The 137,874-nt window shown below is 61.1% G+C and overlaps 5 protein-coding genes across 18 annotated transcripts in view; 3 read left to right on the top strand and 2 right to left on the bottom strand.

Moving 5' to 3' along the window:
• The window catches only part of ZBTB46 (zinc finger and BTB domain containing 46), an 89,969-nt gene extending 86,917 nt beyond the window's left edge, over nucleotides 1–3,052 (bottom strand). For 2 of the 6 annotated variants that reach the window (XM_048498163.1, XM_048498158.1), the window contains exon 1: nucleotides 1,628–2,402. The gene's annotated coding sequence lies outside the window, so the exon portion shown is untranslated. The other 4 variants (XM_048498159.1, XM_048498160.1, XM_048498162.1 and 1 more) reach the window with 4 other exon arrangements.
• A 12,450-nt stretch (nucleotides 3,053–15,502) lies between these two features.
• LOC125433425 (basic proline-rich protein-like) lies at nucleotides 15,503–18,139 on the bottom strand (the record flags this gene model as incomplete). The annotated part of the gene is made up of 2 exons (XM_048497932.1): nucleotides 15,503–15,997; nucleotides 17,030–18,139. Coding segments are annotated over 2 exons (1,605 nt in total), but the record flags the coding sequence as incomplete, so codon positions are not given.
• A 49,643-nt stretch (nucleotides 18,140–67,782) lies between these two features.
• On the top strand, nucleotides 67,783–69,605 carry LOC125433424 (protein ABHD16B-like). The gene is made up of 2 exons (XM_048497931.1): nucleotides 67,783–67,924; nucleotides 68,203–69,605. The coding sequence occupies exons 1-2, from the start codon at nucleotides 67,783–67,785 to the stop codon at nucleotides 69,603–69,605; spliced, it is 1,545 nt and encodes a 514-aa protein (XP_048353888.1).
• A 4,947-nt stretch (nucleotides 69,606–74,552) lies between these two features.
• Nucleotides 74,553–75,917, top strand: LOC125433554 (protein ABHD16B-like). Its single transcript, XM_048498168.1, has one exon. It carries the CDS (start codon nucleotides 74,553–74,555, stop codon nucleotides 75,915–75,917), a length of 1,365 nt encoding a protein of 454 aa, XP_048354125.1.
• An 8,816-nt stretch (nucleotides 75,918–84,733) lies between these two features.
• On the top strand, nucleotides 84,734–136,796 carry TPD52L2 (TPD52 like 2). 9 transcript variants are annotated; one of them, XM_048498171.1, is made up of 9 exons: nucleotides 84,734–84,894; nucleotides 92,187–92,317; nucleotides 94,556–94,704; nucleotides 102,761–102,820; nucleotides 116,868–116,969; nucleotides 123,407–123,433; nucleotides 124,941–124,982; nucleotides 128,603–128,651; nucleotides 134,855–136,796. In XM_048498171.1, exons 1-9 carry the CDS (start codon nucleotides 84,876–84,878, stop codon nucleotides 134,948–134,950), a joined length of 675 nt encoding a protein of 224 aa, XP_048354128.1. In that variant the 5' UTR covers nucleotides 84,734–84,875; the 3' UTR covers nucleotides 134,951–136,796. The 9 variants fall into 9 exon arrangements, with proteins under 9 accessions (XP_048354128.1, XP_048354127.1, XP_048354126.1 ...); XM_048498170.1 differs by having other exon boundaries at nucleotides 92,160–92,317; nucleotides 124,944–124,982; XM_048498169.1 differs by having other exon boundaries at nucleotides 92,160–92,317.
• Nucleotides 136,797–137,874: the final 1,078 nt, after the last annotated feature.

Genomic DNA, 137,874 nt, shown 5'->3' with positions numbered 1-137,874 from the left:
ACAAGTTCTCTGTTTTATTTGTGGTTGTGTACATTAAGGCACCATAGCAAGAAATGAAGCCAATTCTGCCACAATGACAAAGTTACCATAAATGCTCTGCCCTCTCCCTTCAAAATTCTCCCCTCTTCGATTTAAGTGGAAGCCAACAGAAGTTTCTCAGAATTTTTTTTATTTTATTTTCAGGAACACAACAGTAAGTCAAGACCTGTCTATTGTTTTGTACTATCCAGCCTGCCCCCAAGAGGCAATTCCTTTGTTAACTCCTGGTACACGTGACTGATAATTTTCATTACATGTGGAAGTAACAGGCTCTAGTTCTTGGGCTGCCGTATTAACAAGCTCCAGTTACTGAGAATCTGACAAGCACGAGACTGTACTCAACCGATAGTAATTCAGTTCACTATAGCTGATCAATAGGCGGGAACTGGCAGCCAAATGTTAAAAGTGCAATTCTGCAGCGTTTAAAATGAAAGTATAAACAGCCAAACAGTAGTTCATAAACAGTCAAAATGCAGTACACATGGAGACACGCTCTTTTCTGAGCTTTTGAAAGTTTCTTGCATAAAACGGAAGTTTTCTCTGAGGCACATAACAAAACACAGCATCTCTTTCCACTTTAACAAAACACATTCTTTATCTTCCAGGAGAAAGTCTCTTAACACAGAAGCACAGGGAGCACTAGGGAATCAGGTTACGAGTTATATACTTGAAATGCTAGCGAAAAATGCACGCTTAGAAGAGGCAACTAAATATTTGAACCACTTCCAAGTATTGCAAATTAAAATGCAGACAAGAATTTCAGTTACAGGTGCCGGAAGCAGCACTGCCAGCAAAATACAGTCCATTATTAGCATATCTTTAAACAATGCTGGTAATCTTATCTCTGTAATCCACGCCAGATAAATCACTTGGACTGTAGAACTGAGCACACAGAGGAAACTAATTTTAAACTCCCCTATTAAAGTCATCCTTTGTCTTATTCTTATGAAAAAGGTATTTGTGGATGGTACGAAACAATTCAACCGCACTGTTTATTTGTGATTTTGTAGCAGGACACCAAAGAGCGTTCTTTAAAACGAAGAAATCCTTCCACTGTTACAGTCCTGGAAATTCGTTTCATTCCTTATTTGTCATTTGGGATTGAGTTATCAATTGCTGGCATTTGTGGGACTGACATTTCTATCTGCAGACGAAGAAAGCCCTACAAAACCGGACCTACAATTTACAAACTTCTCCCCACTTTGTTTTAATTTTAATTTAATTTGAAAGAACGTTTTTTAAGACACTACACTTCCTCCTATAAATAATGCTTGGGGGGAGGGCACCCACTCATCAATCTTCTCTACCTGTACATAATATTTTCAAGTCAATTCCTTTACTTGCTTTCAGCATTATCACTTACAGTTTTAGACAGGAGAATGATTCTGGAGTCTGACCTTAAGGAAAGGGGGGATATCAGCCCATATTTCAGCTGGCCATTAAAATGGAGGAAAGGCCAAGCGATCCACGTCTGTCTTCAGGGGGAGACAATAACCCAAAACAGGCCTGGCCTTAAAGAGGCAGAAAAAGAAAGCGAGGAGGAGAAGAAGAAGAAGAAATACACAACATGTTTCACCAGTATTATTACCTCATCCCTTTTCTTCCAAACAGTTTTGAGCCACGCTCTCTTCCCAAAAAGTCTTGGTCCAACTTTGTGCTGATGCTTATTTTTTAAAGTGAGGTTTTCTTTTTTTTTTTCCTCCTTAAGTTCCCAAAACAGAATAGAAGGGGTTGTTATTTTGCACAGTGGAGCTGCTGTTAAAATGCCCCCCTTGTCTCTTCTCCACTCCCTTGAGCTGGGTGTTGACGCAGCAGAAATTACCAGCTGGAAAATTCCCCTTTTGGAGGTTAGAGGGAGGGGTAGGGGGGGAAGAGGGAGGAGGAGAGAGGGGAGGGGGTGAGAGGCAGGCAGGCAGGCAGGCAGGCGGGGGGGGGGGGTTTAAACCCTGCCAGTCACTGAGCTGTTCCCCTTCTAGCCACCCACCCAGTGCCAAATAAGGCATCGTGTCCTGGGGTGAAAGAAGATCAGAGAATCTCTATGCCCCCACCGGGGAGGTGGGGGGGGGGGTAATCTCACCCCCACCGGCCAATGCCCAGCTGCCCTCAAGTGTCTGCCAGAACAGGACACTGCCGGGGCGTGAGCGAGCGCCAGTCACCCACGCCAGCATTGCGCTGGGCATGGAAACCAGCTGCACAGAAGGGAATCCAAGATCTATTAGCCGGACTGGTGGTGGAGGGATTATCCATTATCTTTAATTGGGGGTGGGGGGGGGGAGATAATTTATTTTAAGCACTTTTGCTTCCAAACATAAGTCATCATTCCCACCTCCAACTTAGTGGGGGGGGGGGTTTGCTATTACTCTCCTTACCTCCTTCCTAATTTGGGGGGTGGGGAGGGGGGTCTCTCTGTCCATCACACCTTACAAGAAGGTCCTTGTTTAGAGAAAGGAGGGTTAGAAGCCCCAATAACTAGGAGTGCATTTCGGGGGGGGGGGGGCGGGAGGTAAATGGGATCACCCTCCCCCTTCTTTATTCCAGACCCTGCCCACTTTGAAAGGGGATATGAAAGCAGCACCCCCTCCCCCCAATAACTGCATGTGCATATGGGATAAATGCATGCAATTATGAAGGGGGGTGCTGCTTTAAAAGCCGCCCCCCCCCCCTCCTCAAAACACAGGGCATGCAACTGAGGCAGAGGAATGAGGAAGCGACTCCAAGGGAACAGTTGGGCAAACGGAGTTGGGGGGGAGGGGGAGGAAAGTGCCCCCCAGGACCTAAAGGGGGGGCAAACAATGTCTTTTTCTCTGCCCGCCTTACCTGCGCTTCATGAGGGGTCTGGGAGCGGCCGGAGCGTTGGCTCCACTCGGTCACTCTCTTCAAGGGTCGGGTGGGGGGTGTGCAAGGGGGGAAATGCCGGGGAGGAGGGGGGGGGCGGGGCACCCTCCCCTCCCTCAGGAAGAAGGGGCGGGGGGGGGTCAGCCAGGCGCGCGCCCGCGTCGCCCAACTTGGCCGAGAGGGGGGCGGGGGAGGAACCACGCGCGGGCACCAGCCGGCAAAACAAGGGGAGGGGGGGGAAAGAGGCGGAGCAGAGGCCTCTGATTGGGAGGGCCTCCCTAAGGCACGCCCCCGCGGCGGCTGTCGCGGCGGCAGGCTCCGCCCCCGCGGCCCTGAGGAGGCGCGCGAGGTGGAAGCGCCGCTGTCAAGCTGGCTGGACTCAAGGGGGCGGGGGGGGGGGGGAAGGCTCGGGCGCGGGGCATCACGGGAGAGACCGTTGCCAAGGGCAAGCTGGGGCGCCTGTCGCCTTGGCAACGGTCAGGGACTCGAGCCGGCCCTTCTCGCGCTGCCCCCCGAACGTGCCCTGGCAGGCTGGATAATACGTGTTTATTTTGCACGCGCGTTCACAAGAGTGCCTCCTTCCCGCTTTCTTCAGTATTAAATGCATGCATATAATGCCCCCAGAGTACTGGCCACTAGGAGTTGGCATCCCCTGGCAATGAGCCACGGTTGCCACAGAACTCAAGCACAGGGCAAGAGAGCAGCAGGGCCCTGTCCTCAGTCAAAACATATTCCCGTTTTATCCTTGCCTTAAGTGGCATCTGCATCTCCCAGGACTTCATCCCATCCCAAATATTTCACATGGCTTTTCCTTTGGTAGCCAAGGGCCAAGCCTGATAGCTGTTAGCTGGAGCCCATTTCTGGGTTGCACATAGCTCTGCTGTCACACTGGAAGGCAGAGCAAACGGAAATGGTTGCAAAATTAGATAAATAAAATTGCAAAGGTCCACCAAATTACAAAGCGCTACAGCAGCAACCGAAATTGTTGCAAAATTAAACAAATAAACAAATAAAATTACAAAGGGGGTAGGTCTGCTAAAGCCACACGGCACGCCAGAAACTTTCAAATTACCTTTTATGACTGAACGTGCCCAAATACTTTAGCACGAGCCACCCTTTTGCTAATTAGTTCTGCTAAATCTCTGTGGTCCCTGTAGGGTTTCTAATTGGATCCACTTATCATGTCCTACCCTGGACTTTCCTAGATTAGATCTGATGTTAATCCCACTTTGCCTAGCTGCCGACAGTTGGAAGTGGGGTGCCAACGACCGGGGGGGGGGGGGGGGGGGATAGGATGTCCCTTGAACGGCAGCTTAATGGGACGTTATTTATATAGGCATATTATTTATAAAGCAAAATTAAATACCAAAAGGTCAAGAACAAATTGACATTTAGGGCCAAAAATCAATTATAAAAAGTATCTAAGTACTATAGAATATATATACCTCTTTGGGAGGGTTTTATTGATAGTTTTAATACTGGACGCCAAGTGGTTTATGTGGAACGCTGTAATTTTATGTTTTAATGATGTTATTTATATGAATTATTTGCTGGTATTACCGTTTATGTAATATTATTTTGCTGTTCACCGCCCAGAGCCCTCAGGGGATGGGGCGGTATATAAATATGATAATAAATAATAAATAAAATAAATAAATATATATGTATATATATGTATACACACACACATATATATACACACACACACACTCACACACACACACATAGGCACTTAAAAACAACAAACACACAAATGGCACCCTTAATAGCCTACATTACAATCATATTTCAACACACATGCATAACACAAATAGACATTAAAAATCAAGTTTTTGACCACGGAAGACCATTGACTAAAAAGTGACCATTGGATGCCAATGGGTCTGATTCAATCCATTTGACCTCTAAAGCTAATATGGTCTGTGCCCATTTAACCTGAAGGGACCTCTTATTGGAGTATTCACATCTTCCCAGTTCAAGTGAAGCAATTTTGTGAGCGGTATAAAAGTGGAACAAATAAATAAATAAATAAATAAATAATTTTGCTACAGAAAGTCTCACCTGAGCCCTCCAAGAGGTATAGGGAGAAACACTACAATACAGGATTATCTGACTATGGCCCTTCCACACATGTAGAATAATGCACTTTCAATCCACTTTCAATGCACTTTGCAGCTGGATTTTACTGTGCGGAATAGCAAAATCCACTTGCAAACAACTGTGAAAGTGAATTAAACATGCATTATTCTGCATGTGCGGAAGGGGCCACAGTGTATATTGTGGATTCTGCTGCCCAGTTAGGCCATTGGTAGGGCTGCCAGTTCCAGATCTGGAAATTCCTGGAGATTAGGGTAGAGCCTGGGGAGTGTGGAGTTTGGGGAGGAGGAGAAGAAGAGTTTGGATTTATATCCCTGTAAGGAGACTCAGAGGGGCTTACAAACTCCTTTTCCCTTCCTCTTCCCATGACAGACACCTTGTGAGGTCTGAGAGAGTTCTAAGAGAACTGGGACTGACCCAAGGTCATCCAGCAAGCTTCATGTGGAGGAAGAAGAGTTTGGATTTATACTAGGCTGACCAGACGTCCCACTTTTGGCGGGACAGTCCCGCCTTAAAACAATTTGTCCCGCGTCCCGTGGGTTTTTTCAAGTGTCCCAATTTTTGGAAGGCTGCCGCACTGCCTTCTGGGGCGCAAGGCAGCGCGGCTGGGGTGGGGGGCGGAGGGGGTGGCGGGGGGGAGGGGTGCTTCGGTGGGGGGGGGGGGGGTGGGGGGGGGGGGGGGTGGGGGGGGGGGGGGGTGGGGGGGGGGGGGGGTGGGGGGGGGGGGGGGTGGGGGGGGGGGGGGGTGGGGGGGGGGGGGGGTGGGGGGGGGGGGGGGTGGGGGGGGGGGGGGGTGGGGGGGGGGGGGGGTGGGGGGGGGGGGGGGTGGGGGGGGGGGGGGGTGGGGGGGGGGGGGGGTGGGGGGGGGGGGGGGTGGGGGGGGGGGGGGGTGGGGGGGGGGGGGGGTGGGGGGGGGGGGGGGTGGGGGGGGGGGGGGGTGGGGGGGGGGGGGGGTGGGGGGGGGGGGGGGTGGGGGGGGGGGGGGGTGGGGGGGGGGGGGGGTGGGGGGGGGGGGGGGTGGGGGGGGGGGGGGGTGGGGGGGGGGGGGGGTGGGGGGGGGGGGGGGTGGGGGGGGGGGGGGGTGGGGGGGGGGGGGGGTGGGGGGGGGGGGGGGTGGGGGGGGGGGGGGGTGGGGGGGGGGGGGGGTGGGGGGGGGGGGGGGTGGGGGGGGGGGGGGGTGGGGGGGGGGGGGGGTGGGGGGGGGGGGGGGTGGGGGGGGGGGGGGGTGGGGGGGGGGGGGGGTGGGGGGGGGGGGGGGTGGGGGGGGGGGGGGGTGGGGGGGGGGGGGGGTGGGGGGGGGGGGGGGTGGGGGGGGGGGGGGGTGGGGGGGGGGGGGGGTGGGGGGGGGGGGGGGTGGGGGGGGGGGGGGGTGGGGGGGGGGGGGGGTGGGGGGGGGGGGGGGTGGGGGGGGGGGGGGGTGGGGGGGGGGGGGGGTGGGGGGGGGGGGGGGTGGGGGGGGGGGGGGGTGGGGGGGGGGGGGGGTGGGGGGGGGGGGGGGTGGGGGGGGGGGGGGGTGGGGGGGGGGGGGGGTGGGGGGGGGGGGGGGTGGGGGGGGGGGGGGGTGGGGGGGGGGGGGGGTGGGGGGGGGGGGGGGTGGGGGGGGGGGGGGGTGGGGGGGGGGGGGGGTGGGGGGGGGGGGGGGTGGGGGGGGGGGGGGGTGGGGGGGGGGGGGGGTGGGGGGGGGGGGGGGTGGGGGGGGGGGGGGGTGGGGGGGGGGGGGGGTGGGGGGGGGGGGGGGTGGGGGGGGGGGGGGGTGGGGGGGGGGGGGGGTGGGGGGGGGGGGGGGTGGGGGGGGGGGGGGGTGGGGGGGGGGGGGGGTGGGGGGGGGGGGGGGTGGGGGGGGGGGGGGGTGGGGGGGGGGGGGGGTGGGGGGGGGGGGGGGTGGGGGGGGGGGGGGGTGGGGGGGGGGGGGGGTGGGGGGGGGGGGGGGTGGGGGGGGGGGGGGGTGGGGGGGGGGGGGGGTGGGGGGGGGGGGGGGTGGGGGGGGGGGGGGGTGGGGGGGGGGGGGGGTGGGGGGGGGGGGGGGTGGGGGGGGGGGGGGGTGGGGGGGGGGGGGGGTGGGGGGGGGGGGGGGTGGGGGGGGGGGGGGGTGGGGGGGGGGGGGGGTGGGGGGGGGGGGGGGTGGGGGGGGGGGGGGGTGGGGGGGGGGGGGGGTGGGGGGGGGGGGGGGTGGGGGGGGGGGGGGGTGGGGGGGGGGGGGGGTGGGGGGGGGGGGGGGTGGGGGGGGGGGGGGGTGGGGGGGGGGGGGGGTGGGGGGGGGGGGGGGTGGGGGGGGGGGGGGGTGGGGGGGGGGGGGGGTGGGGGGGGGGGGGGGTGGGGGGGGGGGGGGGTGGGGGGGGGGGGGGGTGGGGGGGGGGGGGGGTGGGGGGGGGGGGGGGTGGGGGGGGGGGGGGGTGGGGGGGGGGGGGGGTGGGGGGGGGGGGGGGTGGGGGGGGGGGGGGGTGGGGGGGGGGGGGGGTGGGGGGGGGGGGGGGTGGGGGGGGGGGGGGGTGGGGGGGGGGGGGGGTGGGGGGGGGGGGGGGTGGGGGGGGGGGGGGGTGGGGGGGGGGGGGGGTGGGGGGGGGGGGGGGTGGGGGGGGGGGGGGGTGGGGGGGGGGGGGGGTGGGGGGGGGGGGGGGTGGGGGGGGGGGGGGGTGGGGGGGGGGGGGGGTGGGGGGGGGGGGGGGTGGGGGGGGGGGGGGGTGGGGGGGGGGGGGGGTGGGGGGGGGGGGGGGTGGGGGGGGGGGGGGGTGGGGGGGGGGGGGGGTGGGGGGGGGGGGGGGTGGGGGGGGGGGGGGGTGGGGGGGGGGGGGGGTGGGGGGGGGGGGGGGTGGGGGGGGGGGGGGGTGGGGGGGGGGGGGGGTGGGGGGGGGGGGGGGTGGGGGGGGGGGGGGGTGGGGGGGGGGGGGGGTGGGGGGGGGGGGGGGTGGGGGGGGGGGGGGGTGGGGGGGGGGGGGGGTGGGGGGGGGGGGGGGTGGGGGGGGGGGGGGGTGGGGGGGGGGGGGGGTGGGGGGGGGGGGGGGTGGGGGGGGGGGGGGGTGGGGGGGGGGGGGGGTGGGGGGGGGGGGGGGTGGGGGGGGGGGGGGGTGGGGGGGGGGGGGGGTGGGGGGGGGGGGGGGTGGGGGGGGGGGGGGGTGGGGGGGGGGGGGGGTGGGGGGGGGGGGGGGTGGGGGGGGGGGGGGGTGGGGGGGGGGGGGGGTGGGGGGGGGGGGGGGTGGGGGGGGGGGGGGGTGGGGGGGGGGGGGGGTGGGGGGGGGGGGGGGTGGGGGGGGGGGGGGGTGGGGGGGGGGGGGGGTGGGGGGGGGGGGGGGTGGGGGGGGGGGGGGGTGGGGGGGGGGGGGGGTGGGGGGGGGGGGGGGTGGGGGGGGGGGGGGGTGGGGGGGGGGGGGGGTGGGGGGGGGGGGGGGTGGGGGGGGGGGGGGGTGGGGGGGGGGGGGGGTGGGGGGGGGGGGGGGTGGGGGGGGGGGGGGGTGGGGGGGGGGGGGGGTGGGGGGGGGGGGGGGTGGGGGGGGGGGGGGGTGGGGGGGGGGGGGGGTGGGGGGGGGGGGGGGTGGGGGGGGGGGGGGGTGGGGGGGGGGGGGGGTGGGGGGGGGGGGGGGTGGGGGGGGGGGGGGGTGGGGGGGGGGGGGGGTGGGGGGGGGGGGGGGTGGGGGGGGGGGGGGGTGGGGGGGGGGGGGGGTGGGGGGGGGGGGGGGTGGGGGGGGGGGGGGGTGGGGGGGGGGGGGGGTGGGGGGGGGGGGGGGTGGGGGGGGGGGGGGGTGGGGGGGGGGGGGGGTGGGGGGGGGGGGGGGTGGGGGGGGGGGGGGGTGGGGGGGGGGGGGGGTGGGGGGGGGGGGGGGTGGGGGGGGGGGGGGGTGGGGGGGGGGGGGGGTGGGGGGGGGGGGGGGTGGGGGGGGGGGGGGGTGGGGGGGGGGGGGGGTGGGGGGGGGGGGGGGTGGGGGGGGGGGGGGGTGGGGGGGGGGGGGGGTGGGGGGGGGGGGGGGTGGGGGGGGGGGGGGGTGGGGGGGGGGGGGGGTGGGGGGGGGGGGGGGTGGGGGGGGGGGGGGGTGGGGGGGGGGGGGGGTGGGGGGGGGGGGGGGTGGGGGGGGGGGGGGGTGGGGGGGGGGGGGGGTGGGGGGGGGGGGGGGTGGGGGGGGGGGGGGGTGGGGGGGGGGGGGGGTGGGGGGGGGGGGGGGTGGGGGGGGGGGGGGGTGGGGGGGGGGGGGGGTGGGGGGGGGGGGGGGTGGGGGGGGGGGGGGGTGGGGGGGGGGGGGGGTGGGGGGGGGGGGGGGTGGGGGGGGGGGGGGGTGGGGGGGGGGGGGGGTGGGGGGGGGGGGGGGTGGGGGGGGGGGGGGGTGGGGGGGGGGGGGGGTGGGGGGGGGGGGGGGTGGGGGGGGGGGGGGGTGGGGGGGGGGGGGGGTGGGGGGGGGGGGGGGTGGGGGGGGGGGGGGGTGGGGGGGGGGGGGGGTGGGGGGGGGGGGGGGTGGGGGGGGGGGGGGGTGGGGGGGGGGGGGGGTGGGGGGGGGGGGGGGTGGGGGGGGGGGGGGGTGGGGGGGGGGGGGGGTGGGGGGGGGGGGGGGTGGGGGGGGGGGGGGGTGGGGGGGGGGGGGGGTGGGGGGGGGGGGGGGTGGGGGGGGGGGGGGGTGGGGGGGGGGGGGGGTGGGGGGGGGGGGGGGTGGGGGGGGGGGGGGGTGGGGGGGGGGGGGGGTGGGGGGGGGGGGGGGTGGGGGGGGGGGGGGGTGGGGGGGGGGGGGGGTGGGGGGGGGGGGGGGTGGGGGGGGGGGGGGGTGGGGGGGGGGGGGGGTGGGGGGGGGGGGGGGTGGGGGGGGGGGGGGGTGGGGGGGGGGGGGGGTGGGGGGGGGGGGGGGTGGGGGGGGGGGGGGGTGGGGGGGGGGGGGGGTGGGGGGGGGGGGGGGTGGGGGGGGGGGGGGGTGGGGGGGGGGGGGGGTGGGGGGGGGGGGGGGTGGGGGGGGGGGGGGGTGGGGGGGGGGGGGGGTGGGGGGGGGGGGGGGTGGGGGGGGGGGGGGGTGGGGGGGGGGGGGGGTGGGGGGGGGGGGGGGTGGGGGGGGGGGGGGGTGGGGGGGGGGGGGGGTGGGGGGGGGGGGGGGTGGGGGGGGGGGGGGGTGGGGGGGGGGGGGGGTGGGGGGGGGGGGGGGTGGGGGGGGGGGGGGGTGGGGGGGGGGGGGGGTGGGGGGGGGGGGGGGTGGGGGGGGGGGGGGGTGGGGGGGGGGGGGGGTGGGGGGGGGGGGGGGTGGGGGGGGGGGGGGGTGGGGGGGGGGGGGGGTGGGGGGGGGGGGGGGTGGGGGGGGGGGGGGGTGGGGGGGGGGGGGGGTGGGGGGGGGGGGGGGTGGGGGGGGGGGGGGGTGGGGGGGGGGGGGGGTGGGGGGGGGGGGGGGTGGGGGGGGGGGGGGGTGGGGGGGGGGGGGGGTGGGGGGGGGGGGGGGTGGGGGGGGGGGGGGGTGGGGGGGGGGGGGGGTGGGGGGGGGGGGGGGTGGGGGGGGGGGGGGGTGGGGGGGGGGGGGGGTGGGGGGGGGGGGGGGTGGGGGGGGGGGGGGGTGGGGGGGGGGGGGGGTGGGGGGGGGGGGGGGTGGGGGGGGGGGGGGGTGGGGGGGGGGGGGGGTGGGGGGGGGGGGGGGTGGGGGGGGGGGGGGGTGGGGGGGGGGGGGGGTGGGGGGGGGGGGGGGTGGGGGGGGGGGGGGGTGGGGGGGGGGGGGGGTGGGGGGGGGGGGGGGTGGGGGGGGGGGGGGGTGGGGGGGGGGGGGGGTGGGGGGGGGGGGGGGTGGGGGGGGGGGGGGGTGGGGGGGGGGGGGGGTGGGGGGGGGGGGGGGTGGGGGGGGGGGGGGGTGGGGGGGGGGGGGGGTGGGGGGGGGGGGGGGTGGGGGGGGGGGGGGGTGGGGGGGGGGGGGGGTGGGGGGGGGGGGGGGTGGGGGGGGGGGGGGGTGGGGGGGGGGGGGGGTGGGGGGGGGGGGGGGTGGGGGGGGGGGGGGGTGGGGGGGGGGGGGGGTGGGGGGGGGGGGGGGTGGGGGGGGGGGGGGGTGGGGGGGGGGGGGGGTGGGGGGGGGGGGGGGTGGGGGGGGGGGGGGGTGGGGGGGGGGGGGGGTGGGGGGGGGGGGGGGTGGGGGGGGGGGGGGGTGGGGGGGGGGGGGGGTGGGGGGGGGGGGGGGTGGGGGGGGGGGGGGGTGGGGGGGGGGGGGGGTGGGGGGGGGGGGGGGTGGGGGGGGGGGGGGGTGGGGGGGGGGGGGGGTGGGGGGGGGGGGGGGTGGGGGGGGGGGGGGGTGGGGGGGGGGGGGGGTGGGGGGGGGGGGGGGTGGGGGGGGGGGGGGGTGGGGGGGGGGGGGGGTGGGGGGGGGGGGGGGTGGGGGGGGGGGGGGGTGGGGGGGGGGGGGGGTGGGGGGGGGGGGGGGTGGGGGGGGGGGGGGGTGGGGGGGGGGGGGGGTGGGGGGGGGGGGGGGTGGGGGGGGGGGGGGGTGGGGGGGGGGGGGGGTGGGGGGGGGGGGGGGTGGGGGGGGGGGGGGGTGGGGGGGGGGGGGGGTGGGGGGGGGGGGGGGTGGGGGGGGGGGGGGGTGGGGGGGGGGGGGGGTGGGGGGGGGGGGGGGTGGGGGGGGGGGGGGGTGGGGGGGGGGGGGGGTGGGGGGGGGGGGGGGTGGGGGGGGGGGGGGGTGGGGGGGGGGGGGGGTGGGGGGGGGGGGGGGTGGGGGGGGGGGGGGGTGGGGGGGGGGGGGGGTGGGGGGGGGGGGGGGTGGGGGGGGGGGGGGGTGGGGGGGGGGGGGGGTGGGGGGGGGGGGGGGTGGGGGGGGGGGGGGGTGGGGGGGGGGGGGGGTGGGGGGGGGGGGGGGTGGGGGGGGGGGGGGGTGGGGGGGGGGGGGGGTGGGGGGGGGGGGGGGTGGGGGGGGGGGGGGGTGGGGGGGGGGGGGGGTGGGGGGGGGGGGGGGTGGGGGGGGGGGGGGGTGGGGGGGGGGGGGGGTGGGGGGGGGGGGGGGTGGGGGGGGGGGGGGGTGGGGGGGGGGGGGGGTGGGGGGGGGGGGGGGTGGGGGGGGGGGGGGGTGGGGGGGGGGGGGGGTGGGGGGGGGGGGGGGTGGGGGGGGGGGGGGGTGGGGGGGGGGGGGGGTGGGGGGGGGGGGGGGTGGGGGGGGGGGGGGGTGGGGGGGGGGGGGGGTGGGGGGGGGGGGGGGTGGGGGGGGGGGGGGGTGGGGGGGGGGGGGGGTGGGGGGGGGGGGGGGTGGGGGGGGGGGGGGGTGGGGGGGGGGGGGGGTGGGGGGGGGGGGGGGTGGGGGGGGGGGGGGGTGGGGGGGGGGGGGGGTGGGGGGGGGGGGGGGTGGGGGGGGGGGGGGGTGGGGGGGGGGGGGGGTGGGGGGGGGGGGGGGTGGGGGGGGGGGGGGGTGGGGGGGGGGGGGGGTGGGGGGGGGGGGGGGTGGGGGGGGGGGGGGGTGGGGGGGGGGGGGGGTGGGGGGGGGGGGGGGTGGGGGGGGGGGGGGGTGGGGGGGGGGGGGGGTGGGGGGGGGGGGGGGTGGGGGGGGGGGGGGGTGGGGGGGGGGGGGGGTGGGGGGGGGGGGGGGTGGGGGGGGGGGGGGGTGGGGGGGGGGGGGGGTGGGGGGGGGGGGGGGTGGGGGGGGGGGGGGGTGGGGGGGGGGGGGGGTGGGGGGGGGGGGGGGTGGGGGGGGGGGGGGGTGGGGGGGGGGGGGGGTGGGGGGGGGGGGGGGTGGGGGGGGGGGGGGGTGGGGGGGGGGGGGGGTGGGGGGGGGGGGGGGTGGGGGGGGGGGGGGGTGGGGGGGGGGGGGGGTGGGGGGGGGGGGGGGTGGGGGGGGGGGGGGGTGGGGGGGGGGGGGGGTGGGGGGGGGGGGGGGTGGGGGGGGGGGGGGGTGGGGGGGGGGGGGGGTGGGGGGGGGGGGGGGTGGGGGGGGGGGGGGGTGGGGGGGGGGGGGGGTGGGGGGGGGGGGGGGTGGGGGGGGGGGGGGGTGGGGGGGGGGGGGGGTGGGGGGGGGGGGGGGTGGGGGGGGGGGGGGGTGGGGGGGGGGGGGGGTGGGGGGGGGGGGGGGTGGGGGGGGGGGGGGGTGGGGGGGGGGGGGGGTGGGGGGGGGGGGGGGTGGGGGGGGGGGGGGGTGGGGGGGGGGGGGGGTGGGGGGGGGGGGGGGTGGGGGGGGGGGGGGGTGGGGGGGGGGGGGGGTGGGGGGGGGGGGGGGTGGGGGGGGGGGGGGGTGGGGGGGGGGGGGGGTGGGGGGGGGGGGGGGTGGGGGGGGGGGGGGGTGGGGGGGGGGGGGGGTGGGGGGGGGGGGGGGTGGGGGGGGGGGGGGGTGGGGGGGGGGGGGGGTGGGGGGGGGGGGGGGTGGGGGGGGGGGGGGGTGGGGGGGGGGGGGGGTGGGGGGGGGGGGGGGTGGGGGGGGGGGGGGGTGGGGGGGGGGGGGGGTGGGGGGGGGGGGGGGTGGGGGGGGGGGGGGGTGGGGGGGGGGGGGGGTGGGGGGGGGGGGGGGTGGGGGGGGGGGGGGGTGGGGGGGGGGGGGGGTGGGGGGGGGGGGGGGTGGGGGGGGGGGGGGGTGGGGGGGGGGGGGGGTGGGGGGGGGGGGGGGTGGGGGGGGGGGGGGGTGGGGGGGGGGGGGGGTGGGGGGGGGGGGGGGTGGGGGGGGGGGGGGGTGGGGGGGGGGGGGGGTGGGGGGGGGGGGGGGTGGGGGGGGGGGGGGGTGGGGGGGGGGGGGGGTGGGGGGGGGGGGGGGTGGGGGGGGGGGGGGGTGGGGGGGGGGGGGGGTGGGGGGGGGGGGGGGTGGGGGGGGGGGGGGGTGGGGGGGGGGGGGGGTGGGGGGGGGGGGGGGTGGGGGGGGGGGGGGGTGGGGGGGGGGGGGGGTGGGGGGGGGGGGGGGTGGGGGGGGGGGGGGGTGGGGGGGGGGGGGGGTGGGGGGGGGGGGGGGTGGGGGGGGGGGGGGGTGGGGGGGGGGGGGGGTGGGGGGGGGGGGGGGTGGGGGGGGGGGGGGGTGGGGGGGGGGGGGGGTGGGGGGGGGGGGGGGTGGGGGGGGGGGGGGGTGGGGGGGGGGGGGGGTGGGGGGGGGGGGGGGTGGGGGGGGGGGGGGGTGGGGGGGGGGGGGGGTGGGGGGGGGGGGGGGTGGGGGGGGGGGGGGGTGGGGGGGGGGGGGGGTGGGGGGGGGGGGGGGTGGGGGGGGGGGGGGGTGGGGGGGGGGGGGGGTGGGGGGGGGGGGGGGTGGGGGGGGGGGGGGGTGGGGGGGGGGGGGGGTGGGGGGGGGGGGGGGTGGGGGGGGGGGGGGGTGGGGGGGGGGGGGGGTGGGGGGGGGGGGGGGTGGGGGGGGGGGGGGGTGGGGGGGGGGGGGGGTGGGGGGGGGGGGGGGTGGGGGGGGGGGGGGGTGGGGGGGGGGGGGGGTGGGGGGGGGGGGGGGTGGGGGGGGGGGGGGGTGGGGGGGGGGGGGGGTGGGGGGGGGGGGGGGTGGGGGGGGGGGGGGGTGGGGGGGGGGGGGGGTGGGGGGGGGGGGGGGTGGGGGGGGGGGGGGGTGGGGGGGGGGGGGGGTGGGGGGGGGGGGGGGTGGGGGGGGGGGGGGGTGGGGGGGGGGGGGGGTGGGGGGGGGGGGGGGTGGGGGGGGGGGGGGGTGGGGGGGGGGGGGGGTGGGGGGGGGGGGGGGTGGGGGGGGGGGGGGGTGGGGGGGGGGGGGGGTGGGGGGGGGGGGGGGTGGGGGGGGGGGGGGGTGGGGGGGGGGGGGGGTGGGGGGGGGGGGGGGTGGGGGGGGGGGGGGGTGGGGGGGGGGGGGGGTGGGGGGGGGGGGGGGTGGGGGGGGGGGGGGGTGGGGGGGGGGGGGGGTGGGGGGGGGGGGGGGTGGGGGGGGGGGGGGGTGGGGGGGGGGGGGGGTGGGGGGGGGGGGGGGTGGGGGGGGGGGGGGGTGGGGGGGGGGGGGGGTGGGGGGGGGGGGGGGTGGGGGGGGGGGGGGGTGGGGGGGGGGGGGGGTGGGGGGGGGGGGGGGTGGGGGGGGGGGGGGGTGGGGGGGGGGGGGGGTGGGGGGGGGGGGGGGTGGGGGGGGGGGGGGGTGGGGGGGGGGGGGGGTGGGGGGGGGGGGGGGTGGGGGGGGGGGGGGGTGGGGGGGGGGGGGGGTGGGGGGGGGGGGGGGTGGGGGGGGGGGGGGGTGGGGGGGGGGGGGGGTGGGGGGGGGGGGGGGTGGGGGGGGGGGGGGGTGGGGGGGGGGGGGGGTGGGGGGGGGGGGGGGTGGGGGGGGGGGGGGGTGGGGGGGGGGGGGGGTGGGGGGGGGGGGGGGTGGGGGGGGGGGGGGGTGGGGGGGGGGGGGGGTGGGGGGGGGGGGGGGTGGGGGGGGGGGGGGGTGGGGGGGGGGGGGGGTGGGGGGGGGGGGGGGTGGGGGGGGGGGGGGGTGGGGGGGGGGGGGGGTGGGGGGGGGGGGGGGTGGGGGGGGGGGGGGGTGGGGGGGGGGGGGGGTGGGGGGGGGGGGGGGTGGGGGGGGGGGGGGGTGGGGGGGGGGGGGGGTGGGGGGGGGGGGGGGTGGGGGGGGGGGGGGGTGGGGGGGGGGGGGGGTGGGGGGGGGGGGGGGTGGGGGGGGGGGGGGGTGGGGGGGGGGGGGGGTGGGGGGGGGGGGGGGTGGGGGGGGGGGGGGGTGGGGGGGGGGGGGGGTGGGGGGGGGGGGGGGTGGGGGGGGGGGGGGGTGGGGGGGGGGGGGGGTGGGGGGGGGGGGGGGTGGGGGGGGGGGGGGGTGGGGGGGGGGGGGGGTGGGGGGGGGGGGGGGTGGGGGGGGGGGGGGGTGGGGGGGGGGGGGGGTGGGGGGGGGGGGGGGTGGGGGGGGGGGGGGGTGGGGGGGGGGGGGGGTGGGGGGGGGGGGGGGTGGGGGGGGGGGGGGGTGGGGGGGGGGGGGGGTGGGGGGGGGGGGGGGTGGGGGGGGGGGGGGGTGGGGGGGGGGGGGGGTGGGGGGGGGGGGGGGTGGGGGGGGGGGGGGGTGGGGGGGGGGGGGGGTGGGGGGGGGGGGGGGTGGGGGGGGGGGGGGGTGGGGGGGGGGGGGGGTGGGGGGGGGGGGGGGTGGGGGGGGGGGGGGGTGGGGGGGGGGGGGGGTGGGGGGGGGGGGGGGTGGGGGGGGGGGGGGGTGGGGGGGGGGGGGGGTGGGGGGGGGGGGGGGTGGGGGGGGGGGGGGGTGGGGGGGGGGGGGGGTGGGGGGGGGGGGGGGTGGGGGGGGGGGGGGGTGGGGGGGGGGGGGGGTGGGGGGGGGGGGGGGTGGGGGGGGGGGGGGGTGGGGGGGGGGGGGGGTGGGGGGGGGGGGGGGTGGGGGGGGGGGGGGGTGGGGGGGGGGGGGGGTGGGGGGGGGGGGGGGTGGGGGGGGGGGGGGGTGGGGGGGGGGGGGGGTGGGGGGGGGGGGGGGTGGGGGGGGGGGGGGGTGGGGGGGGGGGGGGGTGGGGGGGGGGGGGGGTGGGGGGGGGGGGGGGTGGGGGGGGGGGGGGGTGGGGGGGGGGGGGGGTGGGGGGGGGGGGGGGTGGGGGGGGGGGGGGGTGGGGGGGGGGGGGGGTGGGGGGGGGGGGGGGTGGGGGGGGGGGGGGGTGGGGGGGGGGGGGGGTGGGGGGGGGGGGGGGTGGGGGGGGGGGGGGGTGGGGGGGGGGGGGGGTGGGGGGGGGGGGGGGTGGGGGGGGGGGGGGGTGGGGGGGGGGGGGGGTGGGGGGGGGGGGGGGTGGGGGGGGGGGGGGGTGGGGGGGGGGGGGGGTGGGGGGGGGGGGGGGTGGGGGGGGGGGGGGGTGGGGGGGGGGGGGGGTGGGGGGGGGGGGGGGTGGGGGGGGGGGGGGGTGGGGGGGGGGGGGGGTGGGGGGGGGGGGGGGTGGGGGGGGGGGGGGGTGGGGGGGGGGGGGGGTGGGGGGGGGGGGGGGTGGGGGGGGGGGGGGGTGGGGGGGGGGGGGGGTGGGGGGGGGGGGGGGTGGGGGGGGGGGGGGGTGGGGGGGGGGGGGGGTGGGGGGGGGGGGGGGTGGGGGGGGGGGGGGGTGGGGGGGGGGGGGGGTGGGGGGGGGGGGGGGTGGGGGGGGGGGGGGGTGGGGGGGGGGGGGGGTGGGGGGGGGGGGGGGTGGGGGGGGGGGGGGGTGGGGGGGGGGGGGGGTGGGGGGGGGGGGGGGTGGGGGGGGGGGGGGGTGGGGGGGGGGGGGGGTGGGGGGGGGGGGGGGTGGGGGGGGGGGGGGGTGGGGGGGGGGGGGGGTGGGGGGGGGGGGGGGTGGGGGGGGGGGGGGGTGGGGGGGGGGGGGGGTGGGGGGGGGGGGGGGTGGGGGGGGGGGGGGGTGGGGGGGGGGGGGGGTGGGGGGGGGGGGGGGTGGGGGGGGGGGGGGGTGGGGGGGGGGGGGGGTGGGGGGGGGGGGGGGTGGGGGGGGGGGGGGGTGGGGGGGGGGGGGGGTGGGGGGGGGGGGGGGTGGGGGGGGGGGGGGGTGGGGGGGGGGGGGGGTGGGGGGGGGGGGGGGTGGGGGGGGGGGGGGGTGGGGGGGGGGGGGGGTGGGGGGGGGGGGGGGTGGGGGGGGGGGGGGGTGGGGGGGGGGGGGGGTGGGGGGGGGGGGGGGTGGGGGGGGGGGGGGGTGGGGGGGGGGGGGGGTGGGGGGGGGGGGGGGTGGGGGGGGGGGGGGGTGGGGGGGGGGGGGGGTGGGGGGGGGGGGGGGTGGGGGGGGGGGGGGGTGGGGGGGGGGGGGGGTGGGGGGGGGGGGGGGTGGGGGGGGGGGGGGGTGGGGGGGGGGGGGGGTGGGGGGGGGGGGGGGTGGGGGGGGGGGGGGGTGGGGGGGGGGGGGGGTGGGGGGGGGGGGGGGTGGGGGGGGGGGGGGGTGGGGGGGGGGGGGGGTGGGGGGGGGGGGGGGTGGGGGGGGGGGGGGGTGGGGGGGGGGGGGGGTGGGGGGGGGGGGGGGTGGGGGGGGGGGGGGGTGGGGGGGGGGGGGGGTGGGGGGGGGGGGGGGTGGGGGGGGGGGGGGGTGGGGGGGGGGGGGGGTGGGGGGGGGGGGGGGTGGGGGGGGGGGGGGGTGGGGGGGGGGGGGGGTGGGGGGGGGGGGGGGTGGGGGGGGGGGGGGGTGGGGGGGGGGGGGGGTGGGGGGGGGGGGGGGTGGGGGGGGGGGGGGGTGGGGGGGGGGGGGGGTGGGGGGGGGGGGGGGTGGGGGGGGGGGGGGGTGGGGGGGGGGGGGGGTGGGGGGGGGGGGGGGTGGGGGGGGGGGGGGGTGGGGGGGGGGGGGGGTGGGGGGGGGGGGGGGTGGGGGGGGGGGGGGGTGGGGGGGGGGGGGGGTGGGGGGGGGGGGGGGTGGGGGGGGGGGGGGGTGGGGGGGGGGGGGGGTGGGGGGGGGGGGGGGTGGGGGGGGGGGGGGGTGGGGGGGGGGGGGGGTGGGGGGGGGGGGGGGTGGGGGGGGGGGGGGGTGGGGGGGGGGGGGGGTGGGGGGGGGGGGGGGTGGGGGGGGGGGGGGGTGGGGGGGGGGGGGGGTGGGGGGGGGGGGGGGTGGGGGGGGGGGGGGGTGGGGGGGGGGGGGGGTGGGGGGGGGGGGGGGTGGGGGGGGGGGGGGGTGGGGGGGGGGGGGGGTGGGGGGGGGGGGGGGTGGGGGGGGGGGGGGGTGGGGGGGGGGGGGGGTGGGGGGGGGGGGGGGTGGGGGGGGGGGGGGGTGGGGGGGGGGGGGGGTGGGGGGGGGGGGGGGTGGGGGGGGGGGGGGGTGGGGGGGGGGGGGGGTGGGGGGGGGGGGGGGTGGGGGGGGGGGGGGGTGGGGGGGGGGGGGGGTGGGGGGGGGGGGGGGTGGGGGGGGGGGGGGGTGGGGGGGGGGGGGGGTGGGGGGGGGGGGGGGTGGGGGGGGGGGGGGGTGGGGGGGGGGGGGGGTGGGGGGGGGGGGGGGTGGGGGGGGGGGGGGGTGGGGGGGGGGGGGGGTGGGGGGGGGGGGGGGTGGGGGGGGGGGGGGGTGGGGGGGGGGGGGGGTGGGGGGGGGGGGGGGTGGGGGGGGGGGGGGGTGGGGGGGGGGGGGGGTGGGGGGGGGGGGGGGTGGGGGGGGGGGGGGGTGGGGGGGGGGGGGGGTGGGGGGGGGGGGGGGTGGGGGGGGGGGGGGGTGGGGGGGGGGGGGGGTGGGGGGGGGGGGGGGTGGGGGGGGGGGGGGGTGGGGGGGGGGGGGGGTGGGGGGGGGGGGGGGTGGGGGGGGGGGGGGGTGGGGGGGGGGGGGGGTGGGGGGGGGGGGGGGTGGGGGGGGGGGGGGGTGGGGGGGGGGGGGGGTGGGGGGGGGGGGGGGTGGGGGGGGGGGGGGGTGGGGGGGGGGGGGGGTGGGGGGGGGGGGGGGTGGGGGGGGGGGGGGGTGGGGGGGGGGGGGGGTGGGGGGGGGGGGGGGTGGGGGGGGGGGGGGGTGGGGGGGGGGGGGGGTGGGGGGGGGGGGGGGTGGGGGGGGGGGGGGGTGGGGGGGGGGGGGGGTGGGGGGGGGGGGGGGTGGGGGGGGGGGGGGGTGGGGGGGGGGGGGGGTGGGGGGGGGGGGGGGTGGGGGGGGGGGGGGGTGGGGGGGGGGGGGGGTGGGGGGGGGGGGGGGTGGGGGGGGGGGGGGGTGGGGGGGGGGGGGGGTGGGGGGGGGGGGGGGTGGGGGGGGGGGGGGGTGGGGGGGGGGGGGGGTGGGGGGGGGGGGGGGTGGGGGGGGGGGGGGGTGGGGGGGGGGGGGGGTGGGGGGGGGGGGGGGTGGGGGGGGGGGGGGGTGGGGGGGGGGGGGGGTGGGGGGGGGGGGGGGTGGGGGGGGGGGGGGGTGGGGGGGGGGGGGGGTGGGGGGGGGGGGGGGTGGGGGGGGGGGGGGGTGGGGGGGGGGGGGGGTGGGGGGGGGGGGGGGTGGGGGGGGGGGGGGGTGGGGGGGGGGGGGGGTGGGGGGGGGGGGGGGTGGGGGGGGGGGGGGGTGGGGGGGGGGGGGGGTGGGGGGGGGGGGGGGTGGGGGGGGGGGGGGGTGGGGGGGGGGGGGGGTGGGGGGGGGGGGGGGTGGGGGGGGGGGGGGGTGGGGGGGGGGGGGGGTGGGGGGGGGGGGGGGTGGGGGGGGGGGGGGGTGGGGGGGGGGGGGGGTGGGGGGGGGGGGGGGTGGGGGGGGGGGGGGGTGGGGGGGGGGGGGGGTGGGGGGGGGGGGGGGTGGGGGGGGGGGGGGGTGGGGGGGGGGGGGGGTGGGGGGGGGGGGGGGTGGGGGGGGGGGGGGGTGGGGGGGGGGGGGGGTGGGGGGGGGGGGGGGTGGGGGGGGGGGGGGGTGGGGGGGGGGGGGGGTGGGGGGGGGGGGGGGTGGGGGGGGGGGGGGGTGGGGGGGGGGGGGGGTGGGGGGGGGGGGGGGTGGGGGGGGGGGGGGGTGGGGGGGGGGGGGGGTGGGGGGGGGGGGGGGTGGGGGGGGGGGGGGGTGGGGGGGGGGGGGGGTGGGGGGGGGGGGGGGTGGGGGGGGGGGGGGGTGGGGGGGGGGGGGGGTGGGGGGGGGGGGGGGTGGGGGGGGGGGGGGGTGGGGGGGGGGGGGGGTGGGGGGGGGGGGGGGTGGGGGGGGGGGGGGGTGGGGGGGGGGGGGGGTGGGGGGGGGGGGGGGTGGGGGGGGGGGGGGGTGGGGGGGGGGGGGGGTGGGGGGGGGGGGGGGTGGGGGGGGGGGGGGGTGGGGGGGGGGGGGGGTGGGGGGGGGGGGGGGTGGGGGGGGGGGGGGGTGGGGGGGGGGGGGGGTGGGGGGGGGGGGGGGTGGGGGGGGGGGGGGGTGGGGGGGGGGGGGGGTGGGGGGGGGGGGGGGTGGGGGGGGGGGGGGGTGGGGGGGGGGGGGGGTGGGGGGGGGGGGGGGTGGGGGGGGGGGGGGGTGGGGGGGGGGGGGGGTGGGGGGGGGGGGGGGTGGGGGGGGGGGGGGGTGGGGGGGGGGGGGGGTGGGGGGGGGGGGGGGTGGGGGGGGGGGGGGGTGGGGGGGGGGGGGGGTGGGGGGGGGGGGGGGTGGGGGGGGGGGGGGGTGGGGGGGGGGGGGGGTGGGGGGGGGGGGGGGTGGGGGGGGGGGGGGGTGGGGGGGGGGGGGGGTGGGGGGGGGGGGGGGTGGGGGGGGGGGGGGGTGGGGGGGGGGGGGGGTGGGGGGGGGGGGGGGTGGGGGGGGGGGGGGGTGGGGGGGGGGGGGGGTGGGGGGGGGGGGGGGTGGGGGGGGGGGGGGGTGGGGGGGGGGGGGGGTGGGGGGGGGGGGGGGTGGGGGGGGGGGGGGGTGGGGGGGGGGGGGGGTGGGGGGGGGGGGGGGTGGGGGGGGGGGGGGGTGGGGGGGGGGGGGGGTGGGGGGGGGGGGGGGTGGGGGGGGGGGGGGGTGGGGGGGGGGGGGGGTGGGGGGGGGGGGGGGTGGGGGGGGGGGGGGGTGGGGGGGGGGGGGGGTGGGGGGGGGGGGGGGTGGGGGGGGGGGGGGGTGGGGGGGGGGGGGGGTGGGGGGGGGGGGGGGTGGGGGGGGGGGGGGGTGGGGGGGGGGGGGGGTGGGGGGGGGGGGGGGTGGGGGGGGGGGGGGGTGGGGGGGGGGGGGGGTGGGGGGGGGGGGGGGTGGGGGGGGGGGGGGGTGGGGGGGGGGGGGGGTGGGGGGGGGGGGGGGTGGGGGGGGGGGGGGGTGGGGGGGGGGGGGGGTGGGGGGGGGGGGGGGTGGGGGGGGGGGGGGGTGGGGGGGGGGGGGGGTGGGGGGGGGGGGGGGTGGGGGGGGGGGGGGGTGGGGGGGGGGGGGGGTGGGGGGGGGGGGGGGTGGGGGGGGGGGGGGGTGGGGGGGGGGGGGGGTGGGGGGGGGGGGGGGTGGGGGGGGGGGGGGGTGGGGGGGGGGGGGGGTGGGGGGGGGGGGGGGTGGGGGGGGGGGGGGGTGGGGGGGGGGGGGGGTGGGGGGGGGGGGGGGTGGGGGGGGGGGGGGGTGGGGGGGGGGGGGGGTGGGGGGGGGGGGGGGTGGGGGGGGGGGGGGGTGGGGGGGGGGGGGGGTGGGGGGGGGGGGGGGTGGGGGGGGGGGGGGGTGGGGGGGGGGGGGGGTGGGGGGGGGGGGGGGTGGGGGGGGGGGGGGGTGGGGGGGGGGGGGGGTGGGGGGGGGGGGGGGTGGGGGGGGGGGGGGGTGGGGGGGGGGGGGGGTGGGGGGGGGGGGGGGTGGGGGGGGGGGGGGGTGGGGGGGGGGGGGGGTGGGGGGGGGGGGGGGTGGGGGGGGGGGGGGGTGGGGGGGGGGGGGGGTGGGGGGGGGGGGGGGTGGGGGGGGGGGGGGGTGGGGGGGGGGGGGGGTGGGGGGGGGGGGGGGTGGGGGGGGGGGGGGGTGGGGGGGGGGGGGGGTGGGGGGGGGGGGGGGTGGGGGGGGGGGGGGGTGGGGGGGGGGGGGGGTGGGGGGGGGGGGGGGTGGGGGGGGGGGGGGGTGGGGGGGGGGGGGGGTGGGGGGGGGGGGGGGTGGGGGGGGGGGGGGGTGGGGGGGGGGGGGGGTGGGGGGGGGGGGGGGTGGGGGGGGGGGGGGGTGGGGGGGGGGGGGGGTGGGGGGGGGGGGGGGTGGGGGGGGGGGGGGGTGGGGGGGGGGGGGGGTGGGGGGGGGGGGGGGTGGGGGGGGGGGGGGGTGGGGGGGGGGGGGGGTGGGGGGGGGGGGGGGTGGGGGGGGGGGGGGGTGGGGGGGGGGGGGGGTGGGGGGGGGGGGGGGTGGGGGGGGGGGGGGGTGGGGGGGGGGGGGGGTGGGGGGGGGGGGGGGTGGGGGGGGGGGGGGGTGGGGGGGGGGGGGGGTGGGGGGGGGGGGGGGTGGGGGGGGGGGGGGGTGGGGGGGGGGGGGGGTGGGGGGGGGGGGGGGTGGGGGGGGGGGGGGGTGGGGGGGGGGGGGGGTGGGGGGGGGGGGGGGTGGGGGGGGGGGGGGGTGGGGGGGGGGGGGGGTGGGGGGGGGGGGGGGTGGGGGGGGGGGGGGGTGGGGGGGGGGGGGGGTGGGGGGGGGGGGGGGTGGGGGGGGGGGGGGGTGGGGGGGGGGGGGGGTGGGGGGGGGGGGGGGTGGGGGGGGGGGGGGGTGGGGGGGGGGGGGGGTGGGGGGGGGGGGGGGTGGGGGGGGGGGGGGGTGGGGGGGGGGGGGGGTGGGGGGGGGGGGGGGTGGGGGGGGGGGGGGGTGGGGGGGGGGGGGGGTGGGGGGGGGGGGGGGTGGGGGGGGGGGGGGGTGGGGGGGGGGGGGGGTGGGGGGGGGGGGGGGTGGGGGGGGGGGGGGGTGGGGGGGGGGGGGGGTGGGGGGGGGGGGGGGTGGGGGGGGGGGGGGGTGGGGGGGGGGGGGGGTGGGGGGGGGGGGGGGTGGGGGGGGGGGGGGGTGGGGGGGGGGGGGGGTGGGGGGGGGGGGGGGTGGGGGGGGGGGGGGGTGGGGGGGGGGGGGGGTGGGGGGGGGGGGGGGTGGGGGGGGGGGGGGGTGGGGGGGGGGGGGGGTGGGGGGGGGGGGGGGTGGGGGGGGGGGGGGGTGGGGGGGGGGGGGGGTGGGGGGGGGGGGGGGTGGGGGGGGGGGGGGGTGGGGGGGGGGGGGGGTGGGGGGGGGGGGGGGTGGGGGGGGGGGGGGGTGGGGGGGGGGGGGGGTGGGGGGGGGGGGGGGTGGGGGGGGGGGGGGGTGGGGGGGGGGGGGGGTGGGGGGGGGGGGGGGTGGGGGGGGGGGGGGGTGGGGGGGGGGGGGGGTGGGGGGGGGGGGGGGTGGGGGGGGGGGGGGGTGGGGGGGGGGGGGGGTGGGGGGGGGGGGGGGTGGGGGGGGGGGGGGGTGGGGGGGGGGGGGGGTGGGGGGGGGGGGGGGTGGGGGGGGGGGGGGGTGGGGGGGGGGGGGGGTGGGGGGGGGGGGGGGTGGGGGGGGGGGGGGGTGGGGGGGGGGGGGGGTGGGGGGGGGGGGGGGTGGGGGGGGGGGGGGGTGGGGGGGGGGGGGGGTGGGGGGGGGGGGGGGTGGGGGGGGGGGGGGGTGGGGGGGGGGGGGGGTGGGGGGGGGGGGGGGTGGGGGGGGGGGGGGGTGGGGGGGGGGGGGGGTGGGGGGGGGGGGGGGTGGGGGGGGGGGGGGGTGGGGGGGGGGGGGGGTGGGGGGGGGGGGGGGTGGGGGGGGGGGGGGGTGGGGGGGGGGGGGGGTGGGGGGGGGGGGGGGTGGGGGGGGGGGGGGGTGGGGGGGGGGGGGGGTGGGGGGGGGGGGGGGTGGGGGGGGGGGGGGGTGGGGGGGGGGGGGGGTGGGGGGGGGGGGGGGTGGGGGGGGGGGGGGGTGGGGGGGGGGGGGGGTGGGGGGGGGGGGGGGTGGGGGGGGGGGGGGGTGGGGGGGGGGGGGGGTGGGGGGGGGGGGGGGTGGGGGGGGGGGGGGGTGGGGGGGGGGGGGGGTGGGGGGGGGGGGGGGTGGGGGGGGGGGGGGGTGGGGGGGGGGGGGGGTGGGGGGGGGGGGGGGTGGGGGGGGGGGGGGGTGGGGGGGGGGGGGGGTGGGGGGGGGGGGGGGTGGGGGGGGGGGGGGGTGGGGGGGGGGGGGGGTGGGGGGGGGGGGGGGTGGGGGGGGGGGGGGGTGGGGGGGGGGGGGGGTGGGGGGGGGGGGGGGTGGGGGGGGGGGGGGGTGGGGGGGGGGGGGGGTGGGGGGGGGGGGGGGTGGGGGGGGGGGGGGGTGGGGGGGGGGGGGGGTGGGGGGGGGGGGGGGTGGGGGGGGGGGGGGGTGGGGGGGGGGGGGGGTGGGGGGGGGGGGGGGTGGGGGGGGGGGGGGGTGGGGGGGGGGGGGGGTGGGGGGGGGGGGGGGTGGGGGGGGGGGGGGGTGGGGGGGGGGGGGGGTGGGGGGGGGGGGGGGTGGGGGGGGGGGGGGGTGGGGGGGGGGGGGGGTGGGGGGGGGGGGGGGTGGGGGGGGGGGGGGGTGGGGGGGGGGGGGGGTGGGGGGGGGGGGGGGTGGGGGGGGGGGGGGGTGGGGGGGGGGGGGGGTGGGGGGGGGGGGGGGTGGGGGGGGGGGGGGGTGGGGGGGGGGGGGGGTGGGGGGGGGGGGGGGTGGGGGGGGGGGGGGGTGGGGGGGGGGGGGGGTGGGGGGGGGGGGGGGTGGGGGGGGGGGGGGGTGGGGGGGGGGGGGGGTGGGGGGGGGGGGGGGTGGGGGGGGGGGGGGGTGGGGGGGGGGGGGGGTGGGGGGGGGGGGGGGTGGGGGGGGGGGGGGGTGGGGGGGGGGGGGGGTGGGGGGGGGGGGGGGTGGGGGGGGGGGGGGGTGGGGGGGGGGGGGGGTGGGGGGGGGGGGGGGTGGGGGGGGGGGGGGGTGGGGGGGGGGGGGGGTGGGGGGGGGGGGGGGTGGGGGGGGGGGGGGGTGGGGGGGGGGGGGGGTGGGGGGGGGGGGGGGTGGGGGGGGGGGGGGGTGGGGGGGGGGGGGGGTGGGGGGGGGGGGGGGTGGGGGGGGGGGGGGGTGGGGGGGGGGGGGGGTGGGGGGGGGGGGGGGTGGGGGGGGGGGGGGGTGGGGGGGGGGGGGGGTGGGGGGGGGGGGGGGTGGGGGGGGGGGGGGGTGGGGGGGGGGGGGGGTGGGGGGGGGGGGGGGTGGGGGGGGGGGGGGGTGGGGGGGGGGGGGGGTGGGGGGGGGGGGGGGTGGGGGGGGGGGGGGGTGGGGGGGGGGGGGGGTGGGGGGGGGGGGGGGTGGGGGGGGGGGGGGGTGGGGGGGGGGGGGGGTGGGGGGGGGGGGGGGTGGGGGGGGGGGGGGGTGGGGGGGGGGGGGGGTGGGGGGGGGGGGGGGTGGGGGGGGGGGGGGGTGGGGGGGGGGGGGGGTGGGGGGGGGGGGGGGTGGGGGGGGGGGGGGGTGGGGGGGGGGGGGGGTGGGGGGGGGGGGGGGTGGGGGGGGGGGGGGGTGGGGGGGGGGGGGGGTGGGGGGGGGGGGGGGTGGGGGGGGGGGGGGGTGGGGGGGGGGGGGGGTGGGGGGGGGGGGGGGTGGGGGGGGGGGGGGGTGGGGGGGGGGGGGGGTGGGGGGGGGGGGGGGTGGGGGGGGGGGGGGGTGGGGGGGGGGGGGGGTGGGGGGGGGGGGGGGTGGGGGGGGGGGGGGGTGGGGGGGGGGGGGGGTGGGGGGGGGGGGGGGTGGGGGGGGGGGGGGGTGGGGGGGGGGGGGGGTGGGGGGGGGGGGGGGTGGGGGGGGGGGGGGGTGGGGGGGGGGGGGGGTGGGGGGGGGGGGGGGTGGGGGGGGGGGGGGGTGGGGGGGGGGGGGGGTGGGGGGGGGGGGGGGTGGGGGGGGGGGGGGGTGGGGGGGGGGGGGGGTGGGGGGGGGGGGGGGTGGGGGGGGGGGGGGGTGGGGGGGGGGGGGGGTGGGGGGGGGGGGGGGTGGGGGGGGGGGGGGGTGGGGGGGGGGGGGGGTGGGGGGGGGGGGGGGTGGGGGGGGGGGGGGGTGGGGGGGGGGGGGGGTGGGGGGGGGGGGGGGTGGGGGGGGGGGGGGGTGGGGGGGGGGGGGGGTGGGGGGGGGGGGGGGTGGGGGGGGGGGGGGGTGGGGGGGGGGGGGGGTGGGGGGGGGGGGGGGTGGGGGGGGGGGGGGGTGGGGGGGGGGGGGGGTGGGGGGGGGGGGGGGTGGGGGGGGGGGGGGGTGGGGGGGGGGGGGGGTGGGGGGGGGGGGGGGTGGGGGGGGGGGGGGGTGGGGGGGGGGGGGGGTGGGGGGGGGGGGGGGTGGGGGGGGGGGGGGGTGGGGGGGGGGGGGGGTGGGGGGGGGGGGGGGTGGGGGGGGGGGGGGGTGGGGGGGGGGGGGGGTGGGGGGGGGGGGGGGTGGGGGGGGGGGGGGGTGGGGGGGGGGGGGGGTGGGGGGGGGGGGGGGTGGGGGGGGGGGGGGGTGGGGGGGGGGGGGGGTGGGGGGGGGGGGGGGTGGGGGGGGGGGGGGGTGGGGGGGGGGGGGGGTGGGGGGGGGGGGGGGTGGGGGGGGGGGGGGGTGGGGGGGGGGGGGGGTGGGGGGGGGGGGGGGTGGGGGGGGGGGGGGGTGGGGGGGGGGGGGGGTGGGGGGGGGGGGGGGTGGGGGGGGGGGGGGGTGGGGGGGGGGGGGGGTGGGGGGGGGGGGGGGTGGGGGGGGGGGGGGGTGGGGGGGGGGGGGGGTGGGGGGGGGGGGGGGTGGGGGGGGGGGGGGGTGGGGGGGGGGGGGGGTGGGGGGGGGGGGGGGTGGGGGGGGGGGGGGGTGGGGGGGGGGGGGGGTGGGGGGGGGGGGGGGTGGGGGGGGGGGGGGGTGGGGGGGGGGGGGGGTGGGGGGGGGGGGGGGTGGGGGGGGGGGGGGGTGGGGGGGGGGGGGGGTGGGGGGGGGGGGGGGTGGGGGGGGGGGGGGGTGGGGGGGGGGGGGGGTGGGGGGGGGGGGGGGTGGGGGGGGGGGGGGGTGGGGGGGGGGGGGGGTGGGGGGGGGGGGGGGTGGGGGGGGGGGGGGGTGGGGGGGGGGGGGGGTGGGGGGGGGGGGGGGTGGGGGGGGGGGGGGGTGGGGGGGGGGGGGGGTGGGGGGGGGGGGGGGTGGGGGGGGGGGGGGGTGGGGGGGGGGGGGGGTGGGGGGGGGGGGGGGTGGGGGGGGGGGGGGGTGGGGGGGGGGGGGGGTGGGGGGGGGGGGGGGTGGGGGGGGGGGGGGGTGGGGGGGGGGGGGGGTGGGGGGGGGGGGGGGTGGGGGGGGGGGGGGGTGGGGGGGGGGGGGGGTGGGGGGGGGGGGGGGTGGGGGGGGGGGGGGGTGGGGGGGGGGGGGGGTGGGGGGGGGGGGGGGTGGGGGGGGGGGGGGGTGGGGGGGGGGGGGGGTGGGGGGGGGGGGGGGTGGGGGGGGGGGGGGGTGGGGGGGGGGGGGGGTGGGGGGGGGGGGGGGTGGGGGGGGGGGGGGGTGGGGGGGGGGGGGGGTGGGGGGGGGGGGGGGTGGGGGGGGGGGGGGGTGGGGGGGGGGGGGGGTGGGGGGGGGGGGGGGTGGGGGGGGGGGGGGGTGGGGGGGGGGGGGGGTGGGGGGGGGGGGGGGTGGGGGGGGGGGGGGGTGGGGGGGGGGGGGGGTGGGGGGGGGGGGGGGTGGGGGGGGGGGGGGGTGGGGGGGGGGGGGGGTGGGGGGGGGGGGGGGTGGGGGGGGGGGGGGGTGGGGGGGGGGGGGGGTGGGGGGGGGGGGGGGTGGGGGGGGGGGGGGGTGGGGGGGGGGGGGGGTGGGGGGGGGGGGGGGTGGGGGGGGGGGGGGGTGGGGGGGGGGGGGGGTGGGGGGGGGGGGGGGTGGGGGGGGGGGGGGGTGGGGGGGGGGGGGGGTGGGGGGGGGGGGGGGTGGGGGGGGGGGGGGGTGGGGGGGGGGGGGGGTGGGGGGGGGGGGGGGTGGGGGGGGGGGGGGGTGGGGGGGGGGGGGGGTGGGGGGGGGGGGGGGTGGGGGGGGGGGGGGGTGGGGGGGGGGGGGGGTGGGGGGGGGGGGGGGTGGGGGGGGGGGGGGGTGGGGGGGGGGGGGGGTGGGGGGGGGGGGGGGTGGGGGGGGGGGGGGGTGGGGGGGGGGGGGGGTGGGGGGGGGGGGGGGTGGGGGGGGGGGGGGGTGGGGGGGGGGGGGGGTGGGGGGGGGGGGGGGTGGGGGGGGGGGGGGGTGGGGGGGGGGGGGGGTGGGGGGGGGGGGGGGTGGGGGGGGGGGGGGGTGGGGGGGGGGGGGGGTGGGGGGGGGGGGGGGTGGGGGGGGGGGGGGGTGGGGGGGGGGGGGGGTGGGGGGGGGGGGGGGTGGGGGGGGGGGGGGGTGGGGGGGGGGGGGGGTGGGGGGGGGGGGGGGTGGGGGGGGGGGGGGGTGGGGGGGGGGGGGGGTGGGGGGGGGGGGGGGTGGGGGGGGGGGGGGGTGGGGGGGGGGGGGGGTGGGGGGGGGGGGGGGTGGGGGGGGGGGGGGGTGGGGGGGGGGGGGGGTGGGGGGGGGGGGGGGTGGGGGGGGGGGGGGGTGGGGGGGGGGGGGGGTGGGGGGGGGGGGGGGTGGGGGGGGGGGGGGGTGGGGGGGGGGGGGGGTGGGGGGGGGGGGGGGTGGGGGGGGGGGGGGGTGGGGGGGGGGGGGGGTGGGGGGGGGGGGGGGTGGGGGGGGGGGGGGGTGGGGGGGGGGGGGGGTGGGGGGGGGGGGGGGTGGGGGGGGGGGGGGGTGGGGGGGGGGGGGGGTGGGGGGGGGGGGGGGTGGGGGGGGGGGGGGGTGGGGGGGGGGGGGGGTGGGGGGGGGGGGGGGTGGGGGGGGGGGGGGGTGGGGGGGGGGGGGGGTGGGGGGGGGGGGGGGTGGGGGGGGGGGGGGGTGGGGGGGGGGGGGGGTGGGGGGGGGGGGGGGTGGGGGGGGGGGGGGGTGGGGGGGGGGGGGGGTGGGGGGGGGGGGGGGTGGGGGGGGGGGGGGGTGGGGGGGGGGGGGGGTGGGGGGGGGGGGGGGTGGGGGGGGGGGGGGGTGGGGGGGGGGGGGGGTGGGGGGGGGGGGGGGTGGGGGGGGGGGGGGGTGGGGGGGGGGGGGGGTGGGGGGGGGGGGGGGTGGGGGGGGGGGGGGGTGGGGGGGGGGGGGGGTGGGGGGGGGGGGGGGTGGGGGGGGGGGGGGGTGGGGGGGGGGGGGGGTGGGGGGGGGGGGGGGTGGGGGGGGGGGGGGGTGGGGGGGGGGGGGGGTGGGGGGGGGGGGGGGTGGGGGGGGGGGGGGGTGGGGGGGGGGGGGGGTGGGGGGGGGGGGGGGTGGGGGGGGGGGGGGGTGGGGGGGGGGGGGGGTGGGGGGGGGGGGGGGTGGGGGGGGGGGGGGGTGGGGGGGGGGGGGGGTGGGGGGGGGGGGGGGTGGGGGGGGGGGGGGGTGGGGGGGGGGGGGGGTGGGGGGGGGGGGGGGTGGGGGGGGGGGGGGGTGGGGGGGGGGGGGGGTGGGGGGGGGGGGGGGTGGGGGGGGGGGGGGGTGGGGGGGGGGGGGGGTGGGGGGGGGGGGGGGTGGGGGGGGGGGGGGGTGGGGGGGGGGGGGGGTGGGGGGGGGGGGGGGTGGGGGGGGGGGGGGGTGGGGGGGGGGGGGGGTGGGGGGGGGGGGGGGTGGGGGGGGGGGGGGGTGGGGGGGGGGGGGGGTGGGGGGGGGGGGGGGTGGGGGGGGGGGGGGGTGGGGGGGGGGGGGGGTGGGGGGGGGGGGGGGTGGGGGGGGGGGGGGGTGGGGGGGGGGGGGGGTGGGGGGGGGGGGGGGTGGGGGGGGGGGGGGGTGGGGGGGGGGGGGGGTGGGGGGGGGGGGGGGTGGGGGGGGGGGGGGGTGGGGGGGGGGGGGGGTGGGGGGGGGGGGGGGTGGGGGGGGGGGGGGGTGGGGGGGGGGGGGGGTGGGGGGGGGGGGGGGTGGGGGGGGGGGGGGGTGGGGGGGGGGGGGGGTGGGGGGGGGGGGGGGTGGGGGGGGGGGGGGGTGGGGGGGGGGGGGGGTGGGGGGGGGGGGGGGTGGGGGGGGGGGGGGGTGGGGGGGGGGGGGGGTGGGGGGGGGGGGGGGTGGGGGGGGGGGGGGGTGGGGGGGGGGGGGGGTGGGGGGGGGGGGGGGTGGGGGGGGGGGGGGGTGGGGGGGGGGGGGGGTGGGGGGGGGGGGGGGTGGGGGGGGGGGGGGGTGGGGGGGGGGGGGGGTGGGGGGGGGGGGGGGTGGGGGGGGGGGGGGGTGGGGGGGGGGGGGGGTGGGGGGGGGGGGGGGTGGGGGGGGGGGGGGGTGGGGGGGGGGGGGGGTGGGGGGGGGGGGGGGTGGGGGGGGGGGGGGGTGGGGGGGGGGGGGGGTGGGGGGGGGGGGGGGTGGGGGGGGGGGGGGGTGGGGGGGGGGGGGGGTGGGGGGGGGGGGGGGTGGGGGGGGGGGGGGGTGGGGGGGGGGGGGGGTGGGGGGGGGGGGGGGTGGGGGGGGGGGGGGGTGGGGGGGGGGGGGGGTGGGGGGGGGGGGGGGTGGGGGGGGGGGGGGGTGGGGGGGGGGGGGGGTGGGGGGGGGGGGGGGTGGGGGGGGGGGGGGGTGGGGGGGGGGGGGGGTGGGGGGGGGGGGGGGTGGGGGGGGGGGGGGGTGGGGGGGGGGGGGGGTGGGGGGGGGGGGGGGTGGGGGGGGGGGGGGGTGGGGGGGGGGGGGGGTGGGGGGGGGGGGGGGTGGGGGGGGGGGGGGGTGGGGGGGGGGGGGGGTGGGGGGGGGGGGGGGTGGGGGGGGGGGGGGGTGGGGGGGGGGGGGGGTGGGGGGGGGGGGGGGTGGGGGGGGGGGGGGGTGGGGGGGGGGGGGGGTGGGGGGGGGGGGGGGTGGGGGGGGGGGGGGGTGGGGGGGGGGGGGGGTGGGGGGGGGGGGGGGTGGGGGGGGGGGGGGGTGGGGGGGGGGGGGGGTGGGGGGGGGGGGGGGTGGGGGGGGGGGGGGGTGGGGGGGGGGGGGGGTGGGGGGGGGGGGGGGTGGGGGGGGGGGGGGGTGGGGGGGGGGGGGGGTGGGGGGGGGGGGGGGTGGGGGGGGGGGGGGGTGGGGGGGGGGGGGGGTGGGGGGGGGGGGGGGTGGGGGGGGGGGGGGGTGGGGGGGGGGGGGGGTGGGGGGGGGGGGGGGTGGGGGGGGGGGGGGGTGGGGGGGGGGGGGGGTGGGGGGGGGGGGGGGTGGGGGGGGGGGGGGGTGGGGGGGGGGGGGGGTGGGGGGGGGGGGGGGTGGGGGGGGGGGGGGGTGGGGGGGGGGGGGGGTGGGGGGGGGGGGGGGTGGGGGGGGGGGGGGGTGGGGGGGGGGGGGGGTGGGGGGGGGGGGGGGTGGGGGGGGGGGGGGGTGGGGGGGGGGGGGGGTGGGGGGGGGGGGGGGTGGGGGGGGGGGGGGGTGGGGGGGGGGGGGGGTGGGGGGGGGGGGGGGTGGGGGGGGGGGGGGGTGGGGGGGGGGGGGGGTGGGGGGGGGGGGGGGTGGGGGGGGGGGGGGGTGGGGGGGGGGGGGGGTGGGGGGGGGGGGGGGTGGGGGGGGGGGGGGGTGGGGGGGGGGGGGGGTGGGGGGGGGGGGGGGTGGGGGGGGGGGGGGGTGGGGGGGGGGGGGGGTGGGGGGGGGGGGGGGTGGGGGGGGGGGGGGGTGGGGGGGGGGGGGGGTGGGGGGGGGGGGGGGTGGGGGGGGGGGGGGGTGGGGGGGGGGGGGGGTGGGGGGGGGGGGGGGTGGGGGGGGGGGGGGGTGGGGGGGGGGGGGGGTGGGGGGGGGGGGGGGTGGGGGGGGGGGGGGGTGGGGGGGGGGGGGGGTGGGGGGGGGGGGGGGTGGGGGGGGGGGGGGGTGGGGGGGGGGGGGGGTGGGGGGGGGGGGGGGTGGGGGGGGGGGGGGGTGGGGGGGGGGGGGGGTGGGGGGGGGGGGGGGTGGGGGGGGGGGGGGGTGGGGGGGGGGGGGGGTGGGGGGGGGGGGGGGTGGGGGGGGGGGGGGGTGGGGGGGGGGGGGGGTGGGGGGGGGGGGGGGTGGGGGGGGGGGGGGGTGGGGGGGGGGGGGGGTGGGGGGGGGGGGGGGTGGGGGGGGGGGGGGGTGGGGGGGGGGGGGGGTGGGGGGGGGGGGGGGTGGGGGGGGGGGGGGGTGGGGGGGGGGGGGGGTGGGGGGGGGGGGGGGTGGGGGGGGGGGGGGGTGGGGGGGGGGGGGGGTGGGGGGGGGGGGGGGTGGGGGGGGGGGGGGGTGGGGGGGGGGGGGGGTGGGGGGGGGGGGGGGTGGGGGGGGGGGGGGGTGGGGGGGGGGGGGGGTGGGGGGGGGGGGGGGTGGGGGGGGGGGGGGGTGGGGGGGGGGGGGGGTGGGGGGGGGGGGGGGTGGGGGGGGGGGGGGGTGGGGGGGGGGGGGGGTGGGGGGGGGGGGGGGTGGGGGGGGGGGGGGGTGGGGGGGGGGGGGGGTGGGGGGGGGGGGGGGTGGGGGGGGGGGGGGGTGGGGGGGGGGGGGGGTGGGGGGGGGGGGGGGTGGGGGGGGGGGGGGGTGGGGGGGGGGGGGGGTGGGGGGGGGGGGGGGTGGGGGGGGGGGGGGGTGGGGGGGGGGGGGGGTGGGGGGGGGGGGGGGTGGGGGGGGGGGGGGGTGGGGGGGGGGGGGGGTGGGGGGGGGGGGGGGTGGGGGGGGGGGGGGGTGGGGGGGGGGGGGGGTGGGGGGGGGGGGGGGTGGGGGGGGGGGGGGGTGGGGGGGGGGGGGGGTGGGGGGGGGGGGGGGTGGGGGGGGGGGGGGGTGGGGGGGGGGGGGGGTGGGGGGGGGGGGGGGTGGGGGGGGGGGGGGGTGGGGGGGGGGGGGGGTGGGGGGGGGGGGGGGTGGGGGGGGGGGGGGGTGGGGGGGGGGGGGGGTGGGGGGGGGGGGGGGTGGGGGGGGGGGGGGGTGGGGGGGGGGGGGGGTGGGGGGGGGGGGGGGTGGGGGGGGGGGGGGGTGGGGGGGGGGGGGGGTGGGGGGGGGGGGGGGTGGGGGGGGGGGGGGGTGGGGGGGGGGGGGGGTGGGGGGGGGGGGGGGTGGGGGGGGGGGGGGGTGGGGGGGGGGGGGGGTGGGGGGGGGGGGGGGTGGGGGGGGGGGGGGGTGGGGGGGGGGGGGGGTGGGGGGGGGGGGGGGTGGGGGGGGGGGGGGGTGGGGGGGGGGGGGGGTGGGGGGGGGGGGGGGTGGGGGGGGGGGGGGGTGGGGGGGGGGGGGGGTGGGGGGGGGGGGGGGTGGGGGGGGGGGGGGGTGGGGGGGGGGGGGGGTGGGGGGGGGGGGGGGTGGGGGGGGGGGGGGGTGGGGGGGGGGGGGGGTGGGGGGGGGGGGGGGTGGGGGGGGGGGGGGGTGGGGGGGGGGGGGGGTGGGGGGGGGGGGGGGTGGGGGGGGGGGGGGGTGGGGGGGGGGGGGGGTGGGGGGGGGGGGGGGTGGGGGGGGGGGGGGGTGGGGGGGGGGGGGGGTGGGGGGGGGGGGGGGTGGGGGGGGGGGGGGGTGGGGGGGGGGGGGGGTGGGGGGGGGGGGGGGTGGGGGGGGGGGGGGGTGGGGGGGGGGGGGGGTGGGGGGGGGGGGGGGTGGGGGGGGGGGGGGGTGGGGGGGGGGGGGGGTGGGGGGGGGGGGGGGTGGGGGGGGGGGGGGGTGGGGGGGGGGGGGGGTGGGGGGGGGGGGGGGTGGGGGGGGGGGGGGGTGGGGGGGGGGGGGGGTGGGGGGGGGGGGGGGTGGGGGGGGGGGGGGGTGGGGGGGGGGGGGGGTGGGGGGGGGGGGGGGTGGGGGGGGGGGGGGGTGGGGGGGGGGGGGGGTGGGGGGGGGGGGGGGTGGGGGGGGGGGGGGGTGGGGGGGGGGGGGGGTGGGGGGGGGGGGGGGTGGGGGGGGGGGGGGGTGGGGGGGGGGGGGGGTGGGGGGGGGGGGGGGTGGGGGGGGGGGGGGGTGGGGGGGGGGGGGGGTGGGGGGGGGGGGGGGTGGGGGGGGGGGGGGGTGGGGGGGGGGGGGGGTGGGGGGGGGGGGGGGTGGGGGGGGGGGGGGGTGGGGGGGGGGGGGGGTGGGGGGGGGGGGGGGTGGGGGGGGGGGGGGGTGGGGGGGGGGGGGGGTGGGGGGGGGGGGGGGTGGGGGGGGGGGGGGGTGGGGGGGGGGGGGGGTGGGGGGGGGGGGGGGTGGGGGGGGGGGGGGGTGGGGGGGGGGGGGGGTGGGGGGGGGGGGGGGTGGGGGGGGGGGGGGGTGGGGGGGGGGGGGGGTGGGGGGGGGGGGGGGTGGGGGGGGGGGGGGGTGGGGGGGGGGGGGGGTGGGGGGGGGGGGGGGTGGGGGGGGGGGGGGGTGGGGGGGGGGGGGGGTGGGGGGGGGGGGGGGTGGGGGGGGGGGGGGGTGGGGGGGGGGGGGGGTGGGGGGGGGGGGGGGTGGGGGGGGGGGGGGGTGGGGGGGGGGGGGGGTGGGGGGGGGGGGGGGTGGGGGGGGGGGGGGGTGGGGGGGGGGGGGGGTGGGGGGGGGGGGGGGTGGGGGGGGGGGGGGGTGGGGGGGGGGGGGGGTGGGGGGGGGGGGGGGTGGGGGGGGGGGGGGGTGGGGGGGGGGGGGGGTGGGGGGGGGGGGGGGTGGGGGGGGGGGGGGGTGGGGGGGGGGGGGGGTGGGGGGGGGGGGGGGTGGGGGGGGGGGGGGGTGGGGGGGGGGGGGGGTGGGGGGGGGGGGGGGTGGGGGGGGGGGGGGGTGGGGGGGGGGGGGGGTGGGGGGGGGGGGGGGTGGGGGGGGGGGGGGGTGGGGGGGGGGGGGGGTGGGGGGGGGGGGGGGTGGGGGGGGGGGGGGGTGGGGGGGGGGGGGGGTGGGGGGGGGGGGGGGTGGGGGGGGGGGGGGGTGGGGGGGGGGGGGGGTGGGGGGGGGGGGGGGTGGGGGGGGGGGGGGGTGGGGGGGGGGGGGGGTGGGGGGGGGGGGGGGTGGGGGGGGGGGGGGGTGGGGGGGGGGGGGGGTGGGGGGGGGGGGGGGTGGGGGGGGGGGGGGGTGGGGGGGGGGGGGGGTGGGGGGGGGGGGGGGTGGGGGGGGGGGGGGGTGGGGGGGGGGGGGGGTGGGGGGGGGGGGGGGTGGGGGGGGGGGGGGGTGGGGGGGGGGGGGGGTGGGGGGGGGGGGGGGTGGGGGGGGGGGGGGGTGGGGGGGGGGGGGGGTGGGGGGGGGGGGGGGTGGGGGGGGGGGGGGGTGGGGGGGGGGGGGGGTGGGGGGGGGGGGGGGTGGGGGGGGGGGGGGGTGGGGGGGGGGGGGGGTGGGGGGGGGGGGGGGTGGGGGGGGGGGGGGGTGGGGGGGGGGGGGGGTGGGGGGGGGGGGGGGTGGGGGGGGGGGGGGGTGGGGGGGGGGGGGGGTGGGGGGGGGGGGGGGTGGGGGGGGGGGGGGGTGGGGGGGGGGGGGGGTGGGGGGGGGGGGGGGTGGGGGGGGGGGGGGGTGGGGGGGGGGGGGGGTGGGGGGGGGGGGGGGTGGGGGGGGGGGGGGGTGGGGGGGGGGGGGGGTGGGGGGGGGGGGGGGTGGGGGGGGGGGGGGGTGGGGGGGGGGGGGGGTGGGGGGGGGGGGGGGTGGGGGGGGGGGGGGGTGGGGGGGGGGGGGGGTGGGGGGGGGGGGGGGTGGGGGGGGGGGGGGGTGGGGGGGGGGGGGGGTGGGGGGGGGGGGGGGTGGGGGGGGGGGGGGGTGGGGGGGGGGGGGGGTGGGGGGGGGGGGGGGTGGGGGGGGGGGGGGGTGGGGGGGGGGGGGGGTGGGGGGGGGGGGGGGTGGGGGGGGGGGGGGGTGGGGGGGGGGGGGGGTGGGGGGGGGGGGGGGTGGGGGGGGGGGGGGGTGGGGGGGGGGGGGGGTGGGGGGGGGGGGGGGTGGGGGGGGGGGGGGGTGGGGGGGGGGGGGGGTGGGGGGGGGGGGGGGTGGGGGGGGGGGGGGGTGGGGGGGGGGGGGGGTGGGGGGGGGGGGGGGTGGGGGGGGGGGGGGGTGGGGGGGGGGGGGGGTGGGGGGGGGGGGGGGTGGGGGGGGGGGGGGGTGGGGGGGGGGGGGGGTGGGGGGGGGGGGGGGTGGGGGGGGGGGGGGGTGGGGGGGGGGGGGGGTGGGGGGGGGGGGGGGTGGGGGGGGGGGGGGGTGGGGGGGGGGGGGGGTGGGGGGGGGGGGGGGTGGGGGGGGGGGGGGGTGGGGGGGGGGGGGGGTGGGGGGGGGGGGGGGTGGGGGGGGGGGGGGGTGGGGGGGGGGGGGGGTGGGGGGGGGGGGGGGTGGGGGGGGGGGGGGGTGGGGGGGGGGGGGGGTGGGGGGGGGGGGGGGTGGGGGGGGGGGGGGGTGGGGGGGGGGGGGGGTGGGGGGGGGGGGGGGTGGGGGGGGGGGGGGGTGGGGGGGGGGGGGGGTGGGGGGGGGGGGGGGTGGGGGGGGGGGGGGGTGGGGGGGGGGGGGGGTGGGGGGGGGGGGGGGTGGGGGGGGGGGGGGGTGGGGGGGGGGGGGGGTGGGGGGGGGGGGGGGTGGGGGGGGGGGGGGGTGGGGGGGGGGGGGGGTGGGGGGGGGGGGGGGTGGGGGGGGGGGGGGGTGGGGGGGGGGGGGGGTGGGGGGGGGGGGGGGTGGGGGGGGGGGGGGGTGGGGGGGGGGGGGGGTGGGGGGGGGGGGGGGTGGGGGGGGGGGGGGGTGGGGGGGGGGGGGGGTGGGGGGGGGGGGGGGTGGGGGGGGGGGGGGGTGGGGGGGGGGGGGGGTGGGGGGGGGGGGGGGTGGGGGGGGGGGGGGGTGGGGGGGGGGGGGGGTGGGGGGGGGGGGGGGTGGGGGGGGGGGGGGGTGGGGGGGGGGGGGGGTGGGGGGGGGGGGGGGTGGGGGGGGGGGGGGGTGGGGGGGGGGGGGGGTGGGGGGGGGGGGGGGTGGGGGGGGGGGGGGGTGGGGGGGGGGGGGGGTGGGGGGGGGGGGGGGTGGGGGGGGGGGGGGGTGGGGGGGGGGGGGGGTGGGGGGGGGGGGGGGTGGGGGGGGGGGGGGGTGGGGGGGGGGGGGGGTGGGGGGGGGGGGGGGTGGGGGGGGGGGGGGGTGGGGGGGGGGGGGGGTGGGGGGGGGGGGGGGTGGGGGGGGGGGGGGGTGGGGGGGGGGGGGGGTGGGGGGGGGGGGGGGTGGGGGGGGGGGGGGGTGGGGGGGGGGGGGGGTGGGGGGGGGGGGGGGTGGGGGGGGGGGGGGGTGGGGGGGGGGGGGGGTGGGGGGGGGGGGGGGTGGGGGGGGGGGGGGGTGGGGGGGGGGGGGGGTGGGGGGGGGGGGGGGTGGGGGGGGGGGGGGGTGGGGGGGGGGGGGGGTGGGGGGGGGGGGGGGTGGGGGGGGGGGGGGGTGGGGGGGGGGGGGGGTGGGGGGGGGGGGGGGTGGGGGGGGGGGGGGGTGGGGGGGGGGGGGGGTGGGGGGGGGGGGGGGTGGGGGGGGGGGGGGGTGGGGGGGGGGGGGGGTGGGGGGGGGGGGGGGTGGGGGGGGGGGGGGGTGGGGGGGGGGGGGGGTGGGGGGGGGGGGGGGTGGGGGGGGGGGGGGGTGGGGGGGGGGGGGGGTGGGGGGGGGGGGGGGTGGGGGGGGGGGGGGGTGGGGGGGGGGGGGGGTGGGGGGGGGGGGGGGTGGGGGGGGGGGGGGGTGGGGGGGGGGGGGGGTGGGGGGGGGGGGGGGTGGGGGGGGGGGGGGGTGGGGGGGGGGGGGGGTGGGGGGGGGGGGGGGTGGGGGGGGGGGGGGGTGGGGGGGGGGGGGGGTGGGGGGGGGGGGGGGTGGGGGGGGGGGGGGGTGGGGGGGGGGGGGGGTGGGGGGGGGGGGGGGTGGGGGGGGGGGGGGGTGGGGGGGGGGGGGGGTGGGGGGGGGGGGGGGTGGGGGGGGGGGGGGGTGGGGGGGGGGGGGGGTGGGGGGGGGGGGGGGTGGGGGGGGGGGGGGGTGGGGGGGGGGGGGGGTGGGGGGGGGGGGGGGTGGGGGGGGGGGGGGGTGGGGGGGGGGGGGGGTGGGGGGGGGGGGGGGTGGGGGGGGGGGGGGGTGGGGGGGGGGGGGGGTGGGGGGGGGGGGGGGTGGGGGGGGGGGGGGGTGGGGGGGGGGGGGGGTGGGGGGGGGGGGGGGTGGGGGGGGGGGGGGGTGGGGGGGGGGGGGGGTGGGGGGGGGGGGGGGTGGGGGGGGGGGGGGGTGGGGGGGGGGGGGGGTGGGGGGGGGGGGGGGTGGGGGGGGGGGGGGGTGGGGGGGGGGGGGGGTGGGGGGGGGGGGGGGTGGGGGGGGGGGGGGGTGGGGGGGGGGGGGGGTGGGGGGGGGGGGGGGTGGGGGGGGGGGGGGGTGGGGGGGGGGGGGGGTGGGGGGGGGGGGGGGTGGGGGGGGGGGGGGGTGGGGGGGGGGGGGGGTGGGGGGGGGGGGGGGTGGGGGGGGGGGGGGGTGGGGGGGGGGGGGGGTGGGGGGGGGGGGGGGTGGGGGGGGGGGGGGGTGGGGGGGGGGGGGGGTGGGGGGGGGGGGGGGTGGGGGGGGGGGGGGGTGGGGGGGGGGGGGGGTGGGGGGGGGGGGGGGTGGGGGGGGGGGGGGGTGGGGGGGGGGGGGGGTGGGGGGGGGGGGGGGTGGGGGGGGGGGGGGGTGGGGGGGGGGGGGGGTGGGGGGGGGGGGGGGTGGGGGGGGGGGGGGGTGGGGGGGGGGGGGGGTGGGGGGGGGGGGGGGTGGGGGGGGGGGGGGGTGGGGGGGGGGGGGGGTGGGGGGGGGGGGGGGTGGGGGGGGGGGGGGGTGGGGGGGGGGGGGGGTGGGGGGGGGGGGGGGTGGGGGGGGGGGGGGGTGGGGGGGGGGGGGGGTGGGGGGGGGGGGGGGTGGGGGGGGGGGGGGGTGGGGGGGGGGGGGGGTGGGGGGGGGGGGGGGTGGGGGGGGGGGGGGGTGGGGGGGGGGGGGGGTGGGGGGGGGGGGGGGTGGGGGGGGGGGGGGGTGGGGGGGGGGGGGGGTGGGGGGGGGGGGGGGTGGGGGGGGGGGGGGGTGGGGGGGGGGGGGGGTGGGGGGGGGGGGGGGTGGGGGGGGGGGGGGGTGGGGGGGGGGGGGGGTGGGGGGGGGGGGGGGTGGGGGGGGGGGGGGGTGGGGGGGGGGGGGGGTGGGGGGGGGGGGGGGTGGGGGGGGGGGGGGGTGGGGGGGGGGGGGGGTGGGGGGGGGGGGGGGTGGGGGGGGGGGGGGGTGGGGGGGGGGGGGGGTGGGGGGGGGGGGGGGTGGGGGGGGGGGGGGGTGGGGGGGGGGGGGGGTGGGGGGGGGGGGGGGTGGGGGGGGGGGGGGGTGGGGGGGGGGGGGGGTGGGGGGGGGGGGGGGTGGGGGGGGGGGGGGGTGGGGGGGGGGGGGGGTGGGGGGGGGGGGGGGTGGGGGGGGGGGGGGGTGGGGGGGGGGGGGGGTGGGGGGGGGGGGGGGTGGGGGGGGGGGGGGGTGGGGGGGGGGGGGGGTGGGGGGGGGGGGGGGTGGGGGGGGGGGGGGGTGGGGGGGGGGGGGGGTGGGGGGGGGGGGGGGTGGGGGGGGGGGGGGGTGGGGGGGGGGGGGGGTGGGGGGGGGGGGGGGTGGGGGGGGGGGGGGGTGGGGGGGGGGGGGGGTGGGGGGGGGGGGGGGTGGGGGGGGGGGGGGGTGGGGGGGGGGGGGGGTGGGGGGGGGGGGGGGTGGGGGGGGGGGGGGGTGGGGGGGGGGGGGGGTGGGGGGGGGGGGGGGTGGGGGGGGGGGGGGGTGGGGGGGGGGGGGGGTGGGGGGGGGGGGGGGTGGGGGGGGGGGGGGGTGGGGGGGGGGGGGGGTGGGGGGGGGGGGGGGTGGGGGGGGGGGGGGGTGGGGGGGGGGGGGGGTGGGGGGGGGGGGGGGTGGGGGGGGGGGGGGGTGGGGGGGGGGGGGGGTGGGGGGGGGGGGGGGTGGGGGGGGGGGGGGGTGGGGGGGGGGGGGGGTGGGGGGGGGGGGGGGTGGGGGGGGGGGGGGGTGGGGGGGGGGGGGGGTGGGGGGGGGGGGGGGTGGGGGGGGGGGGGGGTGGGGGGGGGGGGGGGTGGGGGGGGGGGGGGGTGGGGGGGGGGGGGGGTGGGGGGGGGGGGGGGTGGGGGGGGGGGGGGGTGGGGGGGGGGGGGGGTGGGGGGGGGGGGGGGTGGGGGGGGGGGGGGGTGGGGGGGGGGGGGGGTGGGGGGGGGGGGGGGTGGGGGGGGGGGGGGGTGGGGGGGGGGGGGGGTGGGGGGGGGGGGGGGTGGGGGGGGGGGGGGGTGGGGGGGGGGGGGGGTGGGGGGGGGGGGGGGTGGGGGGGGGGGGGGGTGGGGGGGGGGGGGGGTGGGGGGGGGGGGGGGTGGGGGGGGGGGGGGGTGGGGGGGGGGGGGGGTGGGGGGGGGGGGGGGTGGGGGGGGGGGGGGGTGGGGGGGGGGGGGGGTGGGGGGGGGGGGGGGTGGGGGGGGGGGGGGGTGGGGGGGGGGGGGGGTGGGGGGGGGGGGGGGTGGGGGGGGGGGGGGGTGGGGGGGGGGGGGGGTGGGGGGGGGGGGGGGTGGGGGGGGGGGGGGGTGGGGGGGGGGGGGGGTGGGGGGGGGGGGGGGTGGGGGGGGGGGGGGGTGGGGGGGGGGGGGGGTGGGGGGGGGGGGGGGTGGGGGGGGGGGGGGGTGGGGGGGGGGGGGGGTGGGGGGGGGGGGGGGTGGGGGGGGGGGGGGGTGGGGGGGGGGGGGGGTGGGGGGGGGGGGGGGTGGGGGGGGGGGGGGGTGGGGGGGGGGGGGGGTGGGGGGGGGGGGGGGTGGGGGGGGGGGGGGGTGGGGGGGGGGGGGGGTGGGGGGGGGGGGGGGTGGGGGGGGGGGGGGGTGGGGGGGGGGGGGGGTGGGGGGGGGGGGGGGTGGGGGGGGGGGGGGGTGGGGGGGGGGGGGGGTGGGGGGGGGGGGGGGTGGGGGGGGGGGGGGGTGGGGGGGGGGGGGGGTGGGGGGGGGGGGGGGTGGGGGGGGGGGGGGGTGGGGGGGGGGGGGGGTGGGGGGGGGGGGGGGTGGGGGGGGGGGGGGGTGGGGGGGGGGGGGGGTGGGGGGGGGGGGGGGTGGGGGGGGGGGGGGGTGGGGGGGGGGGGGGGTGGGGGGGGGGGGGGGTGGGGGGGGGGGGGGGTGGGGGGGGGGGGGGGTGGGGGGGGGGGGGGGTGGGGGGGGGGGGGGGTGGGGGGGGGGGGGGGTGGGGGGGGGGGGGGGTGGGGGGGGGGGGGGGTGGGGGGGGGGGGGGGTGGGGGGGGGGGGGGGTGGGGGGGGGGGGGGGTGGGGGGGGGGGGGGGTGGGGGGGGGGGGGGGTGGGGGGGGGGGGGGGTGGGGGGGGGGGGGGGTGGGGGGGGGGGGGGGTGGGGGGGGGGGGGGGTGGGGGGGGGGGGGGGTGGGGGGGGGGGGGGGTGGGGGGGGGGGGGGGTGGGGGGGGGGGGGGGTGGGGGGGGGGGGGGGTGGGGGGGGGGGGGGGTGGGGGGGGGGGGGGGTGGGGGGGGGGGGGGGTGGGGGGGGGGGGGGGTGGGGGGGGGGGGGGGTGGGGGGGGGGGGGGGTGGGGGGGGGGGGGGGTGGGGGGGGGGGGGGGTGGGGGGGGGGGGGGGTGGGGGGGGGGGGGGGTGGGGGGGGGGGGGGGTGGGGGGGGGGGGGGGTGGGGGGGGGGGGGGGTGGGGGGGGGGGGGGGTGGGGGGGGGGGGGGGTGGGGGGGGGGGGGGGTGGGGGGGGGGGGGGGTGGGGGGGGGGGGGGGTGGGGGGGGGGGGGGGTGGGGGGGGGGGGGGGTGGGGGGGGGGGGGGGTGGGGGGGGGGGGGGGTGGGGGGGGGGGGGGGTGGGGGGGGGGGGGGGTGGGGGGGGGGGGGGGTGGGGGGGGGGGGGGGTGGGGGGGGGGGGGGGTGGGGGGGGGGGGGGGTGGGGGGGGGGGGGGGTGGGGGGGGGGGGGGGTGGGGGGGGGGGGGGGTGGGGGGGGGGGGGGGTGGGGGGGGGGGGGGGTGGGGGGGGGGGGGGGTGGGGGGGGGGGGGGGTGGGGGGGGGGGGGGGTGGGGGGGGGGGGGGGTGGGGGGGGGGGGGGGTGGGGGGGGGGGGGGGTGGGGGGGGGGGGGGGTGGGGGGGGGGGGGGGTGGGGGGGGGGGGGGGTGGGGGGGGGGGGGGGTGGGGGGGGGGGGGGGTGGGGGGGGGGGGGGGTGGGGGGGGGGGGGGGTGGGGGGGGGGGGGGGTGGGGGGGGGGGGGGGTGGGGGGGGGGGGGGGTGGGGGGGGGGGGGGGTGGGGGGGGGGGGGGGTGGGGGGGGGGGGGGGTGGGGGGGGGGGGGGGTGGGGGGGGGGGGGGGTGGGGGGGGGGGGGGGTGGGGGGGGGGGGGGGTGGGGGGGGGGGGGGGTGGGGGGGGGGGGGGGTGGGGGGGGGGGGGGGTGGGGGGGGGGGGGGGTGGGGGGGGGGGGGGGTGGGGGGGGGGGGGGGTGGGGGGGGGGGGGGGTGGGGGGGGGGGGGGGTGGGGGGGGGGGGGGGTGGGGGGGGGGGGGGGTGGGGGGGGGGGGGGGTGGGGGGGGGGGGGGGTGGGGGGGGGGGGGGGTGGGGGGGGGGGGGGGTGGGGGGGGGGGGGGGTGGGGGGGGGGGGGGGTGGGGGGGGGGGGGGGTGGGGGGGGGGGGGGGTGGGGGGGGGGGGGGGTGGGGGGGGGGGGGGGTGGGGGGGGGGGGGGGTGGGGGGGGGGGGGGGTGGGGGGGGGGGGGGGTGGGGGGGGGGGGGGGTGGGGGGGGGGGGGGGTGGGGGGGGGGGGGGGTGGGGGGGGGGGGGGGTGGGGGGGGGGGGGGGTGGGGGGGGGGGGGGGTGGGGGGGGGGGGGGGTGGGGGGGGGGGGGGGTGGGGGGGGGGGGGGGTGGGGGGGGGGGGGGGTGGGGGGGGGGGGGGGTGGGGGGGGGGGGGGGTGGGGGGGGGGGGGGGTGGGGGGGGGGGGGGGTGGGGGGGGGGGGGGGTGGGGGGGGGGGGGGGTGGGGGGGGGGGGGGGTGGGGGGGGGGGGGGGTGGGGGGGGGGGGGGGTGGGGGGGGGGGGGGGTGGGGGGGGGGGGGGGTGGGGGGGGGGGGGGGTGGGGGGGGGGGGGGGTGGGGGGGGGGGGGGGTGGGGGGGGGGGGGGGTGGGGGGGGGGGGGGGTGGGGGGGGGGGGGGGTGGGGGGGGGGGGGGGTGGGGGGGGGGGGGGGTGGGGGGGGGGGGGGGTGGGGGGGGGGGGGGGTGGGGGGGGGGGGGGGTGGGGGGGGGGGGGGGTGGGGGGGGGGGGGGGTGGGGGGGGGGGGGGGTGGGGGGGGGGGGGGGTGGGGGGGGGGGGGGGTGGGGGGGGGGGGGGGTGGGGGGGGGGGGGGGTGGGGGGGGGGGGGGGTGGGGGGGGGGGGGGGTGGGGGGGGGGGGGGGTGGGGGGGGGGGGGGGTGGGGGGGGGGGGGGGTGGGGGGGGGGGGGGGTGGGGGGGGGGGGGGGTGGGGGGGGGGGGGGGTGGGGGGGGGGGGGGGTGGGGGGGGGGGGGGGTGGGGGGGGGGGGGGGTGGGGGGGGGGGGGGGTGGGGGGGGGGGGGGGTGGGGGGGGGGGGGGGTGGGGGGGGGGGGGGGTGGGGGGGGGGGGGGGTGGGGGGGGGGGGGGGTGGGGGGGGGGGGGGGTGGGGGGGGGGGGGGGTGGGGGGGGGGGGGGGTGGGGGGGGGGGGGGGTGGGGGGGGGGGGGGGTGGGGGGGGGGGGGGGTGGGGGGGGGGGGGGGTGGGGGGGGGGGGGGGTGGGGGGGGGGGGGGGTGGGGGGGGGGGGGGGTGGGGGGGGGGGGGGGTGGGGGGGGGGGGGGGTGGGGGGGGGGGGGGGTGGGGGGGGGGGGGGGTGGGGGGGGGGGGGGGTGGGGGGGGGGGGGGGTGGGGGGGGGGGGGGGTGGGGGGGGGGGGGGGTGGGGGGGGGGGGGGGTGGGGGGGGGGGGGGGTGGGGGGGGGGGGGGGTGGGGGGGGGGGGGGGTGGGGGGGGGGGGGGGTGGGGGGGGGGGGGGGTGGGGGGGGGGGGGGGTGGGGGGGGGGGGGGGTGGGGGGGGGGGGGGGTGGGGGGGGGGGGGGGTGGGGGGGGGGGGGGGTGGGGGGGGGGGGGGGTGGGGGGGGGGGGGGGTGGGGGGGGGGGGGGGTGGGGGGGGGGGGGGGTGGGGGGGGGGGGGGGTGGGGGGGGGGGGGGGTGGGGGGGGGGGGGGGTGGGGGGGGGGGGGGGTGGGGGGGGGGGGGGGTGGGGGGGGGGGGGGGTGGGGGGGGGGGGGGGTGGGGGGGGGGGGGGGTGGGGGGGGGGGGGGGTGGGGGGGGGGGGGGGTGGGGGGGGGGGGGGGTGGGGGGGGGGGGGGGTGGGGGGGGGGGGGGGTGGGGGGGGGGGGGGGTGGGGGGGGGGGGGGGTGGGGGGGGGGGGGGGTGGGGGGGGGGGGGGGTGGGGGGGGGGGGGGGTGGGGGGGGGGGGGGGTGGGGGGGGGGGGGGGTGGGGGGGGGGGGGGGTGGGGGGGGGGGGGGGTGGGGGGGGGGGGGGGTGGGGGGGGGGGGGGGTGGGGGGGGGGGGGGGTGGGGGGGGGGGGGGGTGGGGGGGGGGGGGGGTGGGGGGGGGGGGGGGTGGGGGGGGGGGGGGGTGGGGGGGGGGGGGGGTGGGGGGGGGGGGGGGTGGGGGGGGGGGGGGGTGGGGGGGGGGGGGGGTGGGGGGGGGGGGGGGTGGGGGGGGGGGGGGGTGGGGGGGGGGGGGGGTGGGGGGGGGGGGGGGTGGGGGGGGGGGGGGGTGGGGGGGGGGGGGGGTGGGGGGGGGGGGGGGTGGGGGGGGGGGGGGGTGGGGGGGGGGGGGGGTGGGGGGGGGGGGGGGTGGGGGGGGGGGGGGGTGGGGGGGGGGGGGGGTGGGGGGGGGGGGGGGTGGGGGGGGGGGGGGGTGGGGGGGGGGGGGGGTGGGGGGGGGGGGGGGTGGGGGGGGGGGGGGGTGGGGGGGGGGGGGGGTGGGGGGGGGGGGGGGTGGGGGGGGGGGGGGGTGGGGGGGGGGGGGGGTGGGGGGGGGGGGGGGTGGGGGGGGGGGGGGGTGGGGGGGGGGGGGGGTGGGGGGGGGGGGGGGTGGGGGGGGGGGGGGGTGGGGGGGGGGGGGGGTGGGGGGGGGGGGGGGTGGGGGGGGGGGGGGGTGGGGGGGGGGGGGGGTGGGGGGGGGGGGGGGTGGGGGGGGGGGGGGGTGGGGGGGGGGGGGGGTGGGGGGGGGGGGGGGTGGGGGGGGGGGGGGGTGGGGGGGGGGGGGGGTGGGGGGGGGGGGGGGTGGGGGGGGGGGGGGGTGGGGGGGGGGGGGGGTGGGGGGGGGGGGGGGTGGGGGGGGGGGGGGGTGGGGGGGGGGGGGGGTGGGGGGGGGGGGGGGTGGGGGGGGGGGGGGGTGGGGGGGGGGGGGGGTGGGGGGGGGGGGGGGTGGGGGGGGGGGGGGGTGGGGGGGGGGGGGGGTGGGGGGGGGGGGGGGTGGGGGGGGGGGGGGGTGGGGGGGGGGGGGGGTGGGGGGGGGGGGGGGTGGGGGGGGGGGGGGGTGGGGGGGGGGGGGGGTGGGGGGGGGGGGGGGTGGGGGGGGGGGGGGGTGGGGGGGGGGGGGGGTGGGGGGGGGGGGGGGTGGGGGGGGGGGGGGGTGGGGGGTGGGGGGTCTGGGGGGGGGGGGGGGTGGGGGGGGAGATAGATAGATAGATAGATAGATAGATAGATAGATAGATAGATAGATATTGATAGATATTGATAGATATTGATATATCTATATCTATATCTATATTTTATTTATTTATTTTATTTATTTTATTAAACTTATAGGCCGCCTTATCCCCGGAGGGCTCAATAGATATATAGATATTGATATTGATATTGATATAGACTGATATAGACTGATACAGATAGAAGGAGGAGGAGGAGAAAGAGAAGGAGGAGGAACATAAGAAGAAGAGGAGGAGGAGGAGGAGGAGGAGGAGGAGTACACCCTGTGAGGTAGGTGGGGCTGAGAGAGCTCCGAAGAACTGTGACTAGCCCAAGATCACTCAGCTGGCATGTGCTGGAGTGCACAACTAATCTGGCTCACCAGATAAACCTCCACAGCTCAAGTGGCAGAGCAGGGAATCAAACCCGGTCCCTCCAGATCAGAGTGTGTAACCCCCATGCCCAGAATGGGTTGGCCCAGAATGGGTTGACCCAGAAAGGGGTGGAGTCTGAAGGGAAGCAGAATGCTGCAGAACTCAGAGCTCTTTGGAGAAGACAAGGGTACCAGACTCGGACCTTGATTTCTATAAGCCCTTAACACCTTGTTAAGGGTTTTCTTTTGTGGCTGTAATGGGTGAGAGTTCTCCTGGAAACCTTCATCATGTTGCAACCTGTTCATCAAGCCCTTGGAGTCTTCAGGAGCCAGCCAACTTGCAAAGAAGATTTGGACTTGGCAATATCAGTAGACTGTAAATAGAAGGACTTGAAATGCAACCTGAACAGGACCTTGAATTGTAACGTTAAATGTTGATGTTTTAAAAGTGTTAATTGTAAAGAAAAGTAAACCATTTTGTTGTTTAAATTTGGTTCTTTGCAACTCATTCCAGGTTCTGCCCCACAGAACCCACAGAAGGAGGTTACAAGTGCACCTGCTCTTAACCACTACACCACGCTGGCTCTCAGATAGACACACACACACACACACACACACACACACACAAACAGAGGCAGAAAGATAGGTGGGTGGACAGACGAACAGACGGACAGACAAAGACAGATAGACTGACACAAATAGACAAATATACAGAAGGATAGATAAAAAGACACAGACAGACAGATAGAGGGATGGACACAGATGGACACGGTTCCTCTGCAGAAGATCTGCCGGAGTTGCAGGACACATGAAATGTTTGGCGCTGATCCGTCTGCGTCTGCCCCCAGCGTGCCTCGCTTGTAGTGGGAATGTCCCCCTCTGCTTGGCCACGACAAAGGGGGCAGCTGGCAAAGGCGGAAGACCCCAAAGGACACATCTGGCCCGCAAAAGGCCGTGCAGGAAACCAGGAGCTTGCTGTGAGTTGGAGCCCGCCCAGGGATGCAACTGTCTTTCCTGGCTGCCAGATGTACAACAGCTGTCTCAGCTGCTTCCGCCCCCCACCTCCGGGAAGATCTGCTGTGCCTCCGCCCATGTCCTTTCCGCCAAGTTGGGAATCTCTGAACAGTCTGTTCTCTCGACCCCATTTCTCTGCCACTACACCACGCTGGAGTGCACAAGCTACCAAGTCAAAGCAACCGTACCAAGTCAAAGCAATGGTCTGTCCTAGCTGAATATTGGTAGAAGTTCTCCCAGGAGCATCGGGCTGGGAAATGTCCAGTGTGTTATTCTGCATGTGCGGAAGGGGCCATTCCACAGAGCAGGAGAGACAAAGGCCCCTTCCGCACGTGCAGAATAACGCACTTTCAATCCACTTTCAGTGCACTTTGCAGCTGGATTTTACTGTGCGGAAGAGCAAAATCAACTTGCAAACAATTGTGAAAGTGGATTGAAAATGCATTATTCTGCATGTGCGGGAGGCGTCCCGGAGTGCTGGTGTCATGTAGTAAGTAGCAAGAAGGTTGGGTTAGGATGTAAGCTGAGATCCTTATTCTTCCGTGGCATCCAGCGGGGCAGACTTGTGCCAGTGACCCAGTGGTGGGATCCAAAAATTTTAGTAACAGGTTCCCATGGTGGTGGGATTCAAACAGTGGCGTAGCGCCAATGGGGCTGGGCGGGGCACGACGGGTGTATTGGTGGCATTCCGGGCGTGGGCATTAATAATTTCTCTTGTAACTGTAAAAAACTCTTACTGTAAAAAAAAAGTTCCTAATTTCCAGCTGGTATCTTTCTGTCCATAATTTAAACTCATTATAGCAAGTCCTATCGTCTACTGCCAACAGAAACAACTACTTCTCCTCCAAGTGACTGCCTGTCGAATACTTAATACTTTCAGATACTTAATTTTGTTTCTAGAAATCAAAAGAAGGAGACTTTCCTTAAACAAGGAACTTCACCATATTTCTAAGACATGTTTTTAAAACAGCCCAACAACAGGGAGAATGATCCCGTTTTCTACCTTCGCTAACCAGCCACATAGGAAACAACAGGACTTTATGATTTTTGGACCTAATGGAATTTCTAACGGAAAAGCAGACCCAATTGGTAACCGCCTCTTGGCACAAATAATTAGTAACCCACTCTCGGGAACTGGTGAGAACCTGTTAGATCCCACCTCTGCAGTGACCTTATCTCAGCCTGACTACCTCACAGGGTTGTTGAGAGGCTAAAATTGGGGACAGGAGAACCACACTGGCCACCCTGTAAAGAACTGGGGGGAAAATGTCCAATAGACTGAAATCTCATCCTGTCAAATAGTTTATTTTGGCCCCCTGCTTTTTATCATACGACCCAGAAACTTGCTTTAATTTTTTTAAAATACATGTCTGACACCAAATTTTGGTCAAACCATCACGTTTTCCTCTCTTGCATAGAATTCTGGACAACAGCCAGTCCGGGCCTCTCACGGACCTGCCTTATGAGAGCCAGTTTGGTGTGGTGGTTAAGAGCCGGTGGATTCTAATCTGGAGAACCGGGTTTGATTCCCCACTCCTCCACACGAGCAGCAGACTCTAATTTGGAGAACCAGATGTGTTTCCCCACTCCTGCATCCCTGCTGGGTAACCCTGGACTAGTCATCGTTCCAAACTCTCTCAGCTCCACCCACCTCACAAAGTGCCGGTGTAACCTCTATCTGTGGGTTCTGTGGGGCAGAACTTGGAATGAGTTTGCAACAACAAATTTTAAAAACAAAATGGTTTACTTTCTTAACATATAACATCAACATTTAACATCACACTTCAAGGTCCTGTTCAGGTTGCATTTTCAAGTCCTTCTATTTACAGTCTACTGATACTGCCAAGTCCAATTCTTCTCTGCAAGTGGGTTGGCTCCTGAAGACTCCAAGGGCTTGGTGAACAGGATTCAACATGATGAAGGTTTCCAGGAGAACTCTCACCCATTACAAACATAAGAAACCCTGAAACAATAAACTCCAACATTTACAACATAGCAAAAATAAACAACTACCTTCCCACTAGTTCCCAACAACATTGCAGTTACCTTAACGAGGTGTTAAGGGCTTATGCAAACCAAGGTCCGAACCTGGTAGCCTTGTCTCCTCCAAACTACATGAGCTCTGCAGCCTCTTGCTGCTTTAGAGTCTCCACCCCTTTCTGGGTCAACCCATTCTGAGCATGGGGGTTACACCTGCTGTAGGGAGAAGAAGGGAAAAGGACTTTTTAAGCCCCTTCGAGTCGCCTTACAGGAGAAAAAGGTGGGGTGTATATGTAACCTCAGCTTGTGGGCTCTGTGGGGCAGTACTTGGAAGGAGTTGCAAAGAACCAAATTTAAACAAAACAGTTTACTTTACTTAACAAATAACACTTTTAAAACATTTAACATTTACACTTTGCAGTCCTGTTAAGTTTGCATTTTCAAGTCCTTATTTACAGTCTACTGATATTGCCAAGTCCAATTCTTCTTTGCTGGTGGTTGGTTTTGAAGACTTCTGAGGCTTGGTGAACGGGCTTCAAGATGATGAAGGTTCCCAGAAAACTCTCACCATTTACATTCACAAAAACCCTGAAACAATAAATTCTAACATTTACAATATAGCAAAAAAATAAACTCCCTTCCCACTAGTTCCCCACAACATTGCAGTTACCTTAAACAAGGTGTTAAGGGCTTAATAAAATCAATCAAGGTCCCAGCCTGGTAGCCTTGCTTCCTCCAACCTCATGAGTTCTGCAGCATTCTGCTTCTTTTCCGACTCCACCCCTTTCTGGGTCATCCCATTCTTACACAGGGGTTACATATATATAAATTCTTCTTCTTATGCTGAATCAGACCATCCATTCATTCTAACTGGAGATGGTGAGAATCGAACCTGGGGCCCTCTGGCTGCAAAGCGGAGACCCTGCCACTGAGCCACAACCCTTCCCTGATGTGGAAACCGTGACTTCCTGCTTCCCTTTTGTATCCGTGGATGGAACCAATCGGAGAGCGTTTCCCCACTTACTCATAGCCCCCTATGTCACGTGCTACTCTCAGCGCGCGTCATTTCTGGCACCCGCCCGGGCTTCCCCACGACCCTGCGCTCTGTACGAGGTCATCAAAAGGCACCGTTTTGAAGAGCGCCAGGAATGACGCGCGCTGAGGGGGCGCAAGAGCGGCAGCGTCAGGGCGGCTGCGTTGTCGCCGCCCCGTAGTGGGGAGTGCCGGGGGACCCCGTGCTACTTGGCTACAGTAGCGCGGGGCAGAAGGTAAGTGGGGAAACGCCCTAAGACAGCAAATCCGCCATCTATTTTTTAGCAACTTACACTGTTTTTTTAAACAACTTAAAGTTGTAAAATTGTTAATGGGCATTTTATAGTGTTGTTTTAATTTTTGTAGGGTGTTATTTTAAAATGTTTTAATGAATTGTTATGCGTTTTGTTGTGACCCGCCGCGAGCCCGGCGGGGATAGGGCGGGATATAAATTTGACATATAAATAAATAAAATAATTCCAAACTAGCAGGGCAAAGCAAAGAGGGGTGGATTTGGATTCTGTATCCCTCCCTTCTATTTCTCTCACTTCACCACCTCCTTTTATTTTCTCCCCCCCTCCTGTTCCATTGGCTTCATCTCTTTGGGCCTGTCCCCCCCCCCCATGTGTAATTTCACAATCGAGAATTGGCCCTGGTTGACTTGTGGGGGCTCCCCCCTCCGGCTTAGCCAACCCCACAAACTCTACGATTGCATCTTCGGTGAGCAGTGTACATTTCCCCCCAGGGGGGCTCAGGGAAACGGACATGCAGAACGAAAGCTCCTCTGCGCATCTCTGACGCTCGTAACCCCATGCTTGGAAACAGACGAGATGCACAAGGGGGGGCAGAAAGGGGGGGTGTCTGGTAATGTGATATTAATGATGGACTCCCACTGAACTGGGGGGCGGAGAGGCCAGACACAGGAGTACAGCGGGTGCCACGACTGTGACTTTCCTGGGGTGGGTAGTGGGTGGGATGAAGATTTGGAGGGGGGGGGTCCATTTGGCAAGGGAGCAGTGCCTTCCATATGTCCCAACAATTAGTCCAATCGTCTGGGGATTAGAAGTCACGTTAATAAGACCTGACTGCTTGGAACCAGACGCTCAGCTGCAAAGGAGAGAAGCAAAGGTTAAAATTTGCACTGTTCTGTGCAGACACGGCTCCTCTAGGTAATATTCTGGCAGGCTGTTGTGGGGGGGGGAGATGCTACCCTGTGTTTTCCAATCCTCCCACCTTGATGGGGGGGGAAGATGCAGGGGGATGTGTCTGCGTGAGCTGCAAAGCTGGGGCAGAGAGAGCGAACCCATTCTGGTGGAAATTAAATCCTGCGGAAATCTTGCAAGGCCGATCTGCGCTCCAGGGGTGGGGGGGTGGGGGGAGAACGTGATTAGCAGTCTGTGTCTGATCTCAGAAGAGCTTCAGCCACTGATGGGCACCCCCAGGGATATCCAGCAAGCATGGGGGGGGGATGGAGGCTGGGATAGCAGGAGGTGATGTGGGGGGGGCGGCCAGCAGCTTGCGGGGAATGCTGGGAGCATGGCCCAATTGCACACACCCCCCACCAACGGTTCACAAGCTGGCGCACAGAGGCAGGGAGAAAGGGAGATTGATTCCAGACACAGGGATGCGATTTCGTCCTCCGAGGGGTTCCAGCTGCGGGTTAGGACATTCCCAGAGATTTGGGGGTGGAGTTTGGGAAGCATGGGGCCATTGAGATCATCCCAGCCTCCAGGTAGAGACTGTAACCTCTATCTGTGGGTTCTGTGGGGCAGAACTTAGAATGAGTTTGCAATAACAAAATTTTAAAAACAAAATGGTTTACTTTCTTAACATATAACATATAACATCAACATTTAACATCACACTTCAAGGTCCTGTCCAGGTTGCATTTTCAAGTCCTTATATTTACAGTCTACTGATACTGCCAAGTCCAATTCTTCTTTGCAAGTGGGTTGGCTCCTGAAGACTCCAAGGGCTTGGTGAACGGGATTCAACATGATGAAGGTTTCCAGGAGAACTCTCACCCATTACAAACACAAAAAGAAGCCCTGAAACAATAAACTCCAACATTTACAACATTGCAAAAATAAACAACTACCTTCCCACTAGTTCCCAACAACATTGCAGTTACCTTAACAAGGTGTTCAGGGCTCAGCCTTGAATTGGGACAGTATTTATAAGTAATTCAAGCCACCAATTCAGGATTTTCATTAGTTGTCATGAACTTGTATTACAGTCACAACGGGTGACATTGACGCAATAATATTTACAAGACTATGGACATTGTTGGTTTAACAAATACATGATTATGGACTTGAGAGATGGTTGTCTTGTAATAAATAGTTGCATGAATTGGATTTAAAGTGGAGATATATATGTGTTATGGAGATATAATAGTTTGATAAGTCTAATAGCCAACAATTTGGCATACTTTACAAGAAACTAACAGGTAATATAAATTGCTTGGGCCAGCGCCCGTGTGCCACCTGTGTTTGTGAATCTTATATGGTAACATCCCCACAACAGAAACTAGGGATTGCCAGGAACTCTACGGCTGAGATCTTATTTTTTCTTTTTCAGTTTTTTCCCCATGACTTTCCCCCATCCCACCCTTCTCCCTCCAGTTTTGTAGCAACCGTACACAGCGTAATGTGAAGTGTGGCTTTTAGACTCTAAACTCACTGGGCCAATGACCCATGCTCCCCCCGCCCCCCAATGCGGCTATGCCAAGCCGCAAAGCAGCCGGAATAATAATTATTGTACGGATTATTGTAGCAGGACCGTGGAGGTCTACTTACGGTCCTTACCCCGTCTCGGGTCATTCCGCCCCTGGATCTTTCCAAGGCCATCTGCTGCTGAGGGAAAACCTCACCCGGATGGCTAATCTGGTCTAATCTCTGCCAATTGGATCGGTGTCTATAGTCCACCGGTCAGCTGGAGCGTTCAGCGGGAGAGCTGATACTTTTCTCATTAAGAGGGATACCAGCAGCCGTGCGCCCTCAGGTCCTTACTGGGACAAAACAGGCACCACTTATTTCTGTTCTGAACATGAAAAGTAGGCAGGGGTCATAACGCGGGTCTGGCCCCAGCCTGGTGGAACACGCTCCCTCCAGCTGTCCGGGCCCTGCGGGACCTTGGTGAGTTCTGCAGGGCCTGTAAGACGGAGCTGTTCCACCGGGCCTTTGGAGGAACCGGCCACTGATGGTGCTCCCCCTCCTTTGGCCTTTGACATCTGGGCCATTTGTCATCTGATGAGACTCACCATTCCTCCCCTTTTTGGGGGGGGGGGAGGGAATTTTAAAATTAGAATGCCGGACGCCACTCATGTATTATTCTATTGAGATTTATTGCATAACAACTGGAATTAATTTTTACGGTTATCGCTGCTTTTAAATGTTTTAACTATCTTATATTGTTACTTTTATATGCTGTGCACCGCCCAGAGCCCTTCGGGGATGGGGCGGTATAAAAGCCCAATCAATCAATCAATCAATCAATCAATCAATCAATCAATCAATCAATCAATCAATCAATCAATCAATCAATCAATCAATCAATCAATAACCCATTACAGTATGGCTACCAGCAGTGGTGGGATCCAAAAATTTTAGTCACAGGTTCCCATGGTGGTGGGATTCAAACTGTGGCGTAGCGCCAATGGGGTTGGGCGGGGCATGATGGGGGCATGGCCTGGCATTTTGGGGGCGGGGCATTCCTGGGCGGGGCTGTGGCGAGGACGCAGCCGCTGCGCCGGTCCTTGGGCGGGAAACGAATGCACGCAGGCGCAGGCTGCCACGCACGCCGGTGCACCTCCTGCTAGACGGCTTCAAGTTCTGCGCGCTACTGCTGAGAGGAGGGGCGTCACTAAGGCAAAAATCACGTGGCAAAATCACCCATTAGTAACCCCCTCTCGGCACACACAAATAATTAGTAACCTACTCTCGGGAACCTGTGAGAACCTGCTGGATCCCACCTCTGGCTACCAGTCTCCTGTCCTCACCTCTGAACAATGGTTTTTGGGGCAACAGCGTGATTTCCCTTATGAGAAAAACCCAAAAGTGGCATAATGTCTCTTTAGGGATTGCCAGAAACTCTATGGTTTTACCACAGAGCTTCCTGCAACTTCTTGAGAGGTGTGTTGCCTCCTGGGTTTTTTTCCCCCTGCACCATAAAGTCTAGGTTGCCAATCCCCAGGGGGTGGCTGGGGATCCACTCCTGCCCTGTTTCCCCGAAAATAAGACATCCCCGGAGAATAAGACGTAGTAGAGGTTTTGCTGAAGTGCTAAATATAAAGCATCCCCCGAAAGTAAGATGTAGCAAAGTTTTTGTTTGGAAGCATGCCCGTCGAACAGAACACCAGAGCAGGCAGCTGTGGAGCGGAAAAATAAGACATCCCCTGAAAATAAGACATGGCGCATCTTTGGGAGCCAAAATTAATATAAGACACTGTCTTATTTTCAGGGAAACACAGTATTACAACTGATCCCCAGGCAACAGACTCTGGCATCCACAAGGAGCTGGAGTTGGGGAGGGGGTGCCCGGGTCCAGGGGGCAAATCCTCAGGCTGAGAATTCCCCAACTCTGACTCTGCAGCCCCAGAGTGGCCTCCACAGCCCATCTGGCTGACAGCCCCCCCCCCCACGACCCCCATGTGTGGCGCCGAGGCTCCCGCCCCCTCCGGCCCCCTCACTACACGTATGCACCATCCCAAGCATCTGTTTCTCCAGTGGGAGCTTATCTCTGTGGTCTGGAGATCACGATGTGTGCTGCATGAGATCGCGACATGTCTTCACATCCGTCTTTTCTTCTTTTGTTACTCCTTTCTCTGGAAAGTTTCTGTGGCTCAGGCTCTACACCCAAAGCTTCCAATATTTCCCTCCCTGGAACTGGCAGCCCCAAATGCCTTCATAATTTCAGTCGCCCTCTTCTATACTTTTTAGACATGAAATTAAGATGACCAAATAGTCACCTTTGTGAATTGGGATGGGTGGGTAGGCGCGCGTGCGCGCGCAGCTGCAGGAGCGCACGGCCTTCTGGGGCGCTCCCGGGCGGGAAATGGGAGTGCCCCAGAAGGCCGTGTGCTCCTGCGGCCGTGCGCGCGGGAGGCTGGCGCACTGCCTTGTGCCCCAGAAGGCAGTGCGGCAGCCTTTCAAAAACCGGGACACTTGAAAAAACCCGCGGACGTGGGACAAATTGTTTTAAGGCGGGACTGTCCCGCCAAAAGCGGGACGTCTGGTCACCCTACATGAAATGCACCTCTGGTATTAACACCCACCCACCTTGAAACTAGAGGCACCGTGCCAACTTCCCAGGGGAGAAACCAGATTACTCGACGCTGGTCACGCTTGAACTGTGCAACCCACACCCGGGCCCTGAGTTACGAAATGTGGTCCCAACATACAGTTTTGCCGTGTGGTGCAAAGGAGTCAACCACAGGTGTATATATGGTTCCTCTGTACTCCCCCCTCAAGCAAAGTGAGGAAGCCAAGGTAGCCGAGACCAAGAGAAGAAAGCGGAAGCAGCCTAGCCAGGAATGAGGATTGCTTTCAGATTGACTTCCTTGCGGGACTTCTTGACTTTGCATGTCAAGTCCCCACTCAGCCTACACTTAGTCTCTCAGCTTCAGCAATAAATGTGAGTTGTAAACTACTGGCATTAAGTCCCCCTCCCACAACCCAGCAAGGTCTAGTGAACTTAAAGTGGCCAATGTTGGTCTGGGAAATTTCTGGAGATCTTGGAAGCAGTGCTTGCCTGGGAGGGAATTTGGAGAGGAATTTCACCTAGAATCCCCAATGTTATGCCCACGGGCACCAGGGCACTTTTACGGTGCCTGCAAAGTGTTTTTAGGAAATCATAGAGCTGGAAGAGACCCCAAGGGCCATCCAGTCCAACCCGCTGCCATGCAGGAACACACAGTCAAAGCACTCCTGACAGATGGCCATCCAGCCTCTGCTTAAAAACCTCCCAAGAAGAAGACTCCACCACCCTCCGAGGCAGCGCATTCCACTGTCGAACAGCCTTGATGGTCAGGAAGTTCTTCCTGATGTTCAGGTGGAATCTCTTTTCCTTCGCCTTGAGCCCATTCCTCCTGGTCCCAGTCTCTGGAGCAGCAGAAAACAAGCTTTGACATGGCACCCTTCAAATATTTAAATATAGCTATCATGTCACCTCTTAACCTTTTTCTTCACCAAAATAAACCTCCCCAGCTCCCTAAGTCTCTCCTCGTAGGGCACGGACTCCAGACCTTTGACCATTTTGGTGGCCCTCCTCTGGACCCGTTCCAGCTTGTCAATATCCTTCTTGAATTGTGGTGCCCAGAACTGGACACAATATTCCAGGTGAGGTCTAACCAATGGGTGGGTCCAGATAGGACTTTTGCCCAGCAAGGTTTCTGATTAACTACTGAAGAAGAAAGAGGAGGAGGAGGAGCAGAAGAAAGGAGGAGGAGGAGAAAGATAAGGAAGAGGAGAAGAAGAAAGAGGAGGAGGAGGAGCAGAAGGAAGAGGAGGAGAAGAAAGAGAAGGAGGAGGAGAAAGAAGAAGAGGAGCAGGAGAAAGAGGAGGAGGAGGAGGAGGAGGAGAAAGAGCAGGAGGAGCAGAAGAAAGAGGAGGAGAAGGAGGAGGAAGAGGAGAACAACAAGAAGAAAGATAAGGAACAGGAGGAGGAAGAGAAGAAGAAGAAAGAGAAGGAGGGGGAGGAGAAAAAAGATAAGGAGGAGGAGGAGGAGGAGGAGGAGGAGGAGGAGGAGGAGAAGAAATAGCAGGAGGAGGAGAAGTAAGCATAAGGTGGGCTGGCTGGGCACTCTCTTTCGAGTAAGCATTCAAAAGAGAATGCCCAGCTAAGCCTCTATGCCCATTACTAGACCTTCCTTCTTGCTCGCCCACCCGTACACTCCTTTGCCTCCACCTGCTTTGAACATCATACTTCTGCCCGTTCTGCCCGTTCGCCAGCTCTCGCACCACCTGCAGGCACAGCTGCCCCCACTGTCTGCACGCCCTTTCCCGACAGTGCCAGCTGGTGGAGGTGGCGAGGAGTACCCCTGCCCAGGCCACCAGGAACTTGGATATCTTGTGCACCACCCACACGCCCTCCTCCAGCAGCGCCAGGCGGCATTGGAGCTGAGAGCACAGGTGGCAAAGCCTTCACCAGCGGGCAGTGCAAGACTGTGACAGCAGGCATCAGAGGAGATGCGCGTGTAGGGAGGCGGCAGCAGCGGGCCCCACCAGTAGCCGCGGGCCCCGGCCGTGGCCCCACCACAGCTTATGCTGACACCAGCTCTGCACATACATCCCTTCCATCTGGCTGCGATTTCCTCTGGTCAAACCGGTTTTGCGGGGTGGCTAACCAGGCTGAGCTCTTTGAATCGTTGCTCTTTCAACGAGTGTGCAGTTTTACAAGCTACACAGATGGTTCTACGGTGAAGCCCCCCAGAGCGTCTGTTTCAGACGCCCCCTCGAGAAGATGCTGATGCCCTCCAGGAGCTTGCCCTACTCCCAAATATTGGCATTGTGTGCAGTGGGGGGGATTCAAATAATTTAACAACTGTTCAATTCAGCTCTCTTTAAAAATTTTTCTGTCATTTGCCATAGAGACCCAGTGTGGTGGTGTAGTGGTTAAGAGCAACAAGACTGTAATCTGGAGAATCCGGTTCGATTCCCCCGTCCTCCGCATGAAACCTGGTGGGTGACCTTGGGCTAGTCACAGTTCTCTCTGGACTCTCTCAGCCCCACCTGCCTCATAGGGTGTCTGTTGTGGGGAGAGGGAAGGAAAAGGCGTTTGCAAGCCGCCTCGTGACTCCTTAAATTGAGAAAAGGAGGGTATATAACAGCGATGGCGAACCTTTTCGAGACCGAGTGCCCAAATTACAACACAAAACCCACTTATTTATCGCAAAGTGCCCACGCGGCAATTCAAAAAGGATATCGAAGAGATAGAAAAAGTGCAGAGAAGGGCAACGAGGATGATTGAGGGACTGGAGCACCTTCCCTATGAGGAGAGGCTGCAGCGTTTGGGACTCTTCAGTTTGGAGAGGAGACGTCTGAGGGGGGATGTGATTGAAGTCTATAAAATTATGCATGGGGTAGAAAATGTGGACAGAGAGACATTTTTCTCTCTTTCTCACAATACTAGAACCAGGGGGCATCCATTGAAAATGCTGGGGGGAAGAATTAGGACTAATAAAAGGAAACACTTCTTCACGCAACGTGTGATTGGTGTTTGGAATATGCTACCACAGGAGGTGGTGATGGCCACTAACCTGGATAGCTTTAAAAGGGGCTTGGACAGATTTATGGAGGAGAAGTCGATTTATGGCTACCAATCCTGACCCTCCTTGATCTGAGATTGCAAATGCCTTAACAGTCCAGGTGCTCGGGAGCAACAGCCGCAGAAGGCCATTGCGTTCACATCCTGCATGTGAGCTCCCAAAGGCACCTGGTGGGCCACTGCGAGTAGCAGAAAGCTGGACTAGATGGACCCTGGTCTGATCCAGCTGGCTTGTTCTTATGTTCTTATGTTCTAACCTGAATGCTGAGGTTTTCGTTTAGAATGCGTCACTCAGGAGTAAGCTTGGTGAAGCAACCGTGCAACACTTCAAATGGGTGAATCACGACCCTGGGAGGGTATACTCTGAAGCAAGCCCCATTGACAGCAACTGAGCTTACTTCCAGGTAATCGATCGTGCCCAGGCCAGCCTAGATGTGTGTATGTGGGGTGGGTGGGTGATTTTCCGCCCCTCCACATGACGGACCTTGTGCACGCGTGCCCACAGAAAGGGCTCTGAGTGCCACCTCTGGCACCTGTGCCATAGGTTCGCCACCACTGGTATATAACAACTAGCTCTTCTTCTTCTGTGGACCACTCCTGCCCGCTTCCTCTGAGTTGAGAAAGTGGAACTTCCTTTCTGGTTTCTGCCCATCTACGGTTGTGAGGTTTGGGGGTTATGGTAGGCTTTTTGCAAAAAAAGAAAGAAAGAAAAAGGAATGAGATGATGTGTGGAAAGTTGCTGTTTCGGTAAAGAGGAAGGAGAGACCTTGGTGGTCAAATGGCACTGTCATGCGGGGAACCTGGAGATCAAGGAAAGCAGAACCCTCCTGCCAGAGCAGTGGGGAACTCTTCTGTTTCTGCTGAGCGGAAGTACCCAAAGGGAAGGGAAGGCGGCATGATGTAGCCCCATCTCCTCAGATCATGGAAGCTAAGCGGGGTCAGCACTTGGAAGGGAGACCACCAAGGCAGGCTCTATAGAGGAAATCTATGGCCAACCACCTCTGATTCTCACTTGTCTTGCCAACTTGCTGGGGTCACCATCAGTTAGAAGTGGAGCAGGGTTAGTAAGAACATAAGAACAAGCCTGCTGGATCAGACCAGAGTCCATCTAGTCCAGCTCTCTGCTACTCGCAGTGGCCCACCAGGTGCCTTTGGGAGCTCACATGCAGGAGGTGAAAGCAATGGCCTTAAGAACATAAGAACAAGCCTGCTGGATCAGACCAGAGTCCATCTAGTCCAGCTCTCTGCTACTCGCAGTGGCCCACCAGGTGCCTTTGGGAGCTCACATGCAGGAGGTGAAAGCAATGGCCTTAAGAACATAAGAACAAGCCTGCTGGATCAGACCAGAGTCCATCTAGTCCAGCTCTCTGCTACTCGCAGTGGCCCACCAGGTGCCTTTGGGAGCTCACCTGCAGGAGGTGAAAGCAATGGCCTTCTGCGGCTTTTGCTCCCGAGCACCTGGACTGCTAAGGCATTTGCAACTTCAGATCAAGAAGGATCAAGATTGGTAGCCAGAGACCGACTTCTCCTCCATAAATCTGTCCAAGCCCCTTTTAAAGCTATCCAGGTGAGTGGCCATCACCACCTCCTGTGGCAGCACATTCCAAACACCAATCACACATTGTGTGAAGAAGTGTTTCCTTTTATTAGTCCTAATTCTTCCCCCCAAGCATTTTCAATGAGTGCCCCCTGGTTCTAGTACTTGGAAGGGAGACCACCAAGGAAGGCTCTGCAGGGGAAGGCAATGATCAACCACCTCTGCTTCTCACTTGCTTTGAAAGCCTCTTGTCGGGGTCGCCATAAGTCAGCTGCGACTTGACGGCCCTTTAGACACACAATGGCCTCGGCTTTACTGCCGGAAACAGACAGAAGTTGGTGAATGACACACAGGAAGGGGGAAAGGTTTGGGCTTATCTGATAAAATGGGCTTCAAAGTGGATTAAAAAAACCTCCAGCAAAGGGTTTTGTTTGTTAATCTACCCGTGGGGCAGAGGTGGGATCCAGCAGGTTCTCACAGGTTCCCGAGAGTAGGTTACTAATGATTTGTGTGTGCCGAGAGGGGGTTACTAATGGGTGGTTTTGCCACGTGATTTTTGCCTTAGTTACGCCCCTCCTCTCAGCAGTAGTGCCCAGAACTTGAAGCAGTCCAGCAGGAGGTGCACCGGCGTGCGTGGCAGCCTGCGCCTGCGTGTATTCGTTTCTGCCCAAGGACCGGTGCAGCGGCTGCGTCCTTGCCACAGCCCCGCCCAGGAATGCCCCGCCCCCGGAATGCCCGGCCATGCCCCCGTCGTGCCCCGCCCAGCCCCATTGGCGCTACGCCACAGTTTGAATCCCATCACCATGGGAACCTGTTACTAAAAATTTTGGATCCCACCACTGCCACCAAGGAAGGCTCTGTAGAGGAAGGCAATGGCCAACCACCTCTTCTCACTTGTCTTGCCAACCTGCTGGGGTCACCATAAGTCAGCTGCGACTTGACGGCCCTTTAGACACGCAATGCAGGAGGCCTTGGCTTTACTGCTGGAAACAGACAGAAGTTGGTGAATGACAGACAGGAAGGGGAAAAAGGTTTGGGCTTATCTGATAAAATGGGCTTCAAAGTGGGTTAAAAAAACCCTCCAGCGAAGGGTTTTGTTTGTTAATCGACCCGTGGGGTGATCAATAGGGTCAACCTGCAGGTGAGACTTGGGGCGTTTCCCCCCTTACCTTGGTCCAAAGGTTGCTGCGCGCAACTCCCAGCACACGTCATTTCTGGCGCGCGCCCGGGCTTCCCCATGACCCCGCGTTTCAAAAGGCGCCAGGAATGACGCGCGCTGAGGGGGCGCGACTGCGGCAGCGTCGGGGCGGCTGCGTTGTCGCCTCCCCTGTAGTGGGGAGTGCTGGGGGACCCCGCGCTACTTGAGGAGAGTAGCGCGCGGCTTAAGGTAAGTGGGAAAACGCCCTTGGAGACCCCCTGGTTTACAACTGATCTCCAGATCAGGTCGCTTGAAGAAAATGGCTGTTTTGGAGGGGGGGGGGAGTTCTAAGGCATTCGATGCTGCTGAAACCCTTCCCCTTCCCAAATGGCACCCTTTTGAGGCCCCAAATATCTAGGAATTTCCCAACACAGACTTGGTAACCTTAAAGTCCACTGAGTGCATACGGTGCTGTGAGTGGCTCAAGTTTGTTGCTCTGAAAATGGGAATGGAGCTGGTCATTTTAGTACCAGACAGAGGGGAAATGTAGCCCGGTGCAAAATCTGAGAGGGCAGCTGTGAAAAAGGCAAACTCTATGCTGGGGATAATTAGGAAAGGAGTTGAGAATAAAACTGCAAAGATGTGTCATGCCCTTATAGAAAGCCGTGGTGCGACCGCACTTGGAGTACTGTGTTCAGTTCTGGTCTCCGCATCTCAAAAAGGACATCGAAGAGATAGAAAAAGTGCAGAGAAGGGCAACGAGGATGATTGAGGGACTGGAGCACCTTCCCTATGAGGAGAGGCTGCAGCGTTTGGGACTCTTTAGTTTGGAGAGGAGACGGCTGAGGGGGGATAGGATTGAAGTCTATACAATTATGCACGGGGTAGAAAATGTTGACAGAGAGACATTTTTCTCTCTTTCTCACAATACTAGAACCAGGGGGCATTCGTTGAAAATGCTGGGGGGAAGAATTAGGACTAATATAAGGAAACACTTCTTCACACAACATGTGATCGGTGTTTGGAATATGCTGCCACAGGAGGTGGTGATGGCCACTAACCTGGATAGCTTTAAAAAGGGCTTGGACAGATTTATGGAGGAGAAGTCAATCTCTGGCGACCAATCTTGATCCTCCTTGATCTGAGATTGCAAATGCCTTAGCAGACCAGGTGCTCAGGAGCAGCAGCAGCAGCAGCAGCAGCAGAAGGCCATTGCTTTCACCTCCTGCACGTGAGCTCCCAAAGGCACCTGGTAGGCCACTGCGAGTAGCAGAGTGCTGGACTAGATGGACCCTGGTCTGATCCAGCAGGCTAGTTCTTATGTTCTTATGAGTTTTCTGCCCCGCCCCCCTTATGGGCGGTTGTCCTTCCCCACCATGACCGAACAATGGTTTTCTTGCCAAGGTCTTGAAGTCAGTGTATGGACCCGGGGGGGAAGGAGGAGGGGCGTGGGGGAGATTTTCCACCCCCTCCCCACGTGACTAAGTGGTCACAACCCGGGGACATTTGACCCTATGTGTCCCCCTGGGCGGTACGCCCCTGCACCAGATAAAGTGATTTCAATTCTCTGCTTGCTGTTGACCCAAGGGGAATATTCTGCTAAGCCTGCCTGCAACGTCATGCACGACAGGATGTTAGAACCGCCAACCAAAGAAGGTATGTTCCATGAATCAATTTGGTCTCCTTTGACCAACGAATGATATCAATCATGTAAATCAGTGTGGGTTAAGACGTTACCAAAACCCCAGTGCGGATGCCTTGTCACGATATCGGAAGAAAGGGAAATTAAGTATCGTTGCCTACAATATGGAAGAAAAAAATCGCTCTGCCCCTTAATAGAGGCGGAACAGGATGTTGTTTATTAGGTGAGGTTACTTACCTGCGTGCCGTGAAATGCTTCGCCAGCCCGCTTCAATACATTGAGCTTTTATGAAAGGCACGGGACGTGTTCTCCTTCTCCCAATTGGGGTCATAATTTAGAATCCAGTCAACCAAAGTCACTTTGCATTAGGATGTTGTGATTTTTCCGGGCTGTATTTTCCCCTGACGTTTTCGCCTGCATCTGGGGCTTCTGCAGTGTTTCCTACTTATTTTCACTTCCACCAAAGCCTTTCTAGCCTTAGACCTCTTGCTTTAAGCAGAATAGATACAGGGGTCTGCAACCTGCGGCTCTCCAGATGTTCATGAACTAAAAATCCCATCAGCCCCTGCCAGCATGGGCTGATGGGAATTGTAGTCTGTTGCCTTGAGGATGGAACTTGGTAGGTACCAGGACCCAAGTGGAGCATTCTAGAACAAAGACGGTCCAAGAAATGGCAGATGGACTCCCAATTTATTTATTTATTTATTATATTTAAATACTGCCCTCCCCCAGAGGGCTCAGGGTGGTGAACAACTAAACATATATAGCACAATAAAATCAATAAATCTCAAATTAATTAAATAAATCATTAAAGAAATGGCTCTATACACATTAAAATCCCCATTAAAAGCAGCGTGATATTGTAAGATTACTCGTGAGTTACCGCCGCATAAGAGCAGGGGTCCTCAAACTATGGCCCTCCAGATGTTCATAGACTACAATTCCCATGAGCCCTACCACTTGGCCTTGCTGGCAGGGGCTGATGGGAATTGTAGTCCATGAACATCTGGAGGGCCATAGTTTGGAGACCCCTGCATAAGAGAAACTGCAGGAAAAAAATTGTTGCTTTGCTTTCTTATGTTCTTATGTGTATGCATGGGCTTATTCGCGAGTACATTTTCCCGCGTGTAAGAGAAAATGTGAGGCGGAGAGAGGAGTGGGGGAACAGCAAAAAAAAATGAAAATAAAGAGGCCAGGGCAAAAGATTAGCTCAGGGATGGGAAAAAATGGGGCCGAGGGAGATGAACTGGGGCGCAGAGGAGTGGAAAACAGCAGCAGAAAAACAGGACGTTCTGAAAATGATCGCATAGCGAGAGAAGACGGCTTGAAAATGTTCCAAACAAAAGAATCGCTACACAAGGGGTTTCAGAAAAAAAACCTTTTAACTGGTTCTGGTGGGTTTTCAGGGCTGTGTGGCTGTGGTCTGGTGGATCAGGCCAGGGCCACACAGCCCGGAAAACCCACCAGAACCAATTGAATCCGGCCGTGAAAGCCTTCGACGAAACCTTTTAAGGTTTCCAAAACCAAAGGGGGAAAAACAGCGCATGGAGGAAACATTTCACTTCCTGCCTGGAAACGTTTTTAAAGTTGTGTACAGAAAGGGCCCGCTCTTGGCATCGTTCGTTCGTTCGTTCGTTCGTTCGTTCGTTCGTTCGTTCGTTTAACTTGGGAGCCAGCCTTACCCTTCCAGTCTGAACGCCGCTCCCAACACCCGATGCCCCCTGGAGAAGGCCCAGTCCTCTTTGAGCCACTCTCGTTTCCATTTGGGTAATTTACAGTCCTGTTTTTCTGCATCCCAGGGAGTCCCTTCCGGTTGCCAGCCTCCAGGTGGGGCCTGGAGATCTTCTGGAATTGCAACTGATCTCCAAACTACAGAGATCAGTGAAAATGGCAGCTTTAGTGGGTGGAGTCTATGGCATTGCCTTCTGCTGGCCCTCCCCCTGCCCAAACCTTGCTTTTCCCAGGTTCCACCCCCAAATCTCCAGGAATTAAGAAGAAGAAGAAGAAGAAGAAGAAGAAGAAGAAGAAGAAGAAGAAGAAGAAGAAGAAGAAGAAGAAGAAGAAGAAGAAGAAGAAGAAGAGAGGAGGAGGAGGAGGAGGAGGAGGAGGAGTTTGGATTTATATCCCCCCTTTCTCTCCTGCAGGAGACTCAAAGGGGCTTACAATCTCCTTGCCCTTCCCCCCACACAGCAAACACCCTGTGAGGTAGGTGGGGCTGAGAGAGCTCTGAAGAACTGTGACTAGCCCAAGGTCACCCAGCTGGCGTGTGTGGGAGTGCACAGGCTAACCTGAATTCCCCAGATAAGCCCCCACAGTTCAAGCGGCAGAGTGGGGAATCAAACCCGGTCCCTCCAGGTTAGATACACAAGCTCTTAACCTCCTACGCCACTGCTGCTCCAGCCCAGCCCAGATCTCTCTAACTCACAGGTGTCAAACTCGCAGCACTCCAGATGTTATGGACTACAGTTCCCATCATCCCCTGCCAGCATCATGCTGGCAGGGGATGATGGGAACTGTAGTCCATAATATCTGGAGGGCCACGCGAGTTTGACACCTGTGCTGTAACTGCACTAGTTCATCAGATGCATGCATTTTTGCCTGTTTGCATGCATGGAACGAAGCAGGCTCTGCTCCACCAGAAGCTATGCCGAAATAAAATTTCATCAGGCTGTCAAGAGATCTGAAGGGTTTGTGATCATTTTTGCTTGAACAGCCTCACACGGTTTTGGCTCGAGGATTAGCCCCTTCAACAGTAAACACAGAGGATGCTCTAGTGATGAAAAATGTGCATTGCATGTCTTCCTCCCTGCAAGAAATTGGATGTTACTGTGTTTTGAATGCCTAACTACCGTTCCCATCCTCAGTAGTACCTGACAGACCCACAAGATTTTCAGGATATAAGGTGATAAGGGGGAACCTTATTATGTGGATAAGGGGGAACCAGTGGACATTGTCTACTTGGATTTCCAAAAGACTTTTGACAAAGTTTCTCACCAGAGACTATTGAGAAAACTCAGCAATCAAGGAATAAGAGGGGAAGTCCTCCTATGGATTAAAAACTGGTTGAGAAACAGGAAGCAAAGAGTGGGTGTGAATGGGAAATTCTCACAATGGAGAGATGTAGGGAGTGGTGTCCCCCAAGAATCCGTTTTGGGACCAGTGCTCTTTAACCTATTCATAAATGACCTGGAAGTAGGGGTGGGTAGCGTGGTGGCCAAGTTTGCAGATGATACCAAATTAGGTAGGGTGGTGAAAACCGCAAAGGATTGCGAAGAGCTCCAAGTGGACCTTGATAAATTAGGTGAGTGGGCTAGGAAATGGCAAATGCAGTTCAATGTAGCAAAATGTAAAGTGATGCACATAGGGGCAAAAAATCCAAACTTCACATACATGCTACAAGGGTCAGTGCTATCAGTCACAGACCAGGAAAGGGATTTGGGCGTCTTAGTTGACAGTTCCATGGGAATGTCAACTCAATGCATGGCAGCTGTGAAAAAGGCAAACTCTATGCTGGGGATAATTAGGAAAGGAATTGAGAATAAAACTGCAAGGATTGTCATGCCCTTATATAAAGCAGTGGTGCGACCGCACTGTGTTCAGTTCTGGTCACCACATCTCAAAAAGGATATCGAAGAGATAGAAAAAGTGCAGAGAAGGGCAACGAGGATGATTGAGGGACTGGAGCACCTTCTTTATGAGGAGAGGCTGCAGCGTTTGGGATTCTTTAGTTTGGAGAGGAGACGTCTGAGGGGGGATATGATTGAAGTCTATAAAATTATGCATGGGGTAGAAAATGTTGACAGAGAGACATTTTTCTCTCTTTCTCACAATACTAGAACCAGGGGGCATCCATTGAAAATGCTGGGGGGAAGAATTAGGACTAATAAAAGGAAACACTTCTTCACGCAACGTGTGATTGGTGTTTGGAATATGCTGCCACAGTAGGTGGTGATGGCCACTCACCTGGATTGCTTTAAAAAGGGCTTGGATAGATTTATGGAGGAGAAGTCGATTTATATGGCTACCAATCTTGATCCTCCTTGATCTGAGATTGCAAGTGCCTTAGCAGACCAGGTGCTCGGGAGCAGCAGCAGCAGCAGCAGAAGGCCATTGCTTTCACTTCCTGCCTGTGAGCTCCCAAAGGCACCTGGTGGGCCACTGCGAGTAGCAGAGAGCTGGACTAGATGGACTCTGGTCTGATCTAGCTGGCTTGTTCTTATGTTCTTATGTGTGCCTGCCCAGACATCATAAGAAAAAAACTCACAATTTGGATGGCATTTGGGTTGATGCAGCATAAGGGCCCCTGCCTTTTTGACCCTGGGAATGGCTTTAGAGTTCTGCCGCAGTTCGCTGGAAACAGACACAAAATGACTATTGCAGCTTACGTAGAGCTCCGGGGAAGATCTTTGTGCTGGGGTGGCAGCTGCTGCCCAAGTAACATGTTTAAGAATCTGCACAGCCAATCAAATCTCCAGTGGCCAATCAGAATCCTGCCCACTTTCTGAAAACACTTGATGACCATCATGTTGGGGACGTCTGATGTAGCAACTTAAAATGGCACTCAGTGTCATTGGGGGGGTGGGGGGTGGAGAGGAGTTAAGGAGAAGCGTCGATAGGCTTGGAAGTCCCAGGTCTGGAAATTTTGGGTGTGGAGAAGAAGGAGAAGAGGAAGAGGATGAGGGAGAATCATGGAATCATAGGATGGCAAGGGCCATCCAGTCCAACCCCCTGCAATGCAGGAACACACAATCAAAGCACTCCTGACAGATGGCCATCCAGCCTCTCTTTAAAAACCTCCAAAGAAGATGACTCCACCACCCTCCGAGGCAGTACATTCCACTCTTGAACATAGTACTGTCAGGAAGTTTTTCCTGATGTTTAGGTGGAATCTTTTTTCCTTCATCTTGAACACATGACTCCTGGTCTTAATCTCTGGAACAGCAGAAAACAAGCTTGCTCCCTCACCAACCTGAAGAAGAGTTGGTGTTTATAACCTGCTTTTCTCTCTTGTAAGGAGTCCCAAAGAGGCTTCCAAACTCCTTTTCCCTTCCCTCTCCCCACAACAGACACCTTGTGAGGTAGGTGGGACTGAGAGAGTCCTGAGAGAACTGTGACTAGCCCAAAGTCAGCCAGCAGCCTTCATGTGCAAGAGCGGGGAATCAAACCCAGTTCTTCACAATAGAGTCTACCGCTCTGAAACACTACATGTGGGGCAAAGCTCTGGGCTCCCTTCTGCCCCCTTTGACCCCTGCGGTGACCCCAGGGAGGAACCTCACTCTGGACAACAAGAGATCCCCATGGTCTCTTGTACCCATGTCATCAATGTGGGCCCTGATCACAAAGGAAGGTGACCTTGCTAATTGTTACCTTGGCCTGGATTGGCTGGCTTGTAAAGGCTCCTGGAGGAAGTGAAGGATACTAACCCCTCACCTTCAACAGCAGTGATCTCAAAGAGACCAAAAGGCCTGTTTTCTGTCCACAACGGATTAAATGGAGGTCCCCTAACCACCACTTGGGCTCCATAAATCCTTTGCTGGCACTCCTCCCCACCCCTTCTGTCTCCTTCCTTCGATATAGACCTTTCTGAAAGGTACGGTTATATAATTCTGTCGAATGCCACTGAAGGACTTAGAAATGTGTTACTTAAGAATGTAAGAACCCAGGAGCCGAATCCTCGTATCTTAAGGAAACTAGTTGTACGCGCATCGCTAGAAGACTTCGACATGTGTCACACTACGAAAGCATGCCTGATGATCAGAGACGAGTGTCTGTTCAAGAACTTGCCCGTGGAATACTGTTGGGAAGAGATCAAGGGCAGCGATAGCAGCAACGTCAGCGATGACATCTCCAACCCTGCGAGATCGCAGCTGTCCAGCGAGCAAGGAGACCCAAGACCGGCCCAAACCAGCGTCCTCCACGGTATCAAGCAGTCTTCCAACAAGCTGGTCAGGCATGCCCTCGCGCACTCTCTTGGCCGCTGGTTGCTGTACCCGGGCTCCGTCTGCCTCTTCAACAAAGTCCCACTTTCTTTGCTAGTGAAGGGCCGGGCTCGCCTCATGGAGGACTTTCACGGGAAGCGGGCCAAACTCGTCGCTCGGGATGGGAACAAAATTGACACCATGTTTGTAGACAGGAGGAACAGGAAAGATCCGAGGCAGAAGGGCATGCGTTTGGTGATTTGCTGCGAGGGCAACGGCAGCTTTTACGAAATCGGCTGCCTTGCTACCCCACTAAAAGCCGGATATTCTGTCCTAGGGTGGAATCACCCTGGTTTTGCTAGGAGCACGGGGAAACCTTACCCGAAGAACGACATCAACGCCATGGAAGTGGTACTCCAGTACGCTATCCATCGCCTTAACTTCAGCCTACCGGACATTGTGATCTATGGCTATTCCTTAGGCAGCTATACAGCCACATGGGCCGCCATGACCTACCCGAACCTGGGTGGTTTGATCTTGGATGCCTCGTTCGACGGGCTGATCCCTTTGGCAGTGAACATGATCGACAAGAGGTGGAAGAAGTTGGTGGTGAAGATCGTGATGGAGCATTTCGACCTCAACGTGGTCCATCAGCTGTGCAAGTACCCGGGGGCCGTCCTGCTGATCCGGAGGACCCTCGACGAAATCACCAGCACCGAGTTCAGCAAAGAGGACCGCGTTCCCATGGCCAGGAGCAACCGAGCCAACCAGCTGCTGCTGCAGCTCCTGTGGACCCGTTATCCTGATATCGTCGCTAGAACTCAGGGAGTTTTGCACCACTGGCTTTCCGCAGACAGCCTCCCACTGGAATCCCTCATCTACCACTACTTGTACAAGGTGAATGAAAACTGGTGTGTCCAGATGCTCCGGAGCTACAAAGAGAGCCTCGGACCAAATGCCGATTTCCCGTGGAAAATTGGGAAAGGCCTCCCGCTCTCGCAGAAACAACAGCTGGCCCTATTCCTGGCCAAGAAGCACATGAAGAACGTGGTGACCACACATGGGAGAACTTTGCCGGCGGAGGAGTTTCAGCTGCCCTGGAAGCTCTAACTCGGGGTGGTCGGGGGGTGGCCTGGTGTCCGAGAGAGACGGAGAGAGAAAGAGAGAAATACAAGCTAAGATTTCACGGTTGTGTTTTGGGCTCACGTGTTTGTCAGTTGGGACCTGCAGGTCGCTCGCACGAGCGCAGGTTGCTGCCTGAACCCTTGGTCTGTATGGATGCTTTCTGGGTGACCTTGGCCCAGTCATACGCTCTCAGCCTGACCCACCTTACAGGGTTGTGAGCAGAGGTGGGATCCAGCAGGTTCTCACAGGTTCCCGACAGTAGGTTACTAATTATTTGTGTGTGCCGAGAGGGGGTTACTAATGGGCGATTTTGCCACGTGATTGTTGCCTTAGTTACACCCCTCCTCTCAGCAGTAGCGCGCAGAACTTGAAGCAGTCTAGCAGTAGGTGCACCGGCGTGCGTGGCAGCCTGCGCCTGCGTGCATTCGTTTCCCACCCAAGGACCGGCGCAGCGGCTGCATCCTTGCCACAGCCCCGCCCCAGGAATGCCCCGCCCTGGAATGCCCAGCCACGCCCCTGTTGTGCCCCACCCAGCCCCATTGGTGCTATGCCACAGTTTGAATCCCACCACCATGGGAACCTGTTACTAAAATTTTTGGATCCCACCACTGCTCCCATGCACATAATAACCAGGGCTGACCCTGTTTTGCTTCTGAAATCTGACAAGATTGGGCTAGCCTGGCCATCCGGGTCAGCGCCCAGGGAGACATATGGGGTCAAATGCCTCTGGACTGTGGCCATTTAGTCATGTGGGGGATGGAAAATCGCCCCCCACACATAAACTGACTTCAAGACCTGGTGCAAAAAATATTGTTTGGTTGTGGTGGGGGAGGGCAGCTGCCCATACGGGGAATGGGGGGAGGGGCGCGTGCAGAAAACTCAGATTTTGCACTGGGCTACATTTTCCCTAGATACATAGGTGGTTTCCTGTTACCTGCCTCTGTATAGCAATCCTAGACTTCCTTGCTGGTCTCCCATCCAAGTACTAACCATGGCCGAACCTGCTTAGTTTCTGATATCTGATGAGATCGGGCCAGCCGGGGCCTCCAGGTCAGGGCGATAAAGACAGTACCCAATCCGCTTCTGAGAGCGAGCGTGGTGTCGTGGTTAAGAGAAGTCTGATCCCTGACTCCTCCACGTTGGTGGCGGACTCTATCTGGTGAACTGGATTTGTTTCTCTGCTCTTCCACATAAAGCCTGCTGGGTGACCTGGGACCAATCTCAGTTCTTCTTAAAAGAAAGGAAAAGAACCTGTCTGGCTCTAGTGCGAAATATACAAATCTATTTTAATCTTTTTTAATGAAAATGATTCAAACATCTACATACCAGAACAACAACTCTTAATCAACAACATATTATACACAACAACAACAACAACAACAACAACAACAACAACAACAACAACAACAACACAATGAACAATATACACACAGAGGATCCCAAATATAATAATATAATATTAAGTCTCTGTAATGGAGTAAGAGATCCACTGATGACATAGAAGGATACCAATGTCTGATGTCTTTAAAAACTCAACTTCCGTTGTTAGGTTTCATGTATATAAAGGTCGAATCCCCACTACCGTCTTAGCCAGGTTTCAGAACACAAACTAACCAGGTTTGAGGGACGACCTCCCCATTACTTGTGTGGCAGATTCCATTTCTGGCGCTTGTTCTCCCCGTTAATCCGCATTCCAGCAGGACCTGGTTGCAAGTGGCACAGACCCCATTGACACAGTTCGGAGCTGATCCGAGGGGAGGGATAAGGGTTGAAACCCTGACTCGTTTCCCGCCCTGGAGTGTGATGAGGAATTTGGGCAACCAATCAGCACTGCGATGCGTGCGCAGCCTTTCCTTGGTTTCATTTCCGCTTTTGTGAATGGGACGCAAACGTTAAACAGTCAAACGTGTAACTTTGAATTGTTAACAGGTAACGATTGACTGTTTGCACAGTTAAACAGTAGAACGTTAAACTTTTACACGCTGTTTTTTATCATGCCCCTACAATGTACATTTCCGCAGTGAGAAAAGGTCCCGCCCCATCAAGGCACGCCAGCCAATCAGGGGAGACCGGCAAAGCGAGCTCGCCTGGTAGTGGGGATTGCTAAGAGTTCTGCAACCAGGTGTGTCTGCTGTGTGCTCGCTGCGGTGGGGAGGGAGAAACTCCAATGAAGAGGACACGATTTCACAACGAACAGGTTTGGATCTGCGTGCAAATTTCAAGTGGGGATTTGACCTGAGATGAACAGGATGTTGATAAAATCCTTGGCTGATGATCAATGGAAAGTGGGAGTACTGACCCGGGGAAAGAACAATACTTTCGACAAATATGTCTTCTTCAGCCGCTTGAGGCACAATCATTCTATCATAATAATAACGGTAGAAAAGATGAACAAAGAAATAATCCCACCACATCGACACAATAATTATAATACGCTGATACATATATATAGAGAGACTGAGTATACTTACAGATGTTAAATATACAAATATATTTGTACACTGAGGAACCAGAATACTCTGGCTCACACATACAAAAGATTTATCTAGCTGCAAGGCCAGACATCACCTAATGCAGTGGTGGTGAACCTTTGGCACTCCAGATGTTATTGACTACAATTCCCATCAGCCCCTGCCAATTGGCCATGCTGGCAGGGGCTGATGGGAATTGTAGTCCATAACATCTGGAGTGCCAAAGGTTCGCCACTACGGACCTAATGCATACAAGCTTGTCAGAAAGACAGTCACTGAAAAGTCAGTTACAGGTTTGAAAATAAGCTTAGAAGGTTCGTATCTGTGACAGGGTGTGAGGCCAATGCAGCATGGTGCTGAGTGAAATTTAAAGAGACAGGATGTAATTTGAAAGGGAACATTTCACAAATAACATCTCGAATCTAAATTTTGATTCAAGCCCCAATCGGTATGAAAAGTTTGGAGTCTGAATATCCATTTGGCCTCTTCTCTAAGGAGGATCTGTTGTACATTTGTAAAAGGATGTTTGGATTGATGCTTATATAAAACCAAGAATCGTAGATCTCTACCGTGTTTCCCCGGAAATAAGACAGTGTCTTATATTAATTTTTGCTCCCAAAGATGCGCTATGTCTTATTTTCAGGGGATGTCTTATTTTTTCTGTGTTCTGTTCGTCGGGCGTGCTTCCAAACAAAAACTTTGCTACGTCTTACTTTCGGGGAATGCCTTATATTTCGCACTTCAGCAAAACCTCTACTACGTCTTATTTTCAGGGGATGTCTTATATTCGGGGAAACGGGGTATCTGTATGATTTTTTTGTAAATAATGTTGAAGAATTGGTTCCTCAATTTTTTTCAGTCTGATATTTGAAGAGTGCTCCAAAATTCTTTGTTTAACGGGTCTAAGCGTGCAACCTACATAAAGGGCTGGACAGGTACAAGAAATCAGATAGACACACTCCTTGGTGTTACAATTAGTGTAGTGATTGAAAGTATATCTAAACTTAATAAATGGGTGAATAAACTCTTTGGGAGGGATGGCTAAATCACACGCCCTGCATTTGCCACATGCGAAATGACCTCTCATAACAGGAGCCTGTCTCTCAAAAGGCTCAATGTCGGTTCTAACTAAACTTTGCTTCAGATTTTTTGGTTCTCCTAAAACCAACCCTAGGAGGTAGGCCACATCCTGGGAGAGATTTGACAATATGCCAATGTTGGTGAATAATCCCACGGATAGCCTGAGAGTTTGGTGTATAATCTAGAGCATAAACTAGTCCAGTGATGGCAAACCTTTTAGAGACTGAGTGCCCAAATTGCAACCCAAAACCAACTTATTAATCGCAAAGTGCCAACACGGCAATTTAACCTGAACACTGAGGTTTTAGTTTAGAAAAAATGGTTGGCTCCAAGGTGTGCGTTACTCAGGAGTAAGCTTGGTGAAGCAACCATACATGAGTGAATTACGACTCTAGGAGGGTTTACTCAGAAGCAAGCCCCATTGCCAGCAATCGAGCTTACTCCCAGGTAAAGGATCATGCCCAGGCCAGCCTAGATGTGTGTGTGTGTGTGTGGGGGGGTGATTTTCCACCTTCTCCACATGACGAACTCTGTGCATGCGTGCCCACAGAAATGGCTCTGAGTGCCACCTCTGGCACCCGTGCCAGAGGTTCGCCACCACTGAACTAGTCTCTTTTCTCTCGGGGGGAGAGGTTTTTCTTGTAAAAACTCCTGTCTGGAAATAGAATTTACTTTTTTCAGAGCAGATTCTAATATATAATTTGGAAAGCCTCTACCTCTAAAATCTTGTGGAAGTCTCTCAGCCAATCTCAGTTCTCTCAGAACTCTCTCAGCCCCTCCTACCTCACAAGGTGTCTGTGGTGGGGAGAGGAAGGGGAAAAGGAGTTTTGTAAGCCGCTTTGAGCCTCCTTACAGTTGAGAAAAGAGGGGTATAAATCCAAACTCCTCTTCTTCTCAATTATTTATTCTATCTATTAAAATAATGTTTCCCTGCATTCCCCTGGGGTTCCAAGCGGCTTCCGACTGTCAATTAAAACCTGCGGTCATTGAATAAAGTCCCAGTGATGGTCCCTAGAAGATGGATTAGGGTGCCTCTAGTGGCTACCGTCTGAACTGCAGCCTCACCCGCTGCCCTCACAAAGGGCCGGTGACTTCATTGATTATTACGCCTCCCTGGCTGCAGATCTGGGGGTTAAATGTCGTGGCAGGGCCCACAGCTGAATCTGGGTCACTTCAGCATGGCCAAAGAACCAGCAAGTTCCACAGGCGACGTAGTGCGCCTCTGAAGTAAAGGGTATTCCAGGAAGGGGCGATCGCTCCTGCTCTGAGTGGCTCACGAACCTCTCCGGCTGGTCACTTTCTTTGCACCCATTTCTCTCTGTCTCTCTTATTTAAAAAATTGACTGGTTCCTCTCATGGAAGATATCTGCCGTCTCTCTCCATGTGCGTCCTGTGTTTCCCAAAGGCTCTTGCCCAGGTCTTCAAAATCTATTTCACAGCCAGTTATAATTTCAAATCCAGCAGCTGGCCCATCGAATTCCAGTGGGACGAGCCCGGCACGGCCCACGGCTGCATCGGAGGCCAAAGGCGCCACATCCTCGTCAACGCAGCGTCGCGACTGGGCCTGCCGGCGTCAGCGTTTGCGGTCGGGCCGGATGGAGACCGGGAATCCTGCCGGAACTTCTTCAGGCGCGTCAAGCAGCTGCCGGGCCAACTGGCCAGCTACGTGGTGGCCCATTCGTTAGGCCGCTGGCTTCTCTACCCTGGCTCCATGTTCCTCCTGAACCAAGCCCTGTTGCCAGTTTTGGCAAAGGGCCAAGCCCGCCTTCTGGGGGAATATAACGGGAAACGCGCCAAGCTGGTGGCTCGGGACGGGAATAAGATCGACACCATGTTTGTGGACAGGAGAGCGGTGACCGCGGGCGTGGCGGGACGTCGAGGGAAGCAGCTGGTGATTTGTTGCGAGGGGAACGTCAGCTTCTACGAATGGGGCTGCCTCTCCACCCCCTTGCAGACCGGATATTCTGTGCTGGGGTGGAACCATCCTGGTTTTGCGGGGAGCACAGGCCAGCCATATCCGCAGAACGACGCCAACGCGGTAGACGTGGTGATCCAGTACACGACTCGTTGCCTGGGCTTCAGGCTAGAAGATATTGTCATGTACGGATGGTCCTTGGGAGGCTACTCAGCCACCTGGGCTGCTATGACCTACCCGTCGATCGGTTCCTTGGTCTTGGACGCCACTTTCGACGACCTGCTCCCCTTAGCTCTGAACGTGATGCCCAAGAGCTGGAAGAAGCTGGTGGTGCGGACGGTGAAGGACCACTTCAATCTCAACGTGGGCGAACAGCTATGCAAGTACATGGGGCCGGTCTTGCTGATCCGGAGGACCCAGGATGAAGTCATCACCACTTGCCCAGATCTCGACGACCGGATTGCGAACCTCCGCCACAACAGGGCCAACAAACTCCTGGTCCAGTTGCTGGAGCATCGCTACCCGTACATCATGTCCCGAGAAGGGGCGTCTGCAGTCCACCAGTGGCTCAGAGCGGGCAAACCCCGCCAAGAAGAGGCGGTCTGCCGCCATTACAGGATCGACGAGGAATGGTGCCTCAAGGAGCTACAGATGTACAAGTCGAGCCAAGGTCTTGAAACCGATTTCCCCTGGCGGGTCGGGGAGTTCATGGCCTCCAGAGACAAGAAGCAGATGGCTGTCTTTTTAGCTAAGAAGTACATGAAGAACATAGAGGCCACCCACTGGTCTCTCCTTAAACCCGATGATTTCCAGATGCCCTGGAAGTTATAGCTGAGCAGAGGTAAGGTGTGAATAGAAGAGAGACGCACCAAAAGAGCGAGAAAGAATTCTGAACCAATGAGGCCTCATTGTGTTTATTTATTTATTTATTTATTTACTAGTGTGGCCCGGCCACGCGTTGCTGTGGCTTATTGTGGTGAAATGGGAAAGGAACCGTAGCAGCAAATCAATTGCAGAGAATAGATTCATTCATTCATTCATTCATTCATTCATTCATTCATTCATTCATTCATTCATTCATTCATTCATTCATTCATTTATTGTTTGGTTTTGTATACCGCCCTATCCCTGAAGGGCTCTGGGTGGTGTACAACAAAATTAAATCATAATACAATTAAACCACAAATCAAAACTAAACAATTAAATTTCAATACAAATAATTACTGAATCCCTTTTAAAAACAGCGATCGGTACAAAATTTAAAATCAAAATCAAGCCTTTTAGGGGAGGCAGAGAAAACAGGTTGTTACTGCTAAATTATAGATGGTGGTGACTGTTCTTACTAGCCACGCTGCAGGGCATGGATTTGAGGCTCCGTCTTTTATTTCACCTCCTTTAGACCTCCTCTAACAATCATGTTGCGAGGTAGAGCTATCAGGAACCTGTTTTTCATTTTTTCCCCCCAGTGGCCTTCAAGATCTGGGTAACGATTAGGAAACACGCTGCCTTTGAGCTTGGCAAATTTTGAAGCCATTGAGTAAGAAGAGAAGAAGAAGAGTTTGGATTTATATCCCCCCTTTCTTTCCTGCAGGAGACTCAAAGGGGCTGACAATCTCCTTGCCCTTCCCCCCTCACAACAAACACCCTGTGAGGTAGGTGGGGCTGAGAGAGCTCCGAGAAGCTGTGACTAGCCCAAGGTCACCCAGCTGGCGTGTGTGGGAGTGTACAGGCTAATCTGAATTCCCCAGATAAGCCTCCACAGCCCAGGCGGCAGAGCTGGGAATCAAACCCGGTTCCTCCAGATTAGATACACGAGCTCTTAACCTTCTACGCCACTGCTGCTCCTCATTTTAAAAAAAACAAATGTTCCCATTGCAATGTGATTTTCCTTTCCTTTTTAAAATAATTTTATTTTTAACCCCCACGAAGAAATACAGAAAAAAAATCAGAGTTAAGCACTGAAAACAAGTAGACTTTAACAATCGCATCGGCTTTCACGACTGAAAAGAGTAATGATAACCAACAGATGATTTTATGTAATCTGATATAATCCATATCAAAATTAAGCATGGAATGGATCTGCATTTGTCAACTTATTACCAAGAATACACTAACATTAACTGTCAAACTGGATAAGAACAACTTTTAATTGTTAATTGTATTAGGCAGCTTAACTGATATTAACTGCAATCTTCCTGAATATATTAAATTAGATTAATAGACAAGTAAAAGTGGTTATATCTCCATTAAAAAGCCTATTACAGCAGACTAATAAATCTTTGCTGTAGTCTAAAATGTGGTATATACTTGGCTTACAATTATCCGTTAATACAAATATGTAAAGAAATATTAAATATTGTTAAGAATATAAATAGTAACATCCTAATTAAGTAGATTCATGAGTATCTCTTTCCATTATGCAATACTTAAAACTCCCATTTGTCTTTAAATTCATGTTCTGGTCTTCTATGTCCTAGATCACCGATGGTGAACCTTTTCAAGGCCGAGTGCCCAACTGCAACCCAAAACCCACTTGGTTCTGGTGGGTTTTCCGGGCTGTGTGGCCGTGGTCTGGTGGATTTTCTTCCTAACGTTTCGCCTGCATCTGTGGCTGGCATCTTCAGAGGTGTATCACAGAGAAAAGCCTTCGACAATACACAAAACCCACTTATTTAACGCAAAGTGCCAACACGGCAATTTAACCTGAATACTGAGGTTTTAGTTTAGAAAAAACGGTTGACTCCGAGGCGCGTGTTACTCAGGAGTAAGCTTGGTGGTAGTCGGTGGCTTTGCTTTGAAGCAACCGTGTAACTCTTCCAAAGGGTGAATCATGACCCTAGGAGGGCTTACTCAGAAGCAAGCTCCATTGCCAGCAACTGAGCTTACTCCCAGGTAAAGGAGTAAGTTCCTCCCATGTTAGTTCTTCCCATGAAAATCAGTAGGGTTTAACAGCGCTTAACAGGGTTACCTACACTGCTTCCCCAAAACTAGGTCTTAGGTTTAATGCTAATAATTGAGCCCAGCGGCCCAGGCCAGTCTAGATGTGTGTGTGTGGGGGGGCATTCTGGTTGCAAGTGCCCACGGAGAGGGCTCTGAGTGACACCTCTGGCACCCGTGCCCAGAGGTGGGATCCAGCAGGTTCTCACAGGTTCCCGACAGTAGGTTACTAATTATTTGTGTGTGCCGAGAGGGGGTTACTAATTGGTGATTTTGCCACGTGATTTTTGCCTTAGTTACGCCCCTCCTCTCAGCAGTAGCGCGCAGAACTTGAAGCAGTCTAGCAGGAGGTGCACCGGCGTGCGTGGCAGCCTGCGCCTGCGTGCATTCGTTTCCCGCCCAAGGACCAGCGCAGTGGCTGCATCCTTGCCACAGCCCTGCCCAGGAATGCCCCGCCCCAGAATGCCTGGCCACGCCCCTGTCGTGCCCCGCCCAGCCTCATTGGCCCTACGCCACAGTTTGAATCCCACCACCATGGGAACCTGTTACTAAAATTTTTGGATCCCACCACTGGGGCTAACCCTACTTAGTTTCTGATATCTGAACAAAACAGTTAATGCTTTGACACTGGTTTCTAGGTCTGGACTCTCTATGAACGTGTAAATTATGAGATTAGGCAGCTGGCCTTCACATTTGTGGTTCCAAAATTCTGGAATCCTTTCCCCAGGGAAATTCACCTCTCCCCTTCTGCTACCATCTTCCACAAGCGGGTGCAGACTTTTATGGTTTGTTTAGCATTCTCGCAGTGATCTGTCCTTCCGGCCCATTTTTCACTGTTGTGTTGAATGTTTTCATTTGTTTTTTTAGCTCTGGTTTTCAATCTTTTAATGTGCGGTTTCCTTTAATGGTTAGTTTTAATTGTTTTTAAGATGCCAATTTTTAAAAGTATGTTTTAACTTGCTAACTACCTTCGTGGTCATTAGGAGGGGGGAAAGGCAGGGTCTATATTTTGTAAAATCAATCCACCCAAAGCATTCTCAACAGATGGCCTGTTCCGTATCTGCTTGAAGATTCCCCCTCCCCAAGCCGCAGTTAATTGGAACCTCTGGGACAAATCAACTTAAATACCAAACTAAATAAATCAATGACTCCAGTGCTGTGGAAGGAAATGAAAGCGGAAGAGAGGACTGTGGGAAGTTTGTAATGTGGCAGGCAGATGTCTCTGAAAGCAAAAAACTGTACATCAGTAAGAAGAAGCTCCCATCTACCCTTTTCATGGAGGCGAACTTTATTTTTGGTCAGTTGTGGGAGTCAACCCCCACCACGCAAAATATTATTTTTCTGGTGAGTCAGCATTTGCAATTGATTCCTCCAACAGCGTTCCAGAGTCTCTGCCAGAACATTAAACCTCTGTGTGTGTGTGTGTGTGTGTGTGTGTGTGTGTGTGTGTGTGTTTAAAGAACATTTGTACCAGGGGATTTGGACAAGATATGCCTGACAAGATATGCCTGCCATCTAGCGTCCAGAAGACGTATACCAAACAGAAGGAAGGAAAGGGAGAGATTCTTGCGTCCACTTTTATGTACGAGCTAAATTTTTAAACACAGATGTCAGCTCTTCTGACAGGGAAATATTCATGGACCCCCTATTCGTAACGTGCTTGTTTTTGCAATTCAAACAGTTTAACACGTTTGTTCCTTGTGCTAGACAGGAGGAGGGTGGGATACAAATATAAATAATAAATAAATACATCACCCCAAACATATCCAATGTTCCAGGCATATCAGGCAAATTTTATATGTTCCTTCTTCTATCATAGTCTTTCAGTGAAATCACATATTCCCAGTGAGGAGAATGGCAGGGTACAAACGAATTGATTAAATAGTTAAATTCATTCATTCATTCATTCATTCATTCATTCATTCATTCTTAGTTTTACTATACCGCTCACCCCCGAAGGGCTCTGGGTAGTGTACAACCAAAGATAAAACATATAAAACCTCAATAAATAACAAATTTAAACAAACCAGTCAATGAAATTACAAAGCATATAGATGGCGAACCACAGAACTTCAGCTGTATTCTCCTGAGGGAAGATCAGGATTGGTGTCAAAACCTTTGTTCACCCCTTTACAAATAAAGGATGGCATTTAAAATACCTAAGTATTTACAATACTCACTCTTGTGTGTACGTAATAATATGTCCTTGCCCTCTCATATATGTAGGTGATACCACCAAATCTGTTAGACGACGTTTTTTGGAACATGCCTCTATGGTGAGTAATTCTAGACTAGATGATCCATTATAGAACATTGCAGTCAACTTGGACATTCTGTTAGGGATCTTTCTCATTTTGTTATGTCAGTCTTAAACCACAAGAGGTTTGCATATGAAGATGTTAAAAAAAAATCTCCTTTGCAAATGGAACTTAAATGGATCCATTTGTTAGGCAGATGTTAGGCAGGTGTCAGAACCCCCAGTCAAATGACAAACTCGTGTTGTAGAACAGCAGTTTATTGAAATGATGTGTTACGGCCTTAACAGGGGTAAGGGTTTTATTAAAGGGATTCTCCACCAGCTGCTAAAATGTGTAACAGCACACATAGAGTTTTTAAAAATAGATCAATGGGGAATGAACGCTCACTTTGGCAGCGAGAGGGGCCGAGAGGGGATCTTTCAGACTGTATCTACGGGGAAGGAATTCTAGCAATGGATATTCCACAGAGAAGCAAGAGTCCAAATTGAGTTTAAACATTTTATATGAATTTGTTCAAAAATACACACGCACAGCAAGACACAAGAGCACATACATTCAAGTTTCTGAGATATAAAAACGTTTTAAAGATAGATTGGATAATAGAGAAGGGAATGGGGATTGTTCTGGGGTGATACTTTACCTAACGATTCTTAGAAGGGTAGAAGTAGAAGGCAGGAATTCCATGCCAGCACAGGAACCCAATGAAGGATGAATTCATGTCTCAACAGAGACAAGAACATGTGGCAAATGAGCAAAATGTTGCAGGTAAACTGAACTTTTATAAGGTGGGTCGTTCCTTGATGGGAAAGGAACCAATCACACAAAGTTTCACATCTGTGCTGGTTTTGGGGGTGCTGAGGTCATTAGTCAGCTGGTCTACTGCTAAACCCGGGACAATGGGAGTCAATTGGTCCTAGATTAAGTCAGGAAGCACAGAATGGCTTTATGCAAAGTAACTCTGATTTTGGGCTGAGACATTAGACACGAGAAGGTGGAGTGCTTTTAGGAAAATTCATAACAATGGGAAGAGGGAGATGCAGAGAAGCAACCATCTGTTTGATGAACCTTTGGTTTCCAGAAGAGATGTCGAGGGAAATGACAGTATCTGATCCATAATTCTTTGTTAACAGTATCTTTGCAAGGTGAGGTAATCAAGCATTCTAGTTACTCAAATGAGACCTCTAGGTTATGCTGGAGTAACTCATTATCTTAGCTTTTGTTAAAGTAGTTTTGACCTTTTGACATGCTGCTACCTACAACCCATAGGAGTGCTTTTGGCAACTAGCTTTTGCCAATATGATTTTAAAGCAGAAATATATATAAATAATATTCTGGGGGTCCTTTGGGTCGTTACAGATGGGTCTGCGGTTGGCAAAGCCAAGAATGAAGGACTCAGTATTCACACAGCAATTATAGGCACCCGGGCTACCCCCCCCCCCCCACCCGCAAGCCTGGGAAAGAGCGCCCCACATAGAACGCTTGTAGATAACGATGAAGAGATGCAGTCCGTGACCTTGAGGCCACCTGCGACCGGCAGACATTCCACAGTAGCTAGAAAAGGCAGTTAGAAACAGCGTTAACCCTTACCACCCTCTCCCCAATGAAAAGTAAAGCGGCACAAGCACTCCTAAATATAGGCCTCCTGACAGCAGGTGTCAGGCAGATATTATAACATAAAGGACAGCTCAGCAGCGGCTCACCTGTGTACTAGTTCAGGAGTGCCTCTAGCTCAAAGAAACTGAATGAACTTACTGGGAAAGAAGAGATGAACTTGAGAGTCTGCTTAACCACAGATTGACATTTGAGCCAGTGTTCCACACATCTTGAATAGATTGACTGGAAGAGAAAGCTTGAGTGGTCTTCAACAGCTAAAACTATCCACACAAGCCTTGTGAGGTCGGTACAAAACAGCAATTGGACACTATATGTAGGACTAAGTAAACTTGTGGGTAACAGAACATAAGAACATAAGAACATAAGAACAAGCCAGCTGGATCAGACCAAAGTCCATCTAGTCCAGCTCTCTGCTACTCGCAGTGGCCCACCAGGTGCCTTTGGGAGCTCACATGTAGGATGTGAACGCAATGGCCTTCTGCGGCTGTTGCTCCCGATCACCTGGTCTGTTAAGGCATTTGCAATCTCAGATCAAGGAGGATCAAGATTGGTAGCCATAAAATCAACTTCCTACTCCATCAATCTTCGTCCAAGCCCCTTTTAAAGCTATGTATCCAGGTTAGTTGGCCATCACACCACCTCCTCTGCGACAGCATAATTTTAAACACCAATCACACGTTGCGTGAAGAAGTGTTTCCTTTTATTAGTCCTAATTCTTCCCCCCAGCATTTTCAATGAATGTCCCCTGGTTCTAGTATTGTGAGAAAGAGAGAAAAATGTCTCTCTGTCAACATTTTCTACCCCATGCATAATTTTGTAGACTTCAATCATATCCCCCCTCAGCCGCCTCCTCTCCAAACTAAAGAGTCCCAAACGCTGCAGCCTCTCCTCATAGGGAAGGTGCTCCAGTCCCTCAATCATCCTTGTTGCCCTTCTCTGCACTTTTTCTATCTCCTCAATATCCTTTTTGAGATGCGGCGACCAGAACTGGACACAGTACTCCAAGTGCGGTCGCACCACTGCTTTATATAAGGGCATGACAATCTTTGCAGTTTTATTCTCAAAACAGAGTTCCTCGTCGGCAAATGTAAATATTATATAAAATTCCACACCCCCAATTTGCATTGGAACAGTTCCAACATGAGGGCAGGTAGGGTTGCCAACTCTGAGTCAGGATATTTCTGGAGACTTGGGGACGGAGCTGGGTATAATGCCACCCTCCAAACTGTTACCTGGGCAACTTTTATAGTTCTGGTGGGTTTTCCGGGCTGAGTGGCCATCGTCTGGTGGATCTTGTTCCTAACGTTGCGCCTGCATTTGTGGCCGGCATCTTCAGAGGTGTATCACAAAGAGAAGTCTGTTACACACTGTGTCAGGTGAGAAGGGAATGTTTAATGAGGTATATATTGTCCATGTCCCAGGGTGGGGAACCAATCAGTAAGTGTTTGAGTGGAACATGTTATGCAAAGATGTGGTTGATAGTATTGTATTGCGGATGGGGCTTATCAGTCCAGGGAGTGATTCACATTTTCATGCCCTGCAGCAGCAGCAGTATTGGTGAATGCAAATCCTGTGTTTGGGTGGAGTCCATTGCTAGGAACAAGATCCACCAGACCACGGCCACACAGCCTGGAAAACCCACCAGAACCAGTTGAATCCGGCCGTGAAAGCCTTCGACAACTTTAATAGTGATTTCAGTGATTTCAGCTTGGCAGCGAATAAAGAGGCTCGGCAGGCAAGATTATTTAAAAAAATGTCTTTACTGTAACACTAAAGAATCCCTGTTACAGCACTTTGCTACAGCAATCGCAACTCGGGGCTACACTGGCAAATGGGCACAATGCACACTGAGCACTAGGCAAAGTGCCGAGGCCAAGCCTGTCAGAAAGCACCCTGAACACAGAAAAACACCAAGTTCTTATAGTACATTTTTGGAGGTTACATCATGGATTTGTTACCGCCAGGAAAATCTATATATATAAAAATCTATCAGTGCGTTTTTCTGCTGACAGGTAATCTCCCAAACTACTGGACCGATTGCTTTGAAATTTTCACACAACGTTGCATTTGTGTGATGCTCACAGGGTGCTTTCATTTTCTTGCTTGAGACTAGAAAGGCCACCAATAGAGCTGCCAGATATAGACTGGGAAACTCCTGGAGGTATGGCGGTAATCTGGAAAGCAGAGGAAAACTCCACTGGGATTTAATGCCGAAGAGTCCACCCTCCTAAGCAGCCACTTTCTCCAGGGGAAGTGGCAACCTATTCTATGGCAGAATGGGGATTTGAATCTAGATCCCTAGTCCAGCATCCCCTTTCCTCGTGGGGCGTTCAAAGACCCCAAGGAAAAAAACACTGAGCCAGGCCCTGGTTCATAATGCTCCCATCAGCAAAGCAGCTAGTGTGGTGTAGTGGTTAAGAACAGGTGGATTCTAATCTGGGGAACCGGGTTTGATTCCCCACTTCTCCACTTGAGTGGCAGAGGCTTATCTGGTGAACCAGATTTGTGTTTCTGCACTCCTACATTCCTGCTGGGTGAACTTGGGCTAGTCACAGTTCTCTCGGGACTCTCTCTTAGCCCCACCTACCTCACAAGGTGTCTGTTGTGGGGGGAGGAAGGGAAAGGAGCTCGTAAGCCACCTTGAGTTCTTCTTCTTCCCTTAAGGGGGCGGAGGGTTCAAAAGGTGCCGCTTCCCGCCCTGTGCCACTCAAGACCGCAAGTTCCAGCGCGTCTATCGGGATCCGGAAGTGTCACATTGCGGGTGAAACGTCCCTAGCCCTTTGGTACCTCTCTGTAGCGCCGGGCGATGACGTCACAACACCGCCCTGAGGGGAAACCGGAAGTGCTGCGTGTGTAGGGAAGGGAGGGGCGCGCTGCTCAGAGGGCGCGCCGGAGGGCGGCGTCTGACGTCACGGCGTCCGCGTCGCAGCTGCTCCCGTCGCCGTCTGTAGCCGCGCAACTATCCCGGGGCCTGAGCGAGATGGAGAGCGCCAGCCAGGGTGAGGTGCCTCGCAGGCCTTGGGCCTGTGGAGAAAAGAAGCCTTAGCGGGCCGACGCCCTCCGGAGGCGCTCAACCCGTGTCCCCGCTAGGTCACGTCTGAATGCGGTCAACCCGAGTCTGAGGAGTCACGTCTGGAAGGGGGGGGGGGAGAGGCGCGAGTGATTGGGTTTTCCCCTGGCGCAAAAGAGGTAGATTCCCCTTTCCTTAAAAAGTCTGGGAAACGAGTGCGTGGCGTCGCGTTTTCTTCCCTGAGAGGCTGCTTTTCTGCGTGCAGGGAGTGGGGGGTATTTTGTCCGTGTGTGTGTGTGGGGGGGAAGCATCCTGCAGGTAAGGGATTAACATTGCAGAGTCTCTTTCTTTTAGGAAAGCAATGGAAACGAGTGCGTGGCGTCGCCTCTTCGTCCCCGAGAGGCTGCTTTTCTGCATGCAAGGAGTGGTGGTGTTGTGTGCGCGTGTTGGGGAGGAGGCATCATGCAAGGAAGGAGCTGATATAGCTCCCCTGCTCCCATTACGGGTGAGGCCTGGCTAGAATTGGGGCACTCGCCCCAGTTGCTTTTGCCATATGGGTGGAGGCCAGAGACGATGACTACAGACGGGAGGCGTCATGCAGAAACAGGAGGGCACAGGCTAGGTGGGGTAAACTCTCTGCCAGGGCCTTTGGAGTGCCCAGAAAATGTGGGCCTGTCACAGAGCACTATTAGTCGCCCTTATGCACAAGACACGTATGGAAATTCTCGGCTTTTTTTTAACTTGCTCTCACATCCTGCACGTGAGCTCCCGAAGGCACCTGGTGGGCCACTGCGAATAGCAGAGAGCTGGACTAGATGGACTCTGGTCTGATCCAGCTGGCTTGTTCTTATGTTCTTAACTGTATTTTTCAAGTTGCTAGTTGTGATGTTCTGTTTTTGTTTATTTATATGCCATTAAAGGTATTTGACTTTGAAAGTTGCTAGTTCTTTTTATTGTACATATAGCAAAAGCACACATTTTTTTTTATTTCTAAATAACTTAAATGTTGATCTAAACTTAATTTTTGTCATTCAAAGTCATTAAAAATTGGATCTTTAAATATCATTTTCTCAAAATATCCATTTTACACATACGTGTCTTCGGCATAAGGCTGATTATACTTGCACCTAGCACCTACATAAGTACCTAACCAAATGACAACGGTATTGACTTTGGAAGGTATTTTAGCTCCTACACAGATACTAAACCATATGTCAATGGTATTGGCTGTGGAAGGTATTTTTAAGCATTTGGCCATGTTAAGCATCCAGTTTTATTTCTCTATAATGCTTTCTATCTGCACTGCTTCACAGCACGCTGCAGAACCAAAATAATTTCTACCTGATACTTACCTGTACACAGTTCATGACTGCACAGATTTTGAGATCTTGTCACATTTGTTCCAGCCTCTTTATGGGGCACTGTTTGGGAACCACTGTTTTTAGGAAGTTTTTTATTTGTTGAGGGGGTGACGCGCCAGCAGAGTCAAGTTAGGCATTTTCTGAATTTTCAACACACCGAGCCCAAAAGGTTCACCATCGCTGGTTTACGGCTCGTGGGGAAGGGATCTGGAAGGGGTTTGGCTTGGGAGGAAGAGCTGCTCCAACAAAGCTTTAGTGAGCTCAGCCTGAGAAGGGTGGGATTATGGAGCTGCAGATTCCAGAGCTAAATATCTGGGAGGGTGGGAAGTAACTCTGTGGTTGTGATGAGGTTCTCCGCGATTGAACAAATGCATAGCTGTCGGGGAAGAGGAGAGTCTTTGCTGGAATTCGTTCATGCTCAGTCTTTTTTCATGAATGGAATTGCTTGCCCGGACAACCCAGCAATCTTAATCTGGCTTTACTGCAGTCAGAGCATTGATGTTTCTAGCTGCTCTAAATGTTTTCTTTGGCTCTCTGGAGCTTTCGGGAGGCTTTGTTGTTTATCCGCAAACGCTTTGTAAGTCTTCAGTTTCTGTGATACCAGCCCACACAGACAGCTACATTTTAAAGCAATTATTAGTTTCCCGGGGCAGCCACGTTGGTCTGCAGTAAAGCAGCTAGAGTGGACTCCGGAAGCACCTTAGGTACAAACAAGATTTGTAGGGGGTAAGCTTTTGAGAGTCAAAACTTGGTATCTGTGTACAGTTTTGGGCACTGCAATGCAAGAAGGATATTGACATCCAGAAGGATATTGTAAAAGGTCTGGAATCCGTGCCCTACGAGGAGAGACTTAGGGAGCTGCGGATGTTTGGTTTGGTGAAGAGAAGGCTAAGGGGGGGGACATGATAGCCATGTTTAGATATTGAAGGGATGTCATGATGGTGAGGGAGCAAGCTTGTTTTCTGCTGCTCCAGAGACTAGGACCAGGGGTAATGGGTTCAAGGGAAGGAAAAGAGATTCCACCTAAATATCAGGAAAAACTTCCTGACAGTAAGGGCTGTTTGACAGTGGAATGCACTACCTCGGAGGGTGGTGCAGTCTCTTTCTTCGGAGGTTTTTAAAGAGAGGCTGGATGGACATATGTCAGGAGTGCTTTGATTGTGTGTTCCTGCATTATGATTGAAGTCTATAAAATTATGCATGGGGTAGAAAATGTTGACAGAGAAATTTTTCTCTCTCACAATACTAGAACCAGGGGGCATTCATTGAAAATGCTGGGGGGAAGAATTAGGACTAATAAAAGGAAACACTTCTTCACACAACGTGTGATTGGTGTTTGGAATATGCTGCCACAGGAGGTGGTGATGGCCACTAACCTGGATAGCTTTAAAAGGGGCTTGGACAGATTGATGGAGGAGAAGTCGATTTATGGCTACCAATCTTGATCCTCTTTGATCTGAGATTGCAAATGCCTTAACAGTCCAGGTGCTCAGGAGCAACAGCCGCAGAAGGCCATTGCTTTCACATCCTGCATGTGAGCTCCCAATGGCACCTGGTGGGCCACTGCGAGTAGCAGAGAGCTGGACTAGATGGACTCTGGTCTAATCCAGCTGGCTTGTTCTTATGTTCTTATGCATTGCAGGGGGTTGGACTGGATGGCCCTTTGGGTTCTCTTCCAACTCTATGATTGTAAGCTTATATCCCAAAAATCTTGTTTGTCTCTAAAGTGCTATTAGAGTCTAGTGTTGTTATCTTTTAAAAAAAATCTGAGGTCTCCCTTCTCTTGACAGAGGTACGAATCCTATCAAGGGCTTTTCCCCCTGTGTTGTTTGTTTGGGTCATGGCTGTTCACGGTTCCCTCTGAATGTAAGCCTGCTTGTCTGGTTTATAGGCTTTTCTGTGCTTCTTGGTGCAAAACCAGGCATAACATCTGTGGCACCTTGTTAAAGACTAACAAAATTTATTTCAGGCTGAGCTTCCATCAATTAGAGTTCACTTCTTCAGATGTTTATGGAGCAGCGATAATTTTGGAGATGTGTGTAAGAAAAGCACGGAAGGGGAGGCGGAGGAATTGGAGCAGAAAAACTGGACAGGAGTTTTTCTTGTGAATCTTTCAGATGCAATTCCCTCTGCAAGGAACTGGGACAGATTTGGTTGGAGGATGATAAGCGGGCTTGTTCCTGCTCACGGGGTGCAGATAAACAGTCCAGCAAAGCTGAGTAAACACAATTAATCCAGGAAGTAGCATGAGGAAAAACTAGCTTTAGTAAAAGATTAGGATGCGATACATCTTAAGAGTCAATTGAAGCCTTTAGAAAGGGGTCGTGTGGAGCTATTAGAAATTGTGAACAAGGAAATACAAGTCTCTATTTAGGGCAAGGAGAGAGAGTATTCCTAATTCGTAGCAAGCCTTTATTAGCATAGACAACAGTACAACATAATTAAAAAACGGATTTAAAAAGCACATACAATACAGGAAATAAATGTTAGGTCGAAGGAAATCTACTATCGTTTAGTAATTTCTAGGAGAAAGTCTGCCACTATCATACAGAGAGAAGGATCAGGATTGTCCAACAAGTAGTGTAATCTAATTAAATCGGGGTAAATGTAAAGGAGTAAGATTCACATACTTGGATCTGATTTCCTGGAATCTGAGACAGTGAAGTAATTGGTGGGCCAGAGATTCAACTGAGCCATCGTTGCATGGGCACAATCTTTTAACCTTTTCTTGCTTATTAAATCTGCCGTGTAACAAGGCAGAAGGCATAACATTAAACCTGGAGAGCATTATGGCTCTCCTTTGAGCAGGGTCTATTAAGCAATACAGGTAGTGTGCCAAGTGGCCCCGTTCAAATGGGAGAGAAAAATACAGGAGGGAGCACGTTTTCTTGGCTGCGGTGATTAGGGTAGAGAACTCTATCCAATAGTTGACCTTTTAATTTTCTATAAACTTCTGAATAGGACTAAGGGCAAAGTGAATCCACTGACAGTCCAATAGAGGCCATTTTTTCTTCAATTATGGAAAACCAGGGGTTGGAACGGGTGTCAGAGAGCAGACGGTGGACCAGGGGTATTCCTAATTCAGCACTTTTGTGTTGCGTTCCTTCCCCTTTTTAACAGTGACAGCAGTGACTGTATAACAGGATCTGCTACAGTATGTCCAGCAAGATTGAAACGTTCCCCGCAGGCTTCTAAATGTTGCATTTTCTCATGCAACCTTGTGTTCATTGGTCCTCTCACGTAAGGACTGGCCCATTTGTCCGGCACGGAAGGGCATTTTTAGCACACAGTGGCATTTACTAAATTGACATGAGTTAAATAATGTATGAGCAGTTGAATTCATCTCATTAGATTCCATTACAGCAGAGGTGTCAAACTCGTGGCCCTCCAGATGTTATGGACTACAGTTCCCATCATCCCCTGCCAGCATCATGCTGGCAGGGGATGGTGGGAACTGTAGTCTATAACATCTGGAGGGCCGCAAGTTTCACACCTGTGCATTACAGCATTGCCTAAATGTGTCTGTGGACCCAGTTGGCATCTAGGTTTGTTGCAGCGGGTTCCTAGGTTTGTGCCTCTGTTGGGTGGTTTGTCGTTGTCGCTGAGAAGGTGGTTTACGTGTGGGGTGACAAAGTACAGTGACTGTGAGTGGGGAAAGGTCTGTCCCCCACCTGTTGTGCAGATATTCTTATCTGCACAAGACTGTAAGTTGATGATGCGTTGGACTGTTTGAAACTGTGAGCTGTAAGCAACAGCCAGTGACCACCTGTTGTTATGGGTCTGTCTTGGAGCAGTCTGACTGGCTGGGTTGATCTGCTTGTGCACTTTAGTGGGGCAGCACTGTAACGCTAAGAATCCCCATGATTGGGGTGTTGGGTGGTTTCCAGGCTGCATGGCTGTGTCCTAGTAGCATTTTCTCCTGACATTTCGCCTCTGCCAGTCACAGATGCAGGCGAAACGTCAGGAGAAAATGCTGCCAGAACACGGCCACGCAGCCCGGAAACCACCCAACACCCCAGTGATTCCGGCCGTGAAAGCCTTCGACAATACATCCCCACGATTATTTTGTTATCAAAATGTCCAATGCGATTTCCTTCCCATAAGCATCTGAAGAAATGAGCTCTGCCTCATGAAAGCTCACACTGGATTAAATGCAGTTAATCTTTACTAAGCTTCCACAGGGCTTCTGTTTTTCGTTGACTACGGTTGACAAACAGAGCTATCCTCCTGGAGTTGTTGCAGAAGGACCTGGGCCAGTCTTTTGCAGTGGTAAACAAAGAGAAAGTACAGGAAATTCATTCTCATGAAATGCCCACAGGTTATATTCCTTGGAGAGTGTCTTTCCTTGAGAATCCCAGAAAGAACTCTGGCTTCTCCTGTACTCTGAAAGGACAACTTTCGCTCCGTGTGCTGGTTATCTACTTTGCTTCTGCCTCAGTGAGGTCAAGTTCTTTTGGCTTTGTTCTGTGGTTTGCCACATAACCTATTCCGCTGTTTTTCAAGGAAGCCACAAAACCGTGAACTCCCTTCTCCGTGCATGGTTGAACCCCTTGGGTGGGTTGCTTCTGCCGCCTAAAAACGAGTGTGAAACCTATCAGCTCTGCTGGAGGGTAGATTTAAGAATATTATTTATTTATTTATTTATTTTTAAAACTTTTATACTGCCTCATCCCCGGAGGGCTCCGGGCGGTGTACAACACAAGAGGAAACAATGTAAGCAACTAAAACATTTAAAAGCAGCGACAACTGTAAAAACATTTCTAATAAATATAATAAATCACAATAAGATAAATGGCGTTCAGCAGTCTACTATTAAAATTCCCTCCCCTCCCCTAAAGGGGGGGAGAAATGGCGTCCAATGTTCTAATTCTAAAAATTCCCTCCCCCTCCAAAAGGGAGGAATGGCGAGTCTGAGATGACAGTTGGCCCAGGTGTCAGGGCCAAAGAAGGGGGGGCACCATCAACGGCCGGTTCCTCCAAAGGCCCGGCGGAACAGCTCCGTCTTACAGGCCCTGCGGAACTCACCGAGGTCCCGCAGGGCCCGGACAGCTGGAGGAAGAGCGTTCCACCAGGCCGGGGCCAGAGCCATAAAGACTCTGGCCCATGTGGAGGCCAGCCGTATCGCCGAGGGGCCAGGGACCGTTCTATGGAACGTTCTAAAAGAGTTTGTTCATGTGATATGACTACGGTTGAAACACTTGACCATTCTCTGTTTCTATGCCCTAAATACAATAAGATACGCATGAAATACACAAATTCCATTTTCTTGCAATGTTCTCAGTGGCACGAGTGTTATAAGATACCCAATCTCCTGAACAGCTCTGATGTGCTCTTTTGTGAAACTGTTGCAAATTTTATACTGGAAATGAGTAATTTTAACTGCATTTCTTAACCTTGTTCTGTTTTAAATTTTTGTCCTGTTTTGTATGCCAATAAAGGCTTGTGGTGTTGTTGTGAGTGTGAAGCCAAAGGTTTTGTGAAGCTTTATCTTTTGAGAGGGCCAGGGTTGGCTGTCGTTCCTTTTCGACTGTACTTTTGTTGGCAAACCTGGGTTTGCTGCTCCGCAGGGTGTGAGATGGCTTGGGTCAAAGAGACTGTCAGTTTGATGAGCACCTCATTTCCAAACCTGTCATCCGGGGGTGGGGTGGGTGGAGCACTTAATGTCTGGCTCCCAGCGAAACCCTTTTCTTAACTTTGCTTAGTAGGACACTGCTTTTCCATCTGTGGCTTCTGATATGCAAGTTCTCTGCTTCTGCCGAAGTCCTTGGGTAGAACTTGGTTGGAGTTTCGATTTCCCTTTCCTTCCGCGTAAAGAACATCTATGAAACTAACACGCTTGGCTGTTTAGCTGCTTATCCTTTTCTTCCCCCGTTCTCCTTCTTGTCCGTGACAGATATCAACCTTAACTCTCCCAACAAAGGTCTCCTGTCAGATACGATGACGGACGTCCCTGTGGATAACACTGGTGCTTCGGCCGCTCCTCCGAGGTCTCCTTCCTACAACGGCCTCACTGAAGCCGAAGAAGAGGAATTAAGAGCAGAGTTGGTCAAGGTAAAGGACGTGCTCTTTGTGCTTTTCATGGGTGGTACAAGGGTCTTTGTAACTCTGCTTGGTGTACCTCTAAAGAGTTCTGGACAGCATGATGGTTACAAACCTAGGTTGTCTTAAGTTAGAAGAAGAAGAGTTTGGATTTATACCCCACCTTTCTCTCCTGTAAGGAGACTCAAGGTGGCTTACAAACTCCTCTCCCCACAACAGACACCTTGTGAGGCAGGTGGGGCTGAGAGAGTCCAGAGAGAAGTGTAACTAGCCCAAGGTCACCCAGCAGGAATGTAGGAGTGCGGCAACAAATGATCTGGTTCACCAGATAAGCCTCTGCCACTCAGGTGGAGGTGTGGGGAATCAAATCCGGTTCTCCAGATTAGAATCCACCTGCTCTTAACCACTGCACTGCGCTGGCTCTCAATGAAGTAAAGTGGATCACACAGTTGGAAGGGAGCGTACAGGTCATCTGATCTAACCCTCGGCTCAATGCTAGTTATTTAAAAATTTAGACCGTTACAAACACAAAGAGTACATTAAAATAATCCCTCCAGCATGTGTACGCATAAAATACAATAAAGGTCTGAACATCATGCATTTCATCTACAGTTTGGCTTTGAAATCATGGGCCGCTACACATTTCCTCCTTGTAGTGGTAGCTGGAAAAATAAAAGTAATACATTTAACAGTGGCTGCGGAGAATCAGCCAAGAGCATCTCTGACAAGCTGCTTGAAGGTCACCTCCCTCTCTGGAAGCAGCGGAAGGAGTAACAGCAGAAAAGAGTAGCAGAAAGGAATAGCAGCGGAAGGAGTAGCAGCAGAAAAGAGATTCCACCTAAACATTAGGAAGAACTTCCTGACTGTCAGGGCTGTTCGACAGTGGAATTCACTGCTTCGGAGAGTGGTGGAGTCTCCTTCTTTGGAGGTTTTTAAACAGAGGCTGGATCAGCATATGTCGGGAGTGCTTTGATTGTGTGTTCCTGCATGGCAGGGGGTTGGACTTGATGGCCCTTGGGGTCTCTTCCAACTCTATGATTCTATGAACTCTTTCTGTGAATTTTCCCCCCTGATATCCTGCCGGTGCCTTTCCACCTGTAATTTCCACCCATTATTGCAAGTCCTGCCCTCTGCTGCCAACAGGAATGGCTCCCTGCCCTCCTGTAAGTGACAGCCCTTCAGATACTTCAAGAGAGCCATCATGTCCTCCCTCAACCTCCTCTTCTCCAGACTGAATATTCCCCAGTCCCTTGGCCTTTCCTGGTAGGGCTTAGTGTCCAGACCCCCGATCATCCTCGTCTCTCCCCCCTGCACCTGCTCCATTCTGTCTACATCCTTTATGAAGTGAGGTCTCAGTACTACAGGTGAGGCCCGACCTGTGCAGTGGGCCTGTGATATCTTGCTCCTCTTTGATCTGAGATTGCAAATGCCTTAACAGACCAGGTGCTCGGGAGCAACAGCCGCAGAAGGCCATTGCTTTCACATCCTGCACGTGAGCTCTCAAAGGCACCTGGTGGGCCACTGCGAGTAGCAGAGAGCTGGACTAGATGGACTCTGGTCTGATCCAGCAGGCTTGTTCTTATGTTCTTGCAATTTGGAGGTTATGCCCCTATTGAGACACCCCAAGACTGCATTAGCCTTCATTGCCGCTGCACCATACTGACGGCTCATATTCTTCTTACAGTCCGCCTTTACCCACTTTGAGTTCAGTCAGTCGGCCAAGTACAAATCCATCCAACAGTAGCCTTGTCTAGCCCACAATCTGGCATCACTTCCAGACTTGGGAACTCCACGACCCAAGAATAATAGATCATCTGTTGTTATTTTTTGCCTACTCTTGCTTTGGTCTGTAAGCATTTAAAGAAGTTGTAATTGGTGCATTTAAATACCTTGTGCTCTTATGTTGTATGTATAGCGATAATATTAAAAGTTGATTTTTTTTCCCTGGGATACTAGACCGCTGCTGCTTCTCTTTCAAGTGTCTCCCATCTCTTACCTTTCTGTTGGACAGCCCCAGTAGTGATGCAAACAATGCAGTCACCAAATTTTTGGATTTGTATATAAAACAGCGCTTTAGGAGCAAATCCTGAACATCAGCCTTCTCTACCTTTACATTTATTTTAGTTTCCCTCTACTTGGTTAAGTGGATCTGTGTATATAATGTTGTTATGCCAGTAAAGGTTCTTTGTTGTTTTTGTTATCCCATCTCAGCTCCTGGGGCCCCTCTAATCCCAAATGCTTCTCTTGCAGGTGGAAGAAGAAATTGGCACCCTCCGCCAGGTCCTGGCTGCTAAAGAGAGACACTGCGGAGAGCTGAAGAGAAAGCTGGGCTTGACCCCCTTGGACGGGTTGAAGCAAAACCTCTCGAAGAGCTGGCAAGACGTCCAAGGCTCTAACGCGTAGGTGTTTGCCACAATGCAGCGTCACCTTACCTGTGTAAAGAACGGTGTCCTAGCCAGTTTTGTTCTGAGAAAGAGAAACGGGAACAGTAAACTTTATGGTCGTTTCTCTCCTCCCGAGAGTGAGCAGATATCTTGTGTCCAGAAAATATCCTATCTAGGCAACATGATCCTGAAAGTTCCCTTTCTCTTGGCTTAGAAACTACTGCTCGTGGCAGATAGACCTGATTAAGGCCAAAGCGTGCTTTTGTTATTGGGATAGACCTGCTTGCGTGCAAAGAGCCGTTCCGCTAGATTGCAGCCATTGGTACTGACCGTCTGGGAGGCTGAATCCGAACTGAGACGTGCTTTTAAAAAATCTATCTGGACTCCTCTGCTTTCTGTCTCAACAGATACAGCTGGGAATTAGCTTTGCAGTCTGTATTCCGTTCCATTGATCCCAGCTGACAGCTTGATTTATTTTCTGTTTATAATATAATGGGGCTTTTTGCCCAGAGGCGGGTTTGTAAGTTTAGAACTACAAATGTGCTTTGTCAAATGGGGAAAAGCTGAGGGTGATCTATAGTTAAGGACAATAGTCTTTTTGATAGTGCCGTACCTCTGCACAGAACTTCCCAAACACTGAGCCGAATTGAGCCGCCTGGGAGAACTCCCCCTGCTGGGCAACACCTTATCTGCGTGGCACCTTACAGTGGCTGCACAGCCGCACGCTTGCGTGGGTTACAAGGAACATTGTTGAAAGTTGATTAATTCAGGGCTGTTTTCCTGTCTCCAACAGGGATGTGACCCAGATCTACCCCCTTGCTGTGGGTTGCTGTCACTTAATCGGTTACCTCCTGGAAACTGGATTTTCTTTTTTTCTCTTGAAACCCATCCCCCCCTTTTTTGAGAGTATAATTGATCCCCAGGTTTTTGTTCCTAGTTATGTGAAAACCTCTGAGAAACGTAGAGAGTGGAATAAGAAACTGGGCCAGTCGGACCTGCGAGTTCCCCTCCCGGCTTCTGAGCGTTCTCTATCTCTCTGTCTCTCTCTCTCTCTGTCTCTCTCCGATCCTGCTCTATCCTCCATCTTGTTCCGTCTCCTTCGTTCGCTTGGGGGAGGCTGAGAAAAGAGACCTCCTTGTTTATCAAAGATAACGTGAACCTTTGGGCCGTGTTCAAGGTTCAGCACATCCCGCTGGCTTCCTTGACTTTTTCCTGTGTTGCAGAAATTCCGATCAGTTACCAGACCTCTGGGGAACAAAACGAAATACCTTTCTGATTCATTTTATCTTGCGGCCTGTATATATGGGGCAATTTAGTGCCTTCACAGAGGTGTCCAACTCTGGCGCTTTGGATGTTCATGGACTACAGTTCCCATCAGCCCCTGCTGGCTTGGCCAACTGGCTGATGGGAGTTGTAGTCCATAAACATCTGAAGCGCCAGAGTTGGACACCTCTGGCCTAGCACAAACTAGGAGACCAGTCCCTTCTTCAGAGGGCTTACTATTAGGGATGCTGGCATCCAGGAGAGACCATGGGATCTCCCAGAATTACAGCTTATCTCCAGACTTCAGAGGTCAGGAGAAAATGGATTCTTAGGAGCGTGGACTCCGTGGCATCTCGTCCTCCTGAGATCCCTACCCAGACTCTACTCCCTGAGTCTCCAGGGCTTTCCCAAGCCGGAGTTGGCAACCCTGCGGGTGGGGTAACTGCTTTGCATACAGAAGGCCCCTCTTGAAACCCCCGCAACCAGTTTAAAAAGAGCTGGTGTGGGATCATGGGCATGCGATTGAGAGGGCGGTGGATAAATGTGGCCGCTCTGATTTTGTGAATTTGGGAGCGCTTCACCCCTAGTAAATATGTTCCGTTGCCTGCTGGTACAGGAATACTCCTAACTTAGATCGGGGACTCCTCTAGAATACTCCTAACTTAGATCGGGGACTCCTCTAGAGTACTCCTAACTTAGATCGGGGACTCCTCTAGAGTACTCCTAACTTAGATCGGGGACTCCTCTAGAGTACTCCTAACTTAGATCGGGGACTCCTCTAGAGTACTCCTAACTTAGATCGGGGACTCCTCTAGAAGACTCCTAACTTAGATCGGGGACTCCTCTAGAAGACTCCTAACTTAGATCGGGGACTCCTCTAGAAGACTCCTAACTTAGATCGGGGACTCCTCTAGAAGACTCCTAACTTAGATCGGGGACTCCTCTAGAAGACTCCTAACTTAGATCGGGGACTCCTCTAGAAGACTCCTAACTTAGATCGGGGACTCCTCTAGGTCAATCGATCTCTCTTGCACCAGCTGCTGTAATCTTGGAATTCTTTTCGCCTCTGCAGAAAGCGCTTCTTAGTCAGAAAACAGGAAAGGATTTCTACAGCCTTTTCCTGCTCAACTCCATCGGCAAAACACATTCCCCAAACTGGATTGGGCCACCCTGCCCTTCCTGATCCCCCACCAGTGGCTGGGGGAGACCTGGCAGCCCTCCTTACAGTCCAAGTTCCGCTTGTCAAGGGAGAGAGATGCAAGGGCTGTTTCGTGCACTTAAACTTCGGGCTAGAACTGCCCTTTCCAGCCCTGCTTGGTGTGCCGAAACCTTGACTCGGCTACCGCTTCTTCTCTGTGAATCAGTGCTGAGAGGCGTGACGCACAGCAGTGCAGAAGGGAGCAGTGCACCAGGAGTTTCTCCCCCCATGAAAGTTCCTGGTATATAATTACCTTGTGATCATGTGCTAGTATCATAGAATCATAGAGTTGGAGGAGACCCCAAAGGCCATCAAGTCCAACCCCCTGCAATATAGGAACACACAATCAACACACTGTCAAAAAGTCCTTACTGTTAGGAAGTTTTTCCTGATGTTTCGGTGGAATCTCTTTTCCTTCACCTTGAACCCATTACTTCTGGCCCTAGTCTCTGGAGCGGCAGAAAACAAGCTTTCTCCCTCACCAACATGACATCCTTTCAAAAACTAAACATGGCTATCTTGTCACCTCTTAACCTTCTCTTCACCAAACTAAACATCCCCAGCTCCCTAAGTCCCTCCTCGCAGGGCATGGATTCCAGACCTTTGACCTTTTTGGTCGCCCTCCCCTGGACCCGTTCCAGCTTGTCAATATCCTTCTTGAATTCTGGTGCCCAGAACTGTACACAAAATTCCAGATGAAGTCTAACCAATGCAGAATAGAGAAGTACAATTACATCCCTCGATCTTGACACTATACTCCTATTGATACAGCCCAGGATCGCGTTGGCTTTCTTGGCCGCCGCATCACACTACTGACTCATGTTGAGTTTGTGGAGATGCCGAGCCTTGAACCTGGGATCTTTTGCATGCCGAGCAATTGTTCTCCCACCGGGCTGCAGCCCCTCCTGTCTCTTCTCCCTGCACATCTCTTTCCTGGGGTCCCTCTGCATGACCAAAGTGACAGCAGAGACTTTGCTCCCTCCATATGTCTAGTCCTGGTCCATGGAGGAGTGAGTTTGGACCACCTAGAAGATGTTCCAGGGAGGTGTGCGGGTGTCAGAGACAGCCAAGGAATGCAGAGAGAGATGCTTTGAGAGCAGCAAACTGTAAAAGATTGACTGTGTTGCATGATGCCGTACGCATACACCTCAAAGAGCCAATGAAGAGTGTGTGTGTGGGGGGGAGGGCAAGTATTATCATGTTTCAGATGATTTATGGCAGTCCTGTAGGGTTCTCAGGGCTAGAGACTAACAGAGCTGGCTTGCCATTGCCTGCCTCTGCATCGTGACCCTGGACTTCCTTGGTGGTCTCCCATCCAAGTCCTAGCCAGGGCCGACCCTGCTTAGCTTCCACGATCGGGGCGATCAGGCTAGATTGTGACATCCAGGTCAGGACCTGCTGAGTTTAGCGAGAGTTAATAATTCACCCTGACCTGGATAACCCCAGGCTAGCCTGATCTGGTCAGATCTCAGAAGCTAAAAAGGACTGGCCCTGGTTAGTATTTGGATGGGCAGCCTTCAGGGAATACCAGGGTCGTGACACTGAGGCAGGCAATGGCAAAATACCTTGGAGCGTCTCGTGCCTAGAAGAAGAAGAGTTTGGATTTATATCCCCCTTTCTCTCCTGCAGGAGACTCAAAGGGGCTTACAATCTCCTTGCCCTTCCCCCCTCACAACAAACACCCTGTGAGGTGGGTGGGGCTGAGAGAGCTCCGAGAAGCTGTGACTAGCCCAAGGTCACCCAGCTGGCGTGTGTGGGAGTGCGCAGGCTAATCTGAATTCCCCAGAGAAGCCTCCACAACTCAAGCGGCAGAGCTGGGAATCAAACCCGGTTCCTCCAGATTAGATACACGAGCTCTTAACCTCCTACGCCACTGCTGCTCCAGGGCTTGCAGTAAGTCAGCTCTGACCTGATGGCGCAAATGTACACTATATGATTTGTGGAGTTTTCTTAGGATGATCTCCTGAATACACATCTAAGACCTTTTCCGCACATGCAGAATAAGGCACTTTCAATCCACTTTCAATGCACTTTGCAGCTGGATTTTACTGTGCGGAAGAGCAGAATCCACTTGCAAACAATGGTGAAAGTGGATTGAAAGTGCATTATTCTGCATGTGCGGAAGGGGCCTAAGCTTAATGCTAAGGCAAGAATAAGCTCTGGTAGGCATACAGTTTACTCATTCAGTTGTGACATTTTGCAGAGTAGCTGAGGTGTATGCAGAGGGACCCGTGTGTTCCAGTTTGGGTGTGTTAAGGGAGGAGCAGCAGTGGCGCAGGAGGTTAAGAGCTTGTGTATCTAATCTGGAGGAACAGGGTTTGATTCCCCACTCTGCTGCCTGAGCTGTGGAGACTTATCTGGGGAATTCAGATTAGCCTGTGCACTCCCACAAACGCAAGCTGGGTGACCTTGGGCTAGTCACAGCTTCTCGGAGCTCTCTCAGCCCCACCTACCTCACAGGGTGTATGTTGTGAGTGGGGAAGGGCAAGGAGATTGTAAGCTCCTTTGAGTCTCCTGCAGGAGAGAAAGGGGGGACATAAATCCAAACTCTTTCTTTCTTTCTCTCCTGGGTACATGTACATGAATTTGTAAAATCCAGTATTTTAAAGTAATTGTGGGTTCTTCAAAAAACAAAACAAAAAATATTCTCCTTCAGTGGGGCTTTGGTCATCTGAGATGGTGAGGTCACATCCCCAGAAGTTCTGGCCACACTGTTCCCGTATGCCTAGATTAAGAACATAAGAACATAAGAACAAGCCAGCTGGATCAGACCAAAGTCCATCTAGTCCAGCTCTCTGCTACTCGCAGTGGCCCACCAGGTGCCTTTCTTTGGAGCTCAAGCAGGCAGGATGTGGAACCCAACTGGCCTTCTGCAAGGCTGTTGCTCCCGACTCACCCTGGTCTTTTAAGGCATTTGCAATTCTTGGCAGTGATCAAAAGAGGATCAAGATTGAGTAGCCATAGATCGACTTCTCATCCATCAATCTGTCCAAGCCCCTTTTAAAGCTATCATCCAGTGTTAGGTGGCCATCACCACCTCCTGTGGCAGCATACTTCCAAAACACCAATCACATCGCTATGCTGAAGAAGTGTTTCCTTTTATTAGTCCTAATTCTTCCCCCCAGCATTTTCAATGAATGTCCCCTGGTTCTAGTATTGTGAGAAAGAGAGAAAAAATGTCTCTCTGTCAACATTTTCTACCCCATGCATAATTTTGTAGACTTCAATCATATCCCCCCTCAGCCGCCTCCTCTCCAAACTAAAGAGTCCCAAATGCTGCAGCCTCTCCTCATAGGGAAGGTGCTCCAGTCCCTCAATCATCCTTGTTGCCCTTCTCTGCACTTTTTCTATCTCCTCAATATCCTTTTTGAGATGCGGCGACCAGAACTGGACACAGTACTCCAAGTGCGGTCGCACCACTGCTTTATATAAGGGCATGACAATCTTTGCAGTTTTATTATCAATTCCTTTTCTAATGATCCCCAGCTGTGTGGCCGTGTTCTAGTAGCATTTTCTCCTGACGTTTCGTCTGCATCTGTGGCTGGCCTCTTCAGAGGGGATAGCTGGAATTTATTCTTCCATGTTTAAAATGCCTTAAAATCTTGGGGGGTGGGAATTGGAATAGTTAGCCAGTCTCTTACGTTTACAGCTAAGATACCTGCTTTAAATGCTGAAAGGTACAGAGAGGCCAGATAATCCTGGAATGTCGGAGCTGTGTTTTGAAGGCTGTTGTGCTATTAGTGTGGTAACCCATTGCTACAATCTCAGCATGTCCTTGTTAGTAGGTCAGTCTTCATATCTCTTTCCTTCAGTTAGAAGCAGCAGGTAGACAGGCAACGGATTCTCTGTTAGGGTGCTGTGTGGCCGTGTTCTAGTAGCATTTTCTCCTGACGTTTCGCCTGCATCTGTGGCTGGCCTCTTCAGAGGATTGCCTGAAGATGCCAGCCACAGATGCAGGCGAAACCTCTGGAGAAAATGCTACTGGAACACGGCCATATAACCCGGGAAACCCACAACACCCTAGTGATTCAGGCCGTGAAAGCCTTCGACAATAGATTCTCTGCTAGCTTCCCAGTTTGTGTGTTTCCACAGTGGGTTTGGGGTTTTTTTCCCCCCTGTTCATTCTCAATCAGTTTACAGCAACCTTGTAAGGTTTTCAAGTCAAGGGAAGTTCAGAGGTGTTCTGCCATTGCCCGCCTCTGCATAATGACCCTTGGTGATCTCCCATTTGAGTTTTAACCAGGGCCAACCTGGCTTAGCTTCTGAGTTCTGACGATTGGCTAGCCTGGGCCACCCGGGTCAGGACAGATGAACAGAGGTGGTTTGCCAGTGCCTGCCTCTGACCAGACCTGATGAGATCAGACTAGCCTGGACCGTCAGGCTAGCCTGGACTGCCACGGAGGTCATGTATGGATGGATGTTGAAGTGTACTCACGTCTTGGTTCTGGCTCACCCCAGCCTAAGTAGGCGTACCTATTCTTTTTCAAGCTCAGGGAATCATAGAGTTGGAAGAGACCCCAAGGGCCATCCAGTCCAGCCCCCTGCCATGCAGGAACACACAATCAAAGCACTCCTGACAGGTGGCCATCCAGCCTCTCTTTAAAAACCTCCAAAGAAGGAGACTCCACCACACTCCCAGGTAGTGCATTCCACTGTTGAACAGCCCTGGCTGTCAGGAGGTTTTCCCTGATGTTTAGGTGGAATCTCTTTTCCTTCACCTTGAACCCATGACTCCTGGTCCTAGTCTCTGGAGCAGCAGAAAACAAGCTTGCTCCCTCATCAACATGACATCCCTTCAAGTATCTAAACGGGGCTATCATGTCACCTCTTAACCTTTCTTTTCTCACCAAACAAAACTTATTCCCTGCCCCTAAGACTCCCACCATCTTCATAGGGCAAGGTGATGTTGGCCAGTGCTGGCAGGGGCTGATGGGAGTTGTGGTCGATAACATCTGGAGTGCCAAAGGCATTCGACTCACCACGGTCATAGGGCATGGACTTCTGACCTTTGACCATTTTGGTTGCCCTCCTCTGGACCCATTCCAGCTTGTCAATATCCTTCTTGAATTGCAGTGCCCAGAACTGGACACAGTATTCTAGGTGAGGTCTAACCAATGCAGAAGTCCAGTGCAATAGAATCTGGGCAGCAGTTGACTCTTCGCTAGTTTTATCATTCACCTTCCATTCCCCCTATCCCTAGAGCTGCTTATAGTAGCTTAAAAATGGTATTAAAAGGGCACCAATGAACACCGAATGGTCTCAGACATTGAATCAATAAAGGAATGCAGGAGCTGATGGGAATTGTAGTCCATTAACATCTGAAGCATCAAGAGTTGGGATACCCCCGAGGTAGACCATTCCAACAAGGCAGGGCCATTATGGAGATAGCTCAGTGGGAACGGCACCTGAGTAATAACGCCAGACCTGTTTTTTTGCGATTGAATGTGAGTTTGCAGGTGGAGGTTCTGATCCAGGCAGGGCTCTAACATTCTGTGTTTGCTGCCTAAAAACGCGAGGAAGCCGTAGCTTTAACCTTTTTGGGCTTTGTAAGGTGGGAGCGCTGTAGAAGACAGGTATCGGCCCCTTCTCTAACCTCCGTTGTATTTGTAGATACGTTTCGGCCAGCAGCACACTGGAGGACTGGAATGAGAAATTAACCCAATCAGAAGCGTGAGTGTCTTAACCTCTGGCTTAAAGCACTGCTCCCTGTAATAGCAAGCTGCAACTAACGGTCCATTCCCTGCGCTAACCCATCTCCCTGCTTGGCCCCCCCATCCTCTTAATCCTGCTTGTTTGCCGGGAAGCAGTTCTGTGCGGAAGGACGACTCTCACTGCAAATAGAGGCGTGCCGAGTCTTCCTTGCGTCCAGCTGTTTCCCCGGGGATTCTTTCGATAAGCTTTGAGTAGGCTACACCCAACAGATAACTTACGGGCAGGGCGTTGTACCTACTATGATCATGGACTGCAGAAAAGTGCGGAATATAGCAGCGGGTGGGAATATTGGTTTCCTATATAACTCTTGTTTTCATTGTTTGTAAAGCATGAAAGTTTTGATTCTAGCTCTTATGATTTCTCAAGATACGCATGATAGTTTAAGCTTTCAAAGGCAGAGAGTTTCAAAGGCCTGGAGTTTCCAGTGGTTGGCGTTATGGCTTGAGCATGTGCCACTTCCTGATCTAGCAAACCATAGTACTGGCTGTTGTGGGTTTCTCAGTCAATGTGGCTGTGTGTTGTGGTAGTTTTAGCTTCCTGGGGTTTCATGAGTATCTATAGCTGGCATCTTCAGGTGTTCTGATGGCACTTTTTTGGGTCGTGGAAGCCTTCTGCTTACCTTCCTAAGCCATTAACAAATGATTTACAATTGTGACAATTGATATGTGATTGTGACAGTCCCAATCTTCACTTCTTCTTACGATAAATCCAGGGATATTTAAATCCAACAGGTAAAGTAACAAGAAGTTTACATAGAGGCATATATGGAGGTTTGGGCGTCTTAGTTGATAGTTCCATGGGAATGTCAACTCAATGCATGGCAGCTGTGAAAAAGGCAAACTCTATGCTGGGGATCATTAGGAAAGGAATTGTGAATAAAACTGCAAAGATCGTCATGCCCTTATATAAAGCCAAGGTGCGACCGCACTTGGAGTACTGTGTTCAGTTCTGGTCGCCACATCTCAAAAAGGATATTGAGGAGATAGAAAAAGTGCAGAGAAGGGCAACGAGGATGATTGAGGGACTGGAGCACCTTCCTTATGAGGAGAGGCTGCAGCGTTTGGGACTCTTTAGTTTGGAGAGGAGACGTCTGAGGGGGGATATGGTTGAAGTCTATAAAATTATGCATGGGGTAGAAAATGTTGACAGAGAGAAATTTTTCTCTCTTTCTCACAATACTAGAACCAGGGGGCATTCATTGAAAATGCTGGGGGGAAGAATTAGGACTAATAAAAGGAAACGCTTCTTCACACAACGTGTGATTGGTGTTTGGAATATGCTGCCACAGGAGGTGGTTATGGCCACTAACCTGGATAGCTTTAAAAAGGGCTTGGACAGATTTATGGAGGAGAAGTCGATCTCTGGCTCCCAATCTTGATCCTCCTTGATCTGAGATTGCAAATGCCTTAGCAGACCAGGTGCTCAGCAGCAGCAGCAGCAGAAGGCCATTGCTTTCACATCCTGCATGTGAGCTCCCCAAGGCACCTGGTGGGCCACTGCGAGTAGCAGAATGCTGGACTAGATGGACTCTGGTCTGATCCAGCAGGCTCGTTCTTATGTTCTTATGTTTATAGCCTCCAAGCCTCTAAAAAGCCTCTATATAAATAAACTTCTTGCTACTTTACCTGTTGGATTTAAATATCCCTGGATTTATCGTTAGAAGAAGTGAAGATTGGGACTGTCACAATCACATATCAATTGTCACTGTTGTAAATCATTTGTTTATGACTGAAGTATTGAGTTTATGTATGCCAAGGTGTAGTACTTGTTATAGTGTCTTTTATATACCTACTGTGTTAAAATGGTGGTACCTTCCCAAGTCAACCCCATCTCATAAAGAACAGCCTTCAGCTCTGAAGCCCTGTCTGTTCTCACCTTAGTAGTAAACGACGGGCAAATTTTACGAGCAGTCACATCGATGCCCTTCTGCCGAGCATAATAGACATAATGAACTCTCATCAGTATGAGTCATCGTTGCACCGCAATTGACGCATTTCTTCAACGACGCTCGATTAGCCATCTTGCACCCACCGCCGCCGATCGAGGCGAGAGAAAACGGAAAGGAAACTAAAACCGAAGAGCGAAGTTCAGAAGAACCTTTCCCATTGCAGCGAAAAAAGGAACTGAGGAGCGGCCATTGGCCAGGTGGCCTTTTGAGAGGGAGCGTGCACGAGGCCAGCAGCCACAGCGCCTTCTAGTGTTGAAGCTCTAGAACTTCACCAAAAGTTCACCTGCGCCAGAACAATTCCAATATGTGCCTGTACAGCAGACCTTCATTATTATTTTTTATTTTTTTATTCATTAGATTTATAGGCCGCCTCACCCCCAAAGGGCTCGAGGCGGCTCACAATACAGCTGTTCCAATAACAGCACATAAAATACATAACTAAAACTAACCACATTAAAGCAAATTTCCACGGCTACAGTTTCTTGAAATTTAAATGACAAAATTAAAAGCAAGCAAGATTAATGAACATCAGTTACAGGTAAATGCAACCCTGTCTTTCTGTGCCACTGATGGAAAACCATCTTACCATGACCTGCCTCTGAAGATGCCAGCCATAGATGGGGCAAAACGTTAGGAGCTAAAGCTACCAGTCCAGGGCCACACTGCCTGGAAAACCCACGTCAGCCAGTTCATTCTAAAAGCCTTCGACAATTCAACAAACCAGAGTGCATTATTATTGTAAGCCTTTTCAAACCATAGGGTGTTGGGGTCCCTGGCCTACTCAAGAAAAGCACTTCCAGTGTTGGCTTCAATAGAGTAGAACGCAATCAGGAGCAGCAGTGGCGTAGGAGGTTAAGAGCTCGTGTACCTAATCTGGAGGAACCGGGTTTGATTCCCAGCTCTGCCGCCTGAGCTGTGGAGGCTTATCTGGGGAATTCAGATTAGCCTGTGCACTCCCACACACGCCAGCTGGGTGACCTTGGGCTAGTCGCAGCTTCTCGGAGCTCTCTCAGCCCCACCTACCTCACAGGGTGTTTGTTGCGAGGGGGGAAGGGCAAGGAGATTGTCAGCCCCTTTGAGTCTCCTGCAGGAGAGAAAGGGGGGATATAAATCCAAACTCCTCCTCCTCCTCTTCTTCTTCTACTTCTACTACTTCTACTTCTACTTCTTCCATGTGAACAAAACTATTGCTTTATTTAGAAACAGCACTTCAAGGAAAGATGGGGCATCAGCCTTTTATTGATAGAACTGGGAAACCCCACCAACACCCTCTTTCCAATAGCAAAGAGGACTCACCGTCCCACCCCAAGCCACACTTCCTATCCTCCCATACAGGAACCTCGACTCCTTCCCTTTCTCAGGCTGGCAAGGGAACGCGGACTGGCCCCCTTCCTCGGGATGCATGCGTCTTCATCACTCTATCGCAAGCCACAAATAATAACAGGAAATAACCCCAGGTGTCTTAATGAAAGCAATAGGCTATGGAAAGAGGAGGAGGAGAAGAGTTTGGATTTATATCCCCCCCTTCTCTCCTGTAAGGAGACTCAAAGAGGTTTACAATCTCCTTCCCCCCGCCCCCACAGTAAATACCCTGTGAGGTGGGTGGAGCTGAGAGAGTTCCAAAGAGCTGTGACTAGCCAATGTCACCCAGCTGGCATGTGTTGGAGTGCACAAGCCAATCTGGTTCACCAGATAAGCTTCCACAGCTCAAGTGGCAGAGCAGGGAATCAAACCCGGTTCTCCAGATTAGAGTGTACCTGCTGTTAACCACTACATCGCACAAACTACCGTATCCACCTCCAACCAGGAGAAGGATTATGGTCAGGCCTGGTATATGACTGGGTATGACACTGGGGAAAGCAGAGTATAAATGTTTTAATGATAATACATAAATAATGCAAAAGAGCAAAAATCATGCATGATAGGACAGTGTGCAGTTTGTACCATGATGCACATGACAGAATATATTGGGAGAGATTGCAGGTTCCATATTGTAATAATTAGCAGCGAGCCCTTCTGGAAAGTTCCCGCCACTGCTTCTGCCCTACTTCCAGAATGTGGTACACTGGGCAGATCAAACCCTAATGGTGTTCGGCAGAGGCGGTGGCTGAATTCAGTGAAACCACTGATCTGAGGTTAACCTACCGGTAGCTAACTAGCACACGCATGTCCCATAATGTGGTACGACGACGACGTTGCAGAAAGTGATGTAACTCAGCGTATGAAAGATGATTGGAGCTGTCTCCTCGTGTGTAACTTCTCCTCGTGTGTACTTACTAGGCATGCTTAAAACGTTGAAATCCTGCATCTCCGGTTGCTGTACATATATGCAGTTCAGATCAGCTGTGACAAGTAAACTACCTGCTATTCCGGGAAGTATCAGCTGCTGCACTTGTTTGTTCAGGAGGCCCGTTGGTTGCTGATTAACTCTTAGTGGTCGTGATCTTCACGGTGAAACCTTTATAATTCTTGGCACCCTTTATTGAGATGTCCTGGGTTTGATTCCCCACTCCTCCACCTGAGTGGCAGAGGCTTATCTGGTGAACCAGATGTGTTTCCGCACTCCTTCATTCCTTCATAAGTGACCTTGGGCTTGTCACAGTTCTTTCTGGACTCTCTCAGCCCCACCTACCTCACAAGGTGTCTGTTGTGCGGAGGGAAAGGGAATGGAGATTGCAAGCCCCTTTGAATCTTCTTGCAGGAGAGAAACGGGGGGATATAAACCCAAACTCTTCTTCTTCTTTCTCTCTCCTGCCTCTCAGTAAGCAACTTTGGATTCACAATCGTGGTAGTTTGGGATGTCTTGGCTCAGTTTTCCAGGCACTCACTGAGGCCTTTGTACACGTGTTTTTGAAATGCATCCTCTTGTTGAAATCCCAGCTTGCTCTATCTTGTTGCTGTTTGGACTCTAAAGAAGGGATGCTTCGGATAAAGCCGGTTCGATCTGTAAGCTTTCCTGCTTTCCCCACTCGGGCGAACGGCGTTTTCATCCCTTGCTGTTGCTTAGATTTCACAAGCTGCATACAATTGTAGGACTGATTCTGTGCATGTCTTTGTGGGCGACTCCTGGCAAAGCCGGGATCTTTGCACCTGTTTGTTGCCTGAGAACTATAGCAGGAAGGCGGGTTGGACGTGCTTGTTCAAAAGCTTATAAAGTGGTCGAGTGCTTTTAATCATGACATTCCAATCTGCTAATGCAGGTGCACGTAACCCTACATGGCTTAATCTGTGTGTGGGAGTGATACAAAGAAGGATCCCCAAACCTTTTTGAGCCTGTGCACACCTTTGGAATTCTGGCGCAGTGTGGTTGACCGCCACCACAAAATGGCTGCCGCAGGAGGCGGAGGCGGACACAAAATGGCTGCCGCAGGAGGCGGAGACAGGCACAAAATGGCTGCTGCAGCTTACCTTTCTTCACACCCATAAGTGTTATGTTGGGGACTCGTGGACTAGAGTGTTCTGTAGGGTAAAGCCACAATCACAATCACCTTTATTGGCATTAGGTATTAGACAGTGGTTATACACTATTATTAAATTCTTAAATTTAAAATCATATGTTACATCTATGAGTTTTGCTTTCCAACTTGACAGTTCATTTGTAAAGATATAAAATGGATTCAAAGGGTTTAGCCATTCAATTCAAAGACAAATTTGTAAAACAGATACCATATGACTGTATTTAAGATCCAACGCCAGGAAATATCTGGCACGTCCCGATTTAGTGCTGTTTGCTAAAAGGATATATCCACTCCTCAGGCTCTGGAGAATTACTAATTAAAACAACAGAATAATTAAATTTTCCTAATATTGAAATAAATAAATAACATTGAGCCTTTACATACACATTTTATAATAACCCGAAGTGCCATGGCTGAAGAATATTACTCATTTAAATATAGTTTATATTTGCATAATAACTGATTTCATTCAACTTTGTGTTCAGTATCTTTGGCTAATGAAAATCCTTGTGCTGGGTTGGCAGCTACTGCCAAAGCAATGTTTTTTGAGATCTGCAGCCAATCAAATCTCCCGGGGCCAGAAACCTGCTGGGCAAATGCCCCACCCGACCTCGTCCACTTTCTAAAAATACTTGGTGGGTACCGAGTGTTGGCTGGCACCACGGCGCCCATAAGTGTTATGTTGGGGACTCGTGGATTAGAGTGTTCTGTAGGGTAAAGCCAAGATCCATTGCACGGCTAGACTAGAGTTTGGCAGACTCCTGTTCAAATCCCCACTCTGCCATGGAAACTGGCAGTACTGTCACAAATATTACACCAGTGCGTACTCCAACTCACGAAGAAGAAGAAGAAGAGGAGGAGGAGGAGGAGGAGCAGGAGGAGTTTGGATTTATATCCCCCCTTTCTCTCCTGCAGGAGACTCAAAGGGGCTTACAATCTCCTTGCCCTTCCCCCCTCACAACAAACACCCTGTGAGGTAGGTGAGGCTGAGAGAGCTCCGAGAAGCTGTGACTAGCCCAAGGTCACCCAGCTGGCGTGTGTGGGAGTGCACAGGCTAATCTGAATTCCCCAGATAAGCCTCCACAGCTCAGGTGGCAGAGCGGGGAATCAAATCCGGTTCCTCCAGATTAGATTCACGAGCTCTTAACCTCCTACGCCACTAAGTGAGTATCATTTCAATAATATCTTTCTATATATATATATTGATACTTGTATTTGTACATTTCAGATTGGCTTGACAAAGGACTCTCGAAATGAAAACCTAATCTAGAGGTTTTATAGCCATACTTGATGGTGTACTTACCTGTGGAATTATTTTTGAACTTTTTTGAAATTATAATTTGTGATAGAAAGATATTATTGAAATGATACTCACTTAGGCTGATTCCGCATGGGCCAAAAATAGTGGTGTGAAAACGGTGTGAAATCGGTATAAACTCTTTTACACAGTTTTAAACCCTTCTACACCATTTTCACACCGTTTTCACACCGCTGTTTTTGGCCTATGCGAAATGAGCCTTGGTGAGTTGGAATACACATTGGTGTAATATTTGTGACAATACCTGCTGTACAGCTGCCTTGATTACTATGATGGAAACTGGCGGGGCATCTTTGGGCCAGTCATATCCTGGAGCCAGCGTGGGGTAGTGGTTAAGAGCAGCAGACTCTAATCTGGAGAACCGGGTTTGATTCCCCTCTCTTCCACGTGAGTGGCGGATTCTAACGTGGAAAGGTAAATTAGATCCTCCACTCCTCCACATGAAGCCCGCTTCGGAGGCCTCGGACCAGTGACAGTTCTCTCAGAACTCTATCAGCCTCCACCAACCTCACAATGTTGTGGGGGAAGGGAGGAAAGGCAATTGTGAGCCACTTTAAGACTCCTTTCGGCGGAGAAAAGTGGGATATAAAAATAGACTCTTCTCCTCTCAACCCAGCCTAGAAGAAGAAGAAGAAGAGTTTGGATTTATATCCCCCCTTTCTCTCCTGTAGGAGACTCAAAGGGGCTCACAATCTCCTTGCCCTCCCCCCCTCACAACAAACACCCTGTGAGGTGGGTGGGGCTGAGAGAGCTCCAAGAAGCTGTGACTAGCCCAAGGTCACCCAGCTGGCGTGTGTGGGAGTGTACAGGCTAATCTGAATTCCCCAGATAAGCCTCCACAGCTCAGGCGGCAGAGGGGGGGAATCAAACCCGGTTCCTCCAGATTAGATACACGAGCTCTTAACCTCCTACGCCACTGCTGCTCCTACCTCACAAGATTGTTGTGAGGATAACACGGAGGACAGGAGAATGAGGCGAGCAGCTCTGAGTTCCTGTTGGAGAGAAGGGCAGAGTGTGAATGAAGCCAATAAATAGGTTGCATATAAATTTGCCAAGACTGGAACTGATGAAGGCAGAGAGGAAGGAAGAGCCCAGAACTTGCGTGCTTCCTTTTCGCTGATTCTAGGAACTTTCTGCCACCTAAGCAGTCGGTTCTGTAATAGCGCAAGCGCATGTTCCAAGCTTTTTGGCAGAGCAGGAAGCAGAAACCGACCTCTGACAAGACTGGAATACATAGCCAGTGGCGTAGTGCCCAGAGGGCGGGTGGGGGTCTTGCACCGAGTGAGCACCTGTGCAGGGGTGTTCCAGGGTGTGGGGAGGGGGCTGTGGCAGGGGCGCAGTTCCCCCTCGCTACGGCTCTGTAAATAGCAGTACTTTAAATTACTGTTTGATTCCCAGTGTGCTTTTCTTGTAGTGTCTGGGGTGCATGTTTGAGGTAGGGAGCGTCAGGCGGAAGTACGGCCAGCGTCGTTTTGAAAGCCTCGTTTCGAAAGTCCAGGAATGAGATGCTGATTCTCAGCTTTAGCTGATTCTGTGCGGTCTTGCTAGGAAGGAAAGTTTGGCTCTGGGATGTGGTGTGTGTATAAACCAGTGATGGTGAACCTTTTTGAGACCGAGTGCCCAAACTGCAACCCAAACCCCACTTATTTATCTCAAAGTGCCAACCCTGCAATTTAACCTGAATGCTGAGGTTTTAGTTTAGAAAAAAACAGTTGGCTCCCTCTTCCTCTGCCCCACCCGCTTGAGCCAGCCTGCTCTAGCCTCCAGCAAGTCCCGCGCGCACCGCTCTGTGCCTCTCTAGCATCTCTGCCTCCTCTGCGTGCCCCCTTGGGCAGCAGCCACCCAGAGCATAGGCACCAGGCCCGCCAGCTGAATCCTCCCTGTTTACTGCGGTGCGCGCACGTTGTGCTCAGTGACCAAGGCCAGCCTAGATGTGTGTGTGTGGTGTGTGTGATTTTCCACCCCCCCACATGACGAACTCTGTTTGCGGGTGCCCACAGAGAGGGCTCCAAGTGCCACCTCTGGCACCTGTGCCATAGGTTCGCCATCACTGGTATAAACCAGGGGTAGGGAACCTGCGGCTCTCCAGATGTTCAGGAACTACAATTCCCATCAGCCCCTACCAGCATGGCCAATTGGCCATGCTGACAGAGGCTGATGGGAATTGTAGTTCCTGAACATCTGGAGAGCCGCAGGTTCCCTACCCCTGGTATAAACCATCTGGCTGCGACATTGTCGAAAGCCTCACCTGGCCCTTGGGGTATCTTAACAATTAATACAAGGAAGGACAGCCTGAAACAAACAAGCGACTTCGGTCCTGTGCTTTCAAACACCTGAGCACCTCGGCTGAAAGGGAAAACACCTTTCATGATCGCCAGAGGCATATGGGGGGAAATGGCTCCCGGGGACAAATCTTTCTCTGGGGGCAGGGCTCAGGGTGCCCAGAGGAAGAATCTGGAGTCCACACCCTATTCATTCATTCATTCATTCATTCATTCATTCATTCATTCATTCATTCATTCATTCATTCATTCATTCATTCATTCATTCATTCATTCATTCATTCATTCATTCAACTTATAGGCCGAAGGGCTCGAGGCGGCTCACAACACGGCTGTTCTCCAAGACAGCAAATCAAAACAACATAAAACTTAAACCCATTAACCCATTAAAAACTTAAGCAGCAGTTACACAGGAAAGCGTAGGTAGCTGGGGATGTTTAGTCTGGAGCAGGGGCGTAACGAGGCAGCCCTGGGCAAACTGTAGCCCTGGGCAAAACCGGAGTTGGATCCCCCCCCCCCCCCACCATGGGCGGCCACTCCACCACGACCAAATTTCTTTTTGCACCAGGACATTGTTGCCTGCAGGGGGTGCATTTTTAGACATATAAGCACCAAACTTGGGGGGTGCCATAATCTCCAGATGATACCCTGAAATTTTGGTGCCGATACATCCAAAAATGCACCCCCTGCAGGAACATCCTAGAAATTTGGCCTGCAGGGGGCGCAGTTTTTAGGCTAGCAGCACCAAAACTTCAGCGTATCATTAGGAGACTGTCCTTATGCTACTCCCCAAGTTTGTTGAGGTTTGGTTCAAGGAGTCCAAAGTTATGGGCTCCCAAAGGGGGTGCCCCATCCCCCATTGTTTCCAATGGGAGCTAATAGGAGATGGGGGCTACAGTTTTGAGGGTCCATAACTTTGGCCCCCCTGAACCAAACTGCACCAAACTTGGGGGGTGCCATCATCTCCAGATGATACCCTGAAATTTTGGTGCCGATACATCCAAAAATATGCACCCCTGTAGGAACATCCCAGGAAATTTGCCCAAGAATCTTTTGTATTCTGTGCATTGAGTTTTCTGCATTGCTGTCAATGGGGGGCTTGCAGGCTGCGTGGAGGGCACACTTTCTGAGCAGGTAACCAGTCTCAAAACTTCTCAGGGTCTCATCAGGAGACTGCCCTTAATGATACCCCCCCCCCCAAGTTTGGTGCAGTTTGGTTCAGGGCCAAAGTTATGGACCCTCAAAACTGTAGTCCCCATCTCTATTACGCTCCCCATTGGAAACAATGGGGATAGGGGCACCCCCTTTGGGAGTCCATAACTTTGGACTCCCTGAACCAAACCTCACCAAACTTGGGGGGTAGCATAAGGACAGTCTCCTAATGATACGCTGAAGTTTTGGTGCTGCTAGCCTAAAAACTGCGCCCCCTGCAGGCCAAAAATGGAAAACCACTAAAATACCCAAAAACGAACCCAGCATTTTGATGCCCCCCCACAAGGTGATGCCCTGGGCAGCTGCCCACCTTGCCCAATGGGCATTACACCAGTGGTCTGGAGAAGTGAAGGTTAAGAGGTGACACGATAGCCATATTTAAATACTTGAAGGGATGCTATGTCGAAGAGGGAGCAAGCTTGTTTTCTGCTGTCTCAGAGACTAGGACCAGGAGTAATGCATTCAAGGTGCAGGAAAAGAGATTCCACCTAAACATTAGGGAAGAACTTCCTGACCGCCAGGGTTGTTCAACAGTGGAATTCCCACTGCCTCTGAGAGTGGCGGGATCTCCTTCTTTGGAGGTTTTTAAACAGAGGCTGGATGAACATTTGTCAAGAGTGCTTTGACTGTGTGTTCCTGCATGGCAGAGGGTTGGACTTGATGGCCCTTGGGGTCTCTTCCACCTCTAGGATTCTATGACAAATGAGCAACAGCGTGCCTAGTCCTTCGGTTTGGGTCTGCTGGTGCTGTGGCCAAGAGCTTTGAATTGGAGAACCAAAATGGTGAACTGGATTTGAGAGGAGTCCCTTCTGCCACCTCCTTTCGTGCTCCTGCAGTCTGCAAACTGTACTCCAGCATGTAGGCTGGTTTGGGAAGAAAAGGGGCAGGTTTAACTCTCTTCGCTGACATATTTTGTTCTTCACATCTGAGCTGCCCCGTCCTGCTGTGTAGATGAATGTGGGAGAATCCGGGTTAAACCTACATCTGTTTTTACACCTTGTATTGAATGTGGGAGAACTGGGCTAAAACCCACCCGTTTTTACCGCCTGATTTAAAGTGGGGGAGTTGGGGGTTACGCAGTTTGACCCTGGGAGTTGGGGGGTTACGCAGTGTGTGTTATGTGGGGCTCAGTAGAATAGATTCGACCCTTGGCATCTCTGCTTAAAAATCTCAAGCAGTGGAGCTGGGAAAGGCCTCTGGGAGAACTGCCCCACTCAAGAGCACTTAGTAGAATTAGGGGAATCAGATACCATGTACTCAATCAGCCCCTACCACCATGGCCAATTGGCCATGGTGGCAGGGGCTGATGGGAATTGTAGTCCATGAACATCTGGAGAGCCACAGGTTGCAGACCCCTGAGCTAGATGGATCAGTAGCTAATATAAGTCAACTTTGCGTTTTGCTTTAGACTTGAACTCAATACCGGCCCTACTATTTTACACACCAACAGTCTGCAATGTGTCAATGGAATGCTAATGGATATTAAAAGGAGAGAGATCCAAAGTTACTTCTCCTTCATTATATCTTTGAATCCTGCCCTCTCTGTGGCTCTCCAGGAATGAGAGGGCTTTTGCGGTATAGTTTGAAATACTGGGAATAGGGGTAACGGATGACGTCATCGGCTTTTGTGGGGTTTCCAGGCTACGTGGCCGTGGCCTGGCAGTTTTTGCTCCTAGTGTTTCGGTCGCCTCTATGACTGGCGTCTTCAGAGGTGTGTCATGGTGAGATGTATTTCTCTCCGTGGTTCATCTCACCATGATATGAATCTGAAGATGTCAGCCGTAGATGCTGGCGAAATGTTAGGAGCAAAAAGTACCAGACCACGGCCACACAGCCCGGAAAACCCACAACAATCGCTTGAGTCTGGCCGTGAAAGCCTTTGACGAGACTATGCCAGCTGAACCCCTGGGTTGACTTTGCAGAAATCCCAGAATGGAATCCTGGTAAAGCGATTTGCTCCTGTTCTATTTTTAAAAGTACGAACTTACACTATGCCCATTGGCCGACCCTACTTATTACATACAAAAACCACACAAAGGAGAAAAAGGAAAGCGTTTTCATATACCCAAACATATAGACCAGTGGTGGCGAACCTATGGCATGGGTGCCAGAGGTGGCACTCAGAGCCCTCTCTGTGGGCACGCTCAGAGTCCCCCCCCCATCTAGGCTGTCCTGGGCCACTGGGCTCGATTATTAGCATTAAACCTAAGACCTAGTTTTAGGGAAGCAGTGTAGGTAACCCTGTTAAGCGCTGTTAAACCCCACTGATGTTCATGCGAAGAACTAAAGCACAATCCTTTACCTGGGAGTAAGCTCAGTTGCTGGCAATGGGGCTTGCTTCTGAATAAACCCTCCTAGGGTCATGATTCACCCATTCGAAGAGTTGCATGGTTGCTTCAAAGCAAAGCCACCGACTGCCACCAAGCTTACTCCTGAGTAATGCACACCTCTGAGCCAACCGTTTTTTTCTAAAAGAAAACCTCATTATTCATGTTAAATTGCCATGTTGGCACTTTGCGATAAATAAGTGAGTTTTGGGTTGCAATTTGGGCACTCAGTCTCGAAAAGGTTCGCCATCACTGATATAGACAAACTACAAAGACTACAAACAGTGATTGCTGTTAATGTAATGCACACACCTTTCTTAGGAATTTAAGTCCTATATTCATCACAGTCCATGAAAAATTCTGAGTATATAACAATGTTCCAGGCTAATATCAAAATCTTTGAAAATTACTCAGTATACGACAGTATTCCAGACCAAAACCCTATCCGCTGTAGTGCGGGGTTTTCATTCCTTCATCATTAAAAGTAAGCAGGTCTGGGTATGGCAGGGGTTAATGGTAACTAATGGGAAATATTTCCCTCCTCACAAAAGCAGAAGCAATGCAGACTCTTCTCTGGATTAACTTAATATTACCAGTTAGCGAGGAGGTTCTCCTACGCCGCCTCCTCCCACGAACGTTGTTTTGAGTTCTGCAGGTTTATTTTAGGAATTCCCTGAAGCCAGGAACGATCTTTCACAAGGGCGTAGCCAGTGGCAAACAATTTAACAACCGGTGCCGGTGCCGGGATTCAACTATTTTAACAACTGGTTGTTTACAAGCACCATTTTAACAACCGGTTCTGCCAAAGTGGTGCGAACCGGCTGAATCCCACCACTGGGCATAGCTCTATGAAAAGCTGAAAATCCCCCAGTGGAATTGATTTATTCTCTTTTTACTCTCACGCGCAGAGAGAGATAGGATCAGCAATTGGCCGGGAAGGTGTAGAAGCAAATGCAAACACAACCTTAATGTGACAGCGTCAAAAACCAGTCGAGCAACTCTAGGTCTTCCAACTTGCTAAGCGAAGCGGGTCATTTTCTGAGGCTGCTTCAGAATTGCAGCAAACGCATCTTAAGTGCGCTGGCTTTCCTGGTGTGCTGTTTTTGCTATGAGCATATAATGTCAAACTTTTGGCCCCTTCCGCACATGCAGAATAATCCACTTTCAGTGCACTTTGCCGCTGGATTTTACTGTGCGGGAATAGCAATATCCACTTGCAAAGAGTTGTGAAAGTGGATCGAAATTCTGCATGTGCGGAAGGGGCCTTTGTCTCTCCGGCTCTGTGGAACGGGTTGCCGCACAGGTGGGAGACTTCGGCAACGCCTCCCCTCTTTTTGACTTGGGGTGCCATTTTTCAAGCTGCTTTCCTCCCCCTCGCTGCTTGGGTCCTGCCCCGTCCACTTCTGCCGTTGCGGCCCTTCCTTCACCTGTTAAAACGCCCTTGTTTTTTTCTTGCCTAGTTACAAGAAGACGCAGGAAACGCTGTCGCAGGCGGGCCAGAAGACCTCCGCTGCCCTTTCCAACATGGGTTCCGTCATCAGCCGGAAACTGGGAGACATGAGGTAACGTCCTCGGCGTCCTTCTTTTTGTTCTCTTGGGTTGCCAGGTTGCAAACCTGGAGGGCGGTGTATTCTCTGACCAAGAGAAATAAAGACTTAGCGCTCACATAGGTAGACAGTGGCTTCCTCTGGTCTTTCCAGACCCAGCCTACTCATAGGCATTTAGATCTGGAAGGAACTCCAAGGACCAACTAGCTGTCCAACTAGGAGCAGCAGTGGCGTAGGAGGTTAAGAGCTCGTGTATCTAATCTGGAGGAACCGGGTTTGATTCTCCGCTCTGCCGCCTGAGCTGTGGAGGCTTCTCTGGGGAATTCAGATTAGCCTGTGCACTCCCACACACGCCAGCTGGGTGACCTTGGGCTAGTCACAGCTCTTCTGAGCTCTCTCAGCCCCACCTACCTCACAGGGTGTTTGTTGTGAGGGGGGAAGGGGAAGGAGATTGTAAGCCCCTTTGAGTCTCCTGAAGGAGAGAAAGGGGGGATATAAATCCAAACTCCTCCTCCTCCTCCTCTTCTTCTTCCTCTTCTTCCTCTTCTTCTTCTTCTTCTTCTTCTTCAACCCCTTACACAATGCAGGAAATTCACAGCCAACCCCCCCCCATGACCCCTGCCCCCCCTTTCTCTCCTCCAAGGAGACTGAAAGGGGCTTACGATCTCCTTTCCCTCCCCCTCCCCCCACAACAAACACCCTGTGAAGTGGGTGGGGCTGAGAAAGCTCCGAAGAACTGTGACTAGCCCAAGGTCACCCAGCTGGCAAGTGCTGGAGTGCACAAGGTAATCTCGTTCACCAGAGAAGCCTCCACAGCTCAAGTGGCAGAGTGAGGAATCAAACCTGGTTCTCCAGATCAGAGCACACCTGCTCTTAACCACTACACCATGCTGGCTCTGGAGATTGGCATTACCCTGGGCGTATAAGAAAAGGCCACTGGCTCATCTCTTCCTGCCCTCCCTCCCTCCCTCCCTCCCTCCCATGATCTGCCTGAGTTCACAGCATCGCTGTCAGGTGGCCATCTAGCCTCCGCTAAAAATCTCCAAGGACGGCGAGTCCACCATCTCCCGAGGAAGCCCATCCTGCTGAGGAGTCGAAAGGTTTTCCCACGTCCCATTGCTCACCCTGGACAGGAAGACATGCAGTGTTAGAATCAGAGGGCCGGGAGTTATGACTTCGCCGTTGTTGAGGCTGGCCTGGTGAGCAACAGTTTCAAAAAAAGTGGAGTCAAGAAACGCACCCCAGGCTCCAGGAGGATGACCATAGAGAGGAACAAGTCCAGGGTTTGGACAGATTTATGGAGGAGAAGTTGATCTATGGCTACCAATCTTGACCCTCCTTGATCTCAGATTGCAAAGGCCTTAGCAGACCAGGTGCTCGGGAGCAGCAGCAGCAGCAGAAGGCCATTGCTTTCACATCCTGCAGGTTAGCTCCCAAAGGCACCTGGTGGGCCACTGCGAGTAGAAGAGAGCTGGACTAGATGGACTAGTAGAGGGCATTAGCTGAACGCCCAGGTGAAGAGGGTGGCCTTCGTCAGGTGCCCAAACTCCAAAAGAGTAGGGGCTGGCGGCCTCTGGTGGGAGAGTATTCCATAGTGCAGGGGCCACTGGTCAGAAAACCCTCTGGTCTGCCCTCACCCCCATCATCTCTGAAGGGGCCAGGACAGTTAAGCATGCCTCTACCTCCAACCTCATTGTCCGGGGTATTTACTTTCATTTCGTTCTAACCTTTAGTGGCATATAAATTATTAGTATGTTTCCATTTAAAAGAGAGAACTTTTAAAACATTTAAATACGGGCGTTTAAAATGCTTTCCAAGAATTTAGCCACTGCCAAGGTGATGGATGGATTACAGTCACTTAGCAGAAAGCGAGTGGTCTGGGACTTGGAGTGCTCAAGTCTTGGAAGCAACAAAGGGTGGATTAAAATCATGCGCAGGTTACTGTGAAGACAGCATTCCAGAAGAATATGAGTTATGGTTTCTATAGATCCACATCCGCAACGGCATAGTCTCTGGTGTTTAGGGATCTGGAGGTATCTCCCTGAGGTTTCCGCTGATGGGCAGGTATTTACTTTTGTGCAGCCTGGTTAGTTACAAAAGTAATGGATTACAGTAGTTTAGAATTTATTTGAAAATCTTTGAAGAAGAAGAAGAAGAGTTTGGATTTATACCCCACCTTTCGCTCCTGTATGGAGACTCAAGATGGCTTACAAGCTCATTTCCCGTTCTCTCCCCACAACAGACACCTTGTGAGATATGTGGGGCTAAAAGAGTTTAGAGAGAACTGTGACTAGCCCAAGGTCACCCAGCAGCAGGAATATAGGAGTGTGGAAACACATCTGGTTCACCAGATAAGCCCCTGCCACTCAGGTGGAGGAGTGGGGAATCAACCTCAGTTCTCCAGATTAGAATCCATCTGCTCTTAACCACTACACCACGCTGCCTCTCTCTTTGGCATGGTTCTCCCTCTCGGCCACAAATTCAGTTAACGGCTTCCGTACTTTATTGTCTGAATGGCAGGTTGGCCACAATGTGGGGGTGTGTTTTGGGTTTTTTCCCCTTTAATCAGATGACTTTAGTTTATTCCGCATGAGTTACACAAGAATTCAGCTGTGAGCTTCCTGTTGTATCAGTGTGTACTGGATTTTCCCCAGTATTGAGCAACCTTCTGCACTCTGAACGGGTTGAGATCAAATGCAAATTGTGCAGGACTCTTCAGACTGAGGACCCTGTAGCTGGTTAGGACTGCTTTTGGTATTGTTCTAGCACTGAACTGGGCCAACTCTGGACTAGCTGAAACACTCATCTCTAAGTACACCAGAAGTTCCATAGTAACTTGTTTTGAAGATCCAGAATGTCTTAAACGATGGAACCCTGAATAATTCTACAGCTAGATTCAGGTCCAGAAGCGCTTTAGAGGTCAACAGGATTTTTTTTTTTGGGGGGGGGGGGGGGGGGGCGGCATAGACCTTTGAGAGTTTTTTTTCCAATAGATTTTATTTTTGCATTTTGGTAATAATAACATACATGAGTAATGGCATCAACAACAAATAATATATAGCAAAGTAATCAATCTTGATATATATCTAGGTTAATACAACAAATTGATGCAGTTAAATAAATTCATTCTATAATCTGTCTATATAAAGAGCGACTTCTCCTTCAAAAGAATATATTCATTTTTTTAATACTTTAACATTTCTAGCAGTTTATAAACCTCTGAACCCAATGTTCAGTTTTTATGTCTAATCATACTGTCTAATACTAAATTAAATTACATCTAATTTCTTGGTTGTGCTATTATTATTTTTGAAAATAAACATATGCCTTTAGTAATCAATTGGATGGAAATCAATATCTATCTTTCCCTTTAAATATAGTAACCAGGGTTGCCAGATCTCTAAATATGTTTCCACTGGAAGGAATCTAGATTGATGAAAACCCTTATCCAAAACAAAAAGTTGTTGTATTTTGAGAGTTGTTCAACTTTTGAGAGTTGTTCAACTTTTGAGAGTTGAAACTATCTTCACCTCTGGTAAATATCTGTTGGGTTCCCAAGGAGCTTCCGGACTTGAACTTGGCAGTTCTGCCACAGACCAACAGAGCCGTCCCCTGAAACTTGCCAGAGAGTTTGTTTCTGCTCTGGTCAAACAGGATAGGGAATAACATCAAACGAGAGAGCTCACTTTTGGCAGCGGGAAGAGAACAGGACTTATCTCCGCAACGCAGCAAATGACACCTTCTTCTTTTGAACTTGTATTCCGGCGGCAAACGGCTTCCTGTTGCTCGTGCTGTGTTTATCAGCAGCCTCGCTGTTTACATCCCTGTTTCGGCAAAGTAGAGTTCACTATTTACTGCAACCCTGATTCTTTCCAGGAATCCTTCGTTCCCGCTGTGGCTGGAAATGACTGGGTGGTAAGCACAAAGCTCTCTGATCACATAATAACAGCACTGAAAAGCGTGCAGGCATGGCCGACAGACTCCTACCAATGGACATATTTGTTCCCCAAAGGAACAGGCGTGCCGAAATGACACCAGATAATTCACCCCTGTGACTTAAGGTCATTCTTTCCTGCACTCGAGCTAGCGTACGGATATGCTCTTATTTCCATTCGTGCAGGCCCTGGCAATCCAGACCTTGAAAACAACTTTACCTTGGCACAGCGCGTTTCCTGAAGGGGAGGTTAACCGAAACAGCCAGTAAGGCTGCGAGCGCCGCTCAAAAACGTGAACTGGGTGGCTTTTAAAAACACAAGTCAACCAGGTTAGCCAGTCTTAGGTCCTGAACCGACCTTTTCAGAGAAACGTAATCACGGTAGAATTGCACGGGGTCTGAAAGCGGAGGAACGGGACCGGTGAGTCAGGAAAGGTGGGATATTTTGTGCCACCTCCTGGAATCTCGTTGCGTTCTGATCGCACGTCGTTGAAGGGGCCTTGTTTTCCATCCACATCCTAACAAAGTGCTTTTGACGAGCTGGAAGGAACGAGAGCAGAGCTAAGACAATCCTGAAGGCATTCCTGCTGCCGCTGCCTCTTTCTCTTTGTGGTCACTTCTCTGTGCACTGTGCGACGTCGTTGTCTTAAGTTTCCTGGCCTCTGCCAGGGAATCAGCCACAGGGAAGTTGTCCTTTCTCCAACAGACACCCTTCATCCTAGGGCAGTGATGGCGAACCTTTTCGAGACCGAGTGCCCAAACTGCAACCCAAAACCCACTTATTTATCGCAAAGTGCCAACACGGCAATTGAACCTGAATACTGAAGCTTTAGTATAGAAAAAACGGTTGGCTCCAAGGCACGCATTACTCGGGAGTAAGCTTGGTGGTAGTCAGTGGCTTTGCTTTGAAGCAACTGTGCAACACTTCGAATGGGTAAATCACGACCCTAGGAGGGTTTACTCAGAAGCAAGCCCCATTGCCAGCAACCGAGCTTACTTCCAGGTAAAGGATCACGCTTTAGTTCTTTCCATGAATATCAGTAGGGTTTAACAGCGCTTAACAGAGTTACCTACACTGCTTCCCCAAAACGAGGTCTTAGGTTTAGTGCTAATAATCTCCCTGAAATAATTGCACTATTATCACATGACAAACTCTGTGCACTCGTGCCCACAGAGAGGGCTCTGACTGCCACCTCTGGCACCCGTGCTATAGGTTCGCCACCACTGTCCTAGGGTGTTGTGAGTTTTCCAGGTTGTTTGGCCGTGTTCCAGTGGCATTTTACTGGAACACGGCCGTACAACCTGGAAAACCCACAACACCCTAGTGATTCCAGCCGTGAAAGCCTTCGACCGTACCCTTCATCTTGTTCTCCAGCTCGGCCCTCTGTAAAGGACATCTCTTCTAGCTCTCCCCCTTCCTAGTGAAAGGTATATTCTTGTTAGCAGGCCTGCAAAGGAAACACTTCTTCACACAACGTGTGATTGGTGTTTGGAATATGCTGCCACAGGAGGTGGTGATGGCCACTGACCTGGATAGCTTTAAAAAGGGCTTGGACAGATTGATGGAGGAGAAGTCGATCTATGGCTCCCAATCTTGATCCTCCTTGATCTGAGATTGCAAATGCCTTAACAGACCAGGTGCTCAGGAGCAGCAGCAGCAGAAGGCCATTGCTTTCACATCCTGCATGTGAGCTCCCAATGGCACCTGGTGGGCCACTGCGAGTAGCAGAGTGCTGGACTAGATGGACTCTGGTCTGATCCAGCAGGCTAGTTCTTATGTTCATTATGTGATCAGAGACCAAAAAAAGGAGTGGAAATGTGTGTTTTGTGTGAACTTCTTCCCTTTGAGTGGGGAGAGGCGTGTGTGGGGTCTCTTTGACACTGTTAGTGTGATCTTTGAGGCTCCGTTGTCTCACCTTCACCCTCTCTTCTTGTGAAGCAAAATGCATCCTTTTGTTTTCACACAGTGTGTTTTTGAAGTGTCGTCACAGAACAGGGGTCTGCAACGTGCGGCTCTCCAGATGTTAATGGACTACAATTCCTATACAATTCCCAACTGGCAGGGGCTGATGGGAATTGTAGTCCATTAACATCTGGAGAGCTGCAGGTTGCAGACCCCTGTCATAGAAGAAACAGCCTTGCAGCTGAGCTGATGGTTGCTTGCCATGTAAATAGACAGCGTCTCATCTTGGTTTCGTCTTGGATGGTCTCGAGACTTCCTTGAGAGCAGAGGATATCGGTCTGGATTAAAGTCACGGGCAGAGTTCATCATCGCCGCTCCCGGATGGCCGAAGATCCGGAAGCTGCCTAGTGCTCTGTATGTTCTGGCCACTGAGCTTCTGACCCATTTGCAGAGTGCTCGGCAGGATGTTAAACCAATGCTTATGTTGTGGGGTCCTACAGCATGCCCTTAACTCTTCTTTCTCTCTTTGGGTTTTGTGTGAACTTGGTGTTTCGAAACCTGCATTTAACCAGCCCTTTCTTTAATTTTTTTCCTGCTGCCATTGGATTGCTCCAGGGCCCATCCCTTCTCGCATTCCTTTAGGTAAGACTGTCCATAGGAAAGAGACCAGCGGAGTGTTTGGTTCATCTGGGTTTTTCCCCCTTCCAGAGATGTTGCCTCAAACATGTGCATCACCAGATAAGGCGGTCACGAAGGGCTCAAACGTGGCCGCTGTCTCTGCACCTGTTGCCTGCTTCCTTTTAAGGGACTCCAGAGCTGAAAAGCTTTCTTAGTTTTCATGCGAAAACTGAGATTCTTGGATGCCCAGTTCTCCATTCTTCACTTGCCTATGTTCCCAAGTGGCAAATGACTTGTGGGCAGCTGATCGAGAAGATTGCTTGGGTAGGGTGGGACAGTGTTTATTTAGTTTGCTCGTTGGGGGTTTTCCGGGCTGCGTGGCCGTGGTCTGGTAGTTTTTGCGCCAAACATTTCACCTGCATCTGTGGCTGGCATCTTCAGAGGCGCGTCATGGCAAAGTGTGTTTCTCTGAAGATGCCAGCCATAAGTGTGGACAAAATGTAAGCACTGAAACTACCAGACCACGGCCTTGCAGAAGGTGGGTGAGGCCAGGTGGGGCTTTTGCCCAGCAAGACTTCTGATTGGTCACTGGAGATTTGATTGGCTGTGGAGAAGAAAGCAGGGAAAACCCGTGAGCAGAGCAGTGGTATCTGTGCTGGGGAGAACCTATTTGCAAGACGTTTCTACAGCTGCCTGTTTTCAAGTGCAGGGTTAAAGCTGGAAGTCAGAATCGAAGTGTAGGATCTGAGTGCCTATATTCTAACACACACACGCACACACCCCACAGTCAGAATGTAAGATCAAAGGTGTAGGATTTGGGTTCCTAAGTTCTATATCCCGTTAATCATTGTGGAACAACAAAGGTGGAAGATCTGAATCCGGACTTCCTAGATACCACCCCCTCCCCCCCCCCAATCAGAATGTAAGAATAATCTGGGTCCCCCTTGTTCTATACCAGTGGTGGCGAACCTTTGGCACTCCAGATGTTATGGAGTACAATTCCCAATTGGCCATGCTGGCAGGGGCTGATGGGAATTGTAGTCCATAACATCTGGAGTGCCAAAGGTTCGCCACCACGGTTCTATACCCCCATATGCTCTACGTATGGGAAACTGACAGAAGAAGAATATTTTGGTTTTACACCCTGTCTTTCTCTCCTGTAAGGAGTCTCAAAGTGGTTTACGAGCTCCTTTCTCTTCCCCTCCCCACAACAGACACCTGGTGAGGTAGGTGAGAGAGTTCTAAGAGAACTGTGACTGGCTCAAGGTCACCCAGCAGGCTTCGTCGGTAGAAGCAGAGAAATAAATCCATTTCACTCTATGAACAAATCCAGTGTGCCGGATAAGAGTCCGCCGGAGGAGTGGGGGATCAAACCCAGTCCTCCAGATTAGAGTCCACCTGCTCTTAACCACTACACTGTGCTGGCCGTATATCGGGGGTTGTGTGACTGGTCACAAGGTAAATGATTTGATATGTTGTGTGCTAAACCCTTTTTAACTTCTGCTCATCTCCTCTTCATGCTTCCGCGTAGCAGCTACTCCATCCGTCACTCGATAAGTATGCCAGCTATGAGGTAACGTAGCATAAGCCACATCTTGGTGTCTGCGGAGGGTGGCTGGTTTTCCACTAAATGAACATGGGCATTAAAGTGAAATTTTGTTCAAGCTTTTTAAAAAAGAAGAGTAGGTTACGGGCAAACATCTCTTCTGTGGTTTTTCCCTTCGTTTTTGTGTATTTGGCTAGGATGATTCTTTAGCTTTGTCGAAATTCCTAACAGGAACTCTGTCTAAAAAGGTGTCACACAGATAAGACGGAGGTTGTACTAAACCAATATATGTATATATAACTTCCTTTTAAACAAATTCTAGCACAACAATTCATATCGAACAAGTTTATAGGCATTCAGTAATTAATAGACCATAACCATGGTTTAACCAACTGAAAAATAAATCATGCCTTCAACATATTCCTATATAGGAACAAAAATCATTCATTTACACAGTTTTTTCATAGAATCAAAATCATGTCCATTTTAGTAACATTTTATAGAGTCAAACTCAATCAGTCTCTCAAACGCCTTACGCGTTTCAAAGTGCGTTTTCGTTGATGTCTTCCTCAGGAGAAGAGCAATTTCTTTCTTTTTCTTTCTCAAATTTCTTAGCTGCCATATAGATTTTCTATAAAATATAGATGAATAACACTTTTAACATTTCAACATATATACGAAATTGTTTTTAACATATTTACAAAATTGTCCCTGATCAGCCTTATTGAAATTATTACAGTCTGGTTTCCCTGGGTTATTTATAAGGGGTTGGTGTTTGTCATACTGCCACATCTTGCACAAGGGAACAGCGCCCGGTGCAATTGCTGGGAATGTTGAAAACGATCGTCGTGTTAGGTCCTTCAATAAACGCATCTCCTGGGATACCTTAATACGGGGGTAGTAAGTTGTAAAACCTTCGCAGTGGAAAGATCTACCTGAATGGCATTGCAGAAACACAAAAGGTGCTTTTCAATCTTCTTTTTTTTTAAAAAAAAATCTGTGTTCATGTTTTGTTTTTATCCGATACTGTCATTTGCCTGGTGTCCTGAAATGCTCAGGAGGAAAGTGGGTGCATCAGTATTTCAAAAAGCTTCCTTAAACCAAATTTTCACTGAATTCAGAGCTGCATTGAATGAAAGAATCCAGTAGCTCGCTGCAGAGGTCAACCGCATGTAGCCGGATGTAGCTTCGTTGGTGGACTGGGCAGCTGCCCGTTCAGGATGGATGGTTGGCCACCTTTTGGGGGCGTGGCTGAAGACACGCCTGCCACTGCGGCCTGGCATAGGCAGCTGGTTCACTTCTCTGGGGGGACCGCAGCAGTGCCTTCCCGTTTGGTTTTGGGGGATTCGCCCACCTTTCTCAATGCCTTCAGCATCCGTTAATCGAGATGCTCTTTCCAAACTGCTTCAAAGTTTATAATTTTAACGGGCACTTCAGCTTACTCTTTGAATTGACCTTTTAGTCCAGGTGAGAAAATTCAGCAGGTAACTTCTGCAACCTATTTGTTGCAGGTGGGGGGATGGGGTGTGTGAACTGGTTGGCTTTTACCTGTTGGCTCTCTTGGTTTTGGTTTTGGGGAATTCGCCCACCTTTCTCAATGCCTTCAGCATCCGTTAATCGAGATGCTCTTTCCAAACTGCTTCAAAGTTTATAATTTTAACGGGCACTTCAGCTTACTCTTTGAATTGACCTTTTAGTCCAGGTGAGACAATTCAGCAGGTAACTTCTGCAGCCTGTTTGTTGCAGGTGGGGGGATGGGGAGGGTGAACTGGTTGGCTTTTACCTGTTGGCTCTCTTGGTTTTGGTTTTGGGGAATTCGCCCACCTTTCTCAATGCCTTCAGCATCCGTTAATCGAGATGCTCTTTCCAAACTGCTTCAAAGTTTATAATTTTAACGGGCACTTCAGCTTACTCTTTGAATTGACCTTTTAGTCCAGGTGATACAATTCAGCAGGTAACTTCTGCAACCTATTTGTTGCAGGTGGGGGGATGGGGTGTGTGAACTGGTTGGCTTTTACCTGTTGGCTCTCTTGGTTTTGGTTTTGGGGAATTCGTCCACCTTTCTCAATGCCTTCAGCATCCGTTAATCGAGATGCTCTTTCCAAACTGCTTCAAAGTTTATAATTTTAACGGGCACTTCAGCTTACTCTTTGAATTGACCTTTTAGTCCAGGTGATACAATTCAGCAGGTAACTTCTGCAACCTATTTGTTGCAGGTGGGGGGATGGGGTGTGTGAACTGGTTGGCTTTTACCTGTTGGCTCTCTTGGTTTTGGTTTTGGGGAATTCGTCCACCTTTCTCAATGCCTTCAGCATCCGTTAATCGAGATGCTCTTTCCAAACTGCTTCAAAGTTTATAATTTTAACGGGCACTTCAGCTTACTCTTTGAATTGACCTTTTAGTCCAGGTGAGAAAATTCAGCAGGTAACTTCTGCAACCTATTTGTTTAACTAAAGGGGGGGGGCGTGAACTGGTTGGCTTTTACCTGTTGGCTCTCTTGCTGTTTACTGCGGGGGATGAAAATCAATGATGCATCTACCTGCATATTTCTGACAGTATAACCAAATCCGTCGTTTTTGATACAACTGTAAAACTATTCTGAATGTTTACTATTCTAAAAGTGAAATCTTCATGTGGTTGTAAATATTAAAATTATACCAGGAAGAATAAGCCTTTATGTAGCAAACCATGACTTAAATCTAGTCTTATGTGATTTAAATCATGATTTAAATCAGTTAGATTTAAATCAGTGTTGTTTAAATGAAATGCACCCTGACATTTACAATTCTGGTGCTTTGAATGTATTTTGACTGTCCTGTGTGGTGATGTTGTTGTAGATATTAACCAGGGAGGATGAAAATCACTGATGCATCTAGCTGTGTATTTCTGACAGTATAACCAAATCAGTAGTTTTTGACATAATTGTAAAACTAATCTGAACGTTTACTATTCTAAAAGTGAAATCTTCATGTGGTTGTAAATATTAAGATCATACCAGCAAGAATGAGTCTTTCTGCAGCAAACCATGACTGAAATCTAGTCTTATGTGGTTTAAATCACGAGTTAAATGTTCGATTTAGTTCATTAAAGTTAGGCCCCTTCCGCACAAGCAAAATAACGCATTTTCAAACTACTTTCACAACTGTTTGCAAGTGGATTTTGCCATTCCGCACAGCTTCAAAGAGCACTGAAAGCAGTTTGGAAGTGCATTATTCCGCATGTGCGGAATGAGCCTTAGATTTAAATCAATGTGATTAAAGTTAGATGTAAATCAATGTGATTTAAATTAAACGCACCCTGACATTTGCAGTTCTGGCGCTTCGAATGGTATTTTGCCTGCCATGTGTTTTGGTGGTGTTCTTTTCTCCTTTGTTTAAAATCCTAAAGTCATACTCTTAAACAGTTACAGTTTTGGTAAGCTGCTTTCCAATGGGATCTTTTCTCTTTTCTGAAGCAGAACCAATGGTTCGCTGAAGCCGTGGTAGGGTTAGCTTTCCAGAATTTGTCCGGTCAAGCACAGACAACATTCTTCACTGTAAATCTGTTTTCTGAATGAATTCTGAGCGGGAACATCTGTTACACTGCTGCACTTTGTAACCTCTTGGGTCTTGACTCTGCCACCTCTCTCTCTCTTTTTCTTTTTAAAGGAATTCCACCACCTTCAAGTCTTTTGAAGACCGTGTTGGAACCATCAAGGTAAGCTTTCTCTACATCAGTGATGGCGAACCTTTTCGAGACGGAGTGCCCAAATTGCAACCCAAAACCCACTTATTTATCGCCAAGTGCCAACACGGCAATTTAACCTGAATACTGAGGTTTTAGTTTAGAAAAAAATGGTTAGCTCCGAGGCGTGCGTTACTCAGGAGTAAGCTTGGTGGTAGTCGGTGGCTTTGCTTTGAAGCAACCGTGCAACTCTTCCAACCTAGGAGGGTTACTCAGAAGCAAGGCCCATTGCCAGCGACTGAGTTTACTCCCAGGTAAAGGATCGCGCTTTATTTTGCATGAAAATCAGTGGGGTTTAACGGCGCTTAACAGGGTTACCTACACTGCTTCCCCAAAACTAGGTCTTAGGTTTAATGCTAATAATGGAGCCCAGTGGCCAGCCTAGATGTGGGGGGGGGGGGGGTTACTCTGCTTGCGAGTGCCCACAGAGAGGGCTCTGAGTGCCACCTCTGGCACCCGTGCCATAGGTTCGCCACCACTGCTCTACATGGAGAAGATTCAACAGCAGTGGCGTAGGAGGTTAAGAGCTCATGTATCTCATCTGTAGGAACCGGGTTTGATTCTCCGCTCTGCCACCTGAGCTGTGGAGGCTTATCTGGGGAATTCAGATTAGCCTGCGCATTCCCACAGACGCCAGCTGGGTGACCTTGGGCTAGTCACAGCTCTACGGAGCTCTCTCAGCCCCACCCACCTCACAGGGTGTTTGTTGTGAGGGGGGAAGGGCAAGGAGATTGTAAGCCCCTTTGGGTCTCCTACAGGAGAGAAAGGGGGGATATAAATCCAAAGTCTAAATCCAAACTTCTGTTAGACCAAACTGAAACGCCTAAAGCTGCTTTGGGTTTATATTCATATCAGAAGAGCTGGATTTGAGTCCAGTCGCGCCTTAGAGTCTGAAAAGATTTCAGGGTTCAATTATGCAGGAGGCCGCCATGGTGCGCCGGTTACTGAGCCCTGGCGCGGCAAACTTCCTTGTGCCAACATAAGAAGAAGTTGCTGCGCGCGGTGAGCAGAAGTAGCATGCGACAAACTTCCTTGTTCTGCACAAGGAGGTGGCCACGCACCGACTGCTCTTGCTTGCATTCTCTGCGGAAAGCAAGATCACTTCAGGGTAAGCTCTCCGTCCGTAATTGGCCAGGATGCTATGAGCTTTCAAGGATCAGGGCTCCCTTCATCAGATACAAGTGGGAATGGAGATCCCTGAGCTCTCGTGTCCCTGTCAACAGATGGGAGGGACTGAGGATGCAAAGGTACAGTGTGACGCCCTCCCCCCCCCTCCGTCCGAGTGGGATATAAGGGCTCAGTGATTTCCCTTCCTTCCTGCATCTGACCGAGGGAGCTTTGGTTCTTGAAAGCTCAAACTACCCCAAAAACTTCTGTCTCTAAAGTCCGCTTGACTCGAATCTACCTCTTCTGCTGCAGATCAGTGCGGCTATTATATTATAATAATAATAATAATAATAATAAGCCTTTATTTGGCATAACAATAATCATAACACAATAAAAAACCTGAGATAAAAGGTATACAAATACAAAGGTTTAAGATAAAAGGTATACAAATACAAAGGTTTAAGATAAAATATAAATTATTGATTGTGCATCACCTCCAGTAAAAATTGTGCAACCAATTCACAAGTTTCATTGTCAGAATTGTCCAGAAGAAAAGGAAGTCTACTTGATTCTTCCATTTCACTAGGTATCCTAGAAAGAATGTTGGAATATTTTGATCTGATATTAGCAGATTTAGGGCAGCAAAGCAGTTGATGTGCCAATGTTTCAATTTGTTGTTCACCACAAGAGCATACCCTTTCGCTCATTTCCAAGTTGTTAAATCTACCACGCAATAAAGCGGAGGGGAAAACATTGAAGCGAGCAAGTGTGAGGGCTCTTCTCTGCATTGGATTAGTTTGTGGTTACAAATAGGGTTTTCATTTGCTCCCCTATTTGTATTATATTATTATATTATATCCTGTCCTATATTAATTTTTTTTATATCCCCCTCTATCCCCGCAGGGCTCAGGGCTGGTCACAACAGCAATTAATTATCCGATCATTAAAACATAAATACCAGCACAAATATTAAAACCATATATTTAACGCCAGACTATTAAACAGGTGACAGAAGATGGCAATAGGTAATAATTAATACTTAATCTCCACCTCCACCTCCCTTCTCCCTCCCCGCCCCCCGAGGCCTAGAGGAGATGATCTTACTGTATTCGATCCAGCTGACTAGATGAAAAAAACCCGGTGGAACAGAAGAAGAAGAAGAGTTTGGATTTATATCCCCCCTTTCTTTCCTGCAGGAGACTCAAAGGGGCTTACAATCTCCTTGCCCTTCCCCCCTCACAACAAACACCCTGTGAGGTTGGTGGGGCTGAGAGAGCTCCGAGAAGCTGTGACTAGCCCAAGGTCACCCAGCTGGCGTGTGTGGGAATGTGTGGCCCTGCGGACTTGCCACAGCTCCCACAGGGCTCTGACCTCACCCAGCAGCTTGTTCCACCAGGCTCTCACCGAAGCCAGCCGGATATCCCTCGGGCTGGGGAAATTATATTAGCAGCGGCTTTAGGGCCATCAGCCCAGTGGTGGGATCCAAAGATTTTATAACAGGTTCCCATGGTGGTGGGATTCAAACTGTGGCGTAGCGCCAATGGGGCTGGGCGGGGCATGACGGGGCAGGCATTCCGGGGCGGGGCATTCTGGGGCGGGGCTGTGGCAAGGACGCAGCTGCTGCGCCAGTCCTTGGGCGGGAAACGAATGCATGCAGGCGCAGGCTGCCATGCACGCCAGTGCACCTCCTGCTAGACTGCTTCAAGTTCTGCGCGCTACTGCTGAGAGGAGGGGCGTAACTAAGGCAAAAATCACATGGCAAAATCACCCATTAGTAACCCCCTCTCGGCTCACACAAATAATTAGTAACCTACTCTCGGGAACCGGTGAGAACCTGCTGGATCCCACCTCTGCATCAGCCCGCAGCCAGATACTGGGCTCTCCCTGTTGGCAACGGAAGGCCGGACGGGCTCTTAACCGCAGCTGTAAATCCAACTGCAGCCCTTCTGATCCTTACATTGTACTCCAAGGAGGTCGTGCCGTGACCCCCAGCCATCAAGAGAAAAAAATGCAGAACCCCAGCCCATGCGTTTGGACAGGTGGGACAAGTAGGCCCGCATTTCGAAGGCAGCTGTAGAACTCTGGACGGGGTGGGTCAGTGGTGGAGCCTCTCCAGTTGCATCCAGAAAGGTCCCGGGTTCAGTTCTCGGCATCTCCAGTTGTAAAGATCAGGCGAAACGGTTAGATTTGAGCCCACCGGCCCCTCAGAGTCCAGCAAGATTTTCGGCGGACCAGTTTTCAAGAGCCGCGGCTTCTTTGGTCAGACATGAGTGGAAATGTTGATCTCTGAGCCCTCTTGTTCCAGTCAGAAGGTTAGAGGGTTGCAGCAACGAGTGCTTGCAAAGGGCACAAAAGTGCGTGCAATAAAATGACTCAGGCCTGCATTTCTTCTTGTGTTTGACGAAGGGAGTTTTGAAGAAGGGAAGTTGTTTTTTATGAACTGCTTTTTTTGACCTTTAAGGAGTCTCAGAAGGGCTTCCAATCACTTTCCCTTCCTTTTCCAAGAAGAAGAAGGAGGAGGAGGAGGGACGGAGGAGGAGGAGGAGGAGTTTGGATTTATATCCCCCTTTCTCTCCTGCAGGAGACTCAAAGGGGCTTGCAATCTCCTTGCCCTTCCCCTCACAACAAACACCCTGTGAGGTGGGTGGGGCTGAGAGAGCTCCGAGAAGCTGTGACTAGCCCAAGGTCACCCAGCTGGCGTGTGTGGGAGTGCACAGGCTAATCTGAATTCCCCAGATCAGCCTCCACAGCTCAAGCGGCAGAGCGGGGAATCAAACCCGGTTCCTCCAGATCAGAGTGCACCTGCTCTTAGCCACTGCTCTTAGCCCCCACGCCACAAACAGACACCTTGGGAGGTGGGAGGGGGCTGAGAGAGTTCAGAGAGAACTGTGACTGGCGCAAGGTCACCCAGCAGGCTTCATGTGTAGGAGCAGGGAAACAAACCCAGATTAGAGTCCACCCCTCTTAGTCTTTGCACCACGCTGGTTGTTGGAAGCTCGCATGCCAGCAACTGAACAAAGTCCCGCGGGGCCCAGGTCACTGCTGACGGAGAGTTCTTCCTTACGTACCTGACGCCAACTCAGGCAGTTCTCTGTTGGCGACCCCACAGCTTAGGGTAGCCTGCCTATCATTGGCCAGAGGCTGGGCCTTTCCAGCTTGGCTTCAACTTTGTAGACTGGGCCCCTCCTTGGAGGCGCTGCAAGGCTAGCCTGCTTCCTGAGGGTTTGAAGAGCACCCCCACTTTTGTCGCGGGGGCCGTAGAAGAGTCTCGGGGTTTGCCATTTTACTTTCGGTCTTTAAGCCGAAAATGTCCCGAAGGATTATCGCAAGCCACCTTGAGCCACGAGGGAAGGCTGGACGGAAGCAAATACAAATACAAATACAAAACCTTTAATGGCATATAAAGAGTGGTAAAATACAGATTATGTTAAAACCAATTGACTAAAATTTACACAAAGGTTTCACTCTTGATCCAAGTGCCTTTGTTAAAAACCTGGCAACTGATTCAGTAGTGTGGGGATGATGGTCACTAAGCAGGTGTGAAACTATTTCCTTGTCTGATCTCACTGAAAATTTCTTCACGATGGCCTCGAGAAAAAGCAACCGATAGACTGCCAAATCTTTGCAATGAAGGAGCACGTGTTCAGTTGTTTCGGGTAGGTCCGCTGCACAGGAACAAGTCCTGTTCTCCTGTGGGATGCCATGATATCTGCCTCTTGTTTGGGCAGTCGGTAACACATTTAGCCGAGCAAGCATAAAATATCTGCGGAGATGTGGATTGATTAAATTACTCATATATTTAGCCATAAAACCCGGCAATGGTGGTGAAATGCCATAAAATGTGGGAGAACAAGTCCTGCAGGCTCCAGTTTTCGTGCAGTTTTCGCCCTTCAATGTCAAGAGCACGCTAGTTTCGTCTCTGATCGGAAGCTGCTTTTGGCCTCTATTGGACTGTCAGTGGATTCACTTTGCCCTTTGTCCTATTCAGAAGCTTATAGGAAATTAAAAGGTCAACTATTGGATAGAGAGTTCTCTACCCCGAATCACCGCAGCCAAGAAAACGTGCTCCCCCCTGTATTCTTCTCTCCCATTTGAACGGGGCCACTTGGCACGCTACCTGTATTGCTTAATAGACCCTGCTCAAAGGGGAGCCATAATGCTCGCCAGGTTTAATGTTATGCCTTCTGCCTTGTTACATGGCAGATTTAATAAGCAAGCAGTGTTGCTAAGACATTGTGCCCGGTATAACAAAGGCTCAGTGGAATCTCTGGCCCATTCAATTCATAATAATTGTCTCAGATTCAAGGAAATCAGATCCAAGTATGTGAATCTTACTCCTTTACATTTCCCCCATCTCCCCAATTTAATTAGATTACACTACTTGTTGGACAACCCTGATCCTTCTCTCTGTCTGATAGTGGCAGACTTTCTCCTGGAAATTACTAAACGCCAGTAGATTTCCTTAGATCTGTATTGTATATGCTTTTTAATCTGTTTTTTATTACTGTTGTACTATTGTCTGTCCAGGGGTAGGGAACCTTTAACACTCAAAGAGCCATTTGGACCTGTTTTCCACGGGAAAAGAAAACACTTGGAGCCGCAAATAATTTTTGACATTTAAAATAAAGATAACGCTGTATATATTGGGGTTTTTTTACCTTTTACTCCGCTCATTCTGAGAAGCGCATGGATGCGCCCGCCCTGATGCCTGCAGGGCGGGCAAGGATGGGGCCAGCGGCTTGGCCTTGCCGGCTGCCAGGAAAGCACCTGCCCCGCTCGAACGGGGTGGGCGAGAGGGGAAGCCCGCGGCACTCCCCAGCTGGCCACGGGCAATTGGTGCGCCTGCCGTGCTGCCTGCAGGGCGGGGAAGGATGAAGCCGGTGGAGCCGCAGTGCAAGGGCAGAAGAGCCGCATGCGGCTCTCGAGCCGCAGGTTCCCTACCCCTAGTCTATGCCAATAAAGGCTTGCTTCTTCTTGACAGAAACGCTTTCCTAAATAAACGCTTGTCTCCTTGCGCGAGCGATAAGCATAGGTAACCTCTCTCTCCTCTTCCTTCTTTCCCTACTTAGTCCAAAGTGGTTGGCAGCAGAGAGAACAGCGCCGACGAACTACACTCCCCAGCGGCTTCCGGCGACAAGCCCTCCCAAGACAACGCACCTTTCTAAGGTGCCAGCCCAGCGGTGCCCGACTGCCAGAGCCCTACCCCCTTGCAAAAACTGGGAGCTCCCTGTCCCGCCCGGAAGAGAGAGATCCATACATCTTAACGTAGACATTTTTTCTTGCTGCTGGATTCTTCAGGTCAAATAAAGCGAACGCACGGCGTGTTTTGTACACTATATATTTTACACTAAAGGGTTCTAGGTAGGGCGTGCTGCGAGTGCTCGCCTGAAAATATAAACGAATTTTTTTAAAAAGGCAGCACTGCATTGTGGGGATTCTACAGGTTTGGCATCAAAGGCCTGCACACTTCTCCTGCCCACCCCCTTCCCCTGCACCCTCCACGGCAGGGAAATTTTATTTCCTCAAGCAAATGTAAAAAACTCGGCCGTGGAATACGGGAGCCGAACAGGAAGCCTGTGGCGTTTCTCACGGCCTCCGTTCCCCGGCTCTGTGTAGCTAACAGGCTTCCTGCCATTAACGGCTCCTTCGCTCGATAGGCAGTCGAAGAGCATCCAGGAAAACTTTGGAGATTTCCAGTCCCCATTTTGACGATAGACGCATCTAACCGGGGCGGGGGTTGGGTGGGGGTTGTAGGTCGAAGAAACGCCGTTTCTGCCGGGCTTCCGCAAAGGAAACCTCCGTTTAGCAACTGCCTGAACCTTTGCTGCACCGATTCTCTAGCTTTAACGAATCTCAGAATCTTTATTTTTTTTGGAATGCAGTGGACTTTCCCGACATACCAGCTTTAGCATTGTTCTTTTGTGTGCGTGCGTGTGTGCGTGTGAGTTGGGGGAAGCGGGGCGAGTCTACCTTTGGACGCCGAGGGTGAAAACTCGAGCCTTACATCACCGCCTGCTTTACTCGTTTGTAACCTTTTTTATATCTCCAAAGGGGCGAAGGGTTTTGCGGAAGGAGGGAAGAGAGGGAGGGGAGATCCAAAGCGCTGGAGTTCAGCATCCCACTATAGTGCCCACACGCAGATGCGCCCGGTCTCGTGTTCATTTCAGTTGTGCGCCTGCCTGCCTGCCTCTCTCTCTCCCGAGTGCGTGGAACTTGCTTCTCTGCCCGTACCTTTAGGCACCACTGAAGACAGCCTGCCATTTTAATCTGATTAGCAGTGGGCACACGTAGCTGGGCCCACCCACCCTAAAGAGGGACCCCTTCTCTCCTTTCCTCTTGGATCCATTCTTCTTCCAGGAGCCTGATAAGATTTATTTGTACTTTTTAAACACGGCCGCCCTTTATCCTTTAGGCAGTGGCCCCAGAGACTGGCATATCTCGCCATCTTTGCTTCCCCTTTGCGCCAGGTTTCCTTAGGAGCCGTCGAGTTTCAAGCAAGTCCGTGACGTTCCGTCGTCCCGACCCTCTTAGTTCTAAGGCAGGATCGCCTCTTCGTGACTTCTCCCGACCTTTCCTGGTGCCTTAGAGGCTCAGTTGGATGACTGTAGTGCCCTGAATAGGTATTGATTGAGGCTGTTTCAAGGCCCTTTCCCCTCCCCCCCGGAAGGTTTTCACGCCCCTCCCCACAAGCCTTGGGAGAGAAGCAAGTGATGACACCCAAGTTGCTGGCTGTAGAACTTGTCCTGTTTCTCGTCCATTACAGGCGGGCGGAAACTATAGCGGGGATGCAGTTCTAGCGCACGGGCCGAAAATCAGCAGGTGTTGTGAGAGTCATTTGCAAGGGTTTGTTTTGCGGGTGGGAGGGATACGGTAGTCATCAGTGCTGGAAAGGGAAGGCACGTGTCGGTTGGACGGGAAACTGTTGAAAGAGAGAGATCACACTGTTTCTCCTGTGCTGGTGACTATTGGGGAAAACTTTGTCAATAAAACATTCCTTTTGGAAAAACAGAACCAACTTGTCTTTCTGTTGGCTTGCGAAACTGCCGGGAGCGTTTGCCGTTTGAGTTGCAGCGACTCTTTCCGGGGGGGATACAAAAAGGAGTCAAAGTACATGTCTGAACGGTTACTGATAATGCTACTTGGGAAGCAGTTGCCCTTCTGGGTCAGCGTCTCTGCGGCGACCGTACTTGCGCCAGGTGTCCTAAACTGGGGAGCTTACAGCTTTTCTGAGAAGGGTTTCCATGTGCGGGACTAAAGAAAAGAGAAGGAAGTAGAATTCGGAAACTGACAAATCAGCAAGGGGCAGGGGGTGTAAGGTGAAGTTTAGAATGGCTTAGGAGAGACTCGGAGAAGGAATTGCCCTTATAGAAAGCGGTAGGCTTCTGGCGCATGTATACAACATGGATGAGAAAGATGAGACAAAAACAGACTAGGACAGTGACAGCGAATCTTTTCGAGACCGAGTGCCCAAATTGCAACCCAAAACCCACTTATTTATCGCAAAGTGCCAAAATGAAGAAGAAGAGTTTGGATTTATATCCCCCCTTTCTCTCCTGCAGGAGACTCAAAGGGGCTGACAATCTCCTTGCCCTTCCCCCCTCACAACAAACACCCTATGAGGTGGGTGGGGCTGAGAGAGCTCAGAAGAGCTGTGACTAGCCCAAGGCCACCCAGCTGGCGTGTGTGGGAGTGTACAGGCTAATCTGAATTCCCCAGATAAGCCTCCACAGCTCAGGCGGCAGAGCTGGGAATCAAACCTGGTTCCTCCAGATTAGATACATGAGCTCTTAACCTCCTACGCCACTGCTGATTTAACCTGAAAACTGAGGTTTTAGTTTAGAAAAACAGTTGGCTCTGAGGCATGCGTTACTCAGGAGTAAGTTTGGTGGTAATCAGTGGCTTTGCTTTGAAGCAACCGTGCAACTCTTCCAATGGGTGAATCACGACCCTAGGAGGGTTTACTCAGAAGCAAGCCTCGTTGCCAGTAACTGAGCTTACTCCCAGGTAAAGGATTGCGCTTTAGTTCTTCGCATGAAAATCAGTGGGGTTTAACAGCGCTTAGCAGGGTTACCTACACTGCTTCCCCAAA

Source organism: Sphaerodactylus townsendi, linkage group LG05 (genome assembly GCF_021028975.2).
Source record: "Sphaerodactylus townsendi isolate TG3544 linkage group LG05, MPM_Stown_v2.3, whole genome shotgun sequence".
NCBI lineage: Eukaryota > Metazoa > Chordata > Lepidosauria > Squamata > Sphaerodactylidae > Sphaerodactylus > Sphaerodactylus townsendi.
Note: the sequence above shows the minus strand (reverse complement) of the source record. Positions and strands in the feature narration are given on the sequence as shown.

Excerpts from the sequence above, each read along its gene's own strand:
- LOC125433424 (XM_048497931.1), top strand. The coding sequence starts at position 67,783 with ATGTGGGGCAAAGCTCTGGGCTCCCTTCTGCCCCCTTTGACCCCTGCG. Across the intron at positions 67,925-68,202 it reads GGCCCTGATCACAAAGGAAG|GACTTAGAAATGTGTTACTT; the intron begins GTGACCTTGCTA and ends ATGCCACTGAAG.
- LOC125433554 (XM_048498168.1), top strand. The coding sequence starts at position 74,553 with ATGTGCGTCCTGTGTTTCCCAAAGGCTCTTGCCCAGGTCTTCAAAATC.
- TPD52L2 (XM_048498169.1), top strand. Across the intron at positions 116,970-123,406 it reads CGGAAACTGGGAGACATGAG|GGCCCATCCCTTCTCGCATT; the intron begins GTAACGTCCTCG and ends GGATTGCTCCAG. Across the intron at positions 123,434-124,940 it reads CCCTTCTCGCATTCCTTTAG|CAGCTACTCCATCCGTCACT; the intron begins GTAAGACTGTCC and ends GCTTCCGCGTAG.